General features: G+C 37.6%; 1 pseudogene; it reads right to left on the reverse strand.

The window, feature by feature from the left end:
- Nucleotides 1-13528: 13528 nt before the first annotated feature.
- Nucleotides 13529-77469, reverse strand: LOC122127981 (annotated as a pseudogene).
- Between the last annotated feature and the right edge of the window lie 66710 nt (nt 77470-144179).

Consider the following 144179-nt stretch of genomic DNA (forward strand, 5'->3'; position numbering starts at 1 on the left):
CATATTAAACATGGTTTTTGATTTTTTTCTATATTATACAACTACTATTATTTACTTTTGAAAATGTTAGGGAAATGAACACGAAGATATGTATTCAAATGTTTTTTTCATGCGATTGTTTCTAACACATTTATAAGATTATTTCTTTGTTGCTTTGTATGTCCCTCCCCCACTCAGTATAACTCCTGCTTTCACTGTATTTGATGTCGGTATGATTTGTGGAGGGGCAGGGGAAAACAAATCGTTTAAATAGGGATATAGGTGGACCCATTGCAACAATGAGATGTACAAGTCGTTATATCGAAAAATGAACTTTACAACTTTGGTGCGGGGATGGGGGGGTAGTGGGGAGGATTAGGTAGGGGAGTGGGAGAGGATGGGAAGGGATAGGAAGGGGAAACAAAGGAGGAGACTACAATGTTTGATAAGAAATGTACTCATTATCTTGCCCATGTAATTGTAACCACTCTGTACAGTATGTTCACAATAAAAAATAAAAATTAAAAAAAAGAAAAATTTTATATTTTTTTCTGCATGTAAGGACTGGCCACTGTCTCAGAGATTTTTCTCAGTTCTGTCAATTGAGCCACAGATAAACTTCCAGCTTCATTCTTTTGAAAAGTCTCATGCAAAGCCCAGCACATCTAAGGAGGCTGAAATCTGATCTTAATTTGAAGCCAGTCTGAGCAGTAAAATCTGAGATTCTTATCTCCAATTAATCACCAAAAAGCTGCGGGTAGTAGAACTGTATCTAGCCTTGTGTAAAACAGGGCAAGTTCAAGCCCTAGAATTGTAATTACATTAACAAGTCTCATGGATTTTCTTGCTTGGGTTGGATTTGAACTACAACCCTTAGATTTCAGCCTACTGGGTAGTTAGGATTTAAAGGCATGAGAAATCAACCGCAGACATTTTAATATTTTTTTTTTTTTTGGTCATTTGTGGGGCTTAAATTCTGGGTTAGTTGCTGTCTCTGTGCTCTTCAGCTCAAGGCAAACAGTCTACCACTTGAGCCATAGAACCACTTCCAGTTTTCTGGTGCTTTATTAAAGATAAGAGTTTCACAGAATTTGCTGCCTGGGCTGGCTTGGAATTGTGATCCTCAGATCTCAGCCTCCTGAGTAGCTAGGATTACAGGCATGAGCCACTGGTGTCCAGCTTATTTTAATATTTTTAACCAGCTCTTTCTTGCCTTCAACCTCAGTACATTTTATTTTGTCCAGTAGACCTGATCTTTGGGCCACATTGCTGTTCCTTAGTTATTTTGAAGGGGGGTAGGGGTTGAACACTCGGCATGGATGCTGTCTTTGTGGTCTTCAACTTAAGGCAAATGCTCTAACAGTTGACCTACAGAGTCACTTCAGGTTATCTGGTGGTTAATTGGAGTACAAGAGTCTCATGAACTTTCCTGACAAGGCTGGATTTGAACCATGGTCTTCATATCTCAACCTCCTGAGATTACAGTGTAGAGCCAGCAGTGCCCTTCTGTTTCTTAGCTTTTTGACTCAAGGACAATGTTTTACAAATTCAACCACAGCTTCACTTCTAGCTTTTTTTGTTTATTTGACATAAGTTTCTAATGTACTTTTCTGGGTATTCTGGCTTCAAACAGTGATCCTCAGATTTCAGCTTCCTGAGGTGCTCTGATTACACACATGAACCACAAACCCATTGGTCATTTAAAAATATTAATATGTTTTTTTCCACTTTATCTTGTTAAAATTTTCCTTGTTTTTTTTTTTTTTTTTTTTTTTTTACTTTTGTATATGTTTTGGTCCTGGGGCTATATATCAGGGCGCGGATGCAATACCAGAGCTTTTTCTTCAAGAGTAGTGGCTTTGCACATAAGCCAAAGTATAGCTCGTGGCAATATTTGTTTTGTCTTTGTGCTTGAACTAAAACCCTGGGTGCTGTCCTAGAATGTGACTGCCCAGTTTGCATCTTGGGCCACAGCTCAACTCCAGGTTTTTTTTTAACTCTTGGTAGTTAATAGGAGATGAGTCTTATGCAAAGCCCAGCATGAATCAGTTGGCTGAAATCTGAGGATCACGGTTCAAAGCCAACCAAAGCAGGAAATCCCATGAGACTCTTTGCTCCAATTAATCACTGAAAAAGTCGGAGTGATAAAGCTCTATCCTTGAAAAAAACAGCATAAATTCAAGCCAAACATAGCACACAGATGCATACACAGAGAAAGCCTCATGGACTTTCTTGCATGGGGTAGCTTTGAACAATGATTCTCAGATTTCAGCCTATCTTCATCCTCTGTCCTTTGAAAATTTTATGGGTCCTGTGGCTTGACATCTGTCATTGGGGCCAATATCTTAGCTTTTACACTCAAGATTGGTGCTTTACCACCTCAGCCACAGCTCAAGGCTTTGTGTTGTGTAGCTGGGGATAAGAATCTCAAGCATGTTCCTTCCTAGACTGACTTGACTCTGCAATTGTCAGTTGTCAGCCTCTTGTGTAAAAAGGATTACACATATAACCATCAACATTTGGGTCATTTTAAAACATTAATATGTGCTTGCTTCCACCTTTTTTCTTTTTTTTTTTCTTTTTTACTTTTCCTTGGAGTGGAAATTGAAGCTCAGATGTTGTCTCAGGGCATACATGGGACCAACCAGAACATTTGGTTTTTGTGGGGAGGTTAATTGGAGAGAAAATAATCATGTATAGCTAAGCCAGATTCAGGAGGTTGAAAATTGAGGAGAGTCCATGACACTCTTTTCTCCAATGAACCACTAAAATCTGAGAGTTGTAGATTATTGAGCAAAATAGTGCAAGTTCAAGCACCAGGACTGCCAAACACACACACACACACACACACACACACACACACACACACACACACACACATCTTATGAACACCTATACTTGAGCTGAGCTTTAAACAGTATCCTCAAATTTTAGCCTAAGTAGCTAGAATTACAAATATGAGTCCCCAATGAAACTTCTGTTACTTGGTCTTTCTTGTCTTCTTCCACCATTCTTTTCATTTATTTCATTCTTTTTGTTTGTGTTGGGCCTGGAGCTCGAACTCATGCAAGTATTGGCCTGACTCAGGAAGCTGAAATTTGGCCATCATGGTTTGAAAGCAGCCTGGACAGGAAAATCCATGAAATTCTTATCTCCAATCAATCAACAAAAACCTATCCCCAGTGTGGCCACCACACACAAAACAGTCTCCTGGAATTTCTTGATTGGGTGTGCCTTTACATAAGATCTTATATTTCAGCCTCCTGCATTTCTAGAATTACAGACATGAACCAAGAGTCCTGGGTTCTCTACTTCCAACCATTTAATTTTCTTATTGTGATGCTGAGGCTGGATCTCTGAGCCAGGGCATTGTTTCAATTGGCTTTTCATTCAAGGCTGTTGCTTTACAACTACAACCACAGTTTTATTTCTGGTGTTTTTTGCTGGTTAGTTGCAGACTTATGCACTTCCCTGTCCAGGCTGGCTATGAACAACAACCTTCAGATTTCAGCCTTCTGACTCACTAGGATTACATATATTGACCAAAATTTCATGCATTGCTCATTTTGAAACTTTAACTGGATTTTCTCACAACATTTTTATTCTTTTTCATAATCCTGATGCTTGAATTCAGGGCTTGAGCACTGTCCCTGAACTTCTGTTACTCAAGGTGAGAACTCTACTACTTGGGCCACAGTGCCACTTTCAGTCTTTTTTATTTATGAGATACTGAGGAAACAAACCCAGGGATTCAAACATGGTAGGCAAGCACTCTGTTACTAAGCCACATTCCCCGCCATTCTTATACCTATTTATTTGTATTTTTATTTCCTTGTGTATGCTGGTCCTGGGTCTAAAAATCAAGTGCAGGCCCAGAAGTTTTTATTCAAGATTAGAACACTAGGACACGAACCACCACATAACTTGTGGCTATTACTTTTTGTTTTCTTTTAAGTAGCTACTTACATTTGAGTCCATGAATTCTACCAGGGCTGGCTTTCAAATGTGATCCTCAGATTTTAATCTCCCAAGTGGCTACCATCAGAGGTGTGTGCCACCTATGCTTAGCTCATTTTAATCTCTGAAATTGCCTTTTTCTTATCCTACCTTCTCTACATTTATTTATTTTATACTTTGTGTGTGTGTGTGTTGGTGTATATCAAGGTCTGGATGCTGTCCCAGAAAATATTTTCTCATTTCTGCCATTGGAGCCACAGTTCAATCACCAGGTTTTATTTTTCTTCCTTTTGGTGGTTAATTGGACATAAGAGTCTCATGTAAAACCCAGCAAGACATAGGAGGCTGAAATCTGAGGATTGTAGTTGAAGCCATCCTTGGCAGGAAAGTCCATGAGACTATTTTCATCAACTAAATACCAAGACGTTGGGAGTGGTAGTGCTCCTACATGAATTCAAGCACAAGGTTGGCACACACAGATAAAAAGCCCCATAGACTTTCCTGTTTGGACTGGCTTTTAACTGGTATCTTCAGACTTCAGCCTCCTGAATAGATAAAATAATAAGCAAGAATCACCAGTCTCAGGCTTAAATCTCAAATGGTAATTTCTTCTCTTCTTTCAGTTTTGTTTTTGGTCGACTTAGGGCTGAATTGGGAATTGTTTCCCAGGTTTTTCATGGAATTTCAGTACTTTACAACTAATGTCACACCTTCATTTCCAGCTTTTACTGGGTACTTAGAGATAAAAATTTCAGTCACTGCCCTGCCCAGGCTGGCTTTGAGCTATGATCCTCAATTTCAACATTCTTAGTAGCTAGGAATACACACATAAACCAAAAACACATGGCTAATTTTGAAATGATAATTTTCGCTTTCTCCCATATTTTATAATTTGTGGTCTTTTTTCTTTCTTTTTGTGTCTTTTTGAAAGTGAATAACTAGGAATAAACATGAACCAAAACCCATGATCATTTTGAAACTTTATGTTTCTCTTTACCCATCATTTTTAGTTTCTGCTTTTTTGTTTCTGTTTTTGTTTTTGTTTTGAAATGTGTGTCTAGGATTTCAACTTAGGGCTTAGGTGCTGTTCCAAGCTTTCTGTTTAAGACTACCACTCAACCAAATGAACCAAAGCACAGCTTGTAACTTATTTTTGGTGCAAATTAGATATATGAGTCTCATGGACTTTCCTGCCTGGGCTGGTCATGAACCGTGATCCTTAGATTTCATCCTCCTGACTACCTCATATAACATGTGTGAACAACAAATGTTTGACTCATTTCAACTACTCTCACTGACTCTTCCTTTTGTACTTCTGTTCTCCTTTTATTTCTTCTGTATTTGTCCTGTGGCTTGAACTCAGGGTCTGGGTGCTGTCCCAGAAACATTTTCCCAGTTTTGCCAGGAGAACTACAGCTCAATTCCTGTTTTTTTTTTTTTTCTGTTTTAATGGTTAATTAGAAATGATTATCATGTAGAGCCAGACCTGATTCATGAGGATGCAATCTGAGGATCAAATTTTGTACCAGCATGGGTAGGAAAGTCCATGATATCTCCAATTATAACCACTAAAAAGCTGAGATTAGTAGAGCCTTAAACAAAACAGTACAAGTTCAAGCAACAGGTCTCACACACAGACATACACACACATACACACACACACACACACACACACACACACATGTCTTATGAACTTTCCTACTTGGTCTGGCCTTTAAATATTATCCTCAGATTTTAGCTTCCTTTGTAACTAGAATTAGAGTTATTATGAGCCATCAATGATTGGCTGTTTGGCTCATTGAAGCCTCGGTTATTGGTTCTTTCCTTCTACCCTTCTTTACATTTATTAATTTCATTGTTTTGGGTGTGTTGCTCCTGGAGCAGGAACTCATGCAATTCCTGGACTGTTTCAGGAGGCTGTGGTCTGACCTTCATGGTTCAAAGCCATGTTGAGCAGGAAAGTCTAAGATCCTTACCTCCAATTAACTTCCAAAAACCTCGGAGTAGTACAGTACTAGCCCCAGGATGGCCCACAAACAACTGTCTTCTGGACTTTCCTGCTTGGATTGGCCTTTATACTGGATTCCCATATTTCTGCCTCCTGAGGTTTTAGAATTACAGGCATGAGTCACCAGCACCAGGTTCTCTTCTTATGACTATTTTTGTGATCCTGAGGCTGGATCTCTGTGCCAGGGCACTGTTTCATAGCTTTCTCACTCAAGACTGGTGCTTTACAACTCCAATCACAGCTTCACTTCTGTTTTCTTGTTTGTTTTGCTGGTGATTTGATGATGAGACGCCATAACCCTTAGATTTTATCTATCTTTGTATCTAGGATTACACACATGAAACAAAAACTCATGCTCATTTTGAAAATTTAGTTGGATTTTCCAACACATATTTTAATTTCTATCTTTTATATTTCCACATGTATGCCTGGCTTGGGGCTATAAATCAGAGCCTATGTATTGTCCCAGTAATTTTTTTCTCATCTATTTTTTCATTTATTTATTTTTCTTTTCATTGTGGAAATGCCATACAGAGGGTTTACAATTACATGAGCAAGGTAATGAGTACATTTCTTATCAAGCATTGTTGCCTCCCCCTTTGTTTCCCCCTTCCCATCCCTAGCCATCTTCCTACCACACCCCCATCGCCCTGACAACCACACTCCTGAGCCAATGTTGTAAATTTGTTTTTAAACATAACATCTTGTACATCTCATTGTTGCAATGGGTCCACCTGTATCCCTATTTTTTTTGCCCATGATGGGGCCTGAACTCTGGTCCTGGGCACTGTCCTTCAGCTCTTCAGCTTGAGGCTAGAGCCCTACCATTTGTGCTACAGTGCCACTTCTGGATTTTTCTGCTTATGTGTTGCTGAAGAATTGAATCCAGGGCATCATGCATGCAAGGCAAGCACTCGACCACTGAGTCAGCTTTCCAGTTCAGTCCCACTATATTTTTAATGCTAGACCTCTAATATGTGAGCCACAGCTCAATTCGGGGCTTTGTTTTTAAACCATATTTGCCTAATTAGAGTTGAGTCCATGGACTCCCCTGCCTTGGCTGGCCTTGAACACTGATCCTCAGATGTGAGACCCTTGAGTAACTACAAGAACAAGTGTAACCTATTTCAGTTTTGCTCATTTTAACCTCTGAAATTGGTTCTCTCTTTTCTTCTTCCACCTTTCTTTTCATTTATTTATTTTATTCTTGTGTATACTGTTCCTGGAGATTGATCTAAAGGTGTTGGTAATGTCCCCGAAATCATTGTCTCATTTCTGCCATTGGAGCCACACGTCAAGCTCCAGCTGTTTTCTTTCTTCTTTTGGGGGGATCATTGAACATAGCAGTCTAATGGAAATTACAGAATGATTTAAGGAGCTGAAATCTGAGGATCAAAGTTGAAGCCACACTGCATAGGAAATTCCATGATACTCTTTATCTCCAATTAGCTGGTAGTGATTCCAATAATGAGACTGATAAAACTCCAGCCTAGAGTAAAGTAGAACAAATTCAACCCCCATGACTAGCACACACAGAAAATTGGCCAATGGAATTTCCTGTTTGGGCTTACCTTTAATTGTTATTTTCTGACTTTATCCTCCTATGTAGTTAATACAACATGTGTAAGCCACCAATGATTGATTAATTTATTTTTTAATTTTAATTTTAATTTTTGTGAACATACTGTACAGAAGGGTTACAAATACATTGGCAAGATGTCAAGCATTACAGCTTCCTCCTTTGTTTACCCTTCAAATACATTCCTGGCCTCCCCCAGCCACCGCAACCAATCCCCCCTACTCCCTGTACTGAAGTTGTAAAGTTCGTTTTCGACATGACAACTTGTACTTCTCATAGTTGCAACGGGTCCACCTGTATCTTTAAAGGACTTGTTTTTCCCCATCTCCTCCACAAATTATACCGACATCAAATATAGTGAAGGAAGGGGTTATACTGTGGGGGAGGGACATACAAAGCAACGAAGAAATAATCTTATAAATGCGTTAGAAACAAATGCATGAAAGAAAAAAACATTAAAATACATATCTAAGGGTTCATTTTCATAACATCACATTATCTGACCTTTTCTGCTTCACTCATACACATACTAGATATTGCAAATAAGGGAAATCATGGGACCTATGTTGCTTTGGGCTTGGCTTACTTCACTTAATAAAATTTTTTCCAAGCCTTTCCATTTCCTAACAACTGGAGCAATGTCATTCTTTCTGATGGAGGCATAGAATTCCATTGTGTATATATACCACATTTTCTTGATCCATTCATCCACTGAGGGGCATCTGGGTTGGTTCCATATCTTAGCTATGATAAATAACGCTGGAATAAACATAGTTGTGCTGGTAGCTTTAGTGTGGTCTTGTTTGTAAACATTTGGGTAAATGCCCAAAAGTGGGATTGCTAGGTCATAGGGGATCTCTATGTGAAGTCTTTTGAGGAACATCCATACTGCTTTCCAAAGTGATTGAACAAGTTTACACTCCCACCAACAATGAAGTAAGTTTCCCTTCTGTCCACATCCCCTCCAGCATCTGTTGTAGTTAGAGTTCTTGATTATAGCCATTCTAACTGGGGTGAGGTGGTTTCTCAATGTTGTTTTGATTTGCATTTCTTTTATGGTTAGGGAGGTTGAGCATTTCTTCATGTGTCTATTGGCCATCCTTCTTTCTTCTTCAGAGAAGTTTCTCTTTAAATCTTTAGCCCACTTATTTATTGGGCAGTTGTTTCTTTGAGGATTTGCTGTTGGGGGATTTAATTTTTTGAGTTCCAAGTATATTTTAGTTATGAGACCCTTGTCCGTTTTATGGCTAGTGAAGATCTTCTCTCAATCCGTAAGCTTTCTATAATTCTTGCTAGCTATGTCCTTTGCCATGCAGAAGCTCTGCAACTCCTTGCAATCCCATTTGTCCAACCTTTCTTTGATTTGTTGTGTTTCCGGCTCTCTATTCAGAAAATTTCGGCCTGAGCCAAGGAGATCTAGGGTTTCATCTATTCCATCCTGTAATGTTTTCAGAGTGTCTCTTTGACTCCGAGGTCTTTGATCCATTTGGAGTTGATTCTGGTGCAGGGTGATATATAAGGATCTAGCTTTAGTTTTCTACAAGCAGTTAACCTATTTTGCCAGCATCAATTACTGAAGATGCTGTCTTTCTTCCATTCTATTATTTTAGCTCCCTTATCGAAGATTAGTTGGCTATAGGTCTGTAGGTTCATTTCTGGGTTTTCAAATCTATACCATTGGTCCTGAGGTCTGTTCCTTTGCCAGTACCAAGCTGTTTTGAATACTATGGCTTTATAGTAGAGTTTGAAATTTGGTATTCATATTCCTCCAGCAGTGTTCTTTCACTTGAGGAGCATTTTTGATATTGGGGGTCTTTTATTGTTCCATATTAATTTTTGGATTTCCTCTTATATTTCCTTGAAGAATGACGTTGGAATTTTGATAGGTATCGCATTGAATTTGTAGATAGCCCTGGGAAGTATTGCCATTTTCAGGATTTTAATCTTTCCAGTCCAGGATCATGGGAGGTTTTGCCATTTTCTAAGTTATGTTTTGATTTCCTTTTTCAAGATTTTAAAGTTTTCATCATAGAGTTCCTTCACTTCTTTGGTTAAGTTAATTCCTAGGTATTTTATTTTTTGTGGGGCTATTACAAATGGAGTTGCTTTCCTAATTTCAGCCACACTTTTCTCATTGTTGGCGTACAGAAAAGCCATTGATTTTTGAGGGTTAATTTTATACCCTTCTACTTTGCAAAATTTTGTGATTGATTAATTTAAAAGTCTGTCACTGACTATTTCTTCTCTTCTTCTACACTTCTTTATTTCTTTTGTGCTGTTCCTGAAGCTTGAAGTCGGGGCCTTCGTGTTTGTCTTTTTATATCTTTTATATAACTTGTTTCAGTTTTGTTGTTCTAATGTTTTTTGTTTATGTTGCTTTATATATCTTATTTTTATATTTCACAAAAGTAACTTTTAGCTTGGTACTGGTGGCTCATGCCTGTAATCCTCCTCAGGAGGCTGACATCGAGGATCACAATTTGAAGCCAGCACAGGCAGAAAAATGTGGGAAATACTTATTACCACTACACTACCAAATATACAAGAAGTGGAGCTATGACTCAAGTAGTAAATTGTTGGCCTTGAGCAAGAGAACTCAGAGCTCTGAGTGCAAGTTCAAACCCCTGGACTGGCACAAAAATAAAACTTTCATTACCTTATATTATATTAGGATTACTGGTGTCAGAATCCAGTCCTAGTTTTAAGGACCAACTTTTGTAGCAGATGCAACTTGTGATTTTTTCCCTAGGAAATTTTATGCTTGTTTTGTTCCTTGCCTTGTATTTACATTCCACTAATGGCATTCTTATTTTTTTGTTTGGAGGGACATTTCCATAATTCAGTGACATAAAAAACATGTCTTGAATTTTTCTTTATTTTAAATAGGAGGCTGAGTCTGAATCCAGCAGAGAGCGAATGATGGTTTGATTGCAGAGCTGTTAAATCTACCCCTTAATGTAGAAGGCTACGATTTGCAGTGCTTTGATAGATGAGTCTTCATGCAGCTTCACAATAAACTTCTATGATGTCACAGTCAACTTTGCCATTACAACAGATAGGTGTCAGCCACTGATCTCACCCTTACATGGACTTTAGATCACAAAGAAGAAAAAAATAATTAGAAGAATTAACTATTAACCACAAGATCACAGCTTGATGAGCTTTCCTGACTGAATTCTGAGATTACATGAGCAGGGCAGTTTCATCTACACAAGGCTACTAAGCACTAAGGACCAAGCAATGTTGTAGGCAACTGGAGAAACAGATGTGAATACAGCTGCAAGTTGCCTGCTCCATGAACCTTTCATGCTGAAGGAGAAAACCAGAAATTACAATGATAATGTCAATATTTCAGGAGGATGGTAATGTGGGGAGACAGCTTCACATTGAGGATGGGAGGAAGGCACATATGATCTAACAGCAGGGGACATCATCCATGCAATTATTGCTTTTCCATGCTGGCTCCAATCTCAATCCCAGATCTCATCCTTCTGAGTAACAAATTATAGGTATGAGGCACCTGCAGTGAGCTCTTTGATATAAATACCTATAACCAATTTTTGCTAAGTTTATTGGAAGTTTCTTGAAAGGAAGGTTCAAAATTAAATATATTATGTGTCTTAAACATTCTTTTCATTATCTTCGAATTATTTGACTATGAGCTGTCTTCCTCACTTTTGGGAAAATTTTTTTCATTGTTCAAATCCTGGGGAGGGAAGGAAAACCACAGTTACTTTGCCAAACTTGGGAAAAAAATAGTCATTTCAACTTACCAGTTTTGCCAAATAGTATGTCATGTCCTTGATGGATTTTTCATCTTCAACAATGTTAGATGAATGAAATTATAAATGGGAGAAAATCAACCACATAGTAACAATTTTATCACAATTTCAGATATAAGCTGTCCACTTTCTACCGAATAAATCATTTGCCACAAGCATTAAAAAATCTTGAATATAAACTTGGAGATTCTTCCTCTTCCTATAAAGTTGGATTTTTGTTTTGTATTGTTTTGTTTTTGGTTGGTCATGGGGCTTGATCTTGTGGCCTGAGGGAAGTCCCTCAGCTATTCAGCTCAAGGAAAGCACTCTACCACTTGAGCCACAGCACTACTTCTATTTTTCTGGTGGTTGTTTAGAGATGAGCCTCACAGAGTTTGCTGCTCAGGCTGACTTTGAACTGCAATCCTCAGATGTCAGCCTCCTGAGTAGCTAGAAATACAGACATGAGCCACCACCACCTGGCCAAAGCTGTATTTTATCAGTTTTGTTGGCTTGAATGATTACCAAGGAAAAAATAGAAACTAAAATTGTTAGCTTATGCTAAAATTTGCAATAGTTTTACCATGAATAATAATGAAATATTTAGAATTACATATTTTGAGAGTATATAACTGATTAAATTTTATTGTTTTAAAATAATAAAATATATCTCTTTTTTTATAGACCTTGAAGTCTGAGTTCAGAACTTGTAGTTGTTGGCAGGCACTCTCCTGTGCAAGCCACATCCTTCTGATCATTTTTAATCAATCATCTGTTAAATAATTTGAAGCTCACAAGTCATCTTTGCTAAGATTAAGTAAAATAAGCCTAAACTCCTGCCTTTTGAGTAACAGAAGAAATCCTAAAATCTAGATGTATGGACTCAAAAAAATGAAACAACCTAAGAACAATCTTATCAATAAATAGGCAAGTGAATTGATTAGATCATTCCCCAAAACAGATATAGGTGTCTAAGGAATACATGAAAATATTCAACATCTTTAATAATCAAGGAAATGCAAATCAAATCTATGTTGAAATTTCATGTCTGCCTAAGCAGAATGCCTATTAATCCTACATATACACCTGAAGAAATGTAAGTCAGCCTTATAGTAGAGCTATATGCTCACACATATTTTATACCAGGATTCAAATAATCACATTCCAGAATCGGCCTCCACAGGCAGAAAAGTGTGTAAAACTGTTATCTCCAAATAAGAATTAAAAAGATCTGGAAGTAGAGCTGTGGACCATGTGGCAGAGTACCAGCCTTAATGGAAAAAAATCCAATGAAGAGATTAAGGACCCAGGTTCAAGCCTCATTACTGGCAAACACACACACACACACACACACACACACACACACACACACACACAAAATGCTGCCTATATTTTTAGCTAAGTTTCTTAATACCCTAAAATTCATGTACCTATGACAGAGCTTAATATAATGGGAAAGTGATATTTATAATGATAAACTCTTACTGAAGAACCCAGGTTTCTTTCTTGATTTGTTTCGTTTTTGTGCTCATTGGACTTGAACTCACGGCCTAAGTGCTGTCCCTGAGCGTTTTTGTTCAAGGTTGGTGCTCTACCACTTAGTTACAGTGCCACTTTCCGGGTTTGTGGTAGTTCGTTGGAGATAAAGAGTCTCAAGGACTCTGTCCTCCACACACTGATTTCAAACTGCAATTCTCAGATTTCACATTCCTGAATCTGTAGAATTAGAGGCCTGATCCACCAATGCCAGGCTAGAACCTGAGTATTTTCACCACTGCTCATTTGAAGAGTTCAAATCTTTTTACTCCAGAACACTTACTAAGCACAATTCTCTCTGGATGGCAATCAAGCAGAGGCGCCCATAGTTCACACCTGTAAATCCTAGCTACTGAAAAGTCTGAGATCCGAGGATAATGTTCAAAGCTAGTCCAGACAGGAAAATCTGGGAGAATTTTAGTCCCAATTAACCACAAAAATGCAATATGTTGAGCTGTGGCTCAAGCAGTAGAGCTCTACCTTAATCAAATATCTCAGATTCACTTCAGACCCTGAGTTCAAGGCCCAAGACCAGTGCACATGCGCACACACATGCACAATTTTATAACATAGTTCTTAAACCTAGCATGGTGCCATCTTAATCCCTTAATGTCATGCTTTGCTATGAGAATTGGAAACGTCTAACCTCTGGCATGGGCTGCAGTCCATGATGGTAAACAGCATCTGGAGAGAGTAATTACTTCAGAGCTAATCGGACTGACCCAGACTGGAAATACGAGTTAGGTGGTGCAGACACATGGCCCCTACTCCCCTATTCACCTAGACCAAAAGCAGGAGTATGGTAACACAGGCACACAACCCCCACTCACTCAGACCTGAAGCAGGAGTGAGGAAACATAGGTACATGGCCCCCACTCACCCAGAAATGAAGCGGGAGTGAGGTGAAAAGGGCATTAGCCCAGACTCATCCAGCCAGGAAGCAGTAGTGAGGTGGTGCAAGCACATGGCTCCTATCCACCCAGACCAGAATCAGCAGTGAGGTGACACAGGCACCATGACCCCTACTCCCCTACTCATGCACACCAGAAGCAGGAGTGTGGTGACACAAGCACACTACCCCCCACTCACCTAGACTGGAAGTATTAGTGAGGTGACACGGGCACGGGCCCCCAAGCAGCCAGACCAGAAGCAAGAGTGAGGTGGTACAGGCACACGGCACTTACCCACCCAGACCAGAATCAGGAGTGAAGTGACACAGGCATGCAGCCCCAACTTATCCAGCCAGGAAACAGAAGTGAGGTGATGGTCTCATGACATACCATAAAAGCCTAGCATTCTATGGTGGCCCCCTTCTCTCTCGGCCTTTGTGAAGGGTGGCTGGGTTTCATGATGCACTCCAGAGGTCAAGGGGCTGGAGCTAAGGATGCTGCTGCCATCCCCAAACTGGTACTGCACCTGCTGTAGCTATGGTAGCAAACTTAATTAGTTCTAATTCACAGAACATATTCTATGAACTATGAGTTTCTTCAGGTACTGTGCGCCACTTGCTAGTCACTTAATATTATAGTTGCCAATGTCTAAGTGCTCACTGACCTGTAAATATGCTGGAATGGAAATCCTACTATCACTGCTGTCTTCTCATTTCTAGGAATGATGATTTTGAAATGGCTCTTCTGGAGAGAAGAAGAGGGGACATAGACCCAACTATTCAATAGTGCCTTTGGGTGACACTTTATTGGCCCAAGAATGAGTCGACACAACTGGTATCCAGGTGTTTTGGGTTAGTCTTTTGGGTCATGCTTTCTGTTTGGCCTTGGAGAGTCTTAAGCTTCTCATTGTAGACACAGAAGATGGGAAAGTAACTGCCAAGGCTTATATATTCAGGAGCCATTTACTTTCTGCCCTTCTGAGATGGCATCTTACTACATAGCCAAAATGGTCTTGAACTTACCAGGCTTCTGCTTAAGCCTCCCAAGTGATGGAATTACAGGCTTACCATACCACACCCAACTTTGTGTCATGGGCCATTTGAAATAGAAAATTCATGACATTTGTGCTGTATCTACTAACAAACCTGTGCAAAGATCAAATAACTTACAACCCAGTTGTTAAGAATATAGACTCAGATTCAACTGAATTTCAAATTCAATTTTGGTTATTTACCTGCTTTTGGTTAAAGAGGAAGACACTTTATCACTGAGCTTTATTCACTTGTATAAAAATGTGGATGGAGCCATGGACAGATGGCTCATGCCTATAATCTTACTCAGGAAGTTGAGATGGAAAGATTATGTTTTAAACCCATCCCGGGCAGAAAAGTCCCTATGAGATACTTAGGTCCAGTGAATCACTCAAAAACCGGAAGTGGGGGGCTAAGAAGTTGGCTCAGTGGTAGAGTGCTTGCTTTGCAAGCATGAGGCCCTGAGTTCAATTCCTCAGCACCACATAAGCAGAAAAAGCTGGAAGTGGTGCTAAGGCTCAATTGGTAGAGTGCTAGCTATAAGCTGAAGAGCTGAGAGACAGCGCCCAGACCCAGATATCAGGCCCCATGAACAATAACAACAAAAAATCATCACAGAAGTGGGGTTGTGGCTCAAGTGGTAGAGTGCTAGAAAATGGATCAGGGACTGTACCCAGACCCTGAGTTCAAGTACCACAATGAACAAAAAAAATATGTGATTGGCTAGTGGTATTTTCCATCTCCTAGGTTTATGATTATTCAATAATCAGAATTTATTGAGCATTTCCTATGGAAAAGAGGTATTTTTCCTCACCAGCAAGTGATTTATGATGCTGCAGAGCATGCAATGGATACCCTCTACTTCAGTGGAGAATTGAATGTGAATTTTGTGGGGTCCTATTAGAATAGCAGGTCAGGAGCAAAACTGATAAGGATTCAAGCTCTCTGTTAAACCATACTGTAGCCATTTTGATTTTTGTTAAAGGAATAATTGATTTAGACATTGGTGGCTCATGCCTATAATCCTCACAGCTTAGGAGGCTGAGATCTGAGAAGCATGATTTCAGGCCAGCCCAAGCAGGAAAGTCCATGAGACTTGTCTCCAATTAATCAGTGATAAACCCAGAAAAAGAGGTATGGCTTAATAGAGTATTATTCCTAAGGAAAAAGCTCTATTTAGGCTGCCCTAACCCTTCAAGTCCTATGTTGGGACATTACCACCTACAATGCTGCTGGACCATGCCTTCCCTTGTATGTGTACCTACAGCCAATAGGCTGTTTAGCCCTCAACTTTGGTGGTGGCATGATTCGTGTATGGAATATACTGCCCAGAAAAAAACAACTATGATATAAGCAATGTTTGACAAGGTGTTAAATCCAAAGTTGTAATGGTAAGGATGTTTTCTGTTTAACTTTTTTCTTTAGTTAATTGCTTTTAAAAGTTTGGGCTGGGAAGGTAGTTCAGTGGTAGAGTGCTTGCCTTGCATGCCTGAGGCCCTGGGTTCAATTCCTCAGCACCACATAAGCAAAAAGAAAAAATCCAGAAGTGGTGCTGTGGCTCAAGTGGTAGAGAGCACTAGCCTTGAGCTGAAGAGCTGAGGGACAGCACCCAGGCCCAGAGTTCAGGCCCCATGACCGGACCCACAAAAATAAAAAATAAAATAAAATAAAAGTTTATCTTCTTATTTGATTTACTCCAGGAAATCAAAAGTTAATATTTGGGACTTTTGGTGAAATTTGAAACTAGGCAAGTAAGAGCACCCATTGTCCCCAAATTCATCATTTGAAATTATTAAAATTTTATTCATATGTTTTAGTCGTCAGAAATTTGAGCCAAGCATGGGAGCTCACACTTGTAATGCTATCTGCTGTGTGTTGACTAATGCAGAGAGGACTATGATTTGATGCTAGCCCAGGCAAAACATTCACAATATTGGATCTCAATCAATATCTGAAACCAATGCATTGTGCTTTTTATTTCATCTACTCAGAAACGGTAAAAAGAAGGATTGTGGTCCATGATGGCCTGGTCATAAACATAAAACCATACCACAAAAATGTCTCAAGCAGAGCTGGGTGCAGGTGACTCATGCCTGTAGTCTTAGCTACTCAGGAGGCTGAGATCTGTAGATCACAGTTCAAAGCCATCCCAGGCAGGAAAGTCCGTGAGACTCATCTCCAATAAACAATTAGAAAACCAGAAGTGGTGCTGTGGCTCAAGCAGTAAAGCATTCGCCTTGAGCTGAAGAGCTCAGGGACAGCACCCAGGCACAGAGTTTAAGACACATGACCAACAAAAACAAAAATGACTAATGCAAAAAAAGCAGGTGTATGGCTGAACTGGTAGAGCACCTACCTAAAGTACATGAGGCCCTGAGTTTAAGTTCTAGGATAAAACCGAGGGAAGGATGTGAACATATGGAAGGAAGAAAAGAAGGAAGGGAGGAATTATTCCGTATATTGTACTTGTCTAGTTATTTCATTAAGGTAGCTTCTCATTCCTTTTTCTTTTTTTTCTGTCAGTTGTGGGGCTTGAACTCAGGTCCTGGATCTTGCCCCTGAACTTTTGTGCTCAAAGCTAGTGCTCTACCACTTTGAGTTACATGGTCACTTATGGGTTTCAGTGGTTAAATGAAAATAAGAATCTCATAGATTTTCCTGACCAAGCTGGTGTTGAACCTTGATCCTTAGATCTCAGCCTTCTGACTAACTAGACTTACAGGTATGAGCCACTGGCTCTGGGCACTCACTTGTTTTCTTTCTTTCTATTTTTTATCAGTCATGGGACTTGAACTCTCGGTGCTGTCCCTGAGCTCTTCAACTGAAGTGAAGCACTCCACCAGAGTCCACTTCTAGTTTTCTGATTGCTAATTGGAGATAAGAATCTCATTAGAGATGTTCAGAGGCAGATGGCAAAGGAGAAGCTGGAGGCTAAACAAGCTCCAGCACAGAAAGCAGTTTTAGTGTTCCAAAACACTGTTTAGTGAACAGTCCTAGGCTACAGAATCACCCCAAGTGTGCCATCAGGTACAGAGAGTTTGGCCAGAGAGGGAAAATCCACACAAGGAGGCAAAACTGAGCACTTGCCGGTAGCCAAGGCTGCAACGGATGTGGCGGCAGTGACAGTGGCCGTAGTGGCCATACCTATAACAGAGAAACAGCACCAGACACAGAGGGTGAGCAGATTCTACTCATCACCAGCAAGAACTGACAAAGAGCAGATATCTTCATCCTGCAGATCACACACCAGAGACAACTCAGGAAACAACACTCTGGAATGAGTAGAAACCTGACATCCTCACTCCTTCTCAGGGAGCAGAGGAGGGAAAGCCATCCCTCCCCAACCACCAGAGATCTCCATCTTCCATACTGACAAAGGCCCCTCTGAGCAACTAGCTACAACTAAGGCCTTGGAAGAAAAGAAAAGAGTCATTTAGCAGGTCACAAGAACCTGACCTAACCTGCCAGGCTCAGCTCCACCCAGGGGAAAATCACCCAGCCCAGACAGAGGAAGATCCGCCTCCCACCTTAGGAGAGACTTTCTTCACTGTGTAAACAGAACCAGAGGCTGCCCCTCCCTACAGCAGCCTAGAAAATCAACTAAAATTCAGTAAACACAAACCCTGAGAATGGATCCAGGCTGCGCTCTTGGAGTGTCTCTGGAGCTAGCCCCTCAGAGAAAAGCTAGTTTGCTGAAAAACCTCAACCCTACCCAGAACCTATCCTCATCACAGCATCTCGAAACTAGAGGAAACAGCCATCTCCCTGTTTTGTGATACTCAAAGCAGATCTCCCTCCCATTGAACTAGCCTGGAAAGAGGATCACAAAATCCTGGGTAAATCACAGCATTTTTCTGCCTGCTCAAACAAACTGACTTAAGAATCCAATCAAGCCACAGGAAAACCATACACCACAAGCAGACCTGAGACTGCACCAAGAGACTGGTTATGGACACAGTGGAGATAAAGGATCTTCCCATCCCCTCTCCAAAAAATAACTCTTTTTGTACCTTTTTAAAAATTGTTTTCTATTAATCTTTCTTTTCCTCTCATAATTTTTATTTTAGGTGTATGTGTGTATGTGCTTTTTTTTGTATCTTCTGATCTTTTGGTACTTTTTTTATTTTCTGTTTTTTACTCTTTCTTTCTTTTTTGAGTGACTTAATTGATATTCTGCTCATCCCCATATATATACCCATCATCAATTATTAGACCTTATACCCCATGGTATATACACTTAATCCAGAAATTTATTACTCAATTCATAAGCTCTTAGGCATAATTCTTTAGTAGCCATATTTTATCTTTATACCTATATAATTTCCTGTTTGTCTGTTTGTTTTTTGCTGGGCATGGGGCCTGAACTCTGGGCCTGGGCACTGTCCCTCAGCTCTTCACCTCAAGACTAGTGCTCTACCACTTTGAGCCACAGCGCTACTTCCAGCCTTTTCTGCTTATGTGGTGCTGAGGAATCGAACCCAGAGCCTCATGCATGCAAGGCAAGCACTCTACCACTGAGCCACTTTCCCAGCCTTAATTTTTTAATAACTAATTTTAAGCACTTTTATTTTTTAGTTTTTCATGTCTCCTATCCCTCACCTCCTCTGATTCTATCCTTCTCTCAATACCATTTCTTTAAACTTACATAATTTTTAAGTGTTTCACTGTTTAAATTTAAAATTTTATTTCCATTTTTCTTCTTTTCTTTTAAATCACTCTCCTATCATTCTGTCTAATCTATTTCTCTCTCTCTGAGATAAGAACTTGGTTAAATTCACTCTCCTTTTACCTCTCCATAGCCCTCTAATCAGTGGTATTGCTCTGAGGAATTACTGTGGGTGTTGCCACAGTGCCTAGTCCAAGGCCTCTCACAAAGGCTCCTAACCCAACCTGGCTGAGCCTCTGTGTGAGTTAACATCATTGAACAACTGCGTTCCATGGTTTGTGAGACATTCGCTTCTGTGATCATATGCACATGAGGGCCCAAGAAGAGCGTTCCTTGGAAGGAATGTCCTAAAATGCAAAACGTCTACTAGGGCAATGGAAACCCATGGTTGGGCATGCTTAATTTTTTAACCTGTGCACTGAACTAACAGGAACACATTAAGACACACTAAGAAACCCTGATGTAAAGGATCAGAAGGGCTGAGGGGAAGGGAGCCGCATGCTCAGGAATATAAATGGAGCTTACAAGCCACTGCAGGCTCTGACTTTCTATGTTGAAGTTAAGATTAACAGGCAGCCCAAGTTTCTAAGAACTCATTGTCTAAGCTATATGCCTCTTTCAGAACTTCTTTCCCTCCTCTTGTGTTTTGAGAACAACAGTTAGTACTGTGTTTCTGTCTCGTAGGGGCAATTTTTCTCTTCACACAATGCTTAAAGTAGATAATAGGAAGCTGAAATTAAAGTTAACAAGTATGAAATAGCACACAGTGCTTGCCCTGAATTCCTGGACCTAAAAAGTTCCCAATACTGAGCACAAAGTAATCATGGGTGTGTCCTAACAACCTCCACTGAATGGAAAAATTTGAACTATTTTCCCAAGGCAGGTATTTTCCAGTACATTAGTTACCACCTATAACCCTTGTTATTAGGATGGTTGTGATCTACTAGAACAATGAACTTGAAACTGGGCCAAGACGAGACAACTTATTGTTGCTAGAAACGGGGGAAGACAACTAGGAGAATGTTTCTCTGGCACAGACATGGATATAATTACAACAAAGTTCTAAATTGTGGCTCATCAGCAAAGACTATCAAGTCATATCTCAATAAAGGTAATAACTAAACATAAAAATTAAAAAAACTATTTGGGTTTCAGTACTAACATCTTTTTAAAGGTGTGTGTGTGGTGTCTCAGATTTTTGTATGGGGCAGCATTGGTTCTTAAAAATCATCCTATTGGCACTATCTTTAGGTTTCCCATTCAAGTCTGGTGGCATTCTAGCTGTACCACTTGAATCACACAATTTCTTGACTTCTGCTGGTTAACGAGATAAACATGTAAGGTATATGTCAACCTTGGTTGGTTTCAAATTATGATCTTCAGATCTCACTCTCTGGAGTAGGTAAGGCTATAGGAGTGAGCCACTATGCTCAGCCCAGTATTTCCAGTAAGTTACTTAATCTTTCTGAATCTCAGCTTCTTCTTGTGTGGAAAGTGAACAGAATTATTTTGTGGATCTTAGAATCTGGTGGGAGTTATGACTGGGAATAGGAAGTATAAGTGTTCGGGATGTGCAGACAGAGCCTGACAATCTCATAAAACTACTGATGTTTATATTGAAATGAATTAAAGGAATTGGAAACGATGGATTTTTCTTTTCTTTTTTTTTTTTTTTTTCTATACCACTTGTGGGCAGGGAAAGGAGGGAAAAACAGAGAAAGAGCAAAGAAGTGATGAGATTATGGAACATGAAATGAACTCATTATCTAAATTACAAAATGGTGACCCGCATGTCCACTACATTAACAATAAAAATTTTTAAAAGTCCAGGTTGATGATTCTCTCCTCCAGTTTTAGTTAGAGGCCCTTGACATACAGGCCCACCTATAGAGTTTTCAAAGGTCAATTGATATGATAATTAATATAGAGCCAAAATCTCTTAACAAATGTTATAAAAAGTATTTCATTCATAGTACTTCTTTCTGTTTGAATGGAGATTCTATATGTTATTGGCAGAGCTATGTTTTTTACTTTTTGTTTTCAATATTTGTCAACTGTTGAAATCCTTCTTGAAGCTTTGGGACAGAGGTCTGCTATATCTTGGCACCCTGCCCATAACTAAAATAGTAATCAACCTTTGAAATTAATTTACTTGTGTATGAGTTTGTTTTATTTTTTTATTCATTTATATATTTATTTGTTTATTTATTTATTTTTGTCGCTGGTGGTGAACTCTGGGCCTGGTCGCTGCCCTCAGCTCTTCAGCTCAAGACTAGTACTCTACCACTCAAGCCACAGTACCACTTCTGGCTTTTTCTGCTTGCCTGGTGAGGAGGAATCAAACCCAGGGCCTCATGCATGCAAGGTAATCTGTCTACCACTGATCTACCTTCTCAGCACCTATGAGGGGTATTTTTGTTCACGGGTCTATCAAGGAAATTTATTCAGCAAATGAATTCATTTGCTACTAGACATTAATTATGAATTATCTGATAGTTAAAGGATAAATTGTTAGCATTTTTACTAGGAATTGTTTGTCTTCCCATGCTAAAAACATGGAGGAGGGTATTTTAAACTAAAACTACAAAAGAAATTTAAGATCTTTGTGCTAACAAATGTGTGCAGTTATTACATTAAACAGAAAATTCAAACTTCATGAATACAGAGATCAAAATTCTTATACTACTTATTTCAAAATGTAAATTAAAGGGAAAATCAGACAGGGGATAAAATTTATATTGTATGTTAATTTTTAAAGAGGAAAATAAGATCCTAGCTGGCAGATTAAAGGCAAAGCAATATCAGAGCCCTATCTGCTCAATAAGAAATAAGAAGCTTATTTGAAAAAAAAACTGCAAAGTGCACATCCGGCAAAGGCAAGCAGTCAGAGCCTACCACAAACACAGAAATACCATATATCTCAGAAAAAGGAAACAAGTTCAGACCAGTGCTCATCCTTATCCCTGATTTCAATAATACATATACACCCCCTACACACACACACACACACACACACACACACACACACACACACACACACAATGAATGTATGCAACAGCTCAACCTACTCACATAGACTCAACATGAATCAAAGAACTTCCTGTAATATTTGAAACTTTAAGTTTCAAGTCATGTGAATAATTGATAATAGATGCATAAATAATTATTTTCCGAATAGCGCTCTGCTATGAAAATGAGAATTCATGATGATTATAACTACTTAAAACATCTCTGAATCTCAAAAAAAATTAAACAACACACAATCGGAATTTTGGGACTGCATTTCTACCAGCTATTCTGCAAAGCCTTAATAAGAAGATACTTATGAGATTTTGTGTACCAAAAATTAAATACTAAATTCAATTAATACCTGAGTAAGTGAAGAGAAGATGATCAGAGAGACCTATGCTGCCTCCCGTTCTCAGCCAGCTGTACACTGTGGCATCTTTGCTGCTGCTGGACCTTAGTTGTCTTCTCCAGTGCAGTGGCCACACTGGGGTTGGATTGGGCATGGTAGGGAGATGAGTGTAGGCCACATGGGAGGCCACACTGGGGTTGGGGTTTGGTGCAGTGTGGAGGGGAGAGGAGGCCTTGGCAGAAGCTGGTAAAGCGAGGAAAGAGGCAGGAAGCCAGAGGCTCAGAAAGCAGCGTGCCCAAAGGCTGCCTGATTGTGGAGAGTGTCTGTGAGGAGGGGTTGTTGGGGCGGATCCCATGGGGCCTGGTGGCCTGGTGAGAAGAGGAAGGAGTCTCAAGTACTGCAAAGGAGGACAATGAAAATTAAGATCACAGTGGCTGAACAATTTCAACAACAAAGGTGGGGACATGGAGGTAAACTCTGGGGATGGAGAGGACGGCAGCACTGGGCCAGTGGCGTTCAATCCTTTCTGGACATACCTGGAAGTGTGTGAGGACTGGCTCCACCACAGCTTTGGCCTCACTCGACTTGAACGGGCACCCGGAATGGTCACCTCAGCCTCAGCCTGCCCCAGAGAGCCAGACTGGCATAGATGCTGAAGACCAGGCAGTGGCTGGGAGGCTATGCGCAACAGGGTGGAGGAAGCATGGCTGGTGGGTGCAGCTCCAGCCCAGCCAGGTCCAGGGCCACCGGGGAAGTTCGGACTGTAGATCTAGAACAGGCAGTGTGCTCCAGACCAGTGGGACTTCCAGGGACTTGCGTGGTGGCCAACACGTGCATGTTGGGAACTTCATAAGCATGGCCCAGGCATCTCCACGGAAAGGTGCATTCATTCCTGTGCCTCCCCTGTCTTCTGGACTCTTGCTGTCCTCCTGCTTCCTGCTGATGTACCAGGACACAGACCCCTCCAAAGGCCAGCAGAGAGCCGTTGCCAATGTAAATGCAGGAGGGTCGTTTATTATGGCTCGAGCTGGACTCACAAATCTTCCCTGACACAGCAGGTCAGAAATTGTGAGTCCCAATCTCTTGTTCAGCATGGTTTTTTTATTGTGTATGAAGCAGGTGGAAGGATCATTACAACACTGATTTTGTGATAGGTCGGTGGTTCGGAGTAAATCTAGTCTTAAGTTTATTGGTTGGGGAATGATCATTTCCAGTAAGGGCAGGGACTTTCTAGCTTAGCAGTTACAGGATAGGTTAAATCATACATAGCAAGCATATTATAAGTTGGGGTAGGTGGGGCCAATCACAGGAATGCTGAGGGCGCTATTCCTGGATTATTTCCCGACCTACATTGCTTCCTGATAGAGTTGGGAGATAATCGGTCAGGGCAGTCTGAGATTCCTGGACAGATCAGGGCTGTCTGATTTCTTAGTTATTTTTACTGTTACATTTTCTTAGAACATGAACTGACACTCTTTTTCCAGTAGCAGATATTTTCCTTAGAGTTTCTGAAATCACTGCCAACTTATTTGTCCTCTCACTGACACGTCCAACTACAGGAGTCAACTTCTCCACGCTGATGACAGGCCATCTCAGAGGTATTCACAGGGCTGTTTCCTCTCTCCATCTCAGGCCTTTCTACTGAAAGAACATCCTTACTAAAAACTTTTTAGTTGTTTCTAGTGAGGAAGAAAAGTAAGGCCTAGTTCCAGCCATGGAACCAAGAATTGAGGACCATGGCTAGAGCAAAACGCCCTGAGAAAAGATGGATTCATTTTTGTCAAAGACATAAGTCTCTATGGGAACTCTCATTCTAACTGATTTTCTTCCCAGTAATATATTCACAGAATATGTAGACTATGTAATGAATGAACAATGACATATGCATAATATTTGAGAATATGGAGGGAATTAAGAAAAAACTGCAATGGCCAGAAGTAACTAGTTCCTTGAAAGAGAGCTGGTAGGCTCTTTGTTTGGCCTCTAAGCCTTTTAGCACAGTATTTTGTATTGCATTCAAACATATGAAGTTCTTAAAATGTAAAATCAGGACAAATAGTTAAAAATAAGGAAATTTTCCTAATAAAGTATCACAAACTGCATCTTTCAATTCAGAAGTACTTAACTTGAAATTTTTCTCACGTTAAATTGCCTTTTGTTCTAAGAGTTGATATTCGAAAATTCCTAAAGAGAATTTTTTTTTCTTTTCTTCCTTTTTAAGGAACCATAGTGAGGTCCATCTGTTTCTGCTGTGAGCTCTTTCTTCCACTTACTGCCCAGTTGCTGTCAATACTCATCCCCATACGAGACAAGCACCTCACATCCTGCCTTGATGATATGACAGGTTTGGTAGAAGATCTAACTGTCGTACTGAAAGGCCCTCGGATTCTGATTCTCAGCTTACCTGCCACAGTTCATATACCTAAAGTTGAAGCAGGCACAGGAAGGAAACATAAGAGGGTAAGTTTCTGCTCCCTTTGGATCTACTCCTAATACTCATCCACTCTAGAACTCTAAGTGCACTGTTTTCAAAGCCCAGTTCCAGACTTCTCTTAATCCTTATTTGTCAAAAATAGATTGATTTCCAGATTCTCTAAATTGAGTTAAAGTTTATGTCATAGATTTGGTTGGGGACATGTACTCTGTTTCTAGATTAGCACACATCATTTGACATTTGTCCCAAGTAATTTTCCTTAGATTGGACTCACTCATGCACCTGTCGCCACTATGTTCCCATAGAAATTCAGAGAACCCTTTGTCTTATAAAGACAATAGAGGGAAATTTGTTTATTCATGATGTCGTTTCATGATAAGACAATGGTTCCCCATGGCACAGGGCTGCAGGACATATCACAGACCCACTGCTTTCTGAACCTCACCACTGCTCCAACTCTACTTCTACGTGTTTGAGTGTGCCCTAATAGACTAAAGTTCTTTCTTGTAGGTTGTTAGGGCACTATGTAATTTGCAAAAACTAGGAAGAAAAATTATAGTTAAATACTCCTACAATGAAATTGTCATTTCTGTCTCCACATGTGTTTCGCAATTACTCAGGGAATATGATTTATTCAACTACTGAGGGTAATTCTTTGACTCGTATACAGTATGTGCTTTATAGATGCAGGATCTATGAATGAAGTTAGGCCTTTGCTTTTTCTTCTGATGTCTTAATTTTGTCTCTCATGGAAATCTTTATTTTGATACAGTACACATATATATGCATACATACATGCATACATACATACATACATAGCAGAGCTAATGATTGAACTCAGTAACTAAACTTAACTCTTGCAATACAATACTCTACCACTTGAACCACTAGCCCTTTTTGTGTTGTTTATTTTTGAGGTATTTTTTGTCTGTCCAGGGGCTTAAACTCTGTGCCTGAATGTCCTTCAGCTCTTCAACTCAAGGCAAGCGCTCTACCACTTGAGCCACAGGGCCGCTTTTGATTTTCTGGTGGATTATTGGAGATAAGAGTTTCACAGCCTTTCTTCCATGGGCTGGATTTGAACCATGATACTCATATCTGAGCTTTCTGAGTAGCTACTTCCAGGTTTGAGCCGCCAATGCGCAGTTTATTTTTGAGGTATTATTTCCCCTGCTGTCCTGGGTTGCCATCCTGCTTGTGCTGGCCTGGGTTGCCATCCTGCTTGTGCTTGCCTGGGTTGCTGGAGATACTTCACTTTATCCAACCATTGTACTTCCACTGTAGCTGGGATAACAAATGTGCACCAACGTGCTCAGCCATTGGAAGTAATTGGGGTCTTATAATCTTTTATGCTAGGACTGGCATCAGACTGAGATCTCATCATCTCTATCTCAAAAGTCCAAATTAAAGGTTGAGCTATGGAACCCAGCTATACTATTCATATTTTTATTTCTTTTCCCTCAAATATTCATAATTTTGAAAGCACCAAGTACAGCAAAAGAAAAATGGAGATATGGGAATCTATTGAGAAAGGTGTGATGATCACAGTGCAAGTCTTGTGAGGAGAATATCTTCTTAGGAACCATGAAAATGACTGCTGGACTCACTCCAGATGGCCGGGGATTTATCTTTTGCATCTACACATAGCGGTTTCTCCTTTTTGTGATCTGAGTTTCAGAAAGACAAGCTAAAGGCTTTTGAGTAATAATCGGCAAAATCACATTACTTGAGTCCAGTGATGCTCTTTGAGCCTGCATGGATTCAGCAGTTGTGAACACATAGGATGCCGTCTACACATCTGAGGGGATTTATCATAGTCCTAAATGAGGCTCCTTAAGCATGGATGCACTTTGCCTCTAACACACTCTGTTTATATGCACTATACTTTGATCCTAAATCAGAATGCCCATGTTTATGCAGATTCCACAAACACATACAACTATTTTGTCCATGTCCTAGCAATGTTTCATTGGAGGCACAGGGGGACACATGGAGTTAGAGAAAGTGGGGAAAGGGAGGGCATTTCTTACCATCCAGGAGTACCTATTGTCTGCATCTTCATCTTCTATGATCTAGCCCTCATAGGGGCTAAAGTGCAAACCCAATGGCAGATCAGATTCCGCATTCCATACTCTAAGCCCAGCCTCAGGAATACTGTACTGACGAATTCTCAGCCCAGTGGGCAGACTGAGGACTGAATGGTCATAATGCCCCTTGTCCACCACATTGTCTCTTACAAATATAGGTGGCCCATGAACAGTGTAGCTGTTGATGAAGAAGTTCTGACACTGCTCACAATCTCAGGCAAGAGCAGCAAAAATTAGTAAAGAAATATGTACATTCAGGGGCTTGGAAGGTGGCTCAGTAGTAGAGCGCATGCCTTGCATGCCAGAGGCCATACGTTCGATTCCTCAGCACCACATAAGAAAAAAGAAAAAATGCTGGAAGTGGTGCTGTGGCTCAAGTGGTAGAGCGCTAGCCTTGAGCTGAAGAGCTGAGGGACAGTGCCCAGGCCGAGTTCAGGCCCCATGACCAGACCCCCAAAAAATAAAGAAATATGTACATTCTCAGATTTAACAATCATGAGAAAGAGCACAGAATACATATCATTGTCACTTAGTTCTTCATGTGAAGTTACTAGAGTAAACTAGTAATTGGGGGCCAAATGACCTGATGAATTATTATAAAAGCACATTTGCCTTCTGTTTGACCAAGCACAGAGGGTTACTTACACAGGTAATCATCATCCTGGGGTTTACGGATATCTCCATAAGCATAACTCTTTCTTTCCTGTAGGCTGTATATGCTCATTTTTACCTCCTTTTTCCTACGTCCATGTTAAAAATCAATGGTTAGTTAAGTTGGGGATCAACAATGTTTGTCCCTATTTCTTCAGAAAAGTAAAATCTCTTACTACCAAATTATCATCTATTCTTCTCACATACTCTGGTCCCCCATTAACCTTTGACTCAGAGATACAAAGACTTCACTTTAACATTAACTACAGGTTTCTAATTCAATTTTAAGTTTTGACCATTCCCATTTTCAGCTTTAATTTCTGCTTCATTAAATTTCTTATAAAGTGGTCATTGATGAATTTATTCATTCAGAATATTTGTTGAGGGTATGTTAAGTATTGAGCAAAGACCTGGACATACAGGATTGAAAATGTGTGGTCACAGATTTATTAGACACTTTGCGTGTATCTATTATTTTACCTTTTACTTATCGTTTTCAGACAACATGCAGGCTGTACATATTTTTCTTGCCAGTCCTGGGGCTTGAACTCATGGCCTGGGCACTCTCCCTGTGCTTCTTTTGCTCAAGGCTAGCACTCAACAACTTGAGCCACATTGCCACTCTGGCCTTTTCTGTTCATGTGGTTCTAAGGAATAGAACCAAGGGCTTCATTCATACAAGACACATACGCTACAACAAGCCACATTCCCAGTGCAGTCTGTGCATCTTTATCCATGTTCTTCAGATTAACATTCAGAAGTTCAGGGAGATTGTAAAATGTGTCATGGCGTAAGTGCCTCCATGTGGATAATAACCCAAGTGTGTAACTTCATTGTCAAATTCTTATGTGCTGCTCATTGGAAACCTAATTACTAGTTCCACAGCTTAGTTCAGCCTATGTTTGAGCTTTCCAAAGTCCACCTCACATAGTCAGATTACCCTCATCAACCTTGCTAGAATTTCCAAAATTAATAAATTTCCCAAGTTATTTTCTCTTACCCAAGTTTTGTTTGCAGTATTGTCCTTGTGTATTTGCTTCTCCAGGAGTGAACACTGGTTTCTGTGCCTCTTCTAATCCACTTGACTTTGAGAAATTTATAATTCCTGAGAACTTCTTCAAAATAAGTTCCTTACCTAAGGTTGTCTTGGGCATTCCCTTCAATGAAAGTCACATATAGAATTAGAATCTAATTCCTAAGGCTTTCATCTCCTATCAGTTTTCTCTCAAATCCATATAAGTTAGAATGAGGGAGGGAGAGAACTTGAGAATACAAACCGAAGAGCAAACAAGGTCTGTGAATGAAGGAAATGAAGCTTGGAAGAAGACATGTCTAATGGAGACATTTAATGAAAGAGAACACGGGGAAAGTGGAGAATTACAAAACTTGGCTGGAAAAAGATATGACAGAGCAGTGAGAATAGGAAGAAATTATTGGCAGAAATCTATATGGACAATTAAGTACATTCAAATTGCAACTAGGTATAACAGATGACTTTGAAATTAGTTTGACTTTTTTCTATGTAATTTTGCCTGAAAAAGTATGTACCATATAATAATTGTATAAATTGGTATACATGTCTGTTTTTGATGTGATAAGGTAAAAAAAATGTGATACGGTAAAAAAAGAAAATGTTCATCAGGCAGACTATAGTGACTTGTGATTGTAATCCTAGCTATTCAGTAGGCTGAGATTTGAGGATTAAGGTTGGAAGCCAGCCCAAGCAGTAGTAAGACTCATATCCACTTAACCACCATAAAAGCCAGGAGTGGTATTGTGGTTTAAGTTGTTGAGTGCTAGCCTTGCTAGCACAAAAGGAAGGATCTGGAACAGTGATTAGGTGCTGATTGTAAGTCTCAGGCCCAGCACCAAAAAAATTTCACCAAAGAATCTTGTGAATTATTAAAATACAGCATCAATGGGACTAAGCATTTCTTTCTGCTTTTTTTTTTTCCAGTCCACGGCCTGGGCCCTTTCCCTGAGCATCTTTGGCTTGAGGCTAGCACTTTACCACTTGAGCCACAGCGCCATTTTCAGCTTGCTTTTCCTGTTTATGTGGTACTAAGTAATCAAACTGAGGGCTTCATGCAACCATGCAACCATGCAACCATTAAGCTACATTCCAAGCCCCTAATCATTTGTTTTTGAGCTCTGATATAAATTTACTTTCTGTGACATCTCTAGTTGAAATAAATTAGTTGAAATTGAATTTGAAGATGTTAACTTCAGTATTTCTCGAGCCTGTTACTTTTACTTAAATTTCCAAACTGATTAATTATTTCATATATTGATTATAACTTATTGTTTATCCTGAAAATATTGAGGGGGGTTCAGTTGAGACCTCAGACATCTGAAGAAAGATCAGTTATTGTCCAACCACTCAAAAGACTCACATGTAAAGGCTACAGCTAAACAAACAACTATGGAAAGTTCCAGAATCAGCTAACTAAAGCTCAGAAGAGGGGACCAATCCTCCTCTTCCTCACAGAATTGAGATTTGAAATTAGCCTCAGAAGGATATGTATCTATGTGAAATATTAAGTCACTTTTTTTAGTTGTCACTTCTAAGCCATCAAATTTGAAACTCCTTAGGGATGGGGGCTGCTTCTTAACAGAAGTGTCCTTTTACAATAGAAGGAATTTTCTGGGTATCAGTAAACTTTCCTTAAAATTTACAAATAGTGTGGATTTATTGGTGCATCTATCAGTTTGGTAAAACAAAATGAAGAGAGGTTGGAACAGAGATTGGAACAATCATTCAGTGAATGGTGTGAAGGTGTATGGCTAAGATAGCTAAGACTTATAATGCTGTGTAAGTATTTATGAACTTGTAAGTGCCTTTAGAGAAAATGTATTGGTAGACTTCACCACCACTAGGTGTTATCTCAGACACAATACATTTTTAGGTTTCAGTTTTCTCATCACGTAAGTGATTATAGTTTACTATTTGCCTCATTATGTTGTTGTAGTATTCAAATATATTTGTTCATGGGACATTTAAAATAAAGTCTAAAATATTGTGAAAATAAAATAAGTGGTAGTGATCATTGTGGATATGAATTGAATCTTAGAATGAATATGATAATAACAGAAGAGATCAGGAAAAGGAAGCAGATGTTCCTAGGGCTTCTTCTCTTACTTGGAACCATGAAGAAAGTTTACTCATCAATAGAATTTGGGAGACATTTATCTTCTGACGCTTACTCTGTTCGGTTCTGAAGGTCACCCAAGAAGGTTTGACTAAATGTGATGAGAAATAGGAATTTTGGTTACAAAATATCTCCAAACTGTGGATTCTCATTTTTGATAGCAAATCTCAGTCAGAGAGAAAAGACTATTTTAGGAAAATGTTTTCTGAATTATCATTAAGGCTTGTCCTTATATTTTTTCTTAATTTTCTTCAAACCTAGACAAAACCCATCTTTGCTTCACTCTGTGTTCATAAGCTATCTGTTATAATTTAATTGACAATTGGTGACAAGAAACACTAAGCAAATTAGGAACAAGAGGGAAAGATTATTTAGTTAAATAGCATACATCATGGTCAACTTAGTTTCATTTCAGTGATGAAGGATTGTTTAACACACATAAATCTTTAGGCACAATGCAGCACATAAGCAGATCAAGGACAAAATTCACACAGTCATTTCTCTGGATGCAGAAAAAGCCTTTGACAAAAGTAAACATTCTTTTTTTATTTGGTCAGTTGTGGGGCATGACCTGTGGGCCTGGATGCTATCCCTCAGCTCTTCAGCTCAAGGCAAGCATTCAATCATTGAGGCACAGCACTACTTCCAGTTTTCTGGTCATTTATTGGAGATAAGAGCTTCACGGACTTTCCTGCCCGGGCTGGCTTTGAACTGTGATCCTCAGAGCTCAGCCTACTGAGAAGTCAAGATTACAGGTGTGAGCCACCAATGCCCAGCTAAAGTCAGCATTCTTTTATCATAAAAGCCTTGAAGAAACTAGTGATACTGGGTATATATCTCGATAGGATTATGGGTATATGTGAAAAATTAAATCATTTCTGCTAATAGCAGGAATGACACAAATGTCTATTTTTTCACTTTTTTCCCATATTGAATGCAATCAAGCCACAGAAATAAGCAAAGAGAAAGAAATAAATAGGACAAAAGGGAAGAAAACATTTTAATTATGCTTGTTCACAGATAACATGATCCTGTATTTAAAAGATCCTAAAAATTTCCACAGAAAAATTCTAGATCTTATAAATGCTATTGGAAATGTGCCAGAATATATGATCAACATGTGAAAATCATTAGCTTGTCTGCCAACAATGAACAGTCTGGAAAAGAAATCAGAAAAATCACAATAGTCTCAAAAAATTAGCTTAAGATTGTGCTTAACTAATGAAGTAAAAGACTTCTATAATGAAAAGTATAAAACCTCAAATAGAACTGAAAGCCAACCTGGGCAAGTAAGTTTGTGAGACTCTTATTTCCAATTAAGCACCAGAAAATAGGAAGTGGTGCTGTGGTTCAAGTGGTAGAGTGCTCACCTTGAGTTGAAGAGGTCAGAGAAACACTCAAGGCAACTGTCAGGACTGACAATGATGATGATGATGATGATAATGATAAACTTAAAAATGGGCACTATGGATTGCATTTCATTCTTTCAAAATTATAAGATGAATTCCCAATCCTCAAAATATTATTTGGAGATGGAGCCTTTGGTAGGTAATTAGGGTAAGATGACATCATGGAGGTGAGGCCCCAGATGGATTTAACTTTCACAGAAAAAGAAAAGAAAGATCCTTTCCATCTCAACTGTTCCTCCTTTCGCAGTCATGAACATACCAAGATTTCATGTAGATACACAATGAGATATAGGCCATCTACAAACCTAAAATAGATCCTTCATCAGAACCCAGTCACACTAGCCTACTGGTTTGAGCTTTCAAGCTTTCAGAAATATGAGAAATAAATTTTTATTTAATTAACTCACTGTATACTATTTTGTTATGGCAGACTAAGTTGAACACACAATGAGAAAAACACTGGAATTCACCATTTTTACAAAGAAGATACATAAATCTTTGTATGTGGCTAACAAATGTATGAAAATATGCTCAATATTACTAAACAGTAGGGAAATGTAAGTAAAATGTCAATGACTCCTTAGGATGCCTACCATAAAAATAAATAAAATGATGCTGGATGCTGGGCACTGGTGGCTTTTGCCTGTAATCCTAGCTATTCAGGAGGCTGAGGTCTGATCATGGAGCAAAGCCAGCCTAGGCAGGAAAGTCTGTAAAACTCTTATCTCCAATAAACCACCAAAACACCAAAAGTGTCGCTATGGCTAAAGTGGTAGAGCACTAGCTTTCAGCTAAAGAACTGAGGGACAGCACCCAGGCCCAGAGTTCAAGCCCCATGACCAACAAAATAATGGGACCTTTGTTCGCTGCTAGTAGAGATATAAAATAGTGCAGTTGTCTTGGGAAACACTATGAAAAGCACTCTAAAAATTAAAAGCATAACTAGCTTATTATCTAGCAATCCAATTCCTGATATACATAGAGACAGGAAGGAAGGAGGAATGGAAAGAAGTAAGGAAACAAGGAATGTAAATAGATCCTAAATAGATATTGGCACATTCAGCATAACTGCAGCATTATTAATACTATTGACAGTTGTAAAGAGGTTGCATAGGAAAACATAGACATTATGTATGAGTTCCAAATTACATAACCATATAAAGGAAGAACAGTTAAGGTTCACTTGTCTTTTCCCAGGTTTATCCAATGTGAATAACATAGACAGGGGTAACATTTCCACAGTCTATCATGGATATTTGGCACAGAGTACATTGCAGATTCCATGTTCAATTCAAATCAAAGACATCAGGCTGCAATCTTGTGATTTCTGTCACCATTCTCTCTGTCTGGTCTGTTCTTTCTATGTGAACTCTCCAAATGAGGGCATTTGACCACATAACTCCTCTGTGATATATAAGTGCATACCACACTGGAAACCCTTCAAAAGCACAATCTTACTTGGGTCAATTTGACCAACAGAAGAATAATACCAAAATCTTGAACAGAGAATCAAGTAGAAATGGATCAATATCGCCATGACTCCATCTCTCAACTTCATTAGGAAATTGGTTCTATTTTTGACAGTTTCCATTTTTGTTGAGATTGTTCAATGTCTTTCTCTGCGTGGCTATTTCACTAAATGGACTACCTTCCATGGTCTTTCATGAGATTGCAAATGACTGCAAATAAGTCAATAAATATATGTGTTCCAGGTGTTAGATAGAAAATCAATGCGTCAAGAAAACATGGAATATAATAATGTATCAAATTGCTGTATGTACTTATCAACGCAATAGAAATGGATGAGAATCACTTTTTACTTGAATTTTACCCTACTAAACATCTAGCAGAGTCCTACCTCTATCTATATCTCTCTCATCCCTTGGATTTTTGCAACCATCATCTAACAAGCTTCTCTTTTGCCAAGTTTCTAATTTTTACATTGCTATCAGAATTTTTACCAAAACTATTTTTAATAGTGATTTTGATAAGTTATCAGAAGAGAGCGAGGTTAAGGGACAGCAGTGGTGATAGAGAGATACTCATCTTCCTAACAACTCCACTTTCATCCTCCAGAAGAGTGAGAAAAATCAGGCTCTTACCATCATCCATACTGATATTTTATTATAACTCACTCAACAGAACAGCAGAATAAGTTAAGAGTGAGTCAATTACAAGTGGCTCATCTCCAGTGATTAATTAAGCACTGAAATAATTCTGGTGTTACTCTTCCATAACCAAATGCAGAATTATCTTCTTTTTATTCACCATCCAAAGAAACCCAAAGTGGATCTATGGCTCAAGTGGTAGAGCAATAGCCTTGAGCAAAAATGTTTAAGGGCAGTTCCTAGACTCTGAGTTTAAATTGTAAGATTTATGTCCGCACACAAAGAAAATGTGTTCCCAAATATCTGTCCTTCCATGTTCTTTGAATGTTATATGAATGATCTAGGGATAAATGGTGTCCAGACAGATTTTAGGCTCGTGCACATTTTGTAATAAACAAGATTTTCCATTCAAAAACTGAACTGGAAGAAGTGTCATCTGTGTTATGAGGAATGGACCACACACACAGTGGAGACTTTAGGGGAGCAGTGGAGAAATCTTTGCTCTCATGTCCTGGGCTTAACTCAGGACAGTTTTCACATCTATTGTTCCCCAAAGCACTTGGTGATCATCTGAATCCAGGCTCAAAGGGCTGGAACTCTTATTTATGAGAAGAATTTATAAAATTAACATGAGAAGTCATTGCTTATTATAGAGACACAAGTCAACAACTTTATGCTTTTAATCACTCTGCATGCCTGAAAGTAATAATGCTCATCACTTGTGTCCAAATCCTTTGAATAATATTCAAGTATATATATCCTACCCAAAACAATGAAAGGATAGGAATTCTTGGTTCAGTGAATGCTTAAGAGTAAAGAAAGATTTCCCATTACACCTAGATTACTTCTGCAATGATGGATTTCTCTTTATAAATTACGGAGATCTGTGACAACAATTCTCCCACATTGGGTTTCTTTTCTGTGTTAATGTTCCAATGCTTGCTGAAGGTTGACATCCAGTTGATAGACTTCCTCTAATGCTTACTTTTACGGAGATTCTGTTGTGTGTCCAAGTCTTTGATACCTGTTGAGATATAACTTTTTGCTGAATGTGTTTCTATATTTGTTGGATTTACAGTTTCTGTCATGGATTTTCTCAATTTCACTGAGGACTGACTTCAGATTAAATGTCATTGAACATTTGTTCCATTCATTATATTTTGTTTCTCCTATATGTCAGTTCTCTGATCAACAATGAGGTATGCCTCCCAGATGAAAGTCTCTACACACTGGTAATGTTCATCAGGTTTCTCTCCTGTCTGTGTTCTATAAATTAACGTGAATGTGTTTTCTCCTGTGTGTTTCTGATGCAAACAGAGGGATGAACTTTAAAAAAAAAACACATTTGTTGCATTGATAGAATTTCTCTCATTTGAATGTTCAGTGAAGAACGCTCAGCTGAGCCTTCTGGGTAAAAGGCTGTAAAGGTGCTGCACTCATGAGACTTCTCTCCTGTGTTGGTGCTCTGATGCAAACTGAGTTTTCTTCCAGGCGAAAGACTTTCCACATTTATTACACTCCTAAAATTTCTCACCTGTGTGAATTCCATTATGCTTACTGAGGTCTGGACTCTGGTTGAAGGATATTTCACACCTGTTACATTCACAAAATTTCTCTGCTGTGTGTCTTCTCTGATGATCAGTAAGTTCTGCTTCCGGGTACAGACTTTCCACACTTAATACATTCAGAAGCTTTCTTTCCTGTGTGTATGTTTTTGATGGACGTTAAGGTCTGCCTTCTCAGTAAAAGATTTTCCACACAGGACACATTCATAAGGTTTCTCTCCTGTGTTTCTTCTGTTTTTATTAAGTAAGGTTTGCCTTATGGGCGAAAGATTTTCCACACTGGACACATTCATATGGTTTCTATCCTGTATGTGTTCTCTGATGTTTGTTAAGGTGTACCTTCCAAGTGAAAGAATTTCCAAACGTTACAATCATAAGGTTTCTGTCCAGTTTGTCATCTCTGATGGACAGTAAGTGGTGCCATCTGGGTGACAGACGTTACATATTTTTCATATTCATAAACTTTTTCTCCTGTGTGTTCTCTGATGGAGTGTAATGTGTGCCTTCTGGGTGAGAAACATTCCTAAGGTTTTTCTTATGTGTGTCTTTTCTGATGATCAGTAAAAGTTGCCTTCCAGGTGAAAAAAGTTGCAACCTTGATACATATATGAGATGTCTATCCTGTATTTTTTCTCTGATGATTAGTAACAGCTTCCTTCCAGGTGAAGGATGTTACATACTCGATACATTCATAAGGTGTCTCTACAGTGTGGATTCTCTGATGGATGTGAAGGTCTGTCTTTTGGATGAAAGACTTTACATACCTGATATAATCATAAGGTCTTTCTCCTGTGTGTCTTCTCTGATGATCGGTAAGGACTGCCTTCTTGGTAAAGGATTCTCCACACCTGTTAAAATGATCGGATTTCTCCACTGTGTGTCTTCTCTGATGGACAGTAAGTAGTGCCTTCTGGTGAAAGATTTTTCCACATTTGTTGCATTCATAAGGTTTTTCTCCTATATGTATTATCTGATGCAAAGTGAGGTATGACTTTAGCCAGAAAGACATGCCACAATTATTGCATTCATAAGTTCTCTCTTCTTTTTTAATTTAAGTTTATTTTATTTGTGAACATACTGTACAGAGGGGTTAGAATTACATGGGCAGGATAATGCATACATTTCTTATCAAGCATTGCAGCCTCCTCTTTGTTTACCCTTCACATCCCTTCCCAGCATCCCCCCTCCCCCCCAATCCCAGTCCTTCTCCCCCCCCCACCAACCGACGTTGTAAAGCTCTTTTTGGTCATGACAACTTGTACTTCTCATTCTTGAAACAGGTCCACCTGTATCCTTAAACGACTTGTTTTTCCCCATCTCCTCCACAAGTTATACAGACATCAAATATAGTGAAAGCAGGGGTTATACTGTGGGGAGAGACATACAAAGCAACAAAGAAATAATCTTATAAATGCGTTAGAAACACATGCATGAAAGAAAAAAAACATTAAAATACATATCTAAGGGTTCATTTTCCTAACATCACATTATCTGACCTTTTCGGCTTGACTCATACATATACTAGATATTGCAAATAAGGGAAATCATGGGACCTATGTTTCTTTGGGCCTGGCTTACTTCACTAAATATAATTTTTTCCAAGTTTTTCCATTTCCAAACAAATGGGGCAATGTTATTCTTTCTGATGGAGGCATAGAATTCCATTGTGTATATATACCACATTTTCTTGATCCATTCATCTACTGAGGGGCATCTGGGTTGGTTCCAGATCTTAGCTATGGGAAATAATGCTGCAATAAACATAGTTGTGCTGGTAGCTTTAGTGTGGTCTTGTTTGTAAACATTTGGGTAAATGCCCCAAAGTGGGATTGCTGGGTCATAGGGGAGCTCTATGTGAAGTCTTTTGAGGAACCTCTATACTGCTTTCCAAAGTGGTTGAACAAGTTACATTCCCATCAACAATGAAGTAAGGTTCCCTTCTGTCCACATCCCCTCCAGCATCTGTTGTTGTTAAGAGTTCTTGATTTTTGCCATTTTAACTGAAGTGAGGTGGTATCTCAATGTTGTTTTGATTTGCATTTCTTTTATGGCTAGGGATGTTGAACATTTCTTCATGTGTCTATTGGAAATCCTGCTTTCTTCTTCAGAGATGTTTCTCTTTAAGTCTTTCGCCCACTTATTTATTGGGCAGTTGTTTCTTTGAGGATTTGATGTTGGGGGATTTAATTTTTTGAGTTCCAAGTATATTTTAGATATGAGACCCTTGTCCGTTGTATGGCTAGTAAAGATTTTCTCCCAATCCCTGGGCTTTCTATTGATCTTGCCAGCTATGTCCTTTGCCATGCAGAAGCTCTGCAACTTTATGCAATCACATTTGTCCAACCATTCTTTGATTTGTTTTGTTTTTGGGTCTCTATTCAGAAAATTTCGGCCTGAGCCAAGGAGACCTAGAGTTTCTCCTATTCCATCCTGTAATGTTTTCAGAGTGTCTGCTTTGAATTCGAGGTCTTTAATCCATTTGGAATTGATTCAGGTGCAGGGTGATATATAAGGATCTAGCTTTAGTTTTCTACAAGTAGTTAACCAATTTTGCCAGTACCATTTACTGAAGAGGCTGTCTTTCTTCCATTCTATTGTTTTAGCCCCCTTATCGAAGATTAGATGGCTGTAGGTGTGTAGGTTCATTTCTGGGTTTTCAATTCTATTCCATTGTTCCTGAGGTCTGTTCTTATGCCAATACCAAGCTGTTTTGATTACTATGGCTTTATAGTAGAGTTTGAAATTTGGTATTGATATTCCTCCAGCAGTGTTCTTTCCGTTGAGGAGCATTTTTCCTATTCGGTGTCTTTTATTGCTCCACATGAATTTTTGGATTGCCTCTTCTATTTCCTTGAAGAATGAGGTTGGAATTTTGATAGGTATTGTGTTGAATTTGTAGATAGCCTTGGGAAGTATTGCCATTTTCACGATGTTAACCTTTCCAATCCAGGAGCATGGGAGGTTTTGCCATTTTTTAAGTTCTGTGTTGATTTCCTTTTCCAAGATTTTAAAGTTTTCATCATAGAGGTCCTTCACTTCTTTAGTTAAGTTAATTCCTAGGTATTTTATTTTTTGCGGGGCTATTACAAATGGAGTTGCTTTCCTAATTTCAGCCACACTTTTCTCATTGTTGGCATACAGAAAAGCCATTGATTTTGGGAGGTTAATTTTATACCCTAGTAATTTGCCAAAGTTTTGGATCAGCTTGAGTAATTTGGGCCTGGAGTCTATGGGATTCTTTAAATACAAGATCATGTCGTCTGCAAAGAGGGAGAGATTTATTTCTTCTTTCCCTATTTGGATCCCCTTTATGTCTGCATCTTGTCTTATGGCTGTAGCTAGGCATTCTAATACTAGATTGAAGAGAAGTGGAGAGAGTGGACATCCTTGTCTTGTTCCTGAGTTAAGAGGAAATGGCTTTAGTTTTTCACCATTAAGTATAATGCTGGCTGTAGGTTTGTCATATACAGCCTTTATTGTATTGAGGAATGTTCCATAGATTCCTAATTTTTACAAAACCTTCATCATAAAGGGGTGATGGATCTTGTCGAATGCTTTTTCTGCATCTATTGAGAAAACCATGTGGTTCTTATTCTTGCTCCTGTTGATGTGATGAATAATGTTAATTGATGTGCATATATTGAATCAGCTTTGCATCCCTGAAATGAACCCTGTTTGATCGTGGTGTATGATTTTTTGGATGAGTTGTTAAAGTCGATTGCCAAAATTTTGTTGAGAAGTTTTGCATCAATGTTCATCAAAGAAATGGGTCTATAGTTCTCTTTTTTGATGAGTTCCTGCCTGGTTTTGGGATGAGGGTTATGATGGCTTCATAGAATGTGTTCGGTAGTGAGCTTTCTCTTTCAATTTCATTGAAGAGTTGGAGGAGTATTGGTGTGACCTCTGCTTTGAAGGCCTTGTAAAATTCCATTGTAAAACCATCTGGTCCTGGATTTTTCTTAGCTTGGAGTTCTCTTATTGCTGTTTCTATTTCAATGCTTGATATGGACCTGTTAAGATGGTTTAACTCATCTTGGTTTAGTTTTGGCATATCAATATTTGGGAGGAAAAGTCCATTTCTGTCAAGTTCTCAAACTTATTAGTATAAAGTTTTGACAAGCATTCCATTATAATGTTCTGAATCTTGGTTGTTTCCGTGGTGATGTTTCCATTCTCATCTCTGAGTTTATTAATTTGGGTGTGTTCTCTTCTTTTTCTGATAAGATTTGCTAAGGGTCTGTCAATTTTGTTAAGTTTTTCAAAGAACCAACTCTTTGTTTTGTTGATTCTTTCTATAGTTTTTTTGGATTCTAATTCATTTAGTTCGGATTTAATTTTGATTATTTCTTTCCGTCTACTGGATTGGGGTTTATCTTGCTGCTCTTTTTCAAGGAGGTTTAGATGAGTCATTAAATTGTTGGTTTTAGATCTCTCCAATTTGTTGATGTAGGAGCTCAGAGCTATAAACTTGCCTCTGAGTACTGCTTTTGCTGTTTTCCAGAGCAGCTGTAATTTGTGTGTTCATTTTTGTTGAATAGCATGAACATTTGAATTTCCTTTCTAATCTCTTCCATGACCCACTCGTGATTCAGCAGTGTGTTGTTCAGCCTCCATGTGATACCGGACTTTCTTTGGTGGCTTTTTGTGTTGAGTTCTAATTTTATTCCCTTGTGGTCAGAGAGAATGCAAGGTATAACTTCAATGTTTCTGAATTTGGGCAAGTTTGCTTTGTGGCCTAAAATGTAGTCTATTTTAGAAAATGTTCCATGTGCTGCTGAGAAAAACGTGTATTCTGATGCTGCTGGGTGAAATGTTCGGTAGATATCTGTTAAATCTAGTTGATCTTTGCAGCTGTTTAGATCTGTGCTTTCTCTGTTGAGTTTTTGCCTAGTAGATCTATCTAGTGGGGAGAGTGGTGTGTTAAAATCCCCAACAATTAATGTCCTTGGATTTATATGGGATTTGAGGAAAAGTAGTGTTTCTTGGATAAATTTGGGTGCTCCATTGTTTGGCGAATAGATATTTCGAATTGTAATATCCTCCTGAAAGAGAGATCCCTTCATTAGTATGTAGCGACCTTCTTTATCTCTCCTCACAAATTTTAAGTCTATTTTATCTGATATAAGGATTGCAATTCCCCCCTGTTTTGGGGGGCTGTTGGCTTGGTAGATTTTGTTCCAACCTTTAACATTGAAAATGTGTTTGTTTTTACAGGCAAGATGTGACTCCTGAAGGCAGCAGATAGAAAGGTCTTGTTTTTTAATCCAACTAGACAGTCTATGTCGCTTAATTGGAGAGTTCAGTCCGTTAACGTTAAGAGATAGGACTGAGAGTTATTTGGGACTTCCTGCCATGTTATCCACCTTCTTGGGGGTTGCAAAAACTGGGTTCTTCCTATGGTTCTTGTATTCTCAGTTTGGGTGCAGTTTCTTGGCCTTTACTGTGGTCTTGTTGGTTTTCTATGTGTAGGACATCTTTAAGAATCTTTTGCAGGGCTGGTTTGCTGGAGATGTATTGTTTCAATTTTTCTTTGCTATGGAAGGTTTTTATTTGGCCTTCAGTTATGAAGGAGAGTTTAGCTGGGTACAGTATTCTTGGTTGATAGTTGTTTGTTTTTAGGGCATGGCATACATCATTCCAGGCTCTTCTTCCTTTGATTGTCTCCGCTGAGAAATCTGAGGTGATTCTAATTGGTTTCCCTTTATAGGAATCTTTTCTCCTTGACAGCTTTAAGGATCTTTTCCTTGGTCTGAGTTGATCCTGTGTGGATTATAATGTGACGGTGTGATCTCCTATTCTGGTCTGGTCTGTTCGGAGTTCTAAAAGCTTCTTGTATCTGAATAGGCCTATCTTTTTGCATGTTTGGGAAGTTCTCTGATAGGGTCCTGTTAAACAAATTTCCTATACCATTAACTTCTGTTTCTAGGTGCTCCTCTACACCCATTATCCTTAGATTAGGCCTTCTGATGGTGTCTTCCAAGTGTTGGATAGATCTATCATATTTCTTGGACTTTCTTGGATGGTTGTATGTTCTTTCTCTATAATATCTAGGCTGCCTTCAATCCCTGAGATTCGATCTACTGCATGGTCTAACCTACTGTTGAGACTTTCTACTTTGTTTTTTACCTCTTTTCCTTCTAATTGGTCAGCTTTGATGGCTTCAAAATCTTTTTTTTAATTTAATTTAATTTTATTTTTGAACATACTCTACAGAGGAGTTACAGTTTCATGGGCAGGATAATGCGTACATTTCTTAACAAGCATTGCAGCCTCCTTCTTTGTTTACCCTTCACATCCCTTCCCAGCCTCCCCCCTCCCCCCCAATCCCAATCCTTCTCTCTCACCCCCTTCCCCCCACCCCGCACTGACATTGTAAAGCTCGTTTTGGACATGACAACTTGTACTTCTCATTGTTGCAACAGGTCCACCTGTATCCTTAAACAACTGGTTTTTCCCCATGTCCTCCACAAGTTATACTGACATCAAATATAGTGAAAGCAGGGCTTCAAATTCTTTGTTGAAGTTTTGTTTTAGATCTTGTATGAACATCTTTACTTCTTTAATTTGATCTTCAGTGTTTATTCTCAAATCACTTAGTTGATTGGTTATGGTTTCCTTGGACTCCCATTCCTTCTGTTCGGTTCCATTCAGCATTCCCTTTGTGGTCTCCCTGTCTTCCTTCAGCTCTTTGTTAATGGATTCCATGAATGCCTTTAGTGATCTTTGTGTATTCTCTTCCTGCTCTCTGAATTCCTGTATTACTCTTTGATTAGCTTCCTCCCATTCGTGGGATTCCTGCAGTTCTCTTTGAGTGTTCTCAGCCTGTTCACGCCATTCCTGCCTTTCTCTTTGAGTATTCTCAAGCTGCCCACGCAAGTCCTGTATCAGTTTTTGAGTAGCTTCCTTATGCTTATGATATTCCTCTATGAACTTTTGGATTGCCTCCTCTCTCTCCCTATCATGCTCATACAGAGTGCTTTGTATGCTTTCAATCTTTTGATTTATCATGTTTGCCAACAGTGCTTGTAGAGCTATTTGGGAATTCTCCTCTGGATTATTCATTATCTGTTCTGTCCCCTGATTATCAAGATTGGGAATTGAGATACCCGGATTTGCCATTTTTCTTGTGTTTTTCCGGCTTACTCTTCCCATTTGAGATGAAAATAGCACAAGTTTTGTGCTAGAACATTATCATAAGGCAAGCATCAACCCAAGTCTGAATTTTCACAGTCAATAGTCTACATATACAATGTAGTTCAACAGATAAATCTATTCAACATCAAACAACTATAGGTTAATGTGCTACAAACCGCAAAGAAGAATTTGGAAGACCAGAAATTATTAGGGTTAGGGAGAGACGTGGGTAAAAAAATAGGAATAGATTGATGTGGGGAGGCTCAGGAAGAGTTAACTAAGTCCTAATTTCAAAGCAGGAAATAGGTTGGGTAGGATGAAAGTAGAGAGAGAGAATAAAAGAAGAAACGGAATGGGAAAAGAAAAGAGACCAGAAAAGGTAGAAAGGTAAAAATTAATAAAATTATGTAGAATCGATAACAATCTATTTAGATAAGAACGTGAATTTATTGAGAGAAAGGGAGGGATATAATGGAGATGTGAAACACTTAAAAATAAAAATGCTTAAAATATTATATAGGTATAAAGAGATAGTACTGCTATTAAGGAATTTAAGTCTTAGAGGTTTTGACTTGAGTAATTAATTTGTGGATTAAGTGTGTACACAATGGGGGGTAGGGTATAATAGTGAACTACGGGTTTATCTGAGGATGTGCAGGACAAGTATTAAGTCACATAAAGAAGAACTAAAGAGTGGAGAAGGTGAAGAGGATAAGAAAGGAAGAAGAAAAAGATGAGAAGTTCAGTAGAGCTAAACAAAACACAAAAAGATGATTAAAAAAGAAAAAAAAGAGAAAGAAAACCAAAAAAGAAAGAAAAACGCACACTCACGTGTCCCTAAAATAAAAATTATAAGAGGAAAAAAAAGTTTCTGGAAAACAATTTTTTTTCAAAAAAGGCAAAAATTAAAGATTAAAAAAGTTTTAGAAAAGAAAAAAATTTTTTTTTATATATGGTACCAGAAATAAAAAATAAAAAAAAGAACACCCCTTCTCCTTATTTTTTGTCTAATACATTTAGGTATTGTGTATTTTACTGAGTATGGTGACAGGTATAACTCTGCTGACATGGATGATGCCCTGTTCCCATTGTTATAAGGTTGCCTATGCATTCATTCTCCATCCTAACTGAGACCCAGGTCTTCCATAGGAGAGGAAAACAGGTGTAAAGACTGGCTTCTAACATCAGCATGAATCTTTTGTCAGGCCTGGGATTTGAACTCAGATCTGGGTAACCCTGTTGCACTGTGGGGGAAGAGAAAGCTCATCATCCCTGAAGACTAGAATGTCAGGCCTGGTCCAGGGCCTGATTTGAAGTTCCAGCAGTGGACAAAATAACAAGCTTACCTTTTTTAAACATAGGATCTCTATTTACATACAGGTGTGGTATGCATCTTGCTTTCAATGTAGTTATTATTTAATTTTTAGTCTTATTCATGGATGTATTGTGTATTTTATTGAGTATGGTGACAGGTATATCTGTGTTGCCATGGATGACAACCTATTCCCATGTCTATAGAGTTGCCTATATAGCATTCTCCATCCTCGATGAGGCCCAGGACTTTCACAAGACAGGAAAACAGCTGTAAGGATTAGTTTCTCACATCAAGATGAACCTTTTGGCATTGCTGGGAGTTGAACTCTGGACCTAGCAGGCGCAACTTTCTAATGGGTCCATATGAGCACAACAGCTTTTGAGCTACTAAGGTTCTAAGCCCTACCAAGGACCTGAGATTGAGCTGCGGGCTGGGGTTTGTGCACCATATTCATCCATTCATAAACTGAAGCTAGTATGCTAGTAAATACCTATTTGTATAGAGAAGATGTGGCAAGCTGTGTTGGAATCCTATCTACCATGTGACTACCAATTCTTGGATCTTTCAAAATGACTGTATTTCCTGAATGTAATTATTATTGTCACATTTTGTGAAGTCTTAATTAAAAGTAATTGTTGTGTCAGAGGTCTTGCCTATCATTTCCTATGTGAATCATGCATGAACTTCTCAACTCTTCCCTAGGATTGAATTCAAGCACAAGCCCGAAAAATGTAACATTTAGAGACATTATAAATATGTGATTTATATTTACATCTATATATTCAGTCTGTATCATGTTTGTTGGAGTGATTCATTATATATTATTATTGATTGATTGAATCAACATTTATTTTATGGACTGTGAGTGCACCTATATCATTTATTACATTTATTCCAATCTATTCTGTAGCATGTAGCTTTGCATACATATTATGTACATCATACCTGACACCCAGCACGTGCACAGAAATGGAAAACAGGTGTCTCACTTGGAATCTTACTCCAAGATGAAATATTTGGCAATGCTGGTACGTGAACTGAGGGCATAGAAGTCCCAATTCATGAATGGGTGAGTGTCAGCATGGCAGCCTCTAGCCCATTCAGCTGCCAAGTGGATCCCAGGACCTAAGATGGAGCCACAGGTTTGGCCAAAATAGCAGTACCTTTCTATCTGGTATATATAACAGATATTTATATATTTATCTGGTATACAGATAAATATATATTTAGATATTTTGATACTGCCAGTGATGTCTATGTGGAATTAAATGACATATACTACATTTGTACAGATTCTCTGGTCTTTAGTGAGGACTCCATTTAATGAATAGTATCCTGTTAATGCATAATAAACTATGAATTAAAATCAATCTGTGTTCTGTGATTATTGGGTCTAAATTTATATTAGACTGATTGATGAACTACTCATCCAACCATGACATTGATCATATTTCTCTGGCGTTCCTATGGACAAACAATATTTTCTTAGGCTCTCCAACCCTTTGTATGTAGCATGACTGGGATTCAAACTCAGGGCCTAGGTATCCAGGTTGGCCTATGGCTTCGCTGACAGCCTGTCAGCCTTCAGCAATGCCAGGTGACCTACAGGTTGCAGCAGTGTTATTTGGACATGGGATGGTCACCATGCAAGCAAGGAAAACCAAGAAACTGCCATCTGTAGGTGGTTCCTGGCTTTTTTTTTATTGTTGCTGTTTTCATTTTGTTTTCCTGTCAGCCCCCGAGGCCTAGTATCCCAGGATGTGCTGTGGGTCCAGAGGCTGCACCATCCAAGCCTAGGTTGATGTTAGCTGAGGCAGAGCTGCCACGATATGAGTTCAAGCCCAGTGCTGGGCAAAAAATAATAATAATAATAAAATAAATAAATAAATAAATAAAAATATTAAAAATAGCCTGGCGTCAGCTATGGTTCACGCCTGTAATCTTAGCTACTCAGGACGCTGAGATCTGAACTTCACGGTTCAGAGCCAGCCAGGGCAGGAAAGTCTGTGAGACACTTATCTCCAATAAACCCCTAGAAAACCAGAAGTGGTGCTGTGGCTCAAGCATTATAGCACTAGCCTTGAGCTGAAGAGCACAAGGACAGCTCCAAGGCCAGAGTTCAAGTCCCAAACATACATACATACATATATACATATATACAATACTAATAAAGCTCCCTGGCTTGGAATTCATGCCCTTTTTTTTCTGCCAGGCCTGGCAATGGAACTCAGAGTCTGGGTAACTCTAATTCACTGGGGGGATGGGGAAACTCACCCTCTTTGAAGACAAGCAATTCAGGCCTGTTCCCTAGGCCTGAATTCAATCCCCAGCCCTGTTAATGTAATATTCATCCACATTTGAAATAATGATTAATATCTACATACTTATGTTTATTGCAATTTGCTTTGTGTGTATTTATTTTATTTTTTGTATTATTCATTCATTATTTTATTGACTATTATTACACTTATAACATGTATTAAATTGATTACATCTTATGAGAAATATCCAGATTTGCATATGTATTATATATCTTACTTCAGACCCAGGACATTCATTGAAATTCTATAGTAGATCATCCCATGCTTAGAAAAACAGAAAGACTACATCAACCGAATTAATTTACCCCTAGGCACCCCAGTGGCTTACATCTGTAATCCTAGCTACTCAGGAGGTGAGAACTGGAAGATGAAGTTTCAAAGCCAATCCAGGCAACAAAGCCTGAGAGATATCATCTCCAATTAACTGGCAAAAAGCCAGTATACAGTTATGGCTGAAGTGGTAGAAAATCAGCTACAAACAAACAAGCCAAGAAAGAGCAAGCTGAGTTCAAGTGCGTGGAGAGAGGGGTAGGCGGATAAAGGGGAGAGAAATCCTCCAACAACAGAGAACAAAACAACAGTACACAAATCCCATCTAATTTATGGTACCAACAAACTGAAAAAAAGATCAAGCTTGTGCATTTGTATAATTTTACATGAGCCCATATGTTCTTAGGTACACTTCAAAGCTATGTTTTTAATAATATGTGTATATATAAATTAATAATATATATATATATATATATATATATATATATATATATATATATAAATAAACTAAGAAACCAGCCAATGAAAAAATACTTCTGAATTAGTGCCTTAATCATGGCATTATAAATTATTTGTACAAAAAGTACGTTCGAGGTTACTTTCTTTAGAATCAATCTTAAAATGTTTATTCATGTACCAGGCGTCAGTGGCTCACACCTATAATCCTAGTTACTCAGGAGGCTGAGAGCTGAGGATGGCATTCAAGGCAAGCCCCGGGAGAAAACAGGAACCAGTAGAAAACCCGGTAGAAAACCGGAAGTGGCGATGTGGCTCAAGCTGTAGAGTGCTCGCAAAGAGCTGAAGAGCGCAGGGATAATGCCCAATCCCAGAGTTCAAGCCCCACCACTGACAAAAAAAAAAAAGGAAAGAAGTTTGTTCATACAAAATTCTAACATTCTGAGCCTTAGGAAACTTTTCTTCCAGGGTCTTATGCTCTTTAGGCAACTATTCCACAACTGAGCTACATCTTAGTACCAATGTTTTTGTTTTTCATTTTAGAATCTAGTTTATTCCCAAAATGCTTACAAGTACCTACTGTCTTCACAGAAGTGACTGTTTATTCAGAAACTCAACCTTTGGTGGTATGAGGACTCCCCTAGTCTATTTCGTGTTAGGCACTGAGGAAAACTCACAAGACACAATTGGAGACATTTTATAATTATAAAAATAACTCTAAATAGAAATAACATCAACTGCCTGGCACGGGTGGCTCATGCCTATAATCCTAGCTACTCAGGAGGCTGAGATTTGAGGAAGGCAACTCAAGGCCAGCCAGGGAGGAAAGTCTGTGAGACTCTTATCTCCAATAAACCTCTAGAAAACGTGGTTGAGCGTTTGCGTTGAGCACAGGGATAGCACCCAAGCCAAGAGTTCAAGCCCCACGACAGACAAATAAAAAAATAGAAAAATAAGAAATAACATCAACTGTCCCAAACTTCTAGGGAGAAATTATATCCTCATTTTCATTCTCACTCTTCATGGCAGATGGTCAAAATAAAATAAAAATAAAATAAAAAAATATTTCAAATAAAGTCAAAGTGAACTTTAAAAAATATTTAAAATGCTAATGAAACTCCTTGGCTTGGAATGTGTGATTTTTTTATCTGTAAGGCCTGGGATTTGAACTTAGGGACTGGGTAACTATGTTGCACTGTGGGGGAAGGGGAAGCTCACTATGTTTGAAGACCAGAAATTCAGGCCTGTTCCCTAAGCCTGAATTCATGCCCCAGTCATACTCCTTATATATATTTTAAAGATAGGATTGAGTTTCCATATACGTGTTCAGTCTATATCATGTTTGGTGTGTTTATTCATTGTATTTGTTGTTTTATTCATTTATTTACTGTTTATTTTACCGACTGTGAGGACAACTAAACATATATGACATTGTTTACATACTATCAAATTGCATCTAGATTTGTAGACTTGTTCTCCATCATGCCTCACACCCAGCACTCTCCCAGAAAAGGAAAGCAGGTGTCACACTTGGCTTCTTACTCGAGGATGAAATTCTTGGCAGGCTCTCAGATCAACCCTAGAGGTGGCCAAAATAGCCATACATGGATAGGCAGGTGGTAGTATGCCAATAAATGCGTATTAGTAGAGAGTGCCAGAACTATGTATCTAGCATTCAATGATATCTACTATGTTCTTACGAAGTCTTAGGCATTGAGACAGCCTAGATATTATGGAGAAAGAACATACAACCATCCAAGAAAAGTCCAAGAAATATGATAGATCTATTCAACATTTGGAAGACACCATCAGAAGGCCTAATTTGAGGATAATGGGTGTAGAAGAGCACGTAGAAACAGAAGTTAATATTCTAGGAAATTTGTTTAATAGGATCCTAGCAGAGAATTTCCCAAAAATGCAAAAAGATAGGCCTATTTAGATACAAGAAGCTTTTAGGACTCTAAATAGACCGGACCAGAACAGGACAAAATAGCATCACATTATAATCTTCACAGGATCAATTCAGACCAAGGAAAAGAACCTTAAAACTGTCAAGGAGAAAAGATCAATCACCTATAAAGGGAAAACAGTTAGAACCACCTCAGAACTCTCAGCAGTGACAATCAAAGCAAGAAGAGCCTGGAATGATGTATGCCATGCAGTAAAGACAAACAACAATCAACCAAGAAAACTGTACTCAGCTAAACTCTCCTTCATAAACGAAGGTGAAATAAAAACCATCCATAGCAAAGAAAAAATGAAACAATATATCTCTACCAAACCAGCCCTACAAAAGATTCTTAAAGATGTCCTACATATTAGAAAACCAACAAGAGTTCCGGGAAGATGGCGGAGGAGAAGCTGGAATCTGAACAAGCTCTTGCATAGAAAGCAGTTTTAGAGTTCCAGTGAACAGTCCTAAGCCAGAGAATCACACCAAGTGTGCCATTACAGGACAGAGAGTTAGGCAAGAGAGGGGAAGCCAAGGCAAGGAGACACATCTGAGCGCTTGCCCGCAGCCGCTACTGCGGCAGCAGGGTCGCGGCGGCGACCGCAGGGCACCCAAACCTGAGCCAAAGAGAGTCCGGGATGAAGGAGCCAGAATCATCAGGCGAGTGGATTCTACTTAACACCAGCAAGAACCGACAAGGAGCGGACATCTTCATCCTGCAGTTTGCAAACCAGAGATGACCCAGGAACCAAGACTCGGCGTGAGTACAAGCCTGACGTCCTCACTCCTTCTCAGGGAGCAGAGGAGGGAAGGCCACCCCTCCCCCCCCAGCATCTTGGAAACTGGGACCTCCATCTTGGATACCGACAAAGCTCGGAGGAGCTGCTAGCTCCAACTCAGTCCTTGGAATAAAACGAGTCATTTAGCAGGTCACAAGAACTTAACGGTGAAGTGACCTGCCAGACTCAGCTCCATCCAGGGAAAAGTCACCCAGCTCAGGCGCCAGCCATTGGAGTGGCTTTCCTCACTGGGTAACCAGAGCCAGAGGCTGCCCCTCTCTCTAGCAGCCTCCACAATCAATTGAAAAACAGAAACCATGAGAATGGCTCCAGGCTAGGCTCTGTGAGTTTTTCACAAAATAGCCCCAGGGAAAAGCTACTGTTTGTTGAAAGGCCTCAACTCTACCCAGAACCTAGTCTCATCACTGCATCCCCCTCTTTTGTGATTCTCAAAGCAGATCACCCTCCCATTAAAGTAAACTGGGAAGGGGATCTCAAAATCTTGGGTAAAGCAGAGCATTTTTCTGCCTGTTCGAACAAAGTGACTTAAGAAACCAATCAAGCCACAGGACCTCAAGCTGACCAGAGACTCCAACAAGAGGCTGGTTACAGACACAAGTGAGATACAGTATTCTTCCCACGCCTCCCAAAAAAAAAAAAAAAATCGAAGAACTTTTTTTTTCTTCTTCTTCTTTTTGGTACCTTATATATATAATTTTTTTTTCTTTTCTAAAACTTTTGTTAATCTTTAATTTTTGCCTTTTTTGAAAAAAAAATTGTTTTCCAGTAACTTTTTTTTTCCTCTTATAATTTTTATTTTAGGAATACGTGAATGTGCGTTTTCCTTTCTTTTCTTGTCTTCTTTCTCTTTTTCTTTCTTTTTAATTATCTTTTAGTTTTTTTCTAGCTCTACTGAACTTCTGATCTTTTTTTCTCCCTTCCTTATTCTTTTCACCTTTTCCTCTCTTTTGTTCTTTTTTATGTGACTTAACTCTTGTCCTGCACATCCTCAGTTAAACCCATAGTTAACTAGTAGACCCTATCCCCCATTGTGTACACACATAATCCACAAATTTATTACTCAATTCAAAACCTCTGAGACTTAAATTCCTTAATAGCAGTACTACCTCTTTATACCTATATAATATTTTAAGCATTTTTTAAAGTTTTTCACATTTCCTCTATGTCCCTCCCCTTCTCTCAATATATTCACATTCCTCTCTAAATAGATGGTCTTTTACCATCCATAATGATATTAATTTTTACGTTTCTATATTTTTCTGGTCTCTTTTCATTTCCCTTTCCCTTTCTTCTTTTTCTCTCTCTCTCTACTTGCATCCTACCCAACCTATTTCCTGCATTGAGATTAGGACATAGTTAACTCTCCCTGTGCCTCCCCACACCAATCTATTCCTATTTTTTACCCACATCTCTCCCTAACCTTAATAATTTCTGGTTTTCCAAATTCTTCTCTGCGGTTCGAAGCCCATTAACATATGGTTGCTTGATGTTGAATAGATGTATCTGTTGAACTAGATTGTATCTGTAGATTATTGACTGTACAAATGCAAACTTTGGTTGATGGTTGCCTTAAGATAGTGTTCTAGCACAAAACTGGTGCTATTTTCATCTCAAATGGGCAGAGTAAGCCAGAAAAACACAAGAAAAATGGCAAATCTGGGTATCTCAATTCCCAATCTTGATAATCAGGGGTCAGAACAGATAATGAATAATCCAGAGGAGAGTTCCCAAATAGCTCTACAAACACTGCTGGCAAACATGATAAATGAGAAGTTTGACAACTTACAAGGACTCTGTATGAGCGTGATAGGGAGAGAGAGGAGGCATCCCAAAAGTTCATACCGGAATATCATAAGCATGAGGAAGCTACTGAAAAACTGATACAGGACTTGCGTGGCCAGCTTGAGAATACTCAAAGAGAAAGGCAGGAATGGCGTGAACAGGCTGAGAACACTCAAAGAGAACTGCAGGAATCCCATGAACGGAAGGAAGCTAATCAAAGAGTAATACAGGAATTGAGAGACCAGGTAGAGAATACACAAAGATCACTAAAGGCATTCATGGAATCCATTAACAAAGAGCTGAAGGAAGACAGGGAGACCACAAAGGGAATGCTGAATGGAACCCAACAGAAGGAATGGGAGTCCAAGGAAACCATAACCAATCAACTAAGTGATTTGAGAACAAACTCTGAACACCAAATTAAGGAAGTAAAGAAATTCATACAAGACCTAAAACAGAGCTTCAACAAAGAACTAGAAGCCATCAAAGCTGACCAATTAGAATGAAAAGAGATAAAAAACAAGTAGAGAGTCTTGACAGTAAGTTAGACCATGCAGAAGATCGAATCTCAGGGATTGAAGACAGCCTAGATATTATAGAGAAAGAACATACAACCATCCAAGACAAGTCCAAGAAATATGATAGATCTATTCAACACCTGGAAGACACCATCAGAAGGCCTAATCTAAGGATAATGGGTGTAGAGGAGCACCTAGAAACAGAAATTAATGGTCTAGGAAATTTGTTTAACAGGATCCTAGCAGAGAACTTCCCAAACATACAAAAAGATAGGCCTATTCAGATACAAGAAGCTTTTAGAACCCCAAATAGACCAGACCAGAATAAGACATCCCACCGTCACATTATAATCCACACAGGATCAACTCAGACCAAGGAAAAGATCTTTAAAGCTGTCAAGGAGAAAAGGTTAATCACCTATAAAGGGAAACCAATTAGAATCACCTCAGATTTCTCTGCAGAGACAATCAAAGCAAGAAGAGCCTGGAATGATGTATGCCATGCCCTAAAAACAAACAACTATCAACCAAGAATACTGTACCCAGCTAAACTCTCCTTCATAACTGAAAAGAAAATTTGAAAGAAAAATTGAAACAATACATCTCCAACAAACCAGCCCTACAAAAGATTCTTAAAGATGTCCTACACATAGAAAATCAACAAGACCTGAATAAAGGCCAAGAAACTGCACCCAAACTGAGAATCCAAGAACGATAGGAAGAACCCAGTTTTCGCAGCCCCCAAGAAGGTGGATAACATGGCAGGAACACCCAAAGACCTCTCAGTCCTATCTCTTAATGTTAACGGACTGAACTCTCCAATTAAGCGACAGAGACTGTCTAGTTGGATTAAAAAACAAGACCCTTCTATCTGCTGCCTGCAGGAGACACATTTTACCCATAAAAACAAACACATTTTCAATGTTAAAGGCTGAAACAAAATCTACCAAGCAAACGGCCCCAATAAACCGGCGGGAGTTGCAATCCTAATATCAGAAAAATAGACTTTAAGTTAAAACTCGTAACAAGAGATAAAGAAGGTCGCTCCGTATTAATTAAGGGATCTCTCTTTCAGGAGAATATTACAATTCTTAATATCTATTCCCCAAACAATGGAGCACCCAAATTTATCAAAGAAACACTACTTTCCCTCAAATCCCACATTGATACAAAGACATTAAGTGTTGGGGATTTTAACACACCACTCTCCCCACTAGATAGGTCAACTAGGCAAAAACTCAACAGAGAAACCGCAGATCTAAACAGCTGCATAGATCAACTAGGCTTAACAGACATCTACAGAACATTTCACCCAGCAGCATAAGATTACACGTTTTTCTCAGCAGCACATGGAACGTTTTCTAAAATAGACCACATTTTAGGCCACAAAGCAAACTTGTCTAAATTCAGAAACATTGAAGTTATACCTTGCATTCTCTCTGACCACAAGGGAATAAAATTAGAACTCAACACCAAAAGCCACCAAAGAAAGTCCGGTATCACTTGGAGGCTGAACAACACAGTGCTGAATCATGAGTGGGTCATGGAAGAGATTAGAAAGTAAATTCAAATGTTCATGCTATTCAACAAAAATGAACACACAAATTACCAGCTCCTCTGGGACAAAGCAAAGGCAGTACTCAGAGGCAAGTTTATAGCTCTGAGCTCCTATATCAACAAATTGGAGAGATCTACAACAAACAATTTAATGACACATCTAAACCTCCTTGAATAAGAGCAGCAAGATAAACCCCAATCCAGTAGACGGAAAGAAATAATCAACATTAAATCAGAATTAAATGCATTAGAATCCAAAAAAACTATAGACTCAACAAAAGAAAGAGTTGGTTCTTCGAAAAACTTAACAAAATTGACGGACCCTTAGCAAATCTTATCAGAAAAAGAAAAGAACACACCCAAATAAATAAACTCAGAGATGAGATTGCAAACATCACCACGGAAACAACCAAGATTCAGAACATTATAAGGGAATACTTCTCAAAACTTTATGCTAATAAGTTTGAGAACTTGACAAAAATGGACCTCTTCCTAGCAGTAAAAGACCTCCCAGATAAGAAAAGTCCAGGAACAGATGGTTTTACAGCGGAATTCTAAAAGGCCTTCAAAGCAGAGCTCACACCAATACTCCTCCAACTCTTCAATGAAATTCAAAGAGAAAGCTCACTACAGAACACATTCTATGAAGCCATCATAACCCTAATCCCAAAACCAGGCAGGGACTCATCAAAGAAAGAGAACTATAGACCAATTTCTTTGATGAACATTGATGCAAAACTTATCAACAAAATTTTGGCCAATTGACTTCAACAATTCATCCAAAAAATCATACACCACGATCAAACAGGATTCATTTCAGGGATGCAAAGCTGATACAATATATGCAAATCAATTAATATTATTCATCACATCAACAGGAGCAAGAATAAGAACCACATGGTTATCTCAATAGATGCAGAAAAAGCATTCGACAAGATCCAACACCCCTTTATGATGAAGGTTTTGGAAAAATTAGGAATCTATGGAACATTCCTCAATACAATAAAGGCTGTATATGACAAACCTACAGCCAGCATTATACTCAATGGTGAAAAACTAAAGCCATTTCCTCTTAACTCAGGAACAAGACAAGGATGTCCACTCTCTCCACTTCTCTTCAATCTATTATTAGAATGCCTAGCTACAGCAATAGGACAAGATGCCGACGTAAAGGGGATCCAAATAGGGAAAGAAGAAATAAAACTCTCCCTCTTTGCAGACGACATGATCTTTTATTTAAAGAATCTCATAGAATCCACGCCCAAATTACTCAAGCTGATTCAAAAGTTTGGCAAAGTAGCAGGTTATAAAATTAACCCCCAAAAATCAATGGCATTTCTGTATGCCAACAATGAGAAAAATGTGGCTGAAATTAGGAAAGCAACTCCATTTGTAATAGCCCCACAAAAAATAGAATACCTAGGAATTAACTTAACCAAAGAAGTGAAGGACCAGTATGATGAAAAATTTAAAATCTTGAAAAAGGAAATCAACACAGAACTTAAAAAATGGCAAAACCTCCCATGCTCCTGGATTGGAAAGGTTAACATCGTGAAAATGGCAATACTTCCCAAGGCTATCTACAAATTCAACGCAATACCTATCAAAATTCCAACCTCATTCTTCAAGGAAATAGAAGACGCAATCCAAAAATTCATATGGAACAACAAAAGACCCCAAATAGCAAAAACGCTCCTCAATGGAAAGACAATGCTGGAGGACTATCAATACCAAATTTCAAACTCTACTATAAAGCAATAGTAATCAAAACAGCTTGGTATTGGCATAAGAACAGACCTCAGGACCAATGGAATAGAATTGAAAACCCAGAAATGAACCTACAGACCTATAGCCATCTAATCTTCGATAAGGGAGCTAAAATAATAGAATGGAAGAAAGACAGCCTCTTCAGTAAATGGTGATGGCAAAATTGGTTAACTACATGTAGAAAATTAAAGCTAGATCCTTATATATCACCCTGCACCAGAATTAACTCCAAATGGATCAAAGACCTTGAAGTCAAAGCAGATACTCTGAAAACATTGCAGGATGGAATAGGAGACACCCTAGGTCTCCTTGGCTCAGGCCGAAATTTTCTGAATAGAGACCCAGAAACACAACATATCAAAGAAAGGTTGGACAAATGGGATTGCATAAAGTTGCAGAGCTTCTGCAGGGCAAATGACATAGCTAGCAAGATCAATAGAAAACCCACGGATTGGGAGAAGATCTTTACTAGCCATAGAACGGACAAGGGTCTCATATCTAAAATATACTTGGAACTCAAAAAATTAAACCACCCAACAACAAATCCTCAAAGAAACAACTGCCCAATAAATAAGTGGGTGAAAGACTTAAAGAGAAACTTCTCTGAAGAAGAAAGCAGGATGGCCAATAGACACATGAAGAAATGTTCAACATCCCTAGCCATAAAAGAAATGCAAATCAAAACAACATTGAGATATCACCTCACTCCAGTTAGAATGGCAAAAATCAAGAACTATAACCACAACAGACGCTGGAGGGGATGTGGACAGAAAGGAACCTTACTTCATTGTTGGTGGGAATGTAAACTTGTTCAACTACTTTGGAAAGCAGTATGGAGGTTCCTCAAAAGACTTCACATAGAACTCCCCTATGACCCATCGTTCCCACTTTTGGGCATTTACCCAAATGTTTACAAACAAGACCACACTAAAGCTACCAGCACAACTATGTTTATTGCAGCATTATTTACCATAGCTAAGATATGGAACCAACCCAGATGCCCCTCAGTAGATGAATAGATGAAGAAAATGTGGTATATATACACAATGGAATTCTATGCCTCCATCAGAAAGAATGACATTGCCCCATTTGTTAGGAAATGGAAAAATTTGGAAAAAATTATATTAAGTGAAGTAAGCCAGGCCCAAAGAAACAGGTCCCATGGTTTCCCTTATTTGCAATATCTAGTATATGTATGAGTCAAGCCGAAAAAGTCAGATAATGTGATGTCAGGAAAATGAACCCTTAGATATGTATTTTAATGTTTTTTTCTTTCATGCATGTGTTTCAAACGCATTTATAAGATTATCTCTTTGTTGCTTTGTATGTCCCTGCCCCACCGTATAACCCCTGCTTTCACTATATTAGATGTCAGTATAACTTGTGGAGGAGATGAGGAAAAACCAGTTGTTTAAGGATACAGGTGGACCTGTTGCAACAATGAGAAGTACTAGTTGTCATGTCCAAAAGGAGCTTTACAACGTCGGTGTGGGGCGGGGGGGGGAGACGAGGGGGGAGGAGAAGGATTGGGATTGGGGGGGAGGGAGGAGGTTGGGAATGGATGTGAAGGGTAAACAAAGGAGGAGGCTGCAATGCTTGATAAGAAATGTATGCATTATCCTGCCCATGTAATTATAACCCCTCTGTACAGTATGTTCACAAATAAAATTAAATTAAATTTAAAAAAAGAAAACCAACAAGACCACAAAAAGGTCAAGAAACCGCAGCCAAAAGAGAATCCAAGAACCATAGAAAGAACCCAGTTGCCACAACCCCCAAGAAGGTGGATAAAATGGCAGAAACTCCCAAATACTTCTCAGTTCTATCTCTCAACATTAATGGACTTAACTCTCCAATTAAGAGACATAGACTGTCTAGTTGGATTAAAAAGCAAGAACCTTCTTTCTGCTGACTTCAGGATTCACATGTTGCCCATAAAAACAAACACATTTTCAATGTTGGAAGGCTGGACCAAAATCTACCAAGCAAACGGCCCCCATAAACAGGCAGGAGTTGCAATCCTAATATCAGATAAAATCGAATTTAATTTAAAATTAGTGAGAAGAGTTAAAGAAGGTTGCTACATACTAATTAATGTATCACTCCTTCAATAGGATATTACAATTCTAAATATCTATTCACCAAACGGAGCACCCAAATTTATCCAAGAAACCCAACTTTCCTTCAAATCCCACATACACCCAAAGACATTAATTGTTTGGGACTTTAACACACCACTATCCCCTCTAGAGAGAACAACTTGGCAAAAAATCAACAAAGAACCTGCATATCTAAACAACTGCATAGATCAACTCGATTTAACAGACATCTACAGAAGATTTCACCCAGCAGCATCAGAATACACGTTTTTTTCAGCAGCATATGGAACATTTTCCAAAATAGACCACACTTCAGGCCACAAAGCAAACTTGTCCAAAATCAGAAACATTGAACTTATACCTTGCATTCTCTGAGACCACAAGGGATTAAAAGTAGGACTCCACACCAAAAGCCAGTAAAGAAAGTTCTGTAACACATGGAAGCTGAACAACACACTGCTGAATCGCGAGTGCATCATGGACGATATGAGAAATGAAATTCAAAGTTCATGGTATTCAACAAAAATAAGCACACAAATTTCCAACTCCTCTGGGACACAGCAAAGGTAGTACTCAGAGGCATGTTTATAACTCTGAGTTCCTACACCAACATATTGGAGAGATCTGAAACCAACAATTTAATGAGACATCTGAGCTTCCTTGAAAAAGGTCAGCAGGATAAACCCCAACACAATGGACAGAAAGAAATAATTAAAATGAAATCAGAATTAAATGATTTAGAAGTCAAAAAAGCCATATAAAGAATCAACAAAACAAAGAGTTAGTTATTCGAAAAAAAATAACAAAATTGACAGGCCCTTAGCCAGTCTTATGAAAAAAAGAAAAGAACATACCCAAATAAATGAACTCAGAGATGAGAATGGAAACATCACCAGAGAAACAACCAAGATTCACAACATTATAAGGAAATACTTCTCAAAATTTTTGCTAATAAGATTTAGAACTTGTCAGAAATGGACCTTTTCCTAGCAAATACTGACATGCCAAAATTAAACCAAGATGAGTTAAATCACATTAACAGGCCCAAATCAAGCACTGAAATATAAACAGTAATAAGAGACCTCTCATCTAAGAAAAGCCCAGGTCCAGATGGTTTCACAGCGGAATTCAACAAGGTCTTCAAAGCAGAGCTCACATTAATACCCCTCCAACTCTTAAATGAAATTGAAAGAGAAAGCTCACTACCGAACACATTCTATTAAGCCATCATAACCCTCATCACAAAACCAGGCAGGGTCTTATCAAAGAAAGAGAACAATAGACCCATTTCTTGGATGAACATTCATGAGAAACTTCTCAACAAAATTTTGGCCAATCGACTTCAACAATTCATCCAAAAAATCATATACCAAGATCAAATAGAATTCATTTCAGAGATGCAAAGCTGGTTCAATATACGCAAATCAATTAGTATAATTCATCACATCAACAGGAGTAGGGATAAGAACCACATGGTTATACCAATAGATGCAGAAAAAGCATTTGACAAGATCCAACACCCATTTATGATGAAGGTTCTGGAAAAATTAGGAATCCATGGAACATTCCTCAATACAATAAAGGCTGTATATGAAAAAGCTACAGCCAGCATTACAGTTAATGGTGAAAAACTAAAGCTATTTCCTCTTAACTCAGGAACGAGACAAGGACGTACACTCTCTCCACTTCTCTTCAATATAGTATTAGAATGCCTAGCTACAAATAAGACTGGATGCAAACATAAAGGGGATCCAAATAGGGAAAGAAGAAGTAAAACTCTCCCTCTTTGCAGATGACATGATCTTGTGTTTAAAGAATCCCACAGACCCCACTCCCAAATTACTCAAGCTGATTCAAAACTTTGGAAAAGTAGCAGGGTATAAAATTAACCCCCCAAAATCAATGGCATTTCTGTATGCCAACAATGAGAAAAGTGTGGCTGAAATTAGGAAAGCAACTCCATTTGTAATAGCCCCACAAAAAATAAAATACCCAGGAATTAACTTAACCAAAGAAGTGAAGGACATCTATGAAGAAAATTTTGAAAACATGTAAAAGGAAATCAAAACAGAACTTAGAAAGTGGCAAAAACTCCCATGCTCCTGGATTTGAAAGATTAACATCGTGAAAATGGCAATACTTCCCAAGGCTATCTCCAAATTCAATGCAATACCAATCAATATTCCAACATCATTCTTCAAGGAATTAGAAGAGGCAATCCAAAAATACATATGTTACAGTAAAAGACCCCGAATAGCAAAAAACCATCCTCAACAGAAAGAACAGGGCTGGAGGAATATCAATACCAAATTTTAAACTTTACTACAAAGCCATAGTAATCAAAACGACATTGTACCTGCATAAGAACAGATCTTAGGACCAATGGAGCAGAATTGAAAACCCAGAAATGAACACACAGACCTATAGCCAACTAACCTTCAATAAAGGAGCTCAAAAATAGAATGGAATAAAGACAGCCTCTTCAGTAAATGGTGCTGGCAAAATTGGTTAACTACTTGTAGAAAATGAAAGCTAGATTCTTATATATCATTCTGCACCAGAATCAACTCCAAATGGATCAAAGACCTCAGAGTCAAAGCAGACAATCTGAAAACATTACAGGATGGAATAGGAGAAACCCTAGGTCTCCTTGGAGCAGGCCTAAATTTTCTTAATAGAGACCCAGAAACACAACAATCAAAGAAAGGTTGAATAAATGGGATTGAACAAAATTGCAGAGCTACTGCATGGCCATGCACATAGCTAGCAAGATCAATAGAAACCCCACAGATTGGGATAAGTTCTTCACTAGCCATACAACCGACAAGGGTCTCATATCTGAAATAAACCTGAAACTCAAAAAATTCAATCCCCCAATAACAAGTCTCCAAAGAAACAACTGCCCAATAAATAAGTGGGCTAAATACTTACAGAGAAACTTCTCTGAAGAGGAAAGAAGGATTGCCAATAGACACATGAAGAAATGCTCAACCTCTCTAGCCATAAACGAAATGCAAATCAAACCATAGAGATACAACCTCACCACAGTTAGAATGGCAATAATCAAGAACTCTAATAACAAAAGATGCTTGTGGGGATGCAGAGAGAAGTGAACATTACTACATTGTTGGTGGGAGTGTAAACTTGTTCAGCCACTTTGGAAAGCAATATGGAGGTTCCTCAAAATACTCCACATAGAGCTCCCCTATTTCCCTGCAATCCCACTTTTGGGCATTTACCCAAATGATCACAAACAAGACCACACTAAAGCTGGCAGCACGACTATGTTTATTATTGCAGCATTATTTACCATAAGTAAGATATGGAACCAACCCTGATGCCTCTCAGTAGATGAATGGATCAAAAAATGTGGTATATATACACAATGGAATTCTATGCCTCCATCACAAGTAATGACATTGCTCTATTTGTTAGGAAATGAAAAGGCTTGGAAAAAATTATATTAAATGTACTTGTTAGATTGTTAAACAAATGATATTAATGCTAATATTAATTTTAATGCAATTTCAGGGAACTCTCCTGTCTCTGACATCCTAACACTTGTATTTTGGGATTTGTCCCTGCAAATCTGGGATTTAGCAGGACTCAAAATAAACCAAGATCTTGCCCATCTATTTGTAACTCCTTTGTGTGGTATTCTCACAATTTAAAAAAATAAGCCAAGAGTATTTGAATTCTGCTATTAAGGTTTAATGATAGATCTCTACTGATCTTTCTCTTAAGTGTGTTGGAGAAACCAAAGCTGAAATTAACTTGGACTTTTGTGGTGGATGTAAATGTCTTAACTACCATCTCTGGTAGTAGGTACCATTAAATTTCAATTAGCCATCACAGGCTCAAGCCTGTAATCCTAGCTACTCAAGAGGCTGAGATCTGAGATCTGAGGAAAATCCATAGGACTCTTACTCCAATTGACTTCCAAAAAGACTAGAGGGGGAGATGTTTCTCAAGTGGTAGAGTGCTAGCCTTGAGGTTCTGAGTTCAAGCCTATATACTGACCATCAATTAACAAATTCAGAGGTTCCACTGTGAGTGCTATATTCTTTTAGAGACTGAAGAATTTTTTTTCGCATAGTCTTTCAAACATCAGCATCTCTAATGGAGAATCATTCTAGATCCTTCTTTTCCACTTGAATAATTGTTATTCTCCAGGAGTAGAGTGGCCAAGAGGCTTTCAGATCAAGAGCTCAGACATTAAATTGGCTAAAAAGAGATCAAATTAAAATTTATTCTTTGGTTGCAAATACCACATTTTTGGTTTGTGTTTGCTAGCCCTGGCACTTGAACTGAAGGCCTGGGTGCTGTTCCTGCACTTTCGTGGCAAAGACTATTGCTCTACCACTTGAACCACAACTCTACTTCGGGCTTATTGGTGGTTAATTGGAGATAAAAGTCTCACAGACATTCTGGACCTGGGTGGCTTCAAACTAGAATGCTGAGTAGCCAGGATTACAGGTATATGCCACCAGCATCTGGCTCAAATACCACCTATAATGTTAAAAGTCAAGGATATCTGTTAACATCTATCTCTGACAGATGTACAATGTTTTACTCCTCACTGAATGAATGTTCCTTTGAACAGTATTGCATCAAATGGAGTGGACTCAAGTTAGGTCTTGAACACCAACAATCTTGTTTGGTGGAAGTGGCCTTGTTTTTCTACACCGTTTTTGGCCATTGGTGTGGATTGTAAAAAAAAAAAAAAAAAAAGAGACAATTCAGTAAAAACAAATTCAAAGAGTCTGAGACACTTACACAAGTTCTGGACATCACTTCCTCATGGGCTGCTGTTGTGCAGGCCCAATATTTGATCTGAAGAGAAACTTGGAATTACAAATGTTAAAACTCAAAGTCTAGTAACCTCTAAAAGGCCTGTGTAACTCCTTGATCTTCATACCTGATACTGTGACTTAGTGGGAAAGGCAAAGGGCAGATTTCTAGCTATTGCAGACTTCTCCCTTAGTGAACAATAAGTTACCATGTTCAGTCCTTGTTCCAGCACAGACTTGGCTCAGGTCTGTGAACCTGAGACGTTTGAATCTCCATAGTGTGAATGGAAATTTGGCCTCCTACTAAGATAGCAGTTTGCGGGACTTGCATAGCTGTGGGAAAGTCTCTTTTTAATAGCCTGTTCTTTGTGCACATGTGTTTTAGATGCAGGGATACATAACTAACTAGTCTCAGTGGTCACCCAGGGTAGAGCAAGAGAGACAGAGTAGAGGGACAGTGATCAAGCTCACGCCACCTGCCATTTTATGCTGCTTTGACATGTTCTTCATGCATTTTAGTAATTCAAGAATAAAAATTAACATTACATATAGATTTTTAATTGCCTCTTTGCTTCTGACAAAAATTAAAATAAAAATGAATTTAAATAGAAAGGCAGTATGGTAAGAGCAGGGAAAAGGAATGGAAAAATGATCATGGGCAGCTCCTGAAGTCCAACCTGGAGGTTTTATTTACCATCATCAGGGAATAAAATGAAACTATGTAACAAGATAGGCCAGCCTGCTTTTTCTCAGCAACAAAGCAGCCCTGTCTGCTTTCCTTAGCAACAGAACAGCCCTGACTGTGTTCCCTCATTTATGCCAGAGTCAAAGCAGTCAATAGACCCTGACTAAGGGAGGAAATTAAAGCTGTCATTGAAAGATAAAAAAGAAAAAGCCCTGGATATGTCTGGAAACCTATAAAGCATCTGAAGCCTTAAACACTTAGGCCTTTCAGAGAGAAAGCCAAGATTTGCTCTGAGGTCTGTAGATTCCCTTAATCAGAGAACACACAGACCTCCCAAGACAGAATCATCCCTGACAACAATAGAACTTCCTAGTGAGACTCAGAGAATAAAAGACACATTAAACTTTTCTCACTGCTAGAAACCAGCACACACTCAGAGGGCACCAGGACAATATGGGAGGGAGGGCTCAGCCCTATTGCAAACAATGGATGAAGCTCAAAGGTCCACACATAATTGCATGAAGTACTCAGACCTCCTTAAGGTCCAACAGCTTCCAGATGCTGTCCGCAGCACTTCAAAAAGATCAATCTGTGATGCCCAGCTCTAAAGTCCACCCTGTGTTTAGGAGCCCCCTGAGCTCAGCTTCTGCTCCTGAAACTGCCCATGTATTCTGTAAAGAGCCCAGAGAAACCCTTGGCATTTGTTGTACCCCAGAAGTCAGGCCACAGTGAGGCTTCTGCAGCCCCCACCCTTGCTCCAAGCATAGCCACCAAGGGAACACCCCAGGTTACACTGCAGACCTCTGATGTGAAATAAAAAGAGGCTGTGCTTGTGCTGGCACAGTCACCAGTCAGCAGTCCAGGCAAAGGGGCATCTGCTAAGGCCATCCCAAGTAGCTGTGGGGCTCTGACATCAATACAGAGGCAAGCAGGTGCACCCATGCAGGCTGCCTTTGAGAAGATCCTCTTCCAAATGCAGGCCTGCATGGTGGCCTTTGAAGCAGAATATGGCACTGCAAAATTTCACAGCACACTAGAAGAACCAGACAAGCAATGGCCCTATGCTCAGAGACCTAACCAAGGCAGGAAATGAGAGAGAGAGAGAGAGAGAGGCTATCTGTGCTTAATACCTATATCAATATCCTTGATGAGTAATGCAAAATTTTTATCAAGAAATAAAGAGGAAAACTTCAAACTCTAACTCTGATGGAGTAGCTAGGATCAATCTAAACTTCCTACCATAAACAATCACAAAAGTGGAAGTTATGTAAAACTATATATGTATATAAATGTATATATAATATAAACATGTAGGCATATATGTATATTCACATATACAATGTGAATATATAATGTATAATATATATATGTTTACGGAGGGAAAAATAGAAATACATAGGATTTGAAGGAATAAAAACCAATAACTTCCAATTTTGATTGAAAGCATGAACCCTTCCATGCAGGAATCTATTAGCTCAAAAATGTCAATTAACTTAATTACACAGGTCCACATTAATACACATTCTAACTAAACAAAAACAGAAAACCTCCCAAAGCACAAAGACACAACTCATCACAAACAAGTAATCTTCAATGATATTAAGACAAATTTCTCATCAGAAACTAGATTCACTATTAGACATCAAGGGCAATAAATTTAAAGTGTTAAAAGGACAGATCTAAAACCCACCTTTCCAACAAATATACTTGCTCCAAATGTAAGAGATGAGCTAAGTACCTACCGATGGCTCAGGTATATAATCCTAACTACTCAGGAAGGTGAATTGTGAGGGTGGTGGCTCAAAGCCACCCTGGAACTTGTCCCCTCAGGAGGAAGTTGTAGGACACAGATGTCCTTGAGAAGGACGGAGGCCTTTGTGCAGTACTATTGCTGGAAAAAGACATTGGATAAGGTGGCCATCAAGAATGGAGGCTATTAGCTAGTGTCTCCAGAGAAGCAATTTATAAGATTCAGTAGTCCTCTACAAAATAAGAGTATTTTGACCACTGTCCTAGGGGTTTCAGAAATGCCACGAGAATGACCAGAGCAACCGCAAGCCACATGGATTCCTTAGCAACAGTCTTTGAGGTCTAAGAGCTAGAGTGTCAATGCTGGCAGGCTGTGATTGTTCCGCTATTTCTCTGACGTCACTGGCCCCAACTCTGATTGGTCCATTTCTTCTATGACATCACTATGCCTGGTTGTGATTGCTCCATTGTGTGAGGTCATGAAGGATACATAGGAAGCCACTGTGCTCCAACCTATGTCAGTTAACAGAGCTTGGAGCTCTTGCTTGATGACTCGCTGGACTGAATCAAAGTTAAATGATTTTTTTGGTAGTGGGGACGGGCTGTTATTTGGATTTTGGTATTTCTTTTTACTCTTTCTGGGTTTTCCTTTATTTAATTTAATTTATTTAGGTAGACTTGCTACCTGCTATTGTAGCAGAAGGATGGAAGTACAGAAACAATCAATCTCAAGCTCCTTGAAGGAGGAGATCATCAAACAATACCAGAAGAAAGAGCCCTTCGACATAGGTACCTATGGAAAAGTGAAGTTGGCCCATTCCCTCCTCACAGACAAGGACATGGCATTTAAAATACTCTGGAAGTGAGAGTCCTCATCATTGGATAAAGAATGAGGTGGACATTTTTAAGAAGGTATGGCACAAACACATCATCAGGTTGTACCAGGTAATGGAGAAGGAAGAGTATGTGTATCTCATCATGGAACTGGCCACTAGGGGGTACCTCCTGCGGTGGATCTGAAAATTCTGCCGCCTATATGAGGATGAAGCCAGGAGGCTTGTCACACATGTTGTAAGTGCTGTTCACTACTTACACCAAACAAAATCATACACGAAGACCTTAAGTCCAACAATATCCTTTTGGACACCAAAGACAGTATCAAGGTCAGTGGATTTGGTCTGAGTATCTGGCTCACCCTGGGGCAGTTGCTAATGAATATATGTGATACAGTGCTATTCCATCCCCCTGAAATGTTCTAGGAAGAAATGATGGCCTGGTGCAGGTGTCTCACACCTGTAATCCTAGCTATTTAGGAGACCGAGATCTGAGGATCATGGTTCAAAGCCAGCCCTTATGCCTCTACCCTCTGAGCAGACTCATACTGATACCAAAGACTAATTTGAGTAGGAAACGGCAGAGGATAGAGGTGGCTAGCAAAATAGCTACCATTCTTCTCAGAACAAGCTGCTGAATGTGGGCCCAGATGAATAGGTTTATAAAATGTGAGGTGTGCATAAATTATGACTCACCCACAAAAGGCTGTAATTAATATATGTCTGTCATGGATGGACACAAAATAATCTATTTATGTGAAATATATTGACTAAGCAATTTCATAATGGAAAAAGGGAAGATTAAAAGTTTCTGTGGCTGGGGGACGGTGGCTCACACCTGTAATCCTAACTACCCAGGAGGCTGAGATCTGAGGATCACAGTTGAAAGCCAGCCAGGGCAGAAAAGTATGTGAAACTATTATCTCCAATAAAAAACTAGAAAACCGGAAGTGGCGCTGTAGCTCAAGTGGTAGAGAACACGCCTTGAGCTGAAGAGCACAGAGACAGTGCCCAACCCAGAGGTCAAGCCCCATGACCGATCAAAAACAAAACAAAAGTTTCTGGTGCAGGTCATTGTGTGGATTCCATCAGTATTGAAAAGAAAGTTCACAAGCAGAGGTAATGGTTAAAAAGTAGTGTGGATATAATTAATGTCACTGAATTTTATACCTAACAAGCATGAGGCCCTGTGTTCAGACCCCTGCACTTCCAAAAAAATGCTAAATCTTCCTTCTGTTACCTACCTTAAGTGGTAGGTAATCTTCTACTGTTATGATTGTATTGCTCAGAGCTTCTCTGGTGGATGTTTATTCATGCTTTTACACATAATCCATTATTTGAATATTGATGTTGAGTTTTAAAGTGTAATTTGTGTATTAAAATAAGGGCAAAGCCTGTATTTCTAACTCAAGAGGCTAAAGCAGGAAGATCCCTATTCAGTCAAGGCTGCATAGAGAGGTCCTTCCTAAATCCCCATGCTAGTGCTGAAACTGGAGGGACAATTGTTTGTAAGAAATTACAAGTGAGAGATAAGGTTCTGATCATATTAGGTTTTGCTCATGTCATTTTGGATTTAATATTTACATAAATTTAAAAAATTTTCCTTTTCCCCTTACTCTCAGTATGTTATTTTGAAACTTTGTAGTACGTTTTTGTTTGCTGCACTTAAAAAAAGTTTTCCTTTGTATCATATTAAACATGATTTTTTCTGTATTACAATTTATTATTTATTTTTGAAATTTTTTATGTTTTTTTTTCTCCATCTAGGGACTGGCCAATGTCTCAGAGATTTTGCTCAGTTCTGCCAATTGAGCCACAGCTCAACTTCCAGCTTCTTTCTTTTTGAAGTCTCATGCCAACCCCAGCACTACTAAGGAGGCTGAAATCTGATGATCTTGGTTTGAAGCCAGTCTGAGCAGCAAAGTCTGAGGGTTTTTTTTATTATTATTTTGCCATTGGTTATGGGCCTGAAAACTAGGCTTTGGCACTGTCCATCAACATTCTAGCTTAAGGTTAGTGCTCTATCAACTGAGCTGCAGCAACATTTTCAGCTTTTCCTGCTTATGTGGTTCTGAGGACTCAAACCCAGGTCCTCATGCATGCAGGACTAGCACATACCACTGAGCCAACTATCCAGATGAAGTTTCAGTTTCTTATCTCCAATTAATCTCCAAAAAGCTGGGGGTTGTAGTACTCTAGACTTGAGTAAAACAGGGGAAGTTCAACCCCTAGTACTGGTAATTACATACACAAATCTCATGGACTTTCTTGCTAGTTCTGGCTTTTAACTGTGCCATGGGTAGCTAAAATCTACAGGCATAAACAACCAGCCTCTGACATTTTAATATTTTTACTCAGCTCTTTCTTGACTTCAACCTCAATGCTTTTTAATTGTGGTCAGTAGACCTGATCCCTGGGCCTCATTGCTGTTTCTTGCCTATTTTTAAGGAGGGTGGAGTTGAACCCTCGGCCTGAGTGCTGTCTTTGAGCCCTTCAGCTTAAGGCGAATGCTCTACAATTTTAGCCACAGAGCCACTTCAGGTTTTCTGGTGGTTATTTGGAGATAAGTTCTCATTATCTTTCCTTCGCAGGTTGGTTTTGAACCATGATTTTCATTTCTCAAACCCCTGAATATCTAGGATTACAGGCTAGAGTCTCAGAGCGCTTATGTTTATTAGTTTTTTGACTCAAGGATTTTGTTTTACAACTCAACCATAACTCCACTCCTAGCTTTTTGCTGGCTAATTGAACATAAGATTTTATTGTACTTTTCTGGATAGTCTGGTTTCAAACCATGATCCTCAGATTTCAGCTTCCTGAAGTGCTCTGATTATACACATGAACCACACACTGATTGTACATTTAAAATCGTTAATGTTATCTTTTTCCAATTTTTCTTTTTAAAATTTCCTTGTTTGTTATTTTTGTTTATGGGCTAGTCCTGGGGTTACGAATCAGGGCCTGGATACAATACCAGAGCTTTTTCTTCAATACTAGTGGCTTACCACATGAGCCAAAATATAACTTGTGGCTATACTTGTTTTGTCTTGGTGCTTGAAATAAGGCCCTGAGTGCTGTCCTAGAAAGTGATTGCTCAGTTTGCCACTTGACTCACAGCTCAACTCCAGTTTTTTTAATTCTTGGTACTAATAGGAGATAAGAGTCTTATGCAAAGCCCAGCATGGATCAGTTTTCTGAAATCTGAGGATCATGGTTCAAAGCCAACCAAGGCAGGAAAGTCCAGGAGAATCTTAGCTCCCATTCATCAATGAAAAGCTGGGAGGGGTGGAGCTCTATCCTTGAACAAAACAGCACAAGTTCAAGCCGTAGGACAGCACACTGTTACACACACAGAGAAAGCCTCATGGACTTTCTTGCATGGGCTGGCTTAGAACCATGATCCTCAGATTTCAGCCTCTCTTCATCTTCTCTTCTTTAAAAATTTTATTGGTCTTGTGGCTTGACCTCTAACTCTGGGGCCTATATCTTACCTTTTACACTCAAGGCTGATGCTTTTACAACCTCAGCCACAGCTCAAGGTTTTGGGCTGTGTAGATGAAGATGAGTCTCAAGCACATTCCTGCCCAGGCTGATTTGACATTGCAATCCTCAGAAGTCGGCCTCTTGTATAGTAAGGATTACACACATGACCAGCAACATTTGGGTCATTTTAAAACTTTAATATGTGCTTGCTTCCACGTTCTTATTTTCTTCATTTTTGCTTGTCCTAGGAGTAGAAATTGAAGCTCAGATGCTGTCTCAGTGCATATATGGGACTAACCATAACATTTGGCTTTTGGCGGGAAATTAATTGGAGACAAGAGACTCATGTAGAGGTAGGCCAGATTCAGGAAGCTGAAAATTGAGGAAAGTCCTTAACACTCTTTTCTCCAATTAACCACTAAAAATCAGAGAGAGAGACAAAGAGAGAGATACAGAGAGAGAGATCTTATGAACTCATATAACAGCTGAGCTTTAAACTGTATCCTCAAATTTCAGCCTGAGTAGCTAGAATCACAGATATGAGCCACCAATGATTAGTTCATTGAAACCTCTGGTATTGCCTCTTTCTTCTCTTCTTCTACCCTTCATTTATTTCATTATTTTTGTGTTTGTTGGTCCTGGAGCTTGAACTCATGCAAGGCCTGGCCTGATACACGAGCCTGAAATCTGCCAATCATAGTTTGAAAGCAGCCTGAGCAAGAAAGTCCATGAAACTCTTATTTCCATTCAATCAAAAAAAAAATCCTATCTCCAGTGTGGCTACCACACACAAAACATTCTCCTGGAATTTCTTTTTTTTCCCTTTTTTTTATTGTGAAAATACTGTACATAGGGGTTACAATTACATGGGCAAGATAATGAGTATATTTCTTATCAAGAATTGTAACCTCATTTGCAATAATTAGTGTATGTTTAGGATAATTTTATCAGATGAGCAGTGGGGAAGGGATAGTGGGAGAACAACAAGGGAGGGGGTAAGAATGTACTCATTGCCTTACGCGTGTAACTGTAATCCCTCTGTACAGCGTCTTTACAATAAAATAAAACAAAAAGAAAAAAAAAAAAAAAAAAAAAAAAAAAAAAGAATTGTAACCTCCTCCTTTGTTTCCTCTTCCCATCCCTTCCCATCATCCCCCTGCCCCCCACCCAATCATCCCCGCTCCCCCTCCCCCCTCCCCCGCCCAGCACCAAAGTTGTAAAGTTCGTTTTCGACATAATGACTTGTACATCTCATGGTTGTAATGGGTCCACGTGTATCCCTGTTTAAACGATTTGTTTTTCACCTTCCCCTCCACAAATTATACCGACATCAAATACAGTGTAAGCAGGGGTTAAACTGTAGGGGAGGGACATATACAGCAACAAAGAAATAATCTTATAAATGTGATAGAAACAATCGCATGAAAGAAAAAAAAAAACATTTGAATACATATCTTAGGGTTCATTTCCCTAACATCACCTTATCTGACCTTTTCTACTTGACTCAGTACACAATGGAATTCTATGCCTCCATCAGAAAGAATGACATTGCCCCATTTGTTAGGAAATGGAAAGACTTGGAAAAAATTATATTCAGTGAAGTAAGCCAGGCCCAAAGAAACATAGGTCACATGGTTTCCTGGAATTTCTTGACTGGGTTTGCCTTTAAACTGGATCTTATATTTCAGCCTCCTGCTTTTCTAGAATTACAGACAGGAGCCAACAGTCCAAGGTTCTCTACTTCAATCATTTAATTCTCTTATTGTGGTCCTGAGGCTGGATCTCTGAGCCAGGGCACTGTTTCAGGATTTTCCTCAGGGCTGGTGCTTTCCAACTACAAGCACATCCTCATTTCTGGATTTTGTTGCTGATTACTTGGAGACTTAGGCACTTCCCTGCCCAGGTTGGCTATGAACAACAACCTTTAGATTTTAGCCCTCTGAATCACTAGGATTAAACACACCAACCAAAAATTCGTGGATAATTTTGAAACTTTAATTGGATTTTCTCACACCTTTTCCCCCCTAGTCTTGAGGCTTGAAATCAGGGCTTGGGCACTGTTCCTGAGCTTCTTTTACTGAAAGTGAGGACTCTATTACTTGAGCCACAGTGCCACTTCCAGCCTTTGCTATTCATGAGGTACTGAGGAAACAGACCCAGGAATTCAAACATGCTAGACGAGCACTCTATCACTAAGCCATATTTCCTGCCATTCTTATACCCTTTTTTGTATATTTATTTCCTTGTGTATGCGGTCCTGGGTCTACAAATCAACCCATGTGCTATCCCAGAGGGGTTTACTCAAGACTAGCAAATTAAGACATGAGCCACCACACAACTTGTGGCTATGTTTTGATGTTGTTTGGTTTTAAGTAGCTACTTAGAGTTGAGTATATGAATTCTATCTGGGCTGGCTTTCAACTGTGAGCCTCAGATTTCAGCCTCCTGAGTAGCTACCATCTCAGGTGTTTGCCACCTATGCTTGGCTCATTTTAAACTCTGAAATTGGCTCTTTCTTCTCCCACCCTTCTCCACATTTATTTTATTCTTTGTATGTATGTTGGCCCTGAAGTTACTATCAAGGTCTGGGTGCTGTTTCAGAAATTATTTTCCCATTTCTGCCATTGGAGCCACAGCTAAATCTCCAGGGTTTATTTTTCTTCCTTTTGCAGATGAGTCTCATGTAAAGTCCAGCAAGACTCAGGAGGCTGAAATCTGAGTATCACAGTTTGTAGCCAGCCTGAACAGGAAAGTTCATGAGATTCTTTTCATGTGTAGAGCTCCTACACAAATTCAAGCCCTAGGTTGGCACAAAGAAAAAAAGCCCCATGGCCTTTCCTGTTTGGACTGGCCTTTCAATACTATCTTCAAACTTCAGCCTCCTGAAATCTAAAATTATAAGCATGAACCACCAGCGCCAAGCTTATTTTTAAATCTCAAATGGTCATTTCTTCTCTTCTTTTAGTTTTGTTTTTGGTCGACTTTGGGCTGAATTATGGACCAGGAATCCGTTTCCCAGATTTTCGCCATATTTCAGTACTTTACAACTACTATCACACCTTCATTTCCAGCTTTTGCTGGGTAATTGAAGATAAGAATTTCAATCCCTTTCCTACCCAGGCTGGCTTTGAGTTGTGATCCTCATATTTCAACTTCCTCAGTAGCTAGGAATGCACAAATAAACCAACAACCCATGGCTCATTTTGAAATGATAATTTTCTCTTTTTCTCATCTTTAATAATTTGTGCTCTTTTTTCTTTGTTTTTGTATACCACATGAACCAGAGCACAGCTAGTGTCATATTTTTGGTGACAAATGAGACATAAGGGTCTCATGGATTCTCCTACCTGGGCTGGCCTTCAATGGTGATCCTCAGATTTCATCTTCCTGAGTAGCTGATAGAACATCGGTGAGCTACCAATGCTTGATTCATTTAAACCTCTGTCATTGGATCTTCCTTCTGCACATCTAGCCTCTCTTTCTTTAATCCTTCTGTGATTGTCCTGGGGCTTGAACTCAGGGCCTGGTTGCTGTCCCAGAAACTGATTGCCCAATCCTGCCACTTGAGTCATAACTCAATTCCCAGGCTTTTTTTTTCTTTTTGACAATTAATTGGAGATAAGAGTCTGAGGAAAGCCTACCATGAATCAAGCCAGGCTGAGAAGGAAAATCCATGAGACCATGACCTCCAATTAACCACTGAAAATCTTGGAGTGGTAGAGCTCTGTCCTTGAACAAACCATCACAAGTTCAAGGAGGCACACACACGCTGCAAGATGGCACACAGATGCACACATACCAGAATGTCTCATGGATTTTCTTCCATGCATTAACTTTGAATTGTGCATCCTCAGATTTCAGTCTCTCTTCTTCCGCTCTCCTTTTTATTGATTGTTTGTTATTTGTAATTTTTAGTGGCCCTGCAGCTTGACCTCTGGCTCTGGGGACTGTTTCTTAGCTTTTTAACTGAAGGCTGTTGCTTTACCACCTCAGCTCCATCTCAGGGCTTTGTGCTAGGTAGCTGGGATAAGCATCTCAAGCACATTCCAGGCTGACTTGATACTACAATCCTCAGATGTTAGGCTCTTGGGTAGTTAGGATTATCCACATGACCAACAACCCTTGTGTCATTTTAAAACTTTAATATGTGCTTGACACTTCCTTCTTTTGTTTACTTTTTTATTTTTTGCATGTGTGAGCCGTTGCTGGGTCTACAAATTGGGGCTGATATTCTGTCCTAAAAGTTGTTATTCAAGGATATCCTACATCATAACTTTTTGGCACTTTTTGAGGGGGGTTGATTAATTAGAGACAAGAGTCATGGACTCTCCTGCCTAGGCTGGCCATGAACCATCATCCTCAGATTTCAGGCTCTTGAATAGCTATTAAAACATTTATGAGCCTCTGATGCTTGATTGATTTAAGCCTTTGTCACTCGCTCTTCCTTGGTTACTTGTACTTTTCTTTCTTTCTTCTGTGCATGTCCTGGGGCTTGAACTCAGGGTCTGCCTGCAGTTCCAGAAAATGTTTGCCCAGTTTGCCACTTAATCCACAGCTCAACTTCCAGCTAAATAAGGTAGCTGAAATCTGAGGACCATGTTTCAAAGCCAGCCTGGGCAGAAAAGTCCATGACATTCTTATCTCTAATTCACCACCCAAAAGCTGGGAATGCTAGGGCACTAGGCAAAGGATACTACAGAGACACACACATCACACATAGAAACATATACACACACACACACACACTCACACACACACACATTCACACATGCACACACAAAGTCTCCTGGACTTTGTTTTTTGGGTTGACCTTGAAACTTGATCCCAAGATTTTTGTAGCCAGGTATCAACTACAGCCATGATCAACAAACACCAGGCTTATATTTAAATTTACAATTGGCCTTTATTCACTTCTCCTACAATTTTTTAGCACTAAGAATTGAACTCTGGGTAAGCAGTTTTTTTAATTAGCTTTTGCACCAAATACAGTGCTTTACATCTACAGTCATATCTGCACTTCCAGCTTTTGGCTGGGTATTTGGGGTTAACAGTTTCATGTACTTTCCTGCCCAGTCTACCTTTGAACCTAGAATGGATAGGAATACATACATGAACCAACTTAAACCTTAGTTTTCTTTTCCCATCATTTTTTTAAGTCGTGGGGGTATTTGTTTGTTTGTTTTGAAATGTATGTCTAGGACTTCAAGTCAGGGCCTAGGTTTTGTCCCAAAGTTTCTATTTGAGACTAGCACTCAACCGAATGAGCCAAAATACAAATTGTAGCTTATTTTTGGTGGCAAATTAGATATATGAATCTCATGGACTCTCCTGCCTGGGCTGACCATGAACCGTGAATCTGATTTAATTCTCCTGAGTACCTTGTACAACATGTGTGAGAAACCAATGTTTGATTCATTTCAACCTCTGTCACTGACTCTTCCTTTTGTACTTCTATCCTCTTTTTATTTCTTCTGTGTTTGTCCTCCAGCTTGAACTCAGGGTCTGGGTGCTGTCCCAGAAATTTTCCCAGTTCTGACAATTGAACCACAGCTAAACTCCAGGATTCTTTTTCTGTTTTGGTGTTTAATTAGAATGAATATAATGTAGAGCCAGACCAGATTTATGAGGCTGAAATCCGAGAATCAAATTTGGTGCCAGCCTGGGCAGGAAAGTACATATCTCTAATTATAACCACTAAAAAGCTGAGATTAGTAGAGCTTTGAGCAAAACAGTACAAGTTTAAGCAACAGGACTCACACACAGACATACTTACACAAACACAAGTCTTATGGACTTTCCTACTCGGTCTGGCCTTTAAATATTATCCACACATTTTAGCCTCTTGAGTAAACAATTACAGTTATGAGCCACCAGTGATGAGCTGATTGGCTCATTGCAGCCTCAGTTATTGGTTCTTCTTTCTCTTCTAGTCTTCTTTGCATGTATTCATTTCATTTTTTGTAAGTGTGCTAGTGCTGGTGCCAGAACTCACGCAAGGCCTGTCCTGTTTCAGGAGGCTGAAATTTGACCATCATGGTTCAAAGCAAGGCTGAGTAGGAAAGTCTCAGATCCTTACCTCCAATTAACTGCCAAAAATCTGGGAGTATTACATTTCTAGCCCCAGGATGGCCCACAAGCAACTGTCTTCTGGACTTTCCTGCTAGAATTGGCCTTTACACTGGATACCCATATTTCTGCCTCCTGGAGAATTACAGGCATGTGTCACCAGCCCCAGGTTCTCTTCTTATTTACATTTTTGTAATCTTGAGGCTGGATCTCTGAGCAAGGGCACTGTTCCATAGCTTTCTCACTGAAGCCTGGTGCTTTACAACTCCATCACTGATTCACTACTGTTTTCTTGTTTATTTGTTTTTCTGGTGATTTGAAGATGAGAGACCATAGCCCTCAGATTTAATCTATCTTAGTATGTAGGATTACACGCAAAAGGAAGTGGCACTGTAGCTCAAGTGGTAGAGCACTAGCCTTGAACTGAAGAGCTGAGGGACAGCCCTCAGGCCCAGAGTTCAAGCCTTACAACTGACCAAAAAAAGAGGATTACACACAAAAACCAAAAACTCATGACTCATTTTGAAATTTTAATTGGATTTTCTTATACATTTTTTTATTTTCTACTTTCTATTTCCATATGTATGCTGGGCTTGGAGCTATAAATCAGAGCCTAGGTATTGTCTCAGTTCTTTTTTTTTTTTTTTGCCTGTCATGGAGCCTGAACTCTGGGACTGGGCGCTGTCCCTCAGCTCTTCAGCTTGAGGCTAAAGTCGTACCACTTGTGCTACTGACTGCGCCACTTCTAATTTTTCCTGCTTATGTGTTGGTGAGGAATTGAGCCCAGGGCCTCATGCATGCAAAGCAAGCACTCTCCCGCTGAGTCACCTTCCCAGCCCCCTCCCAGTACATTTTTAAAACTAGCCCTCTAATATGTGAGCCACAGCACAATTCAGAGCTTTTAAAAAATAACTGTAGTTGGCTAATTAGAGTAGAGTTCATGGACTCCCCTGCTTTGGCTGGCCTTGAGTACTGATCCTCAGATGTGAGACCCTTGAGTAAGTACAGTAAAAAATGTAAGCTAACTCAATTTTGCTCATTTTAACCTCTGAAATCGGCTCTCCCTTTTTTTCTTCCACCTTTCTTTTCATTTATTTATTTTATTCTTGTGTGTGCTGGTCCTGGATCTTGATCTCAAGGTGTGGGTGCTGTCCCAGAAATCATTGTCTCATTTCTGCCATTTGAGCCACATCTCAAAACCAGATGTTATTTTTTTTCTTCTTTTTGGTGGTTCATTGGAGATAAGTGTCTCATGCAAAGCACAGAATGTCTCAGGAAGCTGAAATCTGATTATCAGTTTGAAGTCAGCCTGCACAGAGAATTCCATGAGACTCCTCACCTCCAATTAGCTGGTAGTCATCCCACCAATTAGCTGAGAGTAATAGAACACCAGCCTTGAATAAAGTAGAACAAATTCAACCCCCATGACTGGCACACACAGAAAAAAATGTCCCATGTACTTTTCTGCATGGGCTTGCCTTTCAATGTTATTTTCTGATGAGTTCTGGGAAGATGGCAGAGGAGAAGCTGGAGGTTAGACAAGCTCTCACATACAAAACAATTTTAGTGTTCCAATAAACAGTCCTAAGCCAGAGAATCACACCAAGTGTGCCATCACAGGACAGAGAGTTAGGCCTGAGAGGGAAAATCCAGGCAAGGAGACAGATATGAGCACTTGCCAGTGGCCACAGATGTGGCGGCAGTGGCGGCAGCCATAGCCGCCATACCTGCAACAAAGAGAGTCCAGGACTTAAGCGCCAGACGCGGCAAGTGAGTGGTTTCTACTCAACACCAGCAAGAACTGACAAGGAGCACACATCTTCATCCTGAAGTTCTCAGACCAGAGATGAACCAGGAACCAAGGACTCTGGCGTGAGTAGAAGCCTGACATCCTTACTCCTTCTCAGGAGGCAGAGGAGGGAAGGCCAACCCTCCCCCCCATGACTGGAGATCTCCATCTTGGATACTGACAAAGCCAGGCTGTGCAGCTAGCTCCAACTCAGGCCTTGGAAGAAAACAAGAGTCATTTAGCAGGTCACAGGATCCTAACCTGACCTGCCAGGCTCAGCTCCTCCCTGGGAAAAGTCACCCAGCTTGGGCAGCCAGCCCCAGGAGTGGGCTTTCTTCACTGGGTAAACAAAGCTAGAGGCTGCCACTCCCTACAGTAGCCTTGACAATCAATTGAAATTCAGTAAACATAAACCCTGAGAATGGCTCCAGGCTGGGCTCTGTGAGTTTCTCAGAAGATAACTCCTCAGGGAAAAGCTGCTGTTTGCTGAAAGACCTCAACTTTACCCAGAACCTAGCCTCATCACAGCATCTCCAAACTAGAGGAAACAGCCATCTCCCTCTTTTGTGAAACCCAAAGTAGATCTCTGTCCAATTGAACTAGCCTGGGAGGAGGATCACAAAATCCTTGGTAAAGCAGAGCATTTTTCTGCATGCTCAAACAAATTGACTAAAGAAACCAACCACGCCGCAGGAAAATCAAACACTAAAAGCAGACCAGGTAATCCAACAAGAGACTGGATATGGACACAAGGGAGATACAAGATAGTCCCATCCCCCCAAAAAATCAAAGATCTCTTTTTTTGTACCTTTTATAATTTTTTTTCTAAACCTTTTTTATTAATTTTTAACTAAAATTTTTTGTTATCTATTAACTTTTTTTCTTACTCATAATTTTTATTTTGGGGTTATATGTGCGTGTATTTTTTTTCTTTTTTTAAAAATTATTTTATTTTGTTCTTCTTTTATTGTGAACATACTGTACAGAGGGGTGACAATTACATGGGCAAGATAATGAGTACATTTCTATCAAGCATTGTAGCCTCCTCCTTTGTTTACCCTTCACATCCTTTCCCAGCCTCCACCCCCCCCCGCCTCCCACCCAAACACCCTCTCACCCCCACCAAAGTTGTGAAGTTCGTTTTCGACATGAAAATTTCTACTTCTCATTGCTGCAAAGGTCCACCTGTGTCCTTATTTAAACAACTTATTTTTCCCCTTCCCCTCCACAAATTATACCGACATCAAATACAGTGAAAGCAGGGGTTATACTGTGGGGGAGGGACATACAAAGCAACAAAGTAATAATCTTATAAATGCGTTAGAAACAAATGCATGAAAGAAAAAAAAAACATTTAAATACATATCTTAGGTTTCATTTTCCTAACTTCACCTAATCTGACCTTTTCTGCTTGACTCATACATGTACTAGATATTGCAAAAAAGGGAAACTATGGGACCTATGTTTCTTTGGGCTTGGCTTACTTCACTTAATATAATTTTTTCCAAGTCTTTCCATTTCCTAACAAAAGGAGAAATGTCATTCTTTCTGATGGAGGCATAGAATTCCATTGTGTATATATACCACATTTTCTTGATCCATTCATCTACTGAGGGGCATCTGGGTTGGTTCCATATCTTAGCTATGGTAAATAATGCTGCAATAAACATAGTTGTGCTGGTAGCTTTAGTGTGGTCTTGTTTTTAAGCATTTGGGTAAATGCCCAAAAGTGGGATTGCTGAGTCTTAGGGGAGCTGTATGTGGAAACTTTTGAGGAACCTCCATACTACTTTCCAAAGTAGTTGAACAAGTTTATACTCCCAGCAACAATGAAGTAAGGTTCCCTTCTGTCCACATGCCCTCCAGCATCTGTTGTTGTTAGAGTTCTTGAATCTAGCCATTCTAACTGGGGTGAGATGGTATCTCATTGTTGTTTTGATTTGCATTTATTTTATGGCTAGGGAGGTTGAGCATTTCTTCATGTGTCTATTGGCCATCCTTCTTTCTTCTTCAGAGAAGTTTCTCTTTAAGTCTTTAGTCCACTTATTTATTGGGCAGTTGTTTCTTTGAGGATTTGTTGTTGGGGAATTTAATATTTTGAGTTCCAAGTATATTGTAGATATGAGACCCTTGTTCGTTGTATGACTAGAGTAGATCTTCTCCCAATCCGTAGGCTTTCTATTGATCTTGCTAGTTATGTCCTTTGCCATGCAGAAGCTCTGATACTTCATGCAATCCCATTTGTCCAGCCTTTCTTTGATTTGTTGTTTTTCAGGGTCTCTATTCAGAAAATTTCGGCCTGAGCCAAGGAGACCTAGGGTTTCTCCTATTCCAAACTGTAATGTTTTCAGAGTGTTTGCTTTGACTCCAAGGTCTTTGATCCATTTGGAATTGATTCTGGTGCAGGGTGACAGATAAGGATCTAGCTTTAGTTTTCTACAAGCATTTAACCTATTTTGCCAGCATCATTTACTGAAGGGGCTGTCTTTCTTCCATTATATTTTTTTGAGCTCCCTTATCGAAGATCAGATTTCTATAGGTCTGTAGGTTCATTTCTGGGTTTTCAATTCTATTCCATTGGTCCTGAGGTCTGTTCTTGTGCCAGTACCAAGCTGTTTTGATTACTACGGCTACATAGTTGAGTTTGAAATTTGGTATTGACATTCCTCCAGCAGCCTTCTTTCCGTTGAGGAGCGTTTTTGCAATTCAGGGTTTTTATTGTTCCATATAAATTTTTGGATTGCCTATTCTATTTCCTCGAAGAATGAGGTTGGAGTTTTGATAGGTTTTGCATTGAATTTGTAGATAGCCTGGGGAAGTATTGCCATTTTCACGATGTTAATCTTTCCAATCCAGGAGCACGGGAGTTTTTTCGCCATTTTCTAAATTCTGTTTTTATATGCTTTTTCAAGTTTTTAAATTTTTGATCATAGAGGTCCTTCGCTTCTTGGGTTAAGTTAATTCCTACGTATTTATTTTTTGTGGGGCTATTACAAATGAAGTTGCTTTCCTAATTTTAGCCACACTTTTCTCATTGTTGGCATACAGAAAAGTCAATGATTTTGGGGGATTAATTTTATACTCTGCTATTTGCCAAAGTTTTGAATCAGCTTGAGTAATTTGGGAGTAGAGTCTATGGGGTTCTTTAAATACAAGATCATGTCATCTGCATAGAGGGAGAGTTTCATTTCTTCTTTCCCTATTTGGACCCCTTTATATTTGCATCTTGTCTAATTGCTGTTCCTGGGCATTCTAATACTAGACTGAAGAGAAGTGGAGAGAGTGGACATCCTTGTCTTGTTCCTGAGTTAAGAGGTAATGGCTTTAGTTTTTCACCATTAAGTATAATGCTGGCTGTAGGTTTGTCATATACAGCCTTTATCGTATTGAGGAATGTCCCATGGATTCTTAATTTTTCCAAAACCTTCATCATAAAGGGGTTTTGGATCTTGTCGAATGCTTTTTCTGCATCTATTGAAATAAACATGTGGTTCTTATCCTTGCTCCTGTTGATGTGATGAATAATATTAATTGATTTGAGTATATTGAACCAGCTTTGCATTCCTGATATGAATCTTGTTTGATCGTGGTCTATGACTTTTTGGATGAATTGTTGAATTAGATTAGCCAAAATTTTGTTGAGAAGTTTTGCATCAATGTTCAACAAAAAATGGGTCTATACTTCTCTTTCTTTGATGAGTCCCTGCCTGGTTTTGGGATGAGGGTTATGATGGCTTCATAGAATGTGTTCGGTAGTGAACTTTCTCTTTCAATTTCATTGAAGAGTTGGAGGAGTATTGGTGTGAGCTCTGCTTTGAAGGCCTTGTAGAATTACGCTGTAAAACCATCTGGTCCTGGACTTTTCTTAGCTGAAAGGTCTCTTATTGCTGTTTCTATTTCAATGCTTGATATGGGCCTGTTAAGATGGTTTAACTCATCTTGATTTAGTTTTGTCATGTCAATATTTGCTAGGAAAAGGTGCATTTCTGCCAAGTTCTCAAACTTATTAGCATAAAGTTTTGAGAAGTATTCCCTTATAATGTTCTGAATCTTGGTTGTTTCCGTGGTGATGTTTGCATTCTCATCTCTGAGTTTATTAATTTGGGTGTGTTCTCTTCTTTTTCTGATAAGATTTGCTAAGGGTCTGTCAATTTTGTTAATTTTTTCGAAGAACCAAATCTTTGTTTTGTTGATTCTTTCTATAGCTTTTTTTAATTCTAATTCATTTAATTCTGATTTAATTTTAATTATTTTTTTCTGTCTACTGGATTGGGGTTTATTTGCAGCTCATTTTCAAGGGGGTTCAGATGTCTTATTAAATTGTTGGTTTCAGATATCTCCAATATGTTCATGTAGGAATTCAGAGCTATAAACTTGCCTCTGAGTACTGCCTTTGCTTTGTCCCAGAGAAGCTGGTAATTTGTGTGCTCATTTTTGTTGAATAGCATGAATATATGAATTTCCTTTCTAATGTCTTCCATGACTCACTCGTGATTCAGCAAAGTGTTGTTCAAACTCCATGTGTTACCAGACTTTCTTTGGTGGCTTTTGGTGTTGAGTTCAAGTTTTATTCCCTTGTAGTCAGAGACAATGCAAGGTATAAAATCAAAGTTTCTGAATTTGGACAAGTTGGCTTTGTGGCCTAAAATATGGTCTATTTTAGAAAATGTTCCTTGTGCTGCTGGGATAAACGTGTATTCTGATGCTGCTGGGTGAAATATTCGATAGATGTCTGTTAAATCTAGTTGATCTATGCAGCTGTTTAGATCTGCAGTTTCTCTGTTGAGTTTTTCCCGAGTTGATCTATCTAGTGGGGAGAGTGGTGTGTTAAAATTTCCTACAATTAATGTCTTTGGATCTATGTGGGATTTGGGGGAAAGTAGTATTTCTTCGATAAATTTTGGTGCTCCATTGTTTGGCGAATAGATATTTAGAATTGTAATATCCTCCTGAAGGAGAGATCCCTTAATATGTATGTAGCCACCTTCTTTATCTCTTCTAACTAATTTTAATTTGAAGTCTATTTTATCTGATATTAGGATTTTAACTCCAGCTTGTTTATGGAGGCCATTTGCTTGGTAGATTTTGTTCTAACCTTTCACATTGAAAATGTGTTTGTTTTTATGTGCAAAATTTCTGAAGGCATCAGGAAGAATGATCATGCTTTTTAATCCAGCTAGACAGTCTATGTTGCTTAATTGGAGAGTTAAGCCTGTTAATGTTAAGAAATAGGACAGAGAAGTTTTTGGGAGTTCCTGCCATTTTGTCCACATTCTTGGGGGCTGAGGCAACTGGGTTCTTCCTATGGTTCTTGGATTATCAGATTGGGTGCATTTTCTTGGCCTCTATTGTGGTCTTGTCGGTTTTGTATGTGAAGGACATCTTTAAGAATCTTTTATAGGGCAAGTTTGGTGGAGATGTATTGTTTCAATTTTTCGTTGCTATGGAAGTTTTTTATTTGGCCTTCAGTTATGAAGAAGAGTTTAGCTGGGTACAGTATTCTTGGTTGATAGTTGTTTGTTTTTAGGGCATGGCATACATCATTCCAGGCTCTTCTTGCTTTGATTGTCTCTGCTGAGAAATCTGAGCTGATTCTAATTGGTTTCTATTTATAGGTGTATAATCTTTTCTCCTTGACAGCTTCAGGATCATTTCCTTGTTATGAATTGATCCTGTGTGGATTATAATGTGAGTGTGGGATGTCCTATTCTGGTCTGGTTTATTTGGAATTCTAAAAGCTTCTTGTATCTGAATAGGCCTAACCTTTTGCATGTTTGGGAAGTTCTCTGCTAGGATCCTGTTAAACAAATTTCCTAGGCCATTAACTTCTTTTTCTAAGTGTTCCTCTACACCCATTATCCTTAGATTAGGCCTTCTGATGGTGTCTTCCACGTCTTGGATAGATCTCTCATATTTCTTGGATTTCTCTTGGATGGTTGTATGTTCTTTCTCTATAATGTCTAGGCTGTCTTCAGTCCCCGAGATTTGATCTTCTGCATGGTTTAACCTGCTGTCGAGACTTTCTACTTTGTTTTTTATTTCTTTTCCTTCTAGTTGGTCAGCTTTGATGGCTTCAAATTCTTTGTTGAAGCTCTGTTTTAGATCTTGTATGAACTTCTTTACTTCCTTAATTTGGTGTTCGGTGTTTATTCTCAGATTGGTTATGGTTTCCTTGGACTCCCATTCGTTCTGTTGGGTTCCATTCAGCATTCCCTTTGTGGTCTCCCTGACTTCCTTCAGCTCTTTGTTAACTGACTCCATGAATGCCTTTAGTGATCTTTGTGTATTCTCATCCTGCTCTCCCAATTCCTGTATTACTCTTTGATTAGCTTGCTCCCGTTCATGCCATTCTTGTAGTTCTCTTTGAGTGTTCTTAAGCTGCTGTGGATTAAGTGTGTACACAATGGGGGATAGGGTCTAATAATTAACTACGGGTTTATCTGAGGATCTGCAGAACAATAATTAAGTCACATAAAGAAGAACGAAAGAGAAGAAAAGGTGAAAAGGATAAGAGCATAAGAAAAAAGATCAGAAGTTCAGTAGAGCTAAACAAAAAACATTTTTTTTTAAAAAAGAAAGAAAAAAAAAAAAAGAAGGAGAAATGCACACACACATGTACTCCTAAAATAAAAAATATAAGAGGAAAGAAAAGTTACTAGAGGACAATTTTTTTCCAAAAAGGTAAAAATTAAAAAAAGTTTTATAAAAGAAAAAAATTATAAAAGGTATAAAAAAAGGAATAAGAGAAAAAAGTTCTTTGATTTTTTTGGGAGGGTTGGGAAAAATTCTGTATCTCCCTTGTGTCTGTAACTAGTCTCTTGTTGGAGTTTCTTGTCTGCTTGTGGTCCTGTGGCTTGGTTGGTTTCTTAAGTCAGTTTGTTTGAACACGCAGAAAAATGCTCTGCTTTACCAAGGATTTTGTGAGCTTCCTCCCAGGTTAGTTCAATGGGAGGGAGATCTGCTTTGAGTATCACAAAAGAGGGAGATGGCTTTTTCCTCAAATTTGGAGAAGCTGTGAGAAGGCTAGGTTCTGGGTAGCGTTGAGGCCTTTCAGCAAACAGTAGCTTTTTCCGGGAGCTAGTTTTTGAGAAACTCACAGAGCCCAGCCTGGAGCCGTTCTCAGGGTTTATGTTTACTGAATTTCAATTGATTGTCAAGGCTGCTAAAGTGAGGAGCAGCCTGTGGCTCTGATTACCCAGTGAAGAAAGCCATTCCTAGAGCTGGCTTCCAAGCGTGGTGACTTTTCCCTGGGTGGAGCTGATTCTGGCAGGTCAGATAAGGTTCTTGTGACCTGCTAAATTACTCTAGTGTTCTTCCAAGGCCTGAGTTGGAACTAGTAGCTCCGCTGAGCTTTGTCGGTATCCAAGATGGATATCTCCAGTACTGGGGGGGGGATCGGCCTTCTCCCCTTTGCTCCCTGAGGAGGAGTGAGGATGTCAGGCTTCTACTCATGCCAAGTCTTGGTTCCTGGGTTGTCTCTGGTCTTTGAACTGCAGAGTGAAGATGTCTGTTCCTTGAAGATCGAATTTCAGGGATTGAAGTTAGCCTAGTTATTATAGAGAAAGAACATACAACCATCCAAGACAAATCCAAGAAATATGCGAGAGCTATTCAACACTTGGAAAACAACATCAGAAAGCCTTATCTGAGCCTAATGGGTGTAGAGACAGAAGTTAATGGTCTAGGAAATTTGTTTAACAGGATCCTAGAAGAGAACTTTCCAAACATGCACAAAAAAAAAGGTCGATTCAGATACAAGAAGCTTTTAGAACACCAAATAGATGAGACCAGGATAGGACATGCCCCGTCAGATTATAATCTACACACGATCAATTCAGACCAAAGAAAAGTTCCTTAAAGCTGTCAAGGAGAAAAGCTCAATTACCGGTAAAGGGAAACCAATTAGAATCACCTCAGATTCCTCAGCAGAAACAATTAATGCCCGAAGAGCCTAGAATGATGTATGCCATGCCCTAAAGACAAACAACTATAAACCAAGAATACTGTACCCAGATAAACTCTCCTTCATAACCAACTAGATCACAATAAAGGCCAAGCAACTGCACCCAAACTGAGAATCCAAAAACCATAGGAAGAACCAAGTTGCCACAGCCCCCAAGAAGGTGGGTAAAATGAAAGCAACTCCCAAATACCTCAGTCCTATCTCTCAACATTAACGAACTTAACTCTCTAATTCAAGGACATAGACTGTCAACTTGGATTAAAAAGCAACATCCTTCTATCTGCTTCGTTCAGGCAGCAAAGTCCACGAGAACTCTTTATCTCCAATTAAACATCCAAAAGAGTTGCAAGTGGAGCTGCTGCTCAAATGATAGAGTGATAGCTTTGAGCATAAGAGATGAGAGATAGGACCCTGTCCCTAGGTTCAAGCTTTTTCTAGTAAAGACCCATCCAAGAAAGGGAAGCAGGTGGGCATATGGGAGTTGAAAGCTCACACATAATACTCAAGACTCCCAGAACAGACCCCATCCGGCTCTGATTCTCTAGATTCTATGTTCTACGTAATGGCACTATTAGATGGGACTGACCATGCTCCAAGTTAGGACATTCAAGTACAATCTCATAATGAGGATCCCCTGACCTTTTGAAAAACTCAGAATCTCTCACTGTCCTGCCTCAACACTGGGCAGTGAGGTGAGTTCTAGTTATCCAACCACAAGATGTGGGAACAAAAGCATTTCTTGGCCAAGAGATGCAGACTGGAAGGCTCTAGGTCCGTCTCTCTTGGAAAGGGGAAAAGGCTTGATCTATCGCAGGCATGTTCCTAGGTTGTGAGTATCCTCAAAGAAACAACCCTGCTCAGAGCCCAGGGCCTCTTGTTTTCCCACCAGCTTCCCCAAGCCTGCCCCACCACCAGCATGCCCTCTCTGAATCCCAGATCTGCCATCTAGACTAAAGGCTGAGCCAGCAAAGAGACCCACCTCTGCCTCTGAGAATGGCAGTCACAGGTTCCTAGCGTCCCCTAGAGGAAGTCTCCGGGCAACACAGGTCCTGACTCCCACCCTCATTCCTTGGCTGTCCTATGCCAGTGGCACACTTACCTCTGTCTCTGGTCTTGAAATGAACACTGGAGTTGTGATCTTCAGATTGAGCCCTGGAAATCCCAGTCCCCAAAGTTGTACTGCAGAGGCATCCTGTGGTGGATGACAGCCAGGTGTTCAATGGTGAACCCAAGACACCAGGACTTTTAATAACCCTATGGTTGGTCAAAGGCTCTATCACTGATGGTCTAGATTGTCATGCGAGATCATGGCTCCAATGTCCTGACACACATGATCTGGGATCATCCTCCCATTTCATCTTCCTTCTTATCCCTTGCCCCCCACCTTGACACTGCATCACCCCAACACCTACCTAGCTGTTGGAGCTTTTCTTCTTATCTGACCAGAAAATAAACGTGGTGGGGCCAGGAGAGATTAAAACCTGGTGACCAACCCTGATCCCTAGGGTCTACATCCTTCTGCAGTCAGCGACCACACAACACCTGGATTTCATGAAGTTGCTGATAGGTCAGCGGCTTGGTCCTTCATACTGTCTTTAGACTCTGAAACTTTGCCCACAGAGATTGTGAATGGTTGGCTCCCTTGATCCAGGGACTCCAAACCAAGGCATGCCTGTTTCCCCTTCTTCTGTTCCACTTTTTCTCACTCCATCCTTCCCTCCTCTCACTCTCTTTTCCTTTCTTCTCTCACTCATGGGCCTTGAACTTGGACCCTGGATGCTGTCCCTGAGCCTTTTTACTCAAGGCCAACAGACTACAACTTGAGTCACACATCCACTTCTGGTGTTTTCTTTTTGGTAGGTAGTTGGAAATAAGAGTCTTACAGGATTTCCTGCCCCGGCCTTAAGCCGCAATCCTCCCATCTCAGCCTCCTAAGTAGCTAGGTGACAGGTGTGAAGCACTAGCATCCAGATCAATCTAAGGTTTCTTCATGTGCTATGGAACCAGCAGTGGATCGTTTCATCTATGACTCCCGGAGCCTGTTGCACACTGTAACTGTTTTTTTGGATAAGTATATGAGCATCTGCCTATGACAATACTATAGAAAAGTCCCATTCGATGCAGGTAAGGATCCTGGGGGGATGGGGAAGGGCAAAGCCTGATGAAGCTCTCCCACAATTCTCCCTCCTCCCTCTTCCCATCCTCCTGGTGCCACCACACTTAACTCTTTTGGCTCCTAGGATGTGATCCATGATGTACTAGCTGGATTCTTGGGCCTGTGGAATGCCTATCTTCTCAAAGATCTCTGTCCAGCAGCTGACCAGCTCTGTGGCACTCAATTCCCCACTCAGGTGTGAATGAGGTTGCCAGTGAGTTGAGGCCCGGCTCAAGGGGCCTGCTCTCCTCCCCCCTGGGGCCAGGAAGAATGGTCTACCACGTCCTGTCCCCAAGTTTCATGTTGCAGAGAAAGGATCCTCCAGGCATCCCGGGTTTCTGAATCTCCCAGAGTCCCATGAAGGTGCTGGGAATCATCTTTGCTCACAGCTGAAGCTTGAACTCAGGGTCCCTGAGATTTGTTGTATTTTTAAACAATTTACCATTTGAGTCATGCCTCACTTCTGGCATTTTGCTGATTAATCAGTGATAAAATTCTCAGGGACTTTATTTTGTGGGCTGCCTTCAAACAGGAATACTCAAATCACAGCCTCCCAAGGAGCTAAGATAAGATACATGAGCCAACTGCTCCCAACTTCTATTCACTACTTGTATATGAGCTTTCACAGACTAAATTGTTTTACACTTTTATTGAGCTCAACTATATCGTTTTCCTTTCCTATAATTTTAATGCCAAATTTAAGAATGCTTCATCTCCAAAATGGTCAAGATGTCTTGACAATTGGAGTCATTGGACTAGAAGGCTGCTGGTATCTAAGATAGTACTAAAATGTTAGACTTGAGCCTATCTATATGACTGCTTAATACTATTGCTTTTTCAGTCAGTATTCTTTTTATTATTGGTGGTGGTGGTTGTGCTGGTTGTGAGCCTTGAACTCTGGGCCTGGATGCTGTCCCTCAGCTCTTCAGCACAAGGCTAGAGTTCTATCACTTGAGCCATAGCACCACTTCGGGTAAGCAAATTTCTTTGCTTTAATTCACATCACTTTTTTGTTTTATATGCCACTTTTTAATCCAGCTTGAACTTAACATTTGAATAAATAGTTATGTTTAAGTCAATGTTCACTTTTTAATTCTCCCAAATACTGTCTAACCTATCACCACTTATTAAAGCGAATATCATTCCTCAAATGTTTGGATTTACCCCTTACTAAATATTCTTTGATAACATTTACGTGGATATAATCTGGTGCCCTACAGACCCATTGAGCTGTATAATCTTTACTTTACAAATATAACAATTTTACACTAAGAGTTTTACTATTGGACAGAGAAATATATTCCAGCTTATTTTGCTTTGTCAATGACTAAAATAGTGCTCGACAGGTGCTTTTAGAAATTGTCATAAACATAAATAAAACTGTGAACCTGAGCTCTGTTGTCTCATGCTTGTAATCATAGCTGCATAGGAGGCTGAGATCTGAGGATTGCGGTTCAAAGCCAACTGGAATGGAAATGTCCATAAGACACTTATGTCCAATTAACCACCAGAAAACCAGAAGTGGCACAGTTACTAAATGAGTGGAGCATTCACTTTGAACTGAAGAGCAGAGGGACAGCGACCAGGACCAGATTTCAAGCTCCATGAATGATCAAAAAAAGAAAAAAAAGGGAGGAGACAATTTATATTATTGCTCAATTGTATCCTCCAATACACAAAAATTATGTCTCCATTTATTTAGATTTTTCTTTTATATTCAGCATTGTATAATTTTCAATAAAGATGGATGAACAGCAATTTAATACATTTTGTCAATGTTTGAAGACAGCACAAAGAAATTCACAGAAAACAGTTGAAAAATGAAAGGCAATGGGAATGGAGAAAGAAAGAAACCAGAAACAGGTTAATCAGGCCCTTCATTAATATGTGAAAGTGTAAAATATTTCAATAAGTTAACTCTGTACAATTAATATACACCAATTAATAAATATCTTCCAAAGGCTTTTGTATTCAAGTATGGCATAAAGTATAAATACAGATTCTGTGGTGAAATGAAAGAAAGAGATGAGAAAATACATAATTATAGTGATTGTGTAAATAAACTAAGAAATACGATCAACATTCTGAGGGCTCTTAGCTCATTGGACTAGAAGGCTGCTGGAATCTAGGATTGTACTAAAATGTTAGAGTTCAGCCTATCTTTAGGACTGCTTACTACTATTGAATTTCGGTCAGTATTCTTTTTGTTGTTGGTCGTGTTGTTTGTGGGGGTTGTGGGCCTTGAATTCTGGGCCTGGGTGCTGTCCCTCAGCTCTTCAACTCAAGGCTAGAATTCTACCACTTAAGCCATAGTGCCACTTCCGGTTTTCTGTTGGTTTATTGGAGATAAGAGTCTCATGGACTTTTCATGTACAGGCTGGCTTTGAAACACGATAATCAGATCTCAGCCTGCTGAGTAGCTAGTATTACAGGGGTGAGCCACAGGCAACTGGCTCTTCTGTACAACATCAACCATAATATAAAATGTAGTAAAATCAATAAAGGACGTGTTTAACAAATAAAGTAAAATGATAACTTACAGACAAATGAATATAATAATATGCATATATGTCTATATACATGTATATACACATCTGTATATTCTTATATATATAGGTATTAGTATATATACACATATAAGTATGAATATATGCATATGTTCATATAGTGTGTATGCATATAAATTTATTTAAAGAGACTTGATTCAGAAATATATTAATAGTATATGAATGCCAATGAAAAACTTTAACCATCCTGAATAAGTTATAAAAAATCCAAATACATATCTCTATAGTAATATAATAACAACCAAGGAACATATGGAAAGATCATAACATACCTAGACATTGCATACATATAGAGATTAGTGGAAATAGAAACAATAAGATAGCCCTGTACAACCATTATGTAGAAATTGGAATCCTTATACATTGGTATTTGACATTTAAAATTATATAGTCAGTTTGCTGAACATACTGACAATCTTTAAGATATTATATATAGAGTTGCCTCTATGATCCAGCATTTTGAATCATAATGTTATATACAAAATAGATTGCAACATATGTCCAATGAGACACATGTACAAGAATATACATAGCCAAACCTTTTATAATAACATATCATAAAGTATTTAAATGTCCATTCAGGATGTTATTCCATTATACACATGCTCTATCCATGAGAAAAGTTTACATGGACTTACTTTAGAAACATAATATTACATGGGAAAAATGGATAAAATAGACTACATTTTCTAATTATATGAGCTTTTTAAAATTGGCTCATCTGTAGAGGAAGAATATGAAATAATAGCTGCTCAAGGGAGGTAGGTTGGAATGTTGACAGGAAGTGACTAGTAATAAATATGGGAGTATTTTGAGAGGGTAGTAAGGATAAAATGATCTTGAACTGAAGGTAACATTCTTACTCCAACTCTTTAACATTCTAAGAATCATGTTACTTTATCGAAGAATTACAAATTGCATTTGCATTAACCTTAGGAAAATTTTTAGAATAGTAGTGGGTGAATCTAAGTGATAATTTAGAGTTTAAAATCACAGAATTCTATAATGCATAACATTAGTATGTTGCTGAATAAGACTATCAAGAAAATATGATCCGTGGTATATCTTCTGAGTGACTATATATACTATTGGGAGTCAGTGAATATTCTACAAAATTATGTAAATTGAGGGATGAGATAGGATTGAGAAGGATGAGGGATAATGTATAGGGGCATTGTATAGGGCTGGGAATGTGGCTTAGTTGTAGACTGCTTGCCTTGCATGTGTGAAGCACTGGGTTTGATTCTTCATTACTACATAAACAAAAAATTGGAATTGGCACTATGACACATGTCATAGAGTACTATCATGAGGAAAAGAAGCTCAAGGACATTGCCAGGGCCCTGAGTTGAAGCCCCAGGATGAGTTAAAAAAAAGGTGTATTGTATTAAGCCTGGCACTAGCGGCTCCCACCTTTAATCCTATATAAACAGGTGGCTGAAGATTGAGGTTTGAAGCCAGCGCAGGCAAGAAAGTCTGTGAGATTCTTATTTCCAATTAAATCTCAGAAAGTTCTAGCATTCATCCAAAGGCATTCCGGAACAGCATTCAGACCCAGAGTTCAAACCTCAGGAGAGAAAAAAGAAAAAAAAAAAAAAAAACCTCACTAAACACTATTCATTAACTTCTTTGTCAAAAAGCAACTCCCATACAACTACTTAAAGTTAATTAAAAATATGATAAAACACAAGTCATTTTGGGATCCAGACATAGATAGAATACACAGGACAAAGTAAATTTTATATCATGCAGTTTAGTTTGTAATTTGTTCTACAGTCTTCTTACATCATTTATGAAATTGACAATGCTGTAACTTATAGGTCTATTTCCTTGAGGAACAGAATGAATTCTGCTATCTTTTCATAGGAAACCTTAGAGGTGATTTTTTTGCCTCTTATTGAAGTATATCTGATATTTTAAACTAGATTTGTCCTAATATAATATTAATTTAAACAATCATTTCATTAGGGCGATGTTGGTCAGATTTTTTCTAGTAAATCTTATCCCTTATAATACATGAGAGCATGCTGTCAAGTCTCCTATTAATATGCCAAATTCTTTATAAAATTAACTTAAAAGTGGGAAAGATTAATCTTGGTTTCTGATTTTACACATTTCAGTTTATATTTCTTATCCTCATTGCTTTCGGTTGGTGGTGGCACAGTACCCCATGTCAGGAACATGTGATGGAGTATGTGTATTCATGGAAGCCAGGAAGTAAAGAAAAGTAGGAATAAGAGTGGAGAAAGGGAGAAACATGAGGAGGGGAAGAGGGAGAAGGAAAAGCAAAAGGAGACGGAAGTAAAAGAAGGAAGAGGAGGAAAGGACTTTGATCTTAACATTCTCTTTGATCACAAGTTCTCAGTGACCAAATCTCTACAACTATGCCCACGTGAGAGGGTTCACCTTTTTATGGCAACATAGTGAAAGCTAATTATTAATCCCAATCCTGGCTCAAGTGGTAGAGCGCTAGCCTTGAGCTGAAGAGCTGAGGCACAGCACCCAGGCCCAGAGTTCAGGCCCCACGACCGGATCCCCCCCCAAAAAAAAGACTATTTCATCTAACTTATAATGACTTGAATTTTTCATAATTTTATGACATTTCTATAAAAGTTTTTGTCATCTGTTGTGAGATTCTTTCTTTCTAGTTGAAGAAAAAATAGATACTATCACGATCATTTATTTCTTAATTATTCTATAGAGTAGGTATAACATGAATTTCCTACCATTCAAAAACAAGTTATGTTCAATTCTAGGAATAATTGCATGAGTCATGGAATATCTTGCTTTATGTCATATTGAGATTGATTCAGTCTAAAAATCACTGTTGGCATAATACATGAAATTCAGTGTTTCTCTGAAATGTCTTAGTAATCAAACTTCAGAAATACATGACCAGTAACTTAAAATTTTTATATACTCAAAAAATGTATGAATCTATATTTTATGTCAAAAAATCTTAGGTTTAAAGGAAGAAAAAATCATGTGACCACAGTAGATAATATTTAATTTAATGAAAAATTGCTTCATTAACTCTGACAGAGCCTATTGCTTTTAGCTTACATGAGAAATTTGATAAAGGATCCTTTTGTCGCTTTTGAATAATAGAGCATTTCAATTAGTGTAAAGATTCTGACATTTAAACCTTTGAGTGTATGTTTTTTTAAAAAAATGAAAACTATTTTTCGCAGTGCATGTTCAGGTTTAATAACTAAATAAATATCTAAATGTTAATTTGTTAAATTGAGCCTCTAGAATTAAAATAATAAGAAATATATTTTATTCTTAGATATATCTGTGCTTAATATGGGTTTCTCAAGCTTATAATCCTCACTACTCAGGAATCTGGGGTTCAAAGCCAGCCTTGGCAACAAAGAAATAATCTTACAAATATGTTAGAAACAATTGCAAGAAAGAAAAAAAACAAACATTTAAATACTTATCCTAGGGTTCATTTCACCTAACATCAACTTATCTGACCTATTCTGTTTGTCACAGACATGCCCCTCCCCCACGGTATAACCACTGCTTGCATTGTATTTGATGTTGGTATGATTTGTGGAGGGCAAGGGAAAAATCATATGGTTTAAATAAGGATACAGGTGGACCCATTGCAACAATGAGATGTACAAGTCATTATGTAGAAAAACGAAATTTACAACTTTGACGGGGGGTGGTGGATGGGGCAGAAGGGGCGGAGATGAGAACGGTTGAGAAGTAGAAAAAAAGGATGAGGCAACAAAACTTGATAAGAGATGTACTCATTACCTTGCCCATGTAATTGTAACACCTCTGTACTGTATTTTCACAATAAAAAAAATTAAAAAATTTTAAAAAGCCAGCCTTGGAAAGAAAGTTCATGAGTCGAATCTCAGTTAAACACACACACACATCACCACACACACAAACACACACACACACACACACACACACAAAGCCAGAAGTGGAGTTGTGGCTCAAATGTTAAACCAATATCCTTGAGAGTTCAAATCACAAAAACAACACATACGCAATATTATGTCTAAAATCTTGTTTTACTTTGAGGAAATAATGTCATGGAAAGTGATATTTGTTACATATCCTGCAACTTTTGTGAAGTTGTTTTTAGTATAATTTCTCTTAAGATATAACATAGGTTATTAAAATTAATATTATTCTAGTATATTCATAATTACTCATAACACCTTAAAGTACAATAGTTGGTATTTTTTCTATAGCCATAAGTAATATTCTGAGTAAAAGATTGGAAGAAAAAAATAAAAGAAAAAGAAAGAAAGAGAAAGAGAGAGAGAGGTAAGGATGGAGGGAATGAAGGAGGAGGGAAAGAAGGAAGGAAGGAATGAGGGAACGAAGGAACAAAGGAAGGGATGGAGGAAGGAAGGGACAAAAATGATTTAATTTATAAAATCAGGTATTTAGCCCAACATAAACTTCATGTAATTAACCCTTTAGTAAATGCAATTTTGCAATTTTCATTTGCATGTTCCCCATGCATGAATGAAACTAGCAAATGAAGGATCAGAAATACCAGGTGTACTTGTTTGCATCTGTAGTAAATATGTATGCAAACCTTTTTCTCAGTTTCTATACATCATCAAATAATTATTTGTAAACAATTCACACTTAGTTATAAATATTTTTAAAACTGAGGTATCCAAAGGTTGCCAATACATTACATACTGTGAATACTAGTATTTATAGTGCTATTAATATTACAGTTTTCATGTTTCATTAATTGTAACAATTTTATTTTGTATTTTATCAGACATATTAGCATACTCTGATTTTGGTGACTGTGAGAGTTTTAATAGCAGACCTTAATTAAAATCAAAGGAGATCTGTATTTGTTGGCTCAAACGAATATTTTTGAAAGCAATTAACACATCGGAGATTGTTCAAAGACATCAGAACGGCTTTAGGCTGTACCACGTTTACATGGTTACCTATGATGTGATTCAAGAGTCACTAAACAATCATACTTCACTTTGCCATCACTATAATTATCCCCACTGTAAGAAGAATCATTCACATAATTCACATGATATAAGCTTGTCCTTGTTATTATTTTCTATGAAATAATATCCAAATGATACACCACACTGAGTTAAAAAATAAGGTTGCAAAGTGTATTGGACGATGTAACTCTTTCCAGATAAGCATGTTGAAATTCTATTCCTCTGCCTGGTGACATTAGAATGAACGTTTCAGAGATTACCCTGCAATATTGATCCTGATAAAAAGAAGCCCAATATAATTACTCTGCCATGTGAACGTCCAGAAAATAGATTATAATGAACCAGAAAGTGGACCCCATTAGACAAAGAATTGCTTTGAATTACCATTTTATAATCAATGTTTAAACTTCTAGAGTATGGATAATATACTCCTGATGTTTTTAAGCCACTTACTTTGAAATGTACTAACAGCCCAGTGGCTGAAAAAAAGCAAAGGAGTTTTGATTTAAATTTCACAAATTCAGATAAAACAGATTAATAAAGTTTTATTATTTGAATTTTATTCTCCAAGTCTCCAGGTTTAAAATACTTTTAAGGGCTGGAAAGGTGGCTCAGTAGTAGAGTGCTTGACTTGCATGCATGAGGCCCTGGGTTCGATTCCTTAGTAACATATAAGCAAAAATACATTCGAAGAGGTGCTGTGGCTCAAGAGGTAGAGTGCTAGCCTAGAGATGAAGAGTTGAGGGATAGTGCCCAGGCCCTGAGTTCAGGCCCCATGACTGGCAACCCCAAAAAAAATTTTAAATGGGAATCTAATTGAGGTTCAACTCTATATTCAACTATCATAATTAATTTTTTCAATATTTTTTATTATCTTTAGTTGTACAAAGTAGTTGGTATTCACTGAAACAGTGTATGGATACATTGCATGTTGATCAATGTCACCCCATTCAACATTTTCATCCACCCATCCCAATCAACCCTGATTCTTATGTATCTCAATATTATGTTCTGGACTTACTTGCCATTTAACAAAGCAGTTTATGTGTAAGAAGCACCTGGAATTGTGTTACCATTTCAATATCTTCTCCCCCCATTTCACACTACCCCTTGCTTTGCATATTTCAATTCTGGGAAGTATACAATGGATTCTTGCCTGTATTCGATCCTTTTCCCCTTCAATTTCCTACCCCTCTCATATTGCCTCCCCCCCATTGTCCTCTCTTGCAGTACACATTTACTGGTATTTATTTGGTTGAACCTTGCCTTAGTCTTTTAAGAGAATTATAGTATTTGCACTCTCCATGTACTCTACCACTTCAGATAATTCATTTGTACCTCCTTGCATACCATCCAGTGTGTTTAATTTTACATTTATAGGCACCTTCTATCTAACACAAATGAGGAAAATCATGCAAGCTAAGTTTCTCTGAGTCTGCTTTATTTCACTTAAAATTATTTCTAAGTGTTTCATTTTCCTTAAGAATGGTGCAATATTATTCTTTCTGATGGATGAGCAGAATTCCATTATGTATGTATGTATATATATATATGTATATGTTGTATATATGTATATATGTATGTATATATGCATATATGCATACATATACTTGTAAATTGGGATCAATAAATTTATATATATATATATATAATTTAAATATACATATATAATTCTTGATCTCTTTTTACAATGAGAAGCATCTGGGCTGATTCCATATGTTGGCTACAGAAAATAATGCAATAATGAACATGATTGTGCTGGTAGATTCAGTGTGGCCTTGTTGCTGCTCTGTTGGATAAATGCCCATAAGGGGAGTTGCTGGATCATAGGTAGGTAGCTCTCTATTCACTTGTGAGAGCAATTTCCATAGTGTTTTCTAAAGTGGTTGAAAAGATTACATTCCCATCAACAGTGTAATAGAGTTTCCTTTGGGCCACATCCATATCACTATCTGTGATTGTTCAGTTTTTCATAATGACATTGTAACAGGGGTGAGATGAATCTCAGTGTTGTTTGAATTTGCATTTCTTTTATGGAGAGAGATGTGTCTATCTGTCATTCTTACTTCTTCTAAAAATTTATCTTTGTCTTTATTCCATATATTAATTGGGTTCTTGTTTATTTGAGTGTCTATTTTTGTTGGGTTTAAATTTTGATATCTAAATATGGGTTAACTATGAAAACCCTTGTCTGATGCTTAGTAAAAATCTTCTTCCATTCCATTTTCTTTCTAAATATCCTGCTATCTTTTTCCCTTTCCTGAAGAAACTCTTCAGTATGATGCAATTCTATTGATCTAGAAAGAATATTACACCATTCATAAGGAAAAGGAAAGACTTGGAACAATCTTACATTAAGTGAAGAAAGACAGATTCAAAGAAATATATGCTGCCTGATTTCCCTCATTTGTTGCATTCATTAGAATGTGCCTCTAATTCTACAAGTAAAGACATGGGGATGGTAAAAAAGAAAACATTACAGTCGGACATGATAAATTATATGGGATTCTAAACATTTATACAGTGAGATCAAAATGCTATGTGGAGAGGATCACAAAGGCTTAATAGCTATATGAATATTATCATATAAAATAATGTTCATTAAAATGGTCTCCAAGAAATGATAGTTTTTTAAATTATTTTGCTTTTCCTTCTGTGTTCTGATGCTGTTTTTTAAAAATTGTGCACCTTTGTTCATATGTGCAAGTTTGGAAAGGGCAAGAGAGAACACAGAAATGGTGGGACAAAGGGTTAACAAATGCAGCGGTGCTACTCAATAGAAACTACATTGTAAATGAACTATACAACTTATGGGAGAGGGAGCTTGAAAGGGAAAAACTGGGAGAACATGAGGGAAGAGGTGACACTGTTAAAAAAATGTGCTCTTTATCTCACTTAAGTCATTGTAACCCTTCTGTACATCATCTTTACAAATTAAAAATGGACCTCATAAACAGGCCAGAGTAGCTATACTAATATTAGATAAAATAGGCTTTACATTAAAAGTGGTATGAAAGTAAAAAGAGACAAAGAAGGACATTAAATATTGGTAAAGAAAACTCTTCATTAGAGGGATATAACAATTCTAAATATCAATGTCCTGAATTTTAGAGCTCCCAAATTCATTAGACAAATAATACTTACTCTAAAAATACACATACATTCAAATATATTGTTGGTTGCTTGAACACATCATTCTTACCTCTGGACAGGCCATCCAGGTAAAAAATTAGCAAAGAAACTTCAGAGCTAAAAAACTGCACTGACAAATTATACCTAACAGTTATCTACAGAATATTTCACCTAGCAGTGTCACAATATATATTACTCTCAGCAGCCCATGGAATGTTCTCCAAAATAGATCAGATCTTATATCACAAGAAAAATCTGTCAGAATTCAAAAATAAAAATGAATTTACTCTTTGTATCCTGTCAGATCACAATGGGACCAAATTAGATCTCGACATCAAGAGGCATCACAAAAAATTCTGAAACTAACAGACTGAATAACACATTGCTAAATAATCAGTGAGTCACTGAAGACATATGGAGGGAAGTTCCAACTTTTATGGAATTCAGTGTAAGTGAACACACAAAATACTACCACCTCTTGGACACAACAACACAGGTGATACTCAGGAAAATGTATAGCTTTGAGTATGTACATCAGAAAATTAGAACAATCTTGAATCAGCACTAATGATGCACCACTAGGTCCTTAAAAAAACAGAACAAGCCAAACCAAAATGATACATATTAGATTGAAGAAATGAATCAGTCTTAAAAACCATACAATCATAATTGACTTTTATCTACTATTAGCTCACAAATTTGCTCAATGTATCTCAACGTAGCTATTTTCAGAGATAAACTCAACCAGCTCAAACCAGTGAACAAAACAAACTCCTAGGATTCTAAGAAACATTTTGTTTGCCTTTTTAAAATAAATTTACTCTGTTGTTCTTATTAAGGCGATTTATAGATGGATTACAATTACAAGAGTCAAGTAATGAGTAAATTTCCTTTTGTGAAATGTGTTCAGTTCCCTCAATTGTTCCCAGTCCCACTCTCCTGTCCCCACCCATGTGCTAAATAGTTCACTTTCATCAATGTTCAATGAACTCCACTGCTGCAATTTTTCACACTTTTCCCTAAATCTCTGTGCCCACCCCTCACATTCCTGAAGATGGACAATGAATACACCAGGCATAAGGTAAAGAAGACAGAATAATCACAACTATAAACAACAACAAACACAAAACAAAAAAAGGACTTTTATATTTCCATATATCATAATTTGAGTATGTATATCTTGTTATATAAATATAAATGTTTTTTATTATAAAGTCAATTCAGGGATTAAGGTATGATAATATAATCTTGCTTTCTATTTAATAATGCTTTTTATTTTAATATTAAATTTGTAAGTAACACAATTAAAGTCCTAATGAAATTTGAAGGTTCAGATTTAAGTTAAATTTTCGAAATGTCTAATAGTTCCATTTTGGCAAACAAAATGAAAAACAGGCATGTTTTATCTTCAAGAATGTCATTATTTCATGTGTAAAAATGTAAAAGAAATATAATATTAATTCAGTGCAAATAAGGAATCAAATACTTATGCAATGCATCAATTCCATAGATTATGAGATCTGTTGATAAAATTAATAAAAACTGTTTAAGTAGATTACCGAAGATATGAAGCAAATGATAATTTTCTTTTTAAGTGAAGTTGATAGAAAAATCAATGTCCAAAGATTCCAGAGTTCTGTATGCTTGATACATGTGAATTTACACATATGCTTGGCTCATCTCAAAATTATTTGAAGATAACTGAAAACAGGACTAGAATTAAAAAAATCATGCAAAGGTTTAGCCGTAGTTTGTGATTAAATATGTCTCCTTTATATCTCTTTATTGTATTTGAAAAATCTGGAAAATTTGTTTAAGTCACACCAACAACGATGAGAAATAAAGATCCTCTAGCTCCTTAGAAGACCATCAATAAGAAAAACAGGAAACAATAAAAAAAATTGAAGTTCACTGTGCTGCTTTGCAATTGTGGATTATGTGCCTATCCCATGAATCTGGGCTAAAATCAAAGGGGCTACTGGAAGAAAATTTCAAAATCTAGAGCAGCTAATACATCTCTGCAGTTATTTGTAGGTTTCACTACAGTCGCAGCTGGACATCAACTGTACAAAGAAAATAATTCTACTGCTTTGCAGACAAGAATGTGATGAAAAGCATACTTATATCTTCTTATATGAAATAAGAAGACCACACTTTATTTTTATTTTTTTATTTTTTATTTTTGCTTATGTGGTGCTGAGGAATCGAACCCAGGGCCTCTGGCATGCAAGGCAAGCGCTCTACCACTGAGCCAACTTCCCAGCCCCAAGAAGACCACACTTTAAAAGCTGACTAAATGATGAGCCCTTTGGATCACAGTGCCAATTTTAAGGCAGTCTAGATAATTCAAGTCCTTCATCCCTCCCCAAACATTAATGCCATTCACAAAGCATTGCTGAGGGCAATTTCCAGTTTTATTTGATATTTCAAATGGCTTAGGAGTAACATAAACAATAATGCAAGTTGTTAAGAAAATTTAATTTTGAATAAGCAAACAAATCAAATTCAACTCCATAGCATAACTTTTAGGAAATATGAATTAAGGAATATGGAATGTCCTTTGTAATTTAATATTAGAAATTAGGGCAAAATTCCAGAAACAGACTCTGAAAGAAGGAAAAAGAAGTCTTTGATAAGATATATTAAAGATTACCTAGGGACAAGTAATTTTACCTACATTTGGTATTATATAATAGCATATGTTGTTCTGCTAATCAGAAAGACTCAAAAAGATTTTTAAATATAATATGAAAAGTGCATCATCATAAATGAATGAAATCAAGGAATAGATGGCTCAAGAGCTGGTTGGTTCTGTTCAATATTCTCATTATTTTGAATGATCTGGTGTTTGTTTATGTGTGGAATTATGAATATATTTTATGTCTAGGCAGGAAAGTTTTATTATTAGATCATTGTCTGATACCCAATGTCAGGAACCTAACCTGAGTCAGAGTGGTAAATATGTGTGTGTGTGTGTGTGTGTGTGTGTGTGTGTGTGTGTATCTGCAAATCTGTATTTAGAAGGAAGTATCTTATTTCCCTCAGGGTAATTACTTAATTGTATTAGTTATACTAAATTAATGACAGCAGATAAAGGCATTTAACTTTTTCAGACATATATTTATGTTCCTATAATTACATGAGCAAACTAAAAATAATGTTTGGGGTATGAGTTTTGTGGAAGGTCAGCTGAAAGTATAAACATTTGGAATCTTGAGAAAGATATCAATGGCAATCATTTCAGTGAAGATCAATCTTAGACAACACTTGCAAGGATAAGAAATCCTATATTAAAATGCAAGATGTATTGATTTTCCAAAGCTACACTATTATAGAAATTTGTAGGTAAACATGTTTAATTACAGAAACATGAACATAATGTGATTATTTATACCATACACTTTTACATATTAGTTTTGTCAAGTCAAAATACCATTTATTTTTACTGTATAGGAAGAAAAGCCATAAATATTACAGTTTGTGCCATATTTCACATTGGGAAGCTTTGTCTATATCACTAAGTTTATTTCTGTTGTTTCTGCTTTCCTATTCATAATTCTGCTTCTCATGGTATTCTCCTAAGGACCTTTTCTTTCTCCCAGTTTTGGGCTTGAACATACCTCATGCTCTCAGTTTGTTTGCTAACAGTAGTCAGTCTACCATTTGAACCATGCCTCCAGCACAGAAATTTTTGTAGTTAATTGGAGATAGAACCTCATGAACTTTCTACCTGCCTGAAAACCATTATGCCCCAAGTCTCATCCTTCTTAATCACTAGGATTATGAAGACGAATCATGGACCCCAAGATTCAATGACTTTTTAGGTCTTATAGATTCCCCATGTTTGCTAGTAATTTTAATAATAAACTACCACAGATTGTTTGGCATTAACACTGTAAATGCATTGCCTCTTTGTTGGTGGATCTATAATTCCAAGATCAGATTTGGCTTCTGAGTCTTCTTTCGTTGGTATATTCCAGGCTTTCTGTGTGGGGCATATGGGCAGCAAAGATGGCGCTGAGAAGAAATTGAGTGGGCAGAGTCTGAGTTGTTTATGTTAAAACCTGACTGAATACCACAATCAAGCAAAGTGACGTCAGTGTATAAACAGCTTGTGGATGGCAGGGAAAGTATAGAAATCTTAGTTGCATGATAGGGTAACCTCTACAATGATTGGTTGGTTCCTTTTACTCCCCTTCCATGCCACATGTTTTTTTTTTTTTAATTTAAAAAGTGCTTGCTGTGTGGTAATAAATGAGTTCTTGCTTGTCTTGACTCCCTGTCCCATCTGACTGTCTTTGAAGCTAAGGGAAGCTGGGGAACAGGCAAGCAGCACACATAGCTTTCCTAGCACTCGTCCATCTTCCATGGGATGAATGAAGGCCCAACATCTGGTGCTCAACATTGGGCATAAAAGGAAAATATACCACTCAAGGCTAAGCGGTCTCTCAGGGTAAGTGAAACCATTAAGTATCGGTAATTCTCTCTCACAGAAGGAGGACTTCAGAAGGGAGGAAGGAAAGGAATGGTCAAATTCGACTGAGAATGCACTGATCAGACAGAAGCACACTCAGTGGAAGTAGACACGAGGGTGAAGGTTACCCCTCCTCCGACTCGGGTGCCCCTGACGGTCTTAGGCCCCCACCTTATGCCTCGGAAATTGGGGAAGGACAACGCCCTATGGAGAGACCTGTGAGACGTGGATCCCTATGACCAAAATTCCACAGAGGGGCCGAGGGCCAGGGAAGTAACCTATGTGGAGGCCTACCCTGTAAAGGAAGGGCAACTGGAGAGCCTGGACCCTGGGCCACAGGATTTGCTTCCCAAAGAGTACCCGGTCAATCTGGCACCAGGAACTAACAGACCCTTGGAATTGTATCCATGGGAACCTAAGGATCTTAAAGAGCTCCACAAGGCAGTGGTGGAAGATGACCTGAACTCTCCTTGGGCCCAGACCCTATTACAGGACATTGCTTATCACACATGGGTCCCTAAGGACTGGCTGGATGTGGCCAAAGCCATCCTAACCAGTTCTCAGTTTATCAAGTGGTGTGCCTTCTTTAAGGCAGAAAATAACTGGCAGGCTCAACCTGCAATACCTATTACTTATGCCATGTTAACAGGAACAGGGGAAGGTACTCCACTGGCATCCAAAAGGCTGCAATACCTGGCACGTATTGTGACCAGGTGAGGCAGGCAGGACTTGCCACATGGCACAAACTGGATGAAGGGTCCACTGAATCCCCCATAGCAGGAATGAGACAAAAGCAGGGTGAGCCTCTACCTCATTTTATAGACCATGTCCAACAGAGTGTTCATCATAAGCTGCCAGCAGGGGACCTCTGGGATCAATTTATAAAGCTAATGGTTTGGGAAGGGATGAATGCATACCACTGCATGGCCTGAGCTGGATTGAGAGAGAGTTCTCTGAGCAGATGGGTGGTGGCCTCTCAAGATGTGAGAATGCAACAGTAATAGTCCCAATCACTAGTTTTAATTTTACAGGCTCAGATATCTGTTATGACTGAAGCTATCACACAGGCACTGGCAGCCCTGGGCCAAGGAACCCCAAGACCATTGGAGAGAGGGACTTGTTTTAAATGTGGGCAAGAGGGGCACTATAAGAGGGACTGACTGTTCACAACAATTCCTCGACACCCGGCCCAGGGAGTCCAAACTGCCCCCTACAACCTGCCCCAGGTGCAGGAAGGGGTACCATGGGAAAAGGATTGTCGATCCAAATATGACTTAGATGGGATGCTTTAAACTAGAGGAGGGGCATCCTCCAGCCCCGTTAAGTCAAGGAGGAACCCCCTCTGCTGTAAGGCCCAGGCAGCCTCATGGCAAGACAACCCAGGCCCATTGGACTGTCCCCCTGGTAAAAAGACTCAGCCCTAAACTGAGTATTTTTATAGGCAGGAAGCGGTTTCACTGCCTAATTGACAAGGGGGCAGACAGAACCGTACTCAGGGAGGAGGAAGTGCCCTTGGACTGGAAGCTTGCAGCTGGGTCCACAATATTGGGGGTAGGGGACAACTCCCAGTCCAAAGAGATGGTTGCCCTTATGAAATGGACTAGCCCAGATGGAAAGCAGGGAAAGATATGCACTTTAGTAGCAAAAAAAAAAACCTCACCACCAATTTACTAGGGCAAGACATGCTAGGACAAATGGATGTTATGGTCACTACAGACAATCGAGCATTCTATGATGATATCCTGGATGGAAAAGAAGCACAAAGGCTTAAATGGGATCTAGAGGGACTTAAGGAAAAAGATTTTTTTAACTTTCATAATTATAGAGAGGAACATATGGTACCCACTCGGGTGCACCCACAATCCTAAAGGCCACTGCCCCCAAATACCTCCCATCAGGTGGAAGCCGGGAATCCCTATTTGGGTGGAGCAGTGGGCATTGACAAAACCTAAACTTGTGGCCCTCCACCTTTTGGTGGATAAACCTTGGGCACATACACCCTTCTATGAGTCCTTGGAACACCCGTATTTGTTATCCAAAAAGCATCCAGGGCCTGGCACATGCTCCAAGATCTATGTAAGGTAAATGAAAAGATGGAGCTAATAGGAATGCTCCTAAAGGCTATGCCATGGATTCCCACTATACCTTCAGAATATGCCTTGGTTGTGATTGATGTTAAAGATTGTTTTTTTCTCTATCCCACTGCATCTTGAGGGCTGTGAGAAGTTTGCCTTCTTCATCCCTTCTCTTAATTTTTCCCAGCCTGATTGGAGGTTCAAATGGACGGTGTTGCAACAGGGAACGGACAATAGCCCGCCCTTTTTCCAACAATACTTGGCCACACTTTTAGGAACTGTGCTTGGTTCAGATACCTCCCTTGCCTATGCCTACATGGATTATATAATTCTGGGGCACCAAGACCCGGGCCACCTGGAGGGCCTTCTGGCCCAGGCTCTTGTCATATTAATAAAGGGAGGTTTTACTATAGCCCTCAATAAAATTCAAAAGTATCTCCTTTTAAGGTGCATGGATCCCACCTTATCTTGTCTTAAGTCTGCCCCCATAAATCTTTGCTGGATATTCCAGCCTCTCTGACCCTAACCCAACTTCAAAGTCTTTTAGGGGAAATCAATTAGCTGTTGCCATGGGTTCCCATCCCTAAACATTGTCTTGTGCCCTTATTTGTCTTACTAAAAGACATGACGCCTCAAGAAGTTACTACAATTACAAGCAGCTATCGGTCAATATTTTTACAGTTTCAAAAATACATGGATGAAGTTTCCTTGAAGAGGTATTCTATTCTTGAGCCCATTTCCCTCTGGTTGCTTGTGGGTGACACATTGATTTCTGCAGTTTTAACTCAAAGCGGGGAGCCATTAGAGTGGGTTCAAACGCCCCTAGGGGGCACACTTCGGTTATACTCTCAGGCAGAACAAATTACCAATGCTATCATCAAGGGAAGGACCCAAGCCCAAAGGAAATATGGCCTTGACCCTCACTACATTGTTTTTCTTTTTCGGATGACAGACGTTGAGGGCTCACTAGAGCTAATGCTCATCTTGCTCTCTCCCTAGAGGGCTTTCTAAGCCATATTGACTGCCATTACAGGCCATCCAAATGGACCGTCATGTTATGGTGAGTTCGCCTCAAAATGCCTTCTCTATTTTCTCCTACACCTATTCCTGGCACCCTTCATGTTTTTACTGATGGAGGTAAAGCAGGCTCTGCCCATGCAGCCTTTGATGAGCAACAAAAGACCCCCAGCCAACAAAGATTTCAACCTTGTCAAGGGTCGGCACAATATAAAGAAATGTTCACTGTAATAATGGCCCTTCAGGATATTCAAAAAAACTTTAATTTCTATTCTGATGGCCTATATGTAATTAACTTGCTCCCTCATATTCCGCAGGAACATATTAAGCTGGATGGAAACCCTATTTTCCCCCTTATGGTTACCTTTAAGGGCCTATTAGAAGGATGGGGAGACCCTATTCATATTCAACATTGAGAGGGCATTCAAAACTTCTTGGATTTTTATCCATGGGCAATAATTGGGCGGACCAGTTAGCTACTGGTCCACAAATATTAACATTACAAGGCACCACCCATTTACATGATTTAATCCACATCAATTGGAGAGGTTTTCAACATAAATTCCCTCAGTTTCCTGTAAAGGACCTCAAAAGGATAGGACATACCTGCAAAACATACCAGCCCTTCTTAAAAGTACTCCCTTTACAACCACCAGGGTTAAATCCCAGAGGCCTCAAACCCAACATCCTCTGGCAAACTGATGTTACTCATTTCCCAGGCTTTGGTAAGCTTAAATATATTTTTGTTTCTATAAATACCTATTCATGAACATGTTGGGCCACAGCACATAGAGGAGAAAAAGAACTAAACATTCACAAACACATTTTCTTCAATGCTTTGCCACCTTGGGTCTATTACCACAAATTTAAACCAAAAATGAACCCTGTTTTGTTTGTATAGCAATGTCAGTTTTTTTACAGATGGCATATTAATCATACTACAGGAATTCCCTATAATCACCCAGACCAAGCAATTATAGAAAGAAAGCACCAATATCTTAAGGAACAATTATTAAAACAAAAAGGGGGAGTTATCACCCATATACAGTTACAGATAGCTTTATTTGCCATTAACATTTTTAAATTTTTCAAAGATGCTACTGAATCCAGATTTCAGAAGCACTGGGGACAATTAACCCCTAAGCCCCAAGTGAAAGTCAGGTGGAAGGACACTCTGACACAAAAATGAAGAGGACCTGACCCGCTAGTCACCATGGGCAAGGGATTTGGATGCATTTTTCCCATAAAGGACACAGCCCCCATTTGGATCCCGGCCAGGAACCTTAAGTTTTTACCCATTATCTCTATACACGAGGATGCCCAAGGATAAACTAAACAACAAGGAAAGAATACGGCTCTGGTGGCCGTGGCTTGTGTTTAAAACAGGGAAAACTAAAAAGATAACTACTAACCATCCCCAATGGCAACCAAACCTGGAGAAACTCTTATGTTAGCTAACAATTGCAGATGGTGATACTGCAGCTGTTGCCTGCCCTGACACTCCCAGTCCCAGCAATGGCCCTACGGAATCCACATCAACCTCAACAGGTAACCTGGGCAGTGATCAGCAATGGCAATGGAGAAATCATCAATAGCACCACGCATGATAGGGTGAACTCTACAATGATGGGTTGGTTCCTTTTCTTACCTTTTCATGCTGCGTTGGTTTTTGGTTGCTGTGTGGTAATAAACAAATTCCTGCTTGATTTGACTCCCTGCTGTGTCTGTCTCCGAGGCTAAGGGAGGCTGGGGAATGGGTGAGCCGTGCACTTACCTTTCCTCTCAACCCGTTCGTCTTCTGCAGGACAGACGAAGACCCAACACTTTTGCTTCTCTTGTAGGAGTCTTCAACTTACTTGTTACCTTTGAGATTCTGTTTCCATATGCAGTCACTTTCTAAGACAATGGGTTTTTGTTCTCTAGCATGATTTCAGTGGGACAGTAACCAACACATAATGTATTACTTAATGGATAGAAGAAAATCTCATAGGAAATTGTTTTGGACATGAAAGTTATGGTTATACTTTTAAAAAATAGCAAAAGAGGTACAGGTTTCTTTAGAGCTTGTAAAATTAGTATGAAGTCTTGACCTTAAACATGCCAAATTCTTACCCCGGCACACACTAAATTCCTAGCAGTACTGTAGGATTGAACCTAAAACCCTGTACTTGTGAAAAAGCATATCTATTACTACCAAACTTGCAGATTATAATTGGATTGTTTATTTTGAGGTACTATCACTATGCCTTGGCCTTCTTGAACTGTAGTCCTCCTAACACAAGCATAAAACATTTCACCCAGCAAATGGTCAGAGTTTCTGAAACTTCTTTTTGTGTCTGGGCTTGCCTGGAACTGGAATTCTCTAATCTCTTTTTTCCAAGTAGATAATATTATAGCTTTGAGCCACTTTATTCAGTAAAAGTATACAATTTCAAAATATCTTGATATTACCTATATCTGTGCTTAACATATATAGCTAACCTTAATTTTCTCCCTCTTTTTTTTTTTTTTAGTACTCTGAGTTGAGAACATTGGCTTTCTTGATATACATGGCTTTGTTTTGGATGGAAACCCATCACAATCAAAAAAATCTACCAAACGTTTATGTCAAAAATCATGGAAAAGAAGGCTTCAGGTTGGAAAAAAAACACTGATCCCAAGTTATAAATGAAGTATATTCATAATGTTAGTCAATGCTTTCTTAAATATGATGAAGAAGGCAGAAATGTGAAAGATGTCAGGTCTCTGTAGAAATTCTCTAATTGTCACTTCACGTTAATTTCCTTCCTTAAGGCTTGCTTTATTAAAACCCTCTGGGTGAATATTGGTTGGACTGATTGGTAATCTTCTCCAGGAAATGAAGCTGATTTTAGAAGGCTGATGGTGTGTGAAATAAAGGAATGATGAGAATGAGCACAGATATTGTTACAGAATGAGCCGACTAGGTTAATTGCTGAACAGCAAAACAAAGCAAAGTTTCAAGTCTGATGATCCATATTGTAACATACATAGATAGATACATATACAGATACAGGTAAATATACATATACATATAAATACATACATGAAAAATTAAATCTCCAGTACAATATAGAGAACCTTGGCGTGGCAAATATTAAACTAAATAAAACTTGTTTAAGGAAAAGTAGAGTAAAATATCAATAGTTTAGCATAGATTTTTGTAAAGGATGAAAATTCTTCCTTCATTATATACTTTACAAATATCCTTAGTATGTTTTAAGGTGATTTTTGGGAAAATACCATACAGAGGGGTTACAATTACATGGGTAAGGTAATGAGTACATTTCTTATCAAGCATTGTTACCTCCTCCTTTGTTTCCCCTTACTATCCCTTCCCATCTCCCCCTAATGGCCCTCCCCCCCACCCGGAGCCAAATTTGTAAATTTTGTTTTTCTACTTAACATCTTATATATCTCATTGTTGCAATGGGTCCACCTGTCCTAGCTGCTGAAAATAGAATGATTAGGTATCTTTTGTCAAAAGGTTCATATTTGTGGAAACAAATACCAGCAGTGGTAACTTTTTTTCCAGTCCTTGAACTCTGGTTCTGGGTCCTGAACATGGTTTTGCTGGTATATTTAATGTGAGTTAGTTTTTTATTTATTGGATTACTGTCCATGTGGGTAATTACTGGGTCTTAAGGGAGATCTATGTTTAGAATATTGAAGAATCTGCATACTGCATTCCAGAGGGGTTGAACATGTGTAATTTCCCACCAACAATGTAATAGAGTTCCCATTTGGCTACATCCACGTCAGCATTTGCTATTTTTAATTTTCTTGATAATGGCCATTTAACTGGGACGAGGTAGAATCTATCTTGTTTACTTGTAGATATATAGGCACTTTTGAGCTACCATAAATGAATGAATCTAAGAAACCTATATTGCTCTGAGTGTGCATTCCTTTCTCTTATTATAATTTTCCCAAGCCTTTCATTGTCCTTAAGACTGGTGAAAAGTCATCCTTTCTGATGGGTGAATAGAGTTTCATTGTGTGTGTGTGTAAAATGACTATTTGCCCATGAGTTCATTTCTAAGCCTTCTGTATCTACTGAAATTTTGCAATTCCATATTAAATTTGGATTACTTTCTCTACTGCATTGAAGAATATTGTTGGGATTTTGATGGGTATTGCATTGCCAATTGTTTGGGGGCAGTAGTGCAATTTTCACAATGTTAATTCTTCCAACCAGGAGCATTGAAATATTTTCCATTTCCTTGAATCTCCCTCAATTTTTCATTTTTAGATTTTTAAAGTTTTCACAGTAGAGGCCCTTCACATTTTTAGTTAAATTAATTAATTCCTAGTTTTGTTGTTGTTTTCTTTTGCTTAAATTTGATTTGATTTTGAGGCTAATACATATGTGGTTGTTTTTTGGATTTCAGCCTGGATCTTCTCATTGTTGGTAACACAGAAAAACTACTGATTGTTGTGGGTTTTATACCCTGCTTCATTGCTGAAGGTTAGCATCACCTTTACTAACTTGACTGAGAATCTATAGGGTCCTTTAAATACAGGATCATTTCATCTGTGAAAAGGGATAAGTTTACTTCTTCCCTATTTGGAACCTCTTTTTATTTTGCTCTTGCTTATTGCTCTTCCTAGAAAATGCAGTATTATATTGAACAGTAGTAGAGAGAGTGGACATCTTTTTCTCATTCCTGATTTTAATGTCTTCATGCCTCCACTGTTAGGTGCGTGCTTATTATCTCTTAGTCATATACATACTCTATTATACTGAGGAAAATTCCTTGTGTTCCTAGCTTCTCAGACCTTTTAATCATAAAGGGGTATTGGATAATTTTAAAAGCTATTTCTACATCAATATAGACGATCATGTGGTTCTTTTCCCTGCTTCTGCTGATGGTGTCTGTTATGTTTATTGACAAGTATATTGAATCCATTTGTATCCTAGGATGAATACTGTTTGATCATAGCATACGATTTTTTTGTTAGTTGTGAAATTGGTTGGTGAGAATTTTATTGAGAAGTTCTCTATCAATGTTTATCAAAGAGTTGGGTTCATAGTTCTCTTTCTTTGATGAGTCCTTATCTGATTTGGGGAAGAGTCTAATTCCAGCTTCATAGAATATGTTTGATAATTCCATTTCCCTTTTTATTCCAAAGAAGAGATATATCTGAGTATTGTAAGTTCTTTGCAAGCCTTAATTTCATGGTAAATCCATTGAGTCCTACATTTTTCTGTTATGAGAAATTGTTTATTGAAATTTCTTTTTCATTACTTCTTATATATCACTTCTTGGTTCAGTTAGAGTACAGGAAAGCATAAATTTCTCCAGGATTCTCCAGGTGATTGGCATATGCTTTTCAAGTACTCTCATATAACAGTCTCAATTTTGCTAATTTATGTTGTGGTCTCATTTTTTGTTTCTCTAATTTTATCTGTTTGGGTGAGTCCTCTTAGGAGCTCTTAGGAGCTGTGAATCATCTACTGAATATATTTAACTTGTTCTCTGGTAGGAAGCATGTCATATAACCACGTCCTGTTCTTCTTGATCTTTTCTGTGGAGGATATCTTTGATTAACTTCCATCCTGCTGATTTGGTGGAGATACATTGTTTCTAGTTTTCTTTGTCATGAAATATTTTTATATATCCTTTAATTGTAAAGGAATATTTGGCTTGGGACCATATTCATGGTTCATAGTTGTTTGCCCTTAATGTTTGTTATATATCATGCTGGCCTCTTCTTTTTTTTTTTTTTACCATATCAGCTAAGAAATCTGTAGTTATTCTGACTGCATATCCTTTATAAATAATCAATCTTTTCTCTTTGGCAGCTTTAAGAATCCTTTCCTTGATTTCTAATGATCCTCTAATGGATTATGATGTGGTGGTGGGTTGTTCTTTTCTAGAATTCTCTGCTTGGTGTTCTAAAGGCTTCTCTTCTCTGAATGAATCTATCTCTTTGGATGTTTGCAATGTTCTTTGCTAGAATTCTGTAATATGTTTCCCATCAATTTAGTGTCCTGCTCTTCTTGATACCAATCTTCCCTAAATTTGATCTTCTCAGTCTTGAAGTTCTGGCAAGATCATTTCTTATTCTTTGGATTTGTTCTAAATTATTACTTCCTCTTTCCTATTAGACCTATTTGGTCTTTGACCCCTGAGATTATCTTCTATATCATCTATTTGCTGTGGAGATATTCTACTTTGTTTTTGATTTCCCTGTCTTCTAATTGGTCATTTTTTATGGCTTCTATCTCTTTATTAAAGCTTTGTTTTAGGTCTGGGTATGGACTTTCCTTACATCTTTTCTTTGGGTGGTGGGGAGGCGGTTGGAAGGGTTGTTTTTATAGCTGTGTCGTCTCTTATATCTTTTAACTAGGCATCCATTTTTTCCTTGGACTCCCTTGCATTTTCAGAATTTATTTCTGTTTGTAGTCTCCATGGGTTATTTTGCTAATCTATAGTTGGTCTTATCTTGTTCACAAATTTCCTTGTAGAGGTTTTGTATCTTTTCATTAATCACATTTTTCAGCAGTATTTGTAATGAATTTTGAAAACTGTCTTCTACGTCCTTAATTGTCTGTTCTAATGCGTGGTTATTTACTGTGTGAATTACACTACTTTGACATCTTTTTCTTGTATTTTTCTGATTTGTTTTGTTCACTTGGGGGATTTCTTTTGGGGCATCTATGATCTTAATAAGTGACTCTTTATGTTCTTGGTTGAATTGCTAGGTGTTGGTTTGATCTTCTGTTTTGATTTGTTTTTCTGGAATTAGGTTTTTGTCTAGACCATTAAGTGTAGGAGTAGAAATCAATTCTGGGAAGATGTTGTGATGTTAATACTTGTGGTTCCAGTTACAGTTCGGGTTGTACAGTGATATCTTCAATTGTCTCTGAGTATGGATTTGGCTGTCTCCGTTGTACACTTCTGATCCTCCTTTTTTCCCATGTGGACCTTTTATTTCCACACTGCAGCTGTATTTTGAATATGTTGGCCACCACCTTCACAGCAGGCACCTGCCTGGCTGGGCACCTTTCCAAAGATTTCTGTTTGCTTGGAAGACATATAAAATCTTCTTTTGAATTGTATATCTATAAGTAATTATAGTTGACTTGGTGTGACCCTCTAGAAGTGGAGTACCCTGTAGGACTCTAAAGATCTGTTTCATTAGAGAGAGCTAGGGTAATTTTCTGTTGTTATTGTGCCATTGGTTTTCCTCGTGCTCAGATTTATTTTATTCATTGTTGATTTTTTCCACATAATTTAGGATTTGTGATGGTGGTATTAGGTTATTTTTGTTTTTTGTTTATGTTAATTTGATATAGTGATTTCAGGCTTGTATGAAGAGACAGTAAGAATATTAAATGTATGTTATTACATGGAAAGAAAGATAGCAGACTTTAACCTATTTACTACAAGTAAATTAATATTAAGCAAAGCTAATTAAATAATTACGTCTTGACTCTTCAGAGGATGAATATAGTACTCTTGGATATCTTGGAGGAAAAAACTTTAGACTCTTTACAACTGATGCCTTACATTGATATTACTGGCTAAACTATCTTCTTCAGAAAGGCAAAAGCTCCATGTCTTTCATATTAATATAAAATCATAATATCTGCATGTTGAATTTTTCTCTGCTATTTTCAATTCTATTCTTCATCCATTAAGTATCTAGGGCTTTGAATGACCAATTCCTTAAAATAACTATACTGCTTTTGATGTGATATAAATCTCAGTAATATTTTTTTCCTTATAGATTTTTTATTGTGAAAATACCATTTCCCTTATTGCAATAACTAGTATACGTTTGAATCAAGCAGAAAAGTATTATTAATATGAATTTTCCTCTGAGTCTCGTCTTAAGCTACATTCATATGAAATTTATGCAGTCTCAAGCAAAAAACCTGACAATTTCACCATTTTCTGTTTTAATCAATGATTCTCTTTAGAAATATGTTCTCACCTTTTATATTGCTCCAGTAAACATTATGTATTTCTAGTACTTTTACTGAAATAAATATAAAGTATGGAACATGAATACTAGCCCCCCTTATCACTTTAAAGTAAATCCTTGGGAACTATTTTATATATATAAATAAAAATAAAATTTGTGGAAGAGATGGGGAAAAACAAGTCGTTTAAGGATACAGGTGGACCCGTTGCAACAATGAAAAGTACAAGTTGTCATGTCGAAAACGAACTTTACAACTTTGGTGCGGGAGGTGGGGAGAGAATTGGGTATGGGGGCGAGGGGGGAGTCTGGGAAGGGATGTGAAGGGTAAACTAAGGAGTAGGCTGCAATGCTTGATAAGAAATATACTCATTATCTTGCCCATGTAATTGTAACCCCTCTGTACACTATGTTCACTAAAAATTAAACTTAAAAATAAAAAATAAAAATAGAGTGCAATGCACATGTTTATACATGAATCATCTAATTGTTGAGTCAATTAGAAACAAGAACTACCATACCACATCAAGTCTCAATTTACTTAAAGGCACCAAAAATCTTAGTGTTTATGAATATCACTGATTTTTTAAAAAATGACTAGTCACAGCAAATTTTATATTACATTTCAAACTTAAAAAGTGAAAATTACCACCAGATTTGTTGTCAATATCCTGTTTCCAGGAATACATTTTTTCAGTAGAGAAACAAAAAATAAGGATTTTTCACATAGAAAGACAGATGTAGAAACAGACTGTCTTTCCTTAAGATGATAAATATTTGCATTCGAAGATACTATAGCAATTCATAAGAGAATTTGTGTTCAGAAGTGACAAGTAAGCAAAGCAACTGGAAAACTGTATATGTAGATTGAAACTTCACTATAAGATCACAAGTTTACAATAAATTATTCTACAGAAGATGATTCTGTATCTCTAAAACACATCCAGTGTTCTACGTTTCCCCTCATACTCCTGTTCTCTTACCTCAGTTCCTGATCAATATTCTTCTACTTTCATGATGTCAATACTTAATAATATAACAAGGTGGGTATATTTTGGTTTGTAGATCCAATAAATTTTAGTATTTTGGAATAGTAGGATGAATTCATGGAGTTTGACTTGAATGTCAAGAATGAAGATACTGCATTCAGGATACTGTTAATTGGCCTGAAGCAGCCAGGAACAAACTATGAATATATAGAAACAGTATACTAAGAGCAAGGGACTTGATTTCAGAGAAACTTTTAGGTCCAGGCAAGATCTTCAAGAAAAGAAAAACCAATGGAACAAACATCAATCAACTATCTTTACAAAGGAACTGAACTGATCTCTGATGTGTCTTGGTGGCAGCTGGGTGTGTGTGTGTTTGTGTGTGTGTGTGTCTGTATCTGTGTGTGTAGAGAGAAAATTTTAGTGTGGCTTCCATATTTATAGCCAATAGAGCATTACTTGTTAAAAAGAAGGTGCTCATATCAGAGCTCTGATACCATTCATCCCTTTTTACTGAGACAAACACTTGCTTAATCTGTACTTAAAAAGAGAAAAATAAACTAACATCTTAAATGATTGTTTTGAGAATTAATTGGTATATTGAAGGCCAAAGGGAGGAATTGGAGATTAATATAATCTTTTTCCTCTCTCTTGCATATTACTCAGCAATAACTGTGACTTCAGGAGTCTCCTACTATGTACTTACAGCTGAATTACTAATATGCTTAATAACATGAAATATATGATAGAGAATTAGATCAGCCAGCAAATACAAAGAACTAGTGATGAGACAGAACTTTTGAGCAGGGTTGTCACATCTTTTAGGAATGTAATTCCTTCATATGAACTTCAAATTTTGTGGATTACCGTGTGTGACTAATTGGTTAGAAATTACTGTAGAAATGAGAATTCCTGTTAGCCAAGTAGAACGAGCTCATGATCCCATCGTCACGTTACAAATTTCCATTTCATAAAGAATCTCTTTTAGAATGCTTTTATTTAATATATTTCAGCACCTCACCCTTCCCTTTTGGAGACAGGAAAAAGATGATTTTTTTTGAATATTATCTTACATAAGTTAGTGTGTACAGGCATGATTTGTATGCTTAAAGAAGTTAGTATTAAGTGTAAATAGGAATCATGTCACAACTAAAAATATAATTAACGTTATATAACAAAACTAGAAGTCACAGCATTTTGTTCATGAAAACGTATATTAGATTAGTTGCAGAATTTCTATTTTGAGATAAACTTTATATTAAAGAATAATGCACTTTACCTAAGGATTGAAACATCTTATTAAAAATATATTTTAATATATTTAACACATATAATATATTTAATATATATTTAAGATATTTTAAGCTATTTTTGCTGCATAATTTTAAGAAGAAAATGCTCCCAAAGTAATCATTTTTCTTATTATTTTCCTGTTTCCATGTGATCAATCTCTAAATTAGAAATCCAGATAAATGATTTGAATTAATTTAAACAAAAATATTATTGAGTATAAGGACCTTCTACTCTCCATAATCTTCACATGAAGATCATCAAATATGATGAGTTTGAAATAATTAGACTCTGTGTGAACTATGTTAATATTATTTACAATGTGAGTTAAAGGTTTAATAAGTAGTATTTATTTTAGTTTAATTGCTTTGAAGAGACAATGAATGACATAATCAAAACCAAAAAAGGATTAGATTTAAAATTTACAATTCAGGAAATGTTTTTGACCACACTGTTTACTGGAGCCTTCACAACAACTTTATTAGATAATTTATGTTACTGATGCAAAAATTCCAGAGGTTAGACATTTACGAATAGAAAAACCATGTCATTCTGAATATGTAGGGTTACATAACAAACATAGAAAATTTAGCTTTTAAGTACCTGAATATATTAATACATTTAATTGCAGGGAGATAAAAGGAGATAAAATTGCATTTATTTTGAAAAGTAAATATAAGTATTCATTTGAATAAAAGAAAATGTTTCAAACATCACCCATTCAAGAAAGAAGATGTACATTTAGCTGATTTTTATGCCAATCATGTTGTCTAAACTTACTAGAAATGCTAGATTAGTAAACCTAAATCATTGCTTTGTAGGGAACTAGAAATTTAGTTTATTAAAAGTCATGACTACTTTTTCTTTTTTTTAATTTTAATTTTTATTTTTTGTGAAGATAATCTACAGAGGGGTTACAATTACATGGGCAAGATAATGAGTACATTTCTTATCAAGCATTAAAGCCTCCTCCTTTGTTTACCCTTCACATCCCTTAACAGCCATCCAACCCAACCAATCCCCCGCTCCTGCACCAAAGTTGTAGAGTTCGTTTTCGAGATGACAACTTGTACTTCTCATAGTTGCAACGGGTCCACCTGTATCCTTAAACGAAATGTTTTTCCCCATCTTCTCCACAAATTATACCGACATCAAATATAGTGAAAGCAGGGGTTATACTGTGGGGGAGGGACATACAAAGCAACAAACAAATAATCTTACAAATGCGTTAGAAGCAAATGCATGAAAGAAAAAACATTTAAATACATACCTAAGGGTTCATTTTCCTAACATCACATTATCGGACCATTTCTGCTTTACTCATACATATACCAGATATTGCAAATAAGGGAAACCATGGGACCTATGTTTCTTTGGGCTTAGCTTACTTCACGTAATATAATTTTTTCCAAGCCTTTCCATTTCCTAACAAATGGGGAAATGTCACTCATTTTGATGGAGGCATAGAATTCCATTGTGTATATATAACACATTTTCTTCATCCATTCATCTACTGAGGGGCATCTGGGTTGGTTCCATATCTTAGCTATGGTAAATAATGCTGCAATAAACATGGTTGTGCTGGTAGCTTTAGTGTGGTCTTGTTTGTAAACATTTGGGTAAAAGCCGAAAAGTGGGATTGCTGGGTCATAGGGGAGTTCTATGTGAAATCTTTTCAGGAACCTCCATACTGCTTTTCAAAGTGGTTGAACAAGTTTACACTCCCACTAACAATGAAGTAAGGTTCCCTTCTGTCTATATACCCTCCAGCATCTGTTGTTCTTAGAGTGCTTGATTATAGCCATTCTAACTGGGGTGAGGTGGTATATTAATGTTGTTTTGATTTGCATTTCTTTTATGGCTAAGGAGGTTGAGCATTTCTTCATGTGTTTATTGGCTATCCTTCTTTCTTCTACAGAGAAGTTTCTTTTCAAGTCTTTAGCCCACTTATTTATTGGGCAGTTGTTTCTTTGAGGATTTGTTGTTAAGGAACTTAATTTCTTGAGTTCCAAGTATATTTTAGATATGAGACCCTTGTCTGTTGTATGCCTAGTGAAGATCGTATCCCAATCTATGGGCTTTCTGTTGATCTTGCTAGCTATGTTCTTTGCCATGCAGAAGCTCTGCAACTTCATGCAATCCCATTTGTCCAACCTTTCTTTGATTTGTTGTGTTTCCGGGTCTCTATTCAGAAAATTTCGGCCTCAGCCAAAGAGACCTAGGGTTTCTCCTATTCCAACCTGTAAAGTTTTCAGAGTGTCTGCTTTGACTCTGAGGTCTTTGATCCATTTGGAGTTGATTCTGGTGCAGGGTGATATATAAGGATCTAGCTTTAGTTTTCTACATGTAGTTAACCAATTTTGCCCATACCATTTACTGAAGAGGCTGTCTTTCTTCCATTCTATTATTTTACCTCCCTTATCAAAGATTAGATGGCTATAGGTCTGTAGGTTCATTTCTGGGTTTTCAATTCTATTCCATTGGTCCTGAGGTCTGTTCTTATGCCAGTACCAAGCTGTTTTGATTACTATGGCTTTATAGTAGAGTTTGAAATTTGGTATTGATATTCCACCAGCAGTGTTCTTTCCGTTGATGAGTGTTTTTGTTATTCGGGGTCTTTTATTGTTCCATATGAATTTATGAATTGCCTCTTCTATTTCCTTGAAGAATGAAGTTGGAATTTTGATAGGTATCGCATTGAATTTGTAGATAGCCTTAGGAAGTATTTTCATTTTCACGATGTTTATCTTGCCAATCCAGGAGCATGGGAGGTTTTGCCATTTTCTAAGTTCTGTTTTGATTTCCTTTTTCAAGTTTTTAAAGTTTTCATCATAGAGGTCCTTCAGTTCTGTGGTTAAGTTGATTCCTAGGTATTTTATTTTTTGAGGGGCTATTACAAATGGAGTTACTTTCCTAATTTCAGCCCCACTTTTCTCATTGTTGGCATACAAAAAAGCCATCGATTTTTGAGGGTTAATTTTATACCCTGCTACTTTGCCAAAGTTTTGAATCACCGTGAATAATTTGGGAGTGGAGTCTATGGGATTATTTAAATACGAGATCATGTCATCTGCAAAAAGGGAGAGTTTTATTTTTTTCCCTATTTGGATCCCCTTTATATTTGCTTCTTGTCTTATTGCTGTAGCTAGGCATTCTATTACTAGATTGAAGAGAAGTGGAGAGGGTGGACATCCTTGTATTGTTCCTGAATTAAGAGGAAATGGCTTTAGTTTTTCACCATTAAGTATAATGCTGGCTGTAGGTTTGTCATATACAGCCTTTATTGTATTGAGGAATGTTCCATGGATTCCTAATTTTCCCAAAACCTTCATCATAAAGGGGTGTTGGATCTTGTCGAATGCTTTTTCTGCATCTATTGAGATAACCATGTGGTTCTTATCCTTGCTCCTGTTGATATGATGAATAATATTAATTGATTTGCATATATTGACCCAGCTTTGCATCACTGAAATGAATCATGTTTGATCTTGGTGTATGATTTTTTGGATCAATTGTTGAAGTTGATTGGCCAAAATTTTGTTGAGAAGTTTTGCATCAATGTTCATCCAAGAAATGGGTCTATAGTTCTTTTTCTTTGATGAGTCCGGGCCTGGTTTTGGGATGAGGGTTTTGATGGTTTCATAGAATGTGTTCAGTAGTGAACTTTCTCTATCAATTTCACTGAAGATTTGGAGGAGTATTGGTGTGAGTTCTGCTTTGAAGGCCTTGAAAAATTCTGCTGTAAAACCATCTGGTCCTGGACTTTTCTTAGCTGACCAATTAGAAGGAAAAGAAATAAAAAACAAAGTAGAAAGTCTTGAAAGCAGGTTAGACCATGCAGAAGATCAAATTTCGGGGATTGAAGACAGCCTAGATATTATAGAGAAATTACATACAAGCATCCAAGACAAGTCCAAGAAATATGATAGATCTATCCAACACTTGGAAGAAACCATCACAAGGCCTAATCTAAGGATAATGGGTGTAGAGGTGCACCTAGAATCAGAAGGTAACGGTCTAGGAAATTTGTTTAACAGGATCCTAGCAGAGAACTTCCCAAACATGCAAAAAGATAGGCTTATTCAAATACAAGAAGCTTTTAGAACTCCAAATCGACCAGACCAGAATAGGACATCCTACCATCACATTATAATCCACACAGGATCAACTCAGACCATGGAAAAGATCCTTAACGCTGTCAAGGAGAAAAGATTAATCATCTATAAAGCAAAACCAATTAGAATCACCTCAGATTTCTTAGCAGAGACAATGAGAGCATGAAGAGCCTGGAATGATGTATGCCAAGCTGTAAACACAAACAAATATCAACCAAGAATACTGTACCCAGCTAAACTCTCCTTCATAACTGAAGGCCAAATGAAAACCTTCCATAGCAAAGAAAAATTGAAACAATACATCTCCACCAAACCAGCCCTACAAAAGATTCTTAAGGATGCCCTACACATAGAAAACCAACAAGACCACAATAAAGGCCAAGAAACTGCACCCAAACTGAGAATACAAGAACCATAGGAAGAACCCAGTTTTTGCAGCCCCCAAGAAGGTGGATAAAATGGCAGGAACTCCCAAATACCTCTCTGTCCTATCTCTTAACATTAACGGACTTAACTCTCCAATTAAGCGGCATAAACTGTCTAGTTGGATTAAAAAACAAGATCCTTCTATCTGCTGCCTTCAGGAGTCACAACTTGCCAGTAAAAACAAACACATTCTCAATGTTAAAGGTTGGAGCAAAATCTACCAAGCACACGGCCCCCCAAAACAGACGGGAGTTGCAATCCTAATATCAGATAAAATAGGCTTCAAATTAAAATTGGTGAGAAGAGATAACGCTACATACTAATTAAGGGATCTCTCCTTCAGGAGGATATTACAATTCTAAATATCTATTCGCCAAACAATGGAGCACCCAAATTTATCCAAGAAACACTACTTTCCTTCAAATCCCACATAGATCCAAAGACATTAATAGTTGGGGATTTTAACACACCACTCTCCCCACTAGATAGATCAACTCGGCAAAAACTCAACAGAGAAACTGCAGATCTAAACAGCTGCATAGATCAACTAGATTTAAGAGACATCTACCAAATATTTCACCCAGCAGCATAAGAATACACGTTTTTCTCAGCAGCACATGACTACTTTTTCTCAAACAATTACTAACTGATTTATATTTTTTTATCATGGAATTTTATTTGATATATTTTTATTGATTAAGTTAAATAATTCGCCAATGGCAATATGAATTATGCATGAACAAATTTTATTTCACACAAGTATTTTATTCCCAAGACATATTATGGCTCTCTTAAAGAACACTAGATGGCAGTGTGTTATTTACTTATTAATTTTTAGTTATTTTGTTAATGGTTATTAATTATCAGAAGTGGCAGTTTCCTTATGCTCTTTCCAAAATATATTTAAAGCATTTGATTATACTCCCTCTATTTCCTTTTCATTACTCCTTCCTCCAAAGATTTCTGTTTTTCACATAAAATTACATCTTTAAATATGCACATATAATCTAATTTGGAAGATTTAAGGTGAATTGCAACTTAATTCAATATGTACAGTGAATCAACAGGATGAATAAAAACTTTAATATTTTTTCTTATCTTCTGAATTGGGCTATTGTTATTATTATGGTTAGGGTTAGGATACCAGACAGAATTAGAATTAGGGTTAGAGAAAAAGAAAATTTAGGTTCAACACAAGATGACCCATTGCAACAATGATACTCAACACACTATATTTTAAATGAACTTTACACCATTGGGAAAGAGGAGTGAGAGAGGTGGGAGAGAGAAGTTATAGTGGGAGAACAACAAAGAAGAGAGTAACAATGTTCAACAAGAAGTGTACTCATTACTTTACACATATAACCATAATCTCTATGTCAGCCTCTTTTACAATAACTAAAATTTAAAAAAGTGTAAAATAAAACCTGACAGGAAATAGGAAAACACTTTAAAAACTTTAGGTTCAAAATGCAAGTAAAATTTAGACCTACATACTTAGCAAGATTTGGGATAAATGTGAAATAGAGGCTTGCTATTAACATTTTGATTCAGTTATCTGTAGGTTTAGGATTCAACAAGGTGTTCTTGGTAGAGATGGGGTTTGGATGAGAAAAAGATGTAAGGTATTGTGTAAAACTGCAATATATTTTAAGAAGAATGAATGATATCAAAGTTAGAATGAATGAAAACCAACGTCTGTGTTGCTTTTAACATTCAGATATGATTTGGTTTAAATTGTGAATTGCTGTTTTAGTTCTTGTTAGGGTTAGCGAAGGATAGCATTAGGGTAAAATTTAGTCTTTCACTAAGAAGCAGAAGCAATAAAATGTGTGATTGAATAGAATCCAGACAATTTTCCTTACATTAACCATTTGGTGTTAATTCAGATTGTGATTAGGATTAGGTTTCTGGTTAAAGGGGGTTGAGGATAGAATAAAGAATTTGGTTAAACTGGTGGCTTCCACCTATTATCAGAGCTGCTCAGGAATCTGATTTCTGAGGACTGCAGTTCAAAGCCAGCCCTGGCAGGAAAGTCTGAGACTCATGTCCAATTAACCACCAGAAAACCTGAAAGTGGTGCTGTGGCTCAAGTGGTAAAGTGCACACCTTGAGCTAAAGAACACAGGGATCTTGCCCTTGCCTAGTGCTCAGGGATCCTGCCCAGGCCCAGAAACCAATCTGCACGCCCAACAAAAAGAAAAAAAAAGGAATGGGTTAAATGTTAAGTAAATCTGAACTTATTTTAGGTTCTAGGAATTCAGGAATAGCTGGGATAATGGAAATACAATGTATTTCATAATATTAGGATTTGAGATCAATGGGTATAATGATTCCTCTTATGGAAGAAGATAGGTTCAAAGTTAAGAGTGAGAAAATCTATAGGGTTTAGGAAAACCTGCAATTTATTTCAAGAATTACAAGTGGAATTTCAGTTAGGATGACACAAACAAGCATTTTTCATAAATTTTAGATTTGAGATACCATTAGTGTCAAGGTTATGGTTAGGATTCCATCCATGGTTAGGGTTAGAGTGTAAGAGAAAAAAATGAGGGTCAAATTGAAGGTAAATTTCTTTTTTGGGGGGGCGGTCGTGGGGCCTGAACTCTGGGCCTGGGTGCTGTCCCTTAGCTCTTCAGCTCAAGGCTAGCACTCTACCACTTGAGCCACAGCACCACTTCCAGCTTTTTTCTTTTTGCTTATGTGGTGCTGAGGAATCGAACCCAGGGCCTCGAGCATCCAAGGCAAGCGCTCTACCACTGAGCCACCTTCCCAGCCCCTGAAGGTAAATTTCATATTAAGCCAGGTAAGAATTAGAATGAATGTGAATTAGAGTATTGCTATTAATTTTAGAATCTACTTACACTTAGGCTTATGGTTAGTTTCAATGTTCCAGTTAAGATTAATAATGGTTAGTAACCAGTGTGGTCAAAAACATTTCCTGAATTCTAACTTTTAAATCTACTCAGTTTTAGCCTTTGATTATATCATTTGTTGTCTCTTCAAGGCAATTAAGCTAAACTAAATACTACTTTTTAAACATTTTGCTCACATTGTAAATAATATCAACACAGGTCACAAAGAGACTGATTATTTCAGACTCATCATATTTGGTAAAGTTAGTCTGAAGAATGTAGAGAGCAGAAGGTTCTTATACTCAAAAAATATTTTTGGCTAATTTGAATTAAATATCTGAATTTCTAATTTGGAGGTTAATCACATGGAAACGGGAAAAAATTTTAAAAAATAATTACTTTGAGATGATTTTTTATCTTAAAATATGAAGCAAAATATCTCTAAGAAATATATATTTTTCAATAAAATGTTTCAACCCTTAGTAAATTGCTTTATACATTAATATAAAGTCTGTCTCAAAATAGAAATTCTGCAACTAATTTAATGTATGTTTTCATGCACAAAATTCTGTGACTTCTAGTCTTATGTGATTTTAATTATATTTTATAGTTGTGACATGATCCCTACTTATATTTATTACAAACTTATGTAATTATACAAATCATGCCGGTACACACTAACTTACGTGAGATAATATTCAAACAAAATTTTTTTTCCTGTCTCCAACAGGGAAGGATGATGTGCTAAAGTATATTAAATGAAAGCATTCTAACAAAGACTCTTTATGGAATGGAAATTTGCCACAAGAGGATGGGAACATAAGCACTTTCTTCTTGGCTGAACAGGAATTTTTGTTTCTACAGTACTTTCTTGCCATTTAATCACACAAGGAAAGCCATGAAATTTGAAATTCATATGAAGGAATTGCATTGCTAATAGATGTGGCAACCCTGCTCAAAAGCTCGATCTTATCACTAGTTTTTTGTGCTTGCTGGCTGATCTATTTCTCTATCATATGTTTCATATTATTAAACATATTAATAATTCAGCAGTAAGTATATTACAGGAGATTCCTGAAAACCACAGCTATTGTGGTTTAATAATCAGAAGACAGGGAAAAGATTATATTAATCTCCAATTTCTCCCTTTGGCCTTCAATTTGCCAATTAATTTTCAAAAGAATCATCTAAGATGTGAGTTTATTTTTCCCTTTTTAATTAGAGATTAAGCAAGTGGTTTTTTTGCAGTAAAAAGTGATGACAGTGGTATCGGAGCTCTGGTAAAGGCACCTTCACCTTAGCAAGTAATGCTCTATGGACTGTAAAAATAGAAGCCACACTAAAATTCTCTACACACACACACACACGCACACACACACAAACACATACACACAAACACGCACACACACACACAGCTGCCAACCAGATATCAGAGATAAGTTCCATTCCCTTGTAATGATAGTTGATTGTTGTTTGGTGCATTGCTTTATCTCAGCTTCAAGATCTTGCCTGGACCTTTATCTTTCCCCGAGATCAAGTCCCTAATTCTTAGTATCCCGTGTGTCTGTGTATTCACAATAAGTTCCTGGCTGCTACAGGCCAATTAATACCCTGAATACAGTATCCTCAAACTTCACATCCAAGTCAAACTCCATGACTTTAGACACCGTTGCAAAATACTAAAATTTATTGGATGTGGAAACCAAGGGAACACCCACCTTGTTACTTTAGTAGCAATTGACATCATGAAAGTAGAATAATATTGATCAAGAACTTAGGGAAGACAATGGGAGTATGTCTAAAATGTAGAATACTGGATGTGTGTTACAGATACAAAATCATCATCTATAGGCTTATTTATTGAAAACGTCATCATATATTGAAAGCACTATTTACAAATACAGTTTTCCAGTTACTTTGCTTACTTATCACTTCTGATCACAAATCCGCTCATTAATTTCTATAGTATCTTTGAATAAATGACACGATTTGCATGTATGTATCATCTTAAGGAAAGACAGTATGCTTTACATCTTTCTTTCTATAGGACAAGCCCTTACATTTTTGTTTCCCTGTTTGCTGGATAAATGTATTCCTGGAAACAGGATATTCACATGAAATCTGGGTGTAATTTTTATTTTTTAAATTTGAAATATAAACTTTGTTGTGACTAGTCATTTTCTAAAAATGAGTGATATTCATGAACAATGTGCCTTTAAGTAAATTGAGACTTGATGTGGTATGATAGTTCTTGTGTTTAATTGACTTAACCATTAGATGATTCATGTATAAACATGTGCATTGTACTTTTTTATTTTTATATATAAAATAGTCCCCAAGGATATACTTTAAAGTGATAAGGGGGGGTTGTCTCCATGTGACATATTTTATATTTATTTCAGTAAAAGTACTAGAAATAAATGATGTTTACTGGAACAATACAAAAGAACATATTTTCTTTAGAATATATTTCTAAAGATAATAGATTTATTGTTTAAAGAACAGAAAAGAGTAAAATAGGTTTCTTGCTTGAAACTGCGTAAATTACATATGAATGTAGCTCAAGATGAAACTCAGAGATAAATTCATATTAATATTACTGAGATTTATATCACAATATAAGCAATATAGGTATTTTAAGGAACGGGTCATTCCAAGCCCTAAATACCTAATGTATGAAGAATGGTATTGAAAATAGCAGAGGAAAACAATTCAACATGCAGATGTTATGATTTTATGATACTAATATGAAAAAAATGGAGCATTTGCCTTTCTGAAGAAGAATGTTTAGCCAGTAATTTCTGTGAAAGGCATAAATTGTAATCTGTCTAAAGCCTTTTCCTCCAATATATCCAAGAGTACTATACTCAACCTCTGAAGAGTAAATAAGAGTTAATTAGCCTTGTTTAATATTAATTTATTTGTAGCAAATAGGTTAAAATGTCTGCTCTCTTTCTTTCAATGTAATAACTTACATTTGTCTTACCTAGACTCAAGACCACCCGAAGACCACCAGAGACCTCGACCAATGCAAATAACAAAGGAGTCTTTTATTTGCAAGCTCCAGGCTGGTACTCTGTGCAATTGGTAACCCATGACACTAAGAGACCCAAAGCATAGAATCAGCACAGTTTTTAGAGTATTGAACAAACCACTTTGAGGAAGATTTACATGAGAAATTACTTGATTGATTAACATTTTAAGCAAACTAAGCTATACATATGTGATTGGCTAATATTATTGAGGTGTGATTGACAGGAAGTGTCTAGCCACTGGTTCACTGTGTCCTGCATGGCCACCCAATGTTTGGTAAATGCATTTCGAGAAAATTCCTGTGGCTTTCCCAAGGATTGTTTATGTCTCAGTTGTCCAGGAATTGATTTCCTTTTTGTGTCATTTCTGGGTCCAACCCATGGTTATTTTCATAATTCATACCTCACAAGATGGTTGCTAGCCTGTAATGGAGTTACTTAGGCCTTCATTGTGCCTCTTGAAGCTTTAAGCTCTTCACATTTCATATTATTACTGACTCTTCATACAAGCCTGAAATCACTATTTCAAAGTAACACAAACAGAAAAACAAAAATAACTTGATACAACCATCACAAATCCTAAATTATGTGACAAAAATCCACAATATCATAAATAAACCAGAGGAAGTGGATAAACAGTGGCAGAATAACAACAGAAAATTACCCTAGATTTCTCTAATGAAACAGAGATTTAGAATCCTAGAAGGTACTCCATTTCTAGAGTGTCACACTAAGTTAGGTATAATTATATATGGATACACAATTCAAAAGAATATTTTATACTGTCTTCACAAGAAAACAGAAATCTATGAAAAGTTACCCAGCCAGGAAGGTGACTGCTGTGACTGTGTTGGCCAACATATTCAAAAACACAACTGCAGTGTGGAAATGAAAGGGCCATGTGAGAAAAAAAATCATGAACAGAGACACTCACATATAAACACACATAATTCACCTTACCACTGGATAGTCGGAACTTTCGTTGGAACCATTAGTATTCATTTGACAACATCTCTCACTACTGATCTCTTCTCCTACACTTAATGGTCTAGACAAAAACCTAATTCCAGAAAAGCAAATCACAACAGAAGACCAAAGCAACACTTGGCATATCAACCAAGAAAATAGATAGTAACCTATTAAGATCATAGATCCCCCAAATTGAAGCCAAGAAATACTTCAAATGGACAGAACAAATCAGAAAAATAGGACAAAAGTCATGCCAAGGGAACATAATTCACACAGTCAATAAACAGGCATTAGAACAATCAATTACCTAGAAGATAGTTTTCAAAATACATTACAAATACTGCTGGAAATTGTGATTAAAGAAAAGATACAAAACCTCTACAAGGAAATTTGTGAACAAGATGAGACCAAGCAAAGATCAGCAAAATAATTCATGGAGACTCCAAACACAAAGAAAAATAAATTCTGAGAAGGCAAGAGAGTCCAAGGGAAAAATAGATGCCTAGTTAAAAGATATGAGAGAAGACACAGCTAAAACACATACCTCCCAAGTCCCCACCCAATAAAAAGTTGTAAAGAAAATCCATACAAGACCTAAAATAAAGCTTTAATAAAGAGATAGAAACCCTAAAACAATAACCAATTGTAACACAGAGAAATCAAAGAGATAGGCTCATTCAGATAAGAGAAGCCTTTAGAACACCAAACAGAGTGTACCAGAAAAGAACAACCACCATCACGTCATAATCCATTAGAGGATCATTAGACATCAGTGAATGGATTCTTAAATCTGTCAGGAGAAAAGACTGATTATTTATAAAGGATATACAGTCAGAATAAATACAAATTTCTTAGCTGATATGGTAAAAAGGGGAGCCTCGCATGATATATGACAAACATTAAAGGCAAACAACTACCAACCGTGAATATGGTCCTAAGCCAAACTCTCCTTTACATTAAAAGGATATATAAAAATATTTCATGACAAAGAAAACTTGAAACAATGTATCTCCACCAAATCAGCAGGATAGAAGTTAATCAAATATATCCTACACAGAGAAGATCATAAAATTGGTTATATAAGAAGAACAGAAATTGGTTATATAAAATGCTCCCTACCAGTGAACAAGGTAAATATATTAAGAGTAGATTAGACACAGAGCCTAACAACAGGTGAATAACATGGCAGGACTTATGAGATATTTCACAGTCTTAACTCTCAATATCAATGGAATTAACTTTCCAAATAAAAAACAGACTAAATAGTAGTATAATAAAACAAGACGCACGCATGTAGTATCTACAAGAGACACATTTTATTGACAAACACAAACACATACTCAAACTGAAAGGCTGGAAGGAAAATTTTCAAGCAAATGAACACCATAAACAGGCCACAGTACTAACATAAGATAAAATAGAATTCAAAATAAAATTACTAGGAAGAGACATTATATATTGATAAAGGCACATCTCCATTAGGTGTATATATCAAGTCTAAGAATCAATGTCCTGAATCCTGGAGCACCCCACTTCATCAACCAAATACTACTTAACCTAAAAACACATCGCAACACATCATTGAAATGCATGGATAGGTTATCCAGGAAAAACACAACCAAGAAACTGAAGACCTAAATAACTACATTGAACGCTTCGCCTTAACAGACATCTACAGAATATACATTCAGCATCAGTATACACATTCTTCAGAGCAGCTCATGGAAGAATCTCCAAAATAGAACATATCCTATGTCACATAGAAATTCTATCCGAATTGAAAGAAAAATTATTTGAATTCCCATATCTTGTCAGACCACAACAGAATAAACTTAGAATTAAAAAGCTAAAGCAAAAAAAAATATCCCTAACCCATGAAGACTGAACAACACATTGCTGAATGACCAGTGAGGCACTGAATACATTAGAATGAAAATCTGAAAGTTTCTGAAAATTAACAAATTGAACACACAAAATACCAACTCCTCTTCAAAACAGTAAGTGCAGTACTTAGAGGAAAATTTATAGCTCTAAGTGCCTACATCAAGCAATTGGGGAAATCTAAAGTCTGTATTTTAATTATATACCTCAAAATTCTTGAAAACAGGAACAAGACTTAACCCAAAGCAGAAGACAGAAACAAATAAAAAAAATCAGAAATAACTAAATAAAGACGAACTAAAACATAAAAAGATCAACAAAACAGAATTGGTTGTTTCAATAAATTAACAGACACCAAATCTAAGAAGAGAACTTACATAGATAGAAAGATAAATAGAAAGCCCACAGATTGGGAGAAGTTAGTTACTTGCTCTGCAACAGGCAATGGCCTTACATCTCAAATATATTTAGAGCCAAAAATGTTAACTCCCCCCAAAAACAAATCTTCAAAGAAACAACCCTCTTAATAAGTTTGCTGAAGATTTAAAGAGAGACCTCTCTGAAGAAGAAATATGAATGGTGAATTGAAACATGAAGAAATATGCCACATTTCTGGCCATAGAAATACAAATAAAAGCAACATTGAGATTCCACCTCCCCCCAGTTTGATGACCAATATGAAGAAAACTAATAATAACAGATGCTGGTCTGGTGGGAATATAGGCAAAAGGGAATGTTACTGCACTATTGGTTGAAAAGTATACTTGTTCAAATACTCCATAAAGAAGTATACAGGTTCCTCAGAAGATCTCCCCTATGACCCAGCAATCCCACTCCTGGACATTTACCCAAATGACCACAGACAAGGCCACACTAAAGTTACTATCACAACTATGTCAATTGTAGCATTATTTACCATAGCTAAGATATGGAACCAACACAGATGCCCCTCAGTAGATGAATCAATCAAGAAAATGTCATATATACTCATAACAAAATTCTATGCTTCCATCAGAAAGAATGACATTGCCCCATTTGTAAGGAAATGGAAAGACTTGGAAAACATAATACGTCAAACAAGCCACACCTAAAGAATCATAGGCTACATGTTTTCACTCATTTACAAAAAACTAGAATATGTCTAGGATATTCTTATAAAAGATCACAACAGCTCAATAGCTATATGCATGTCACCATAGAAAATGATGCTTATTGAAATGAGCTCCAAGAAATGGATACAAGATGATTGTATAGTGAACTGCTTTTATGTATTTCTATTTACTGTTTCCATTTTGGTTTATTCCCTGTAGTCACTGTTTTTTTATTGCAGTACCCTTTGTCTTATATACAAGTTTATCTGATTTGTTGAAGGGAAGGGAAATCACAGAAACGTTAGGACAAAGATTAACCAAAGCAATAGCGATATACACTAAACACTATGTTAGAAATGAACTTACAACTTTGGGGAAATGGGATATCAGGGTTGGGGGAAGCAGGAAAAAATGAGGAAGTGGTAACACTGTAAAAAAGTACTTATTACTTATGTAACTGTGACCCACCCCTTGGAATATCATCTTCATAATAAAAAAAAAAGAGAGAGCTGACAGGAAGCTCGGCCTGACTTCTCTGCCATGCTCCCTAGGACAATGGGTGCTATTCAGTCCACTTCTTGTGGTGGGAAGTCCACTTCTTGTCAGTCGTGGGGCTTGAACTCTGGGCCTGTGCACTGTCCCCGAGCTCCTCAGCTCAAGGGTAGCTCTCTACTACGTGAGTCATAGCACCAATTCCGGTTTTCTGGTGGTTCTTCCAATTCCGGTTTTCTGGTGGCTCTTTGGAGATAAGAGTCTCACAGATGTTCCTGCCCAGGCTGTCTATAAACCATGGTCCTCATATATCAGTCCCCTGTGTACTTAGGATTATAGGCCTGACTTAAGTGTAATTCTGATGCTCTCTCTCTCTCTCTCTCTCTCTCTCTCTCTCTCTCTCTCTCTCTCTCTCTCAAGAACTTATTGAATGGGTGCTGGAGGAGGTGGCCCAGCATCCCCATGTGGCTGGAACCAATGTGGCCCTCTCATTCTGGTGGTGGGCTGTGGGTCAGGAGTTGTCTCGCTCAGTCTGTTGTTCCAGCTCCATGAGGTAAGCCCCTCTGTGCTCTGGCTAGACCGTGACGGTTATTCTTTGTCCATCTAGACTTACTGGACTCAGTATTGTGTTCAATGACCTTTTCTAGCAAAAATTTCTGGCTAAAATTATGATACATAGTTACGGAATGAAAAAGTAATGCCATCTTAAGAAAGTCATTTAGGGCTCTGGGAATGTGGCTTCACAGTACGGTGATTGATTAGCATGCATGAAAACTTCGGTTCAATTCATCAGTACTACATAAACAGAAAAAGAATCACTGGAAATGGTGCTGCGTCTCAAGTGGTAGAGGGTTAGCCTTGAACAACAACAACAACAACAAAAAGCTGAGGAATAATTCCCTATCACTGAGTTTAAGCCCCAGGACTGGCAAAACAACAACAACAACAACAAACATTTAGTTAGTAAATGCAAAATAAACAACTCATACTTGAAATATACCATTGCTCCTTCCATACTGATACCTGACAATAGTCCCTAATTCACGTACTTTACCTATATTAGTATACAATTTTGAAAAAAAAAACAAAACGAAAACTTTTGTTCATTAAATCATGGCAATTAATGCCAAGAATGTGCTTAGATGTCAGGTGAAGATTAATTCTGGAAATTCAAAGATTCCAGGCTTTTGGGTGGTCATTGCTAATCACAATCAGAAGGGTAGTATAAGTGAGATTTGGAAATCTTTTTGGTAAGTCATGGCACCAAAAAGGCAGAGGCTAATTAATAGTTTTTACAGAAAAGAAAGAATAACTCCAGATGGAAGGAATAAATGATAATAACTAAGTTATACCACAAAATGTTCTAGTGAACCATTTTTGGTTATTAAAGAACTAGTCATCAACTAGGATTATTCCTCATTGCCTTTAGCATTCCAGTAATTAGGATAATTCTTAATCTCTGTGTGATAGGTTGTATATCCTTCTAAGCTGTACTTTCATACCTGAACTCCTTTGCTTTCTAAAAATCTCAGTCTTTTATATTTCTCTATGAACAATTTCTGATACTAAGTTGACAAATGCAGACAGCAGAGGATGCTAATGTAAGAGTCCCATGACACATGAATCATTAATGTAACAACATGGAAAAGGATATAAATTTATTGCTACCTCAATTTTTCTGAAAACTTGCAATGTCATCATTTGATTCAAATTTCCATTCTTTGTCTACATAGTGTCAATAAGTGCACATAAATGCAAATATAAGATGGATGCTGGTGACTCACACCTGTAATCCTAGCTACTCAGAAATTTGAGACCACCGGATTGTGGTTCAAAACCAGCCTGGTCAGGAAAGTCCATGAGACTCTTATCTTTAATTAACCAAATGAAACCCAGAAGTGGTGCTGTACCAAAAGTGGCAGAGTGTTCAACTTGAGCTGAAGAACTGAAGGACAGGGTCCAGTATCAGAGTTAAAGACCCACGACCAACAAAAAAAGTGCAAATTTGACTTTAAGTTTCCCCAAAAGGAACCATAAAGTCAATAGTAATCTTTCCAAGTAGAAAAAATAATTCCAAAATGATTAAGTGCACCTATTATTGTTGAGTTATTTAAGTTATGGTTTCTTTTCTGGACATATTCTCTTCTTTTAAAAATTGTCAAATATTAGCTTTATAATAAACTTCATCTAATATTTCTTGGTTCAAAAGAGAAGTCCATACAGTTGAAGTCAATTGGATTTATTACTATTTCAGTTCAAAACCAACCCAGGCAGGAGAGTCTGTCTAACTCTTATCTGTAATTAAATACGAAAAAAGCCAGAAGTGGAGTTTAGGCTCAAACAGTAGAGTACTAGCTTTGGGGGCAGGTGGACAGGAAAGGCAACTGTACAGGGACAGGGTCCATCCTCTGGGTTCAAGCCCCCAAACCAGCACAAACTAAACAAACAAACAAGCAAATGAAAAAAAACCACATATTTCTTTGAGACTATCCTTAAAGCGCTGGTTTGAGAAGAGGCTCCTTTTGCTGATCGTACTCACTGGATCCTGCTTTTTGGAATCCTTATTGCTGTGGAGAACTCAGGATCAGACTAAAGAATTGGGTAACTGACTCCTGCAACAGGAGAATCATCTCAGGAATGAAATATCCATGCATAAGTCTCTTTAAAACCCCCAAATCGTTGTTCGTTACAGGAGAACACTTTTAAAACAAATTTATTTCCTTTTATTCTATGCTGGCCTTCAAATGGCATATTGTTTCCTTTTGTTATACTCTAAACTAGGAGTTTACAGACAAGTTTTATATAAGTAAAGACACACTTGACAAAGTCAGGGACAGAGTTTCCTTCAGGCCTTGGATTCTTTTCTTGTACCATAAAAGGACAGCACAAATTACCTTGAAATTTGTCATTTCTCTATGTTCAATTCCTCTCTTGGGATCAGTTTCCACTTGCAATAACAGTTCCTTCCACTTAGTTCCAGTAACAATCTATGGTGCTGCTCCAGGTAAAATGAGTATTTTCTGGCTTCACTGAAATAGCACAAGTTATATCTTTGGACATGAGGTAACATGTGTTTCAGAGATAACTTCATAACGAGAAAATATGGAATTTGCATGGCTTATAAAACCTTATTCATGTACATATGGCCATATAAGATGATGTTAAGTGAAATGGAACCCAAGATAGGGATACAACTTGCTTTTTCTTGCTTGTTATTTTTTTTAATGTATCTAACATGTAGTTTGTGATTTTTTTGTTTCTCTTCTATTTTCTTCCTCCATGGTATAACCCCGATTTTCATTATATTTATTGTCAGAGACCTGCATCTTGCATATACATTTTTCTAATGTGGGGAGGGGAAGGGAAATAACAAAATGCTTAATCAAGTATACAGTATGACCTATTGTAACAATGAGTTGTACATGGCACTATGTAGAAAATTAGCTTTACAACTTGAGGAGAGGACAAGGGAGTTAGGTTGGTGGGGAGGAAAAGTATTGTAGGAGAAAAACCAAAGGGGAGGTAACAATGCTTGATAGATAATGTACTCATTAACTTTCTTATGTAACTCTAGACCCTCTTTAAACCATTTTTACAATAAAAAACATGAAAAAAACATCCTGGACTGCTTTAAGTTCAAATTTTCTAAGTGCTCTGTAATTAAGATCAATTTTATGTGGGAAGAATATTCTCAGAAAAATTTTTGTGAGTGTGTTTTGTGCATTATTTCCCAAGTGTACATAAGTTAGCAGTAGGAGAAACAATAGGAATAATAGGAAAAAAAGAAGTTTTGTGCTTAATTATAATGGTTCAATACACTATAGAACACTCTTCAAGTAAGACAACTTTGAAACAATAAATCCAAGGCCAGTATGTAGATCTATGGGAGTGATGTAGGGAAAGCATTACTACTAAGTGGAACATGAAGGATGAGGCCACTCTTGTTTTCTGCTAGATCTAAATCATGGTAGCTAATCATGCAAATTTGTAAAAAGTAGAACAGAAGAGTAATTCTGGTTCCAAAACAAGTCAGATATAAGAGCATGGACTTAACTGGAAAAAAAGGCAATGTTGAGAGAGCAGGAAATATAGTAGCAATGAGCTAGTGGATAAGGTCACATTTCGTTTTCTTTTTCAGTTTTTTTTTTTTTTTATGGTTGTGGGTCTTGAACTCTGGGCCTGGGCGATGTCCCTCCCCTCTTCAGCTCAAGGCTAGAACTCTACCATTTGAGCCACAGTGCCAATTCCAGATTTCTGGTGGTTAATTGGAGTTAAGTGCCTCAGAAAACTTTCGTACTGGTGCTTGATCTGAACTGCAATCCTCAGATCTCAACCTTCTGAGTAACTAGGATTAAGATTAAAATTTTGAGCCACCAGTACCAGGCTTAAGATCACATTTCTAGCAGTGTACACTCAGGATGTGTAATGTGTATGTTCATCTATCTTTGTATGAATTCTTGAGTTAAAAATCTAGGCTACAGGTTAGACTTTACATTCACAAAAATGTTTGTAGCTTAAAACCATACTCCTGGAAAAAATAAAAACTAAGAATATAAAAGAGTCTGGAAAGTTCAGTTTGCATCCAGCCTGGGCAGAACAGTCTTTGCAACACTACCTATAATTAACCAGCCAAAAGCTGCATTGGATGAATGGCTCAAGTGATGGGATACTAGTTATGAACAAGAGTGCTGAATAATAGCCTGAGGATTTTGCATACATACATACAAACATTTACATGCACACAGAAGCACTTATATGTGCAAACACACATATGAAACAATTCTCAAAATGTGTAGAAAAGTTAGAAAACAATAGAAAATATGTCCTGAGTAAGACTAGAATCAAGTGATAATTTTTAATATTAGAAAGTCATCAAGTGAACTTTCCCCCCAAAAGCATGAGACTATTACATAAGTAGTGATCAGAGATAGTAAAAGAGCCAAGTAATAATTATTAAAGGGATCGGATCCATGGAAGAATGAATCAGATACCCCTGCAGGTGCATCTGAAAATGTTCATATCCTGTGTCAAATGTTAGAACATCTTTGAAAATTGTAGAGAAACAGTTTGAACAGTCAGTCGTGGATAAGATCATCAGAGAAGTTCAGAGTTACTAGTATGTTTCTCAATCAAATAAACCAACAAACTATGGCAGGGCAATGCGATACAAGTCTGGAATTCTAGCACTCAGACTAATATAGGAGATTATAGTGTGGATTAAATAGTCATACCTTCCCTGGACTAGGTAGTATAATTTTGCTTCAATAAAACAAACCAAAGAACAAGAAAGGAATTCACAGTTGGAAGTTTGGGCAAATTTTGTCATGTTTTGAGAAGTCATGTTTCCTATTGAAATACAACTCATATATCATCCTCAGTCATGTTTTAAATGCTCTCTTCATTACAGAATACTTCTAGATGCAAAATCGGTCATGATTCCGAACCAAAAATTTTAAAAATTTAGCATCATTCTGTTGGATTCCAAAGAAATAATGAAGGAATACAAAAGCTTAAGCCAGGAGAAACAGCAAAGTTATCTAATGTAGGACTTTGTAGACCTTACTAAATTAGAATTTAGATTTAAAATAAATATCTTTTGCTTGTAATTTCATATTCTATAGGATACTACAGAATACTTTTTAAGTAGAAGTTTTAATTTACCAATTCACAAATGATTCTGGCATTCTATTTGTCTAGAATAATCTTTCTTTCAAGAGAGTTGTAATTAGGACTTAGTTTATAGATAATTCCAACAGTAGATGTATAACATGATAATGTGAATAATCTAGAAAAAGTTGACAATAAATGGATGGTATTAATTTATAAATTTAGAAAAAGAGCCATGTTTTGTGACTTTTGTGTAACATGGTATGAAGAGAATTATTGTTTGAAATCTTTTTTCTTCTACCTGTACATAACATAGGAAGAAATTTCCTTAATTATATACCTCTGTATAAAATGAGAAAAATACTAGGTTTGGGGTTTGTTTTCATTTTGTTTTTGTTGTTTTGTTTGTCCTAGGGCTTGACTTCTGGGCCTGGGCACTGTCCCTGAGCCTGTTTTTTGCTCAAGGATACTGCTCTACCACTAGAACCTCAGTGCTACTTGTGTCTGGCTTTTCCTGAGCAGTTTATTGGAGATAAGAATCTAAGGAACCTTCCTGGCTGGGTGGGCTTTGAACCATAATATACAGATCTTTCCCTCTTGAATATCTATTAGACGAAATATGAAGAAATTCAGATAATTTTGAAGAATTTAGAAATGCAAATTCAAGTATGTATCTTTAAATAAAAATTATGTAAGTGGAAGGGCAAAAGAAGAGGAAGAGAAGAAATAACTGACAGCAGATCATTGTTCCAAGTTCGAGTATAAGAAGAAATAATCTATAACTTCCCAGTTAAAAGGAGACCAATATAATACGTCCCACTTAATTTAGGTACATGCAAAATATTTACTTGGCTTTTTCCTACTTTAATGCTCCAAAATAAAGACTTATAAGAAAAGTTATGTGATTGCCATTACTTCAACCAGAACACTAATTGTGATGAGCCCTCTTTTTATCACATTGCACTTGGAAAATAGTCCATAAGTTGAAGATGTTGTGGCTGATTAGAGTCAGAGTTAGGGGCTTCTACTTGTACAATTATCCCAAAATAGTTTAAAGCAGTTTTTCCCCCAAGATATCCAACTGCATTGTCTGAAGCTGTACTTTGAACACACCCTCAAATGTGAGTACGTAATTTGAAATTATACTTCAGCATTTCCTTGGCACATTCTACTTTGTGCCTTTATCTTTTTTGCACATTCCTTTTGAGTTCATAGTTGCTCTATTTCAATTTCATCTTTATAAACTACTAAGAACATTGTTCAACTACCACTTCTTTTTTGCACACACCCAGTGTATGTATCAAGGTACTTTGTCTATGATAAACAATAGGGTAGTACTCACTCTCTGAGGAAAAAATTGCACAGTATAACCCTATGCCCACATTAGAGGGTGTAGAATTTAAAGCAGTTTGAGACAAACAGTGATATTAGAAGTGAAAGCCTCGCTAGGGAAATTTGCTTGGAGCTCATTAGTTTTCCCAGGAGAAATATAAATATCCACAAAATTTGGAGCTAATTAGTAAGTAATCAATTTAATACTAGATCCTAGAAGTTGTGTTAATTCAAGTCACTATTGTATTATTGTTATATCAGAATTCTTCCCTATTTGCCAATGTGTATGAGAAAATGAAAGATTTGGATTAAATGGTGAGGTTAATGTCTGAACTCTTCCATTCAATAAAAGCTTGAAGTTTATTATAGCACTTCCTACATATAAGAATTTGTGGCAGGGGCTGGGAATGTGGCTCAGTGGTAGAGTGCTTGCCTTGCATGCATGAGGCCCTGGGTTCGATTCCTCAGTACCACATAAGCAAAAAGAAAAAAGCCAGAAGTGGTGCTGTGGCTCAAGTGATAGAGCGCTAGCCTTGAGCTGAAGAGCTGAGGGATAGCGCCCAGGCCCAGAGTTCAGGCCCCACGACCGGACCCCCCCCCCCCAAAAAAAAAGAATTTGTGGCAGGTTGATTGACAGGGTTACTTAAGCATGGAGCTATCCCTAACAAGAATTAGATTTCAATAAGGTATATGGCAGTTATGATTTGTTAATGTTTATTGAGGCATTTTCTGTTATAAAGAAGAATCAATTCAAGGAGTCTTCAGTCACATCAGTAAAGCCGTATGTTTAACCTAATACTTGGTATTACTTGTCCTACATTTGTGATGATTAGGCTGATAAGATATCCAAACAATATTTCAATGAAATCCCAAACTGATGTGGATACATGAATCACTCACTGGAACTGTAGGACAAATTAGGCTTGTCTGTGCTGTAGTTCAATCTCTAATCTCCTGTCTAAACAGTCTTGAAACATATTCACAAAATACCTCTAAGGAAAGTTTATGAGAGTTATAACTGTATAATTCTTCTAAGGTCAGGATAAAAGCATTTGTTCCCAGCATTTAAAATCAACAGGATCTGTTGAATTCATGGATCCAAAATTTTATAGCTTCACATTCATATCACAAAATTTTATCAATATGACTTTCACCAAAACACTGTTCTTATTGAACTTATCTATGTCCTTTTACTTTTCAAATCCAAATAGAATATTTCCTTCAAAATATTCCTGCAAATTCTTTCCTTCCTTTACTTCTGTAAATCTGTGTTTATTTCTTGTTTCCTTATTTATCTCTTTCATCCAATCTTGTCCACACTGGTGCTCACATTGCTCACACTTGTGTCAGAATTTTCCTTTTCCTCCTCACTTTAATAATGCCCCCGATTTTATTATTCTTTTGCATATTCAAGGTCGTGGATATTTTGATGATGTCTAAACAGACATATATTTGCACCTCTTTAACATAAACCTTAGAACTGAGAGTTTTTTTCTCTAAGTCCATATTTTCCATCTGTAGTCCTTTTCACCAAGAATATAACTAAGAGTTTCCAGTCAGAGATGTGATGCATTTTAGATTTCTTCTTACCTTTCTTTTTACCTTTCTTACCCTCCCCTTAGATAAGATGAATGATTAAGATTTTCTCAGTTTCTGTCACTAATGCAATTTCTATGTACTCCTTTTTATGCCCATGACACCAGCCTGTTACAAGTATTCATCACTGGTAACCTAGTCCTAAAACAACCGCTTACAAATTATGCTTTTTTTCCCCAGAGTCTTTTCATATTGGTCCTCTCCATCACCAAATTACTCTCTTTGTAAGCACACAGAGTGAAGAGCCCAGACAATAATTCTAGTATCATTATTTACTCACTACATTGACTGTTTGCCTTACATTTCTCATCTGTAAATGGATGGAATCTACCAGAAATATTGAAGAATATTTGTTGACTTCTAGAACAAGAAAAAAAAGTGAAGAGCCCTTACATTTTCCACTTTAGCTTACAAATAAGGAAAGAGTCAAATTCACTTTGTTGGTATGAAGTTGAAAGTTGTTTTATGCAGAAATAAAAATAAATTTTAACTCCTGGCACTACGGCCTATGTCATTTTGTGGTAACTTCAGATATGTAAGTGGTATTATGTAAATTGTGTCACGTGTTTACAGCTGTACTGAAGGACATACTCTTAATAAATTATTAGAAACATTTGTTATTGAATATTACCTATAAGACAATGTTATTTGAATTAATCACACTGAATTGAACACTATATCTTAGTCCATCAAAATGTGGAAGTAAAAAATTTTATTTATAAGAACACAATACCAGCAAGAAAAGTGAGTATACATTAGAGAGACTGCAGGAATAACATTAGGGTTTGTACTGTCTCTACCTATTAATGTAATTTTATTTCTTGGTATAGAAACTCTCCTCTTGTTATTGTTGTATGTAATCCAATTCAGTTTATAACTATGTATTCAATGTGGGAACACTAGCTTCAAAGAAGTGTAAAGTTTTTTTTTCCTTTTCAATCAGGCTACACTGTGGTCATCATCATCATATTCATCAAAATTATTATTAGCATCATGAGTACTAATTAATGAAAATCTTATATGTGTCTATGATTTTGCTATTATTTTTCTTTTGATTAATATTTTTAATGGTAACACTGTGCATGCATCCATATTAAAATTTTGAACAAATAAAGAAACAAAAAAAAACTAAACCATATCAGGTAGCTTGACTATGTATTTATAACAAATTATGGAATAGATTTTTGAAGCATTGCTAATTCCTAACCAGTATGAATTAACTTCCTCTCTTCCCCTCACTACAAATAAATATTTAAGAGTTTGGACAGAACTTTTTCAAGTAATATACTGTAAATATTACTACAAAGTCATATGTGTATCTAAAATTCCCTTGAAAGTAAAAGCTCTACTTTCTATTGAAATATTAGTTATTTTATTCTAGGAAACTTTTAGAAAAATAGACTGTATATCTTTGAAATGTAAAAGGTCAAAAATAGTAGCAAAAAATAGAGTGAGTACGTCTTCAGAAATATATGTGTATATATATATATATATATGTATATATATATATATATATATAAATTTTATGTGTAGAATGACATTTTTAGAGATTGTCATCAGAAATATATACATATCTAAATTTATGGGTAGAATGATGTACACTATAGTGAAACAAAAATCTTAAAACATAATTAAAATAAAAAGTACATCAAAAAGTGCCAGTGACTCACTCTTATAATTCCACCTATTCTGGGTAATGAGATCTTAGAAATGTGTTTGAAAGTTGCCCAGAGAGAAAAGTACTTGTTATATTCTTATCTCCAATTAACCACTAAAAACATGAATTAGCTCTGTGCCTCAAGTTGTAGATTGCTCTCCTTGAAGATAAAAAGGCTTAGGGATAATGCCCAGGACTTTCAAAAAACAACAACAACAACAACAAAATGTATCACATTAATTTCACAAAAGTATCTTTTAACTGCTGTGAACCTTTCTTAGAAACATGAATACAAGCCGCTGGAAAATGTTAAGTAAAAAGTATAGAATATTTACGTTTATATTAAAGACGTGACTATTTAGATTGTTTAAGATATTTTGGTAATGATTAGGAATTAAGAATAATGATGGGTAGGTAATATATTGGGACTGGTTTGTTATTCTAATTTATGATATTTATAATGATTATATTAAATTACTCTTGCTTTATATTTGAATTATAATAAATGATAAACATTTTTAAATGTTTCCAATGGAAAGCAATATCAATTCTTACGTAATTTCAAAGCAATTGAGAAAATTATTCCACGGCTGGTTTGCTTTAAGACTGTATTTCTTTTCTTGTTCTAGTTTTCATATGTACATTTAGGGGGGGTACGATTGGTTGGGAGGGAGGGGGGAGGCCGGGAAGGGAGGTGAAGGGTAAACAAAGGAGGAGGCTGCAATGCTTGGTAAGAAATGTATGCATTATCCTGCCCATGTAATTGTAACCCCTCTGTACAGTATGTTCTCAAATAAAATAAAATAAAATTTAAAAAAAAAAAAAAAAAAGAAGGCTCAATCCTTCATAAACAATAAAAAAAAAAAAGAAATTAAAATTCCAAAATTTCAATGGATGTTGGCATTCAGGAACATCTTCATAGATAATAATATTGGAGTCCTTAAGTGGAATTGTTTTATTTCATTTGTTACTTTCACAAAAATCAAGATGATAGTGTATTTTGTTTCTTTTCACTGCCATTGGCTCTTATCTTGAGAATACTTTTTCCCTAGCAAAGTAGAGAAAAACAATTGGATTGACCAAGTAACATATGGCTTTCATAACATGGAGATGCATAGATTTGTGTCTTCTGTCATTTGCCAAAAGTTTCTTCCAGAAAAGGTTATCAATTTTTTGTAAGTGTTGCTTAATTCCTAGGTATTCCAGTTATCACATACACTTTTTGATTTAGTTATCTCTGAATAAACTTAAAATAAACAACTAAAAATACTTAAAATGAACAGAAATCATATTATTGTTTTAAATGTTGCAGTTTACAAAGTTTATAAGCAAACACAGAAAATATCTTCTTGCGTATTCTACATTTTGTGTGAAGTATTTTAACAATAGCTTTTTTTTTTGCTGACATGTAATTCACCTCAAATATATTATCTCCTTTTATTGTACGCATTTTAGTGATTTGGAAGTGAATTGTACAATCATAGGTTTTCCAAGCCTAAAATTTTCACAAATTTGCTTTTCTTCAAATAGAAATGCTGTAAATTTTAGAACAGACATTAAAGTAGATATAAGATTTATTTACAGGAATTTGTCCAGCATACATCCTCGATAGTGATCCTTTTCAAAATTTGGTTTTGGGGATTATTTCCAGGGTCTCACACAAAGTATTCAAGTGCAATCTCAATGAACTACATTCCCTGTCCAAACAAGTTTTTTACTTCTCTTTAATACATACATAGACGTGTAATGGCTAGAACCTATTCAATTCTCTTTGACCTTTTGAAAACTTGCTTGCTTTAATGATTGAAGTATTATACAAATTCATTTGCTATGTGGAGTATATCAATTTCTCTACAAGTACATTACTATATTTTGTGTCATCTTTTTATATTATAGTCCTACTAGTGAGTTTTCTCTTTATTATTTCTTGGATACTAAAGAGGAACTTATTTTATATGCTCCTACTATCTACGTATATTCTTTATATTTTGGGAAAAGTTATATAGAATTAGAAGATATAAAAATACTTAGACTCAGAATCATTGTAGCATTAACATTGTAGCATTAACAATTATGTGTCTTCTATCTGTTAGATATTTTTTCACTTCTGTTATATTGTCCTTTGAATTATGAAAGACTATAAGTTGATATTATCCAGATTATTCTTGCTTTTCTGTACCCACTAATGCTTTCCATGTCATATTTTAGAAACTTTTACTGATCCAATGCCATGAATTTTTATGTTTATGTTTTATGTTTTTACATCTCACATTTAGTTTGATAATCATCTTCTATTTAAAAACTTCAAATTTTTGTATAAGGATTGAGGTAGTAGTCTAAGAAATTTTTTTAAATAGAGGGAGGCAATAGTGCCACAACAACCATTTATGATTCTATTTTTATTTCATAAAGTCATGGCATCCTTTTCAAAATCTATTGACCATAAAACTGAGATTTTTACTGTGAAAATACCATACAGAGGGGTTACAATTACACAACAGCATTAACCAAAGCATGCTATTTGCAGAGGAGTATTTAAAAGGTGTAATTTCTTATAAAATTGAACTTTTAATCCAACAAAATTAATACCAGGAATCTATCACTTGAAAGTTATGAGCGGAAGTCAAAGGGAAAGAATAAAGAGAGTTATGGAGGAAGAGAGTGAAGGCATAATATTCAATGCAGATAGTATGAAACTAGAAAACATGAAAGTGGGATGAGGTTTGGAAGGGTATAAGAATGTTATTAAAGATCCATTGTACTTATAAACTGATTTGTGGAATGGAAATTCCTTTGAACAACTATTTAATAAAAATATAATTAAAAACAATGGAGACATCTGATCTTCAACTGTATTCTCTTAAATCATGAATCAATATAATAGTTTCCTCCTCAGAAATTTTCTTTGCAGGTATTTTCCTCTTAATGTCAGAAAACTGACCAATGCAATGAATATCAATATATTACATTGCCTATTGTAAATAGACACAATATAAAAATCACAGTAAAATTTTTAGAATTCATCA

This window comes from Dipodomys spectabilis, unplaced genomic scaffold (genome assembly GCF_019054845.1).
Source record: "Dipodomys spectabilis isolate Male_0828 unplaced genomic scaffold, ASM1905484v1 ptg000010l, whole genome shotgun sequence".
Lineage (NCBI taxonomy): Eukaryota > Metazoa > Chordata > Mammalia > Rodentia > Heteromyidae > Dipodomys > Dipodomys spectabilis.